Source organism: Sarcophilus harrisii, chromosome 6 (assembly GCF_902635505.1).
Source record: "Sarcophilus harrisii chromosome 6, mSarHar1.11, whole genome shotgun sequence".
NCBI classification, from domain to species: domain Eukaryota; kingdom Metazoa; phylum Chordata; class Mammalia; order Dasyuromorphia; family Dasyuridae; genus Sarcophilus; species Sarcophilus harrisii.
In genome coordinates, this window is record NC_045431.1 from 13,305,198 (window position 1) to 13,449,376 (window position 144,179).

General features: G+C 36.2%; 1 long non-coding RNA gene across 3 annotated transcripts; it reads left to right on the forward strand.

The window, feature by feature from the left end:
* The first annotated feature begins 49,047 nt into the window (after positions 1 to 49,047).
* On the forward strand, positions 49,048 to 110,059 carry LOC116419857. Of its 3 annotated transcripts, none has more exons than XR_004230182.1 (5): positions 49,048 to 49,137; positions 49,269 to 49,432; positions 98,116 to 99,159; positions 101,270 to 101,420; positions 109,866 to 110,059. It is a non-coding gene; the product is annotated as an uncharacterized LOC116419857 (long non-coding RNA). The 3 variants fall into 3 exon arrangements; XR_004230181.1 differs by having other exon boundaries at positions 49,322 to 49,432; XR_004230180.1 differs by having other exon boundaries at positions 49,048 to 49,432.
* Positions 110,060 to 144,179: the final 34,120 nt, after the last annotated feature.

Here is a 144,179-nt window from a genome sequence, read left to right on the forward strand (position 1 = left end):
AATAAGGGTAGCTTCATTGGCAATGAACTCTGAGTCCCTTAGTGGGAGTATATGATTGGCCATCCACTGGTCCTTCTAGCGTATCTCCTAGAGCAGAGAATGACCTTCCCAGAGGCGCTGCTATTCTTCCAAAGCAATGATGATACTATGATTTTTTTGCAGTGAAATGTATCTTTTATATAAATATGGAATAACTATCTTGAATGCAATTCACTCTATAACAAGATAAAATAAAAGACAGGATTGATTTGTACAATCACTCCCAAAGCCATTGACATTCTACACTATCTTGTGTGCAGGTACACACATATCCCATGTTATATCCCATGTTCCTTGGGAAATATTTATCAAATGAATAAATAAACTTCTGGAGGTAAATCAAAGTTCTGTCCATCATCTTTGAGGTTCTACATAAGCTAGCACACAAATCTACATCTATAGTCTTCATTCCAATTTCCCTTTTATTTTTGGAAATTATCTTTAAAATAGTAAGAGAAGGATCAAGTCATAGATCTAAGAGACAGCCAGCTAGTACAGTACCTGGAAAATGGGACTGTAGTCAGGAAAACTTGAGTAGAAATTCAACTTCAGATACTCACTATTATGATCATGGGCAAATCACTTCATATGCTTCAGTTTCCACATCTGTAAAATGGGAGTGATGGTAGCATCTATCCTGTTGCTGTAAATCAGAATAATATGTAACATACATTTTGACCCGAGTATGCTCTCTTTGCATACCCTTTTTAAAAAGCTTTTTATTTAGCTTATTGGCTCTTGTTAATTTTTATCTACTTATTTTACCATAAGATAATGGAGACAAGAGGAGCAAATACTCTTTTTTCTATCTTTACTTATTGTTTAAGTATTTTGGTATAATTTGATAGATGGATATCTTTAAAGTCTTTATGTTCCATAGAAGTTAAGAAAGTGTTTTCTGTGTATGTCTCTCTCCTGTCTCTCTGTCTCTGTCTGTCTGTCTCTCTCTCTGTGAATCTCTGTCTTTCCCTCAGTCTCTATGTGTCTTCTTCTCTCCCTGTCTCTCTCTTTCTGTGTCTCTCTGTCCCTCTCCTTTTCACTTTCATTAACTTCTTTATTCTTGCCTCCCCCCTGCCTCATTCCTAGTGTCCTCATGCCCAACATGTATTTTTCCCTTTCTAGTCCTTAAGTTTCCTGGCCCCCTTTCAAGTTATGCAAGCAATTCATCTGTCCTCCTGCTAATTAATCACACAATCACTGCCTACACAACTTCCCCTATTTCTATTGCTTTCTAATGACAGATACCAGAAGCCAAATAGTGAAATGGTGTATATGTATAAAAAACTATTTGAAATTACTTTGCTTAATATCTATTCCTTTCTTTTGCCCTTTGGTCAGAAATAGTCCAAGAGGTACATGCCTTCCCATCTAAAATTGATGACTTATTTATATTTGGCTTTGAGTGTTGTGTAATAGGTCTCTAATCTCATGTAGATGAGTACTAAATCTGTTGTTCATATGTGAAAATATGAAAGAAAATTATATGTTGGGTTATTGATTCTATGAAATCCTCTAAATTGTACCCCCAAAATTTTCTTTTAGAATATTTAACTAAAAGATTTTTACATGACTGCCATAAAGAAGAATAATGGCTTTTAAGAGGTTATAGGAAATTATAGAAATTTTGAGAAAAAGTGAAAAAGGTAGAAAATAGAAAAACTCAGAGATGACTTCTTCCTATTTCTTAACTAGTCTTCTTGCCTTATGTATTTCTTTGCAAATTTACAGTCCTTACCCCACTGTCCAAGTTAACCTTTTGTTGTATTCTGATCAAGTCCCTATTCTCAAAAAACTTAATCATATCCAGATCGCCTATCAGTTAGGCAGTCAGTAAACATTTATTAAGCATTCCGATTTTGAATTTGAATGGGTATACAAAAAATTGGGGGTAAATGCCCATAATTTAAGCAGCTCACAATCTATCAGAGAAGACAACTTGTAAATAATTATGCATAAACAAAATACAGATAGAATAAATTGGAGATAATCAAAAGAGGGAAAGAATTAACATCAAAGGCAATTGGGTTTGCCTCCTGTAGAATATGGAATTTTTAGCTGGAATTCGAAGGAAGTGAGGGAAGCCAGAATATGGATATGAGGAAGGAGAGTATTCTTGGCCTAGTGAGAAAAGCCAGTGAAAATGCCTACAATTAGAAAATGGAATGTTTTCTTTGAAGAACTTCAAGGAAGCCAATAATTTCTTTGGTTATTTGAGGAAGAGTGACTTTTTCAGCACTTGGCCACTGATCACTAATAAAAGTCATAAAGACAAGCCATTCCCCAATTGATAAATGATCAAAGGATATGAGCAGACACTTTTCAGATAAAAAAAAAATTAAGTCATTTCTAGTCATGTGGGAAAAAATGCTTTAAATCTATTGATTAGAGAAATGCAAATTAAAACAACTCTGAGGTATCACTTTTATCATTGATTAAGATGATAGGAAAAGATAATGATGAATGTTGGAGAGGAAGTGAAAAAATTGGATGCTAATACATTGTTGGTGGAGTTGTGAACCAATCCAATCACTCTGCAATTTGGAACTATGCCCAAAGAGCTATAAAACTGTGCACACTCTTTGGTACAGCAGTGCCGCTATTGGGGCTGTATCACAAAGAGATTCCCAAAAAGAGAAAAGAACCCATATGTGCAAAAATGTTTGGAACAGTTATTTTTATAGTAACAAGGAACTAGAAGTGAGCAGATGCCCATTATCTGGGGAAAGGCTAAAAATATTATAAAACTTGAGTGTTATGGAATATTATTATTCTCTAAGAAATGACAAGCAAATTGATTTTAGAAAAGCCTGGAAAAGTTACATGAACTGTTGCTAAGTGAAATGAGCAGAATCAAAATAACATTGAACACGGTAACAAGAAGATTATGTGATGATCAACTAGGATGGACTCAGCTCTTTTCAGCAATGAGGCGATTCGAGGTAGTTTCAATGGACTTGTGCCAGAAAGAACCATCTATATCCAGAGAGAGAACTATGGAGACTTAATGTGCAGCAAAGCATAATATTTTCAACTTTTGTTGTTCTTGTCTATGTTTTTTTTTCTTTCTCCTGTTCTTTCCCTTTTGATCTGATTTTTCTTGCACAGCATGATGAATATAGTAATATCTATATTAGATTACTTAATGTCTTGGGTAGGGAAGAGGGAGAAAAATTTGGAACATAAGATTTTGCAAAGGTAAATGTTGAAAACTAAGTACATAGATTTGGAAAAAATAAAATGTTATTTTGCAAATGTTAAAAAAAAGTCATAAAGAGACAAATTTAGGCCTAACATATGGCAAAACTGTCTAAGAATGAGAAAGATCAAGGGATGCCTTGAAAGATATTTCTAGAAGTCTTTTGGCAAAAGCTGGATGGTTACTTGTCAGATGCTGACAGGAATAAAGTTGGTTGTTGTTCAGGTACTTGTTGAATCAGGGAATTGTGAGATCCCTATTACAATTTGGTAATTCTGTGAATGACTTTTATTGATCTTATCTGATATTCCTCTTCATTTATTTTATATTTTATACATGTTGGACTAATTTTTGCACTTTACTATTATCTTGTTCTCTGTATTCCTTGTTCTCCATTCCCCTTGTCTAGAAGGGATTTCACTTTTCCTCACCTCCCTCTTTTGAAATCTCTTTTGCTGATACATAAGTGCGCACTGCCTGAACAAGTCCTAGTCAAGTACTATTTCTTCCATGAAACCATTCTTTCTCACTCCAAGACTCCACCTTCTTCTTCATACCTGTGTTTTTCTTCTTGTCCATTTGAAAATTATCTCACTCAGTTTCTTGGCTTAACCATGCAGCTTTTCTTAAACATCCATATTATATGTGTATTCATATTTTGTTCACAAGGTTATAAATGCATAGGAATTAATGAGATGGGTCTTTAGAGGTCACCTAGTATGGCTATCACACTCACCAACACACACACACACACACACACACACACACACACACACTCCTTCCTCAATGTACAGATTAGGATTTCAAACTGCTTAGGGATCTTTTAAAAAATTAAGTTAAATATAATAATAACAGTTAACTAACCTAGAATAAAATTTCTTCTTCTGTTTCCCCTTCTTTCTTCTTTCTCCTTTCTTTTTTCTTCTTCTTGTTCTTCCTTCTTCTTCCTCCAAAACAATGCAACCAAAAAATAAAAGAAACACAGGATAATAGAGAAAAAATTCAATAAATTTTATGATAATTATATCTCTTACATATATAAGGAACTCTGCCAAACTCATAAAACTAAGAGTCATTCCACAATTGATAAATTGTTAAAGAATCTGAACAGAAAGCTTTCAGATAAAGAAATCAAAACTCTCAATAGACAAATTGAAAAAATACTCTATCTCACCATTGATCAAATAAATTCAAATCAAAACAACTTTGAGGTAACATCTTATATGTGTCAGTTTGGTTAAAATGATAGAAGGAAAAAAAGTGACCTGTGTTGGAAGGGATATGGGAAAATTGGGACACTAATAGACTCTTGGTAGAACTATTTTGGAAAGCCATTTGGAATTATGCCCAAAGGGTTATAAAACTATGTATATGTAATTTTGACTCAGAAATTCCATTATAAGATCTCTTTCCTGGTGTGATCGGGGGAAAAGAATTTATTTATCCTAAAATATTTATAGTTGCTCTCTTTGAAGTGGCAAAGTACTAGAAAGTTAGGAGATACCCATCAATTGATGAATGGCTAAATAAATTATGATATATGATTGTGATGGAATACTACAGTGCTGTGAGAAATAACATATATGTTGGTTTTAGGATAACATGGAATGACTTGCATGAAATAACACCAAGTAAAATGAGCAGAACAAAGAAAACATTGCATACAGCAACAGCAGTATTATTTGAAGAATAATTAGAAATGACTAAGTTATTCCGAGTAATATGATCATTCAAATCAACTATGAAGGATTTATGAAGGAAAATGCTATCCACCTCCAGAGAAACACCTGACATATGGCAGTATGTATTTATGGTTCCACATAATTGTCTATATCAAATGTTTTTAATATAGGTTTGGGATGAATAGAGACTACTGAGACCTTGAAATGTAACCCCAAAAAATTAAGAAAGTTTTTTTTAAAGAGTGTTAAAATGTTTAAAATGTAATTGGGAAATATTTAATGAAATAAATAAATATATTTTAATATTAACTCATTTGATTCTCATAACAACTCTTTAAGGTAGATGTTATTATTATCCCCATTTTAGAAATGAAAAAACTCAGCTTAGACAGGTTATTTCCCCAGGGGCACAGAGCTAGTGATTGAATTAGGCTTTGAACTGAAGTCCTTTCACTTCTAAATCCAATGGCCTATCCACTGTGCCATCCAGCTCCTGGTGTTCCCTTCCAGGAAAAGATCTGTAAGACTAAGATTCAATGATCTTCCTTTTGCGAAATAGTTGTCAGAGGGAATTGTCTTATTACTTCTCCCCGACGTGTCTTTTTCTTGTGTCTTTAGGTTTTTCACAGACTACATGAGTGGGAAGCTGGGAATAGTAAAGAGGCTTATCCTAAGCGATTGTCTGTATCAGTAATGATAAACTATGTCACATTAAATTCCCCATTGAGGAGAGATGGGGTAAAGGACTTGCATCCCAGAATCCCTCATCTCTTTCTGTTTCCCTCCTTCTCTATACAGTTGAGTGATCACTGTCTGCCCACGTTGCATCTGTGCTTAGACTCAAGGTATTTTGTTTTTACTTTTGTTTTGTCAATTTGGAACAGATTATATTAGCACTAAGCTGGAAGTCAGGGGATTTGGGTTGTAGTCTTGTCTCAGCCACTGATTCATTATGTGATCTTAGATTCCATCTCTGGGCTTTATTTTATTTTTCCATAAAATTGCCATAAATTAAGTGACCTTCAAGGTTAACTTTTCTCTCAACATTATGAATGTTCTTTAGAAAAAAAAATATTGAATTCAATAGAAAGATAATTTGTATGAATTCTAGGTTTCAAGGATCCGGTCCTTCTCCCCAGTCCCCCCATGCCAGCTGCTCCCCAGATGGAAGGTGAATTCTGCTTCTAGGCAGTTCCCTACCGGGGAGGGAGAAAGAGAGAAACGGCAGATCTCCACCTCCACACTTTAATATTTGCAATGGCTAAAGGAAAAAAAACAGAAAAATCCCTGCCCCAGTGTCACATATAAGTGAAACCAAAGAGTTGATATTCCCAGGTTGCTTCACCCCTGTAATTGGTGGTGGTTAACTACTAAATCCACCCTCCCCCAGATCATCTTGTAGATCGATTCTCCCCTTTGGTACAAAGGAATTCATTTTCCTCGGACTATGAGGTGAGAGGAGCACAGGGATTATTGCATTTTTGTCTCTGGATCGCTAGCATCCAGCACAATTGAATTTAACCAGCTTTAAATGCAGGTTAAATTGAATTGAACTGAATTGATAGATGCTACTTCTCTGTCTCTTTTCTTCTTTTTTACCCAAAGTAACAACCTGGCAAAGTTAATTAAGCATCTGAGTGGGCCCTGGCCATGTCCAATAACTGAGGATCAACTTTGTATAAGCATAGGGAGAAGGATCAGGAAGAGAATGCTGAAAGACGTTGTACTGGCCAGTTGTGAGTCAGAATTGGGAATTAAAAATTCTACTATTGGGGGAGAATCTTCCCCATGTAAAGTCTCTTCAGGAATCCATCATTCTTCAGGACAGTCAAATCAAGTAGAGCTAAGGTGCTGAGCTCACACCCTAACACTACTCCTGGCTACCTATGGGACCGTATAAGTCCTTTCTCATCTCCAAGAGCTCACTTCTTAGCCTGCCAAATGGCGGGCCTGGGGCTGGTCCCAATTCTAGCTTTAATCCTATAAACAGGAATCAAACTGCCCGTTGGTTTCTTGGGAAAATAGAGGGGTCATCAAGTAAGAAAGGCTTAGAGGTCCAGAAGACAGAGAGAGGCTTGAGCAAGGGGACAGTGGAAGGCAGGTCAGAGTTCATCCCTGACAGAGAGGAATGCAGTGAAGGCTGTGATCGATCCTGGGTCTAACAGAGGCAATTGAGCTTGACAGCTGCCACAATTGACTATTGACAGTCACAGAACCACAACGTATTGGAATCGAAAGCCTTAGAGATCATCTCATCTAAGCCATTCATTGTAAGATGAGGAACCTCAAGCCAAATATATGTCCAAGATCATGAGGTAAGTCATTGCTGAATCTGGGTTTAGAATTCAGCTATTTCCACACTTCCAAGCCAGGGCTATTTCTGCTCTGTTATCCTGTCTTTTTCTTGGACAGCTTTAGGGACCTTCCCCTCCTGGTGCTTAATTGTCTTGGCCTTGTCAGGTCCTGATACTCCACCAAGTTCTAATAATAGCAAAGTAGAACTTTGGGTATATGAGTCTGCGGCTAAGCCCTAAGAAGAGAAACACCTGAAACCTAATGAAATAGCATGGTTAGAATCCTCCCCTTTTTATTCATTAAAATTAATGGAGTTGCTTATTTGGTCATATAGTTTTAAAGTCCAGAGTCTAATTTCTCCCAGATGTCCAAAAAAAAAATATCAGAGAGTTTTTAAGGTCTTGATAAGAGCGATAAGGGTTGTCATTAGGATTTAAGGACCCAAAAAGATGATGCTGAAATTCAAAATATAGTCTTTTCAATCTTTAATGTACTTAACTACTAAAAAGACTGGGCCTGGGAGGGAGAGTCTGGGGAGGTATGGAAATTATGGGGAGAAAAATAAAAATAAAAATGTTTATTAAACCTGGGAATAGAGAGAAAAATCTTCTAGCAAATATGTACTGTGTGTAAACTACGTGCTAGAGATGAAAAGGATGTTAAGAAAAATGTGTCTCCAGGGAGTTCCACTGAACTAGAGGCAAAGGGTTGAATTCTTGGACGTTTGAGGGTCATCTTTACACTTGAAATTTGATTCAGCCCACAATCAACTTTACTTGGTTCTAAAAGTGCTGAGATCTACCCAAAAATGCAAGTCCGAGTGTGTGCTGCTGAAAAGGAAATGACTTGTTCTCTATTATGACAGAACAAAAGGAGCCTAACTTCCCCCGGAGAAAAACAAGATCAGAGAAAAACTGTCTACCAATAAAGTAAATGGCATGATGATGCTAGTAAAAATGCCAGCTGGTAACAAGCAGGCGGACTCTCACTAGCCAGATCTCTACTCACAAAATCTGTGGCAGAGCTTTCTCTGACAAAACAATAGCACAGATTTCGGTAAATAAACATTGATTTAGCAGGAACTCAGACAAATCCATCTTGATGGAGTGGTTTGCTCCTGCTCTCTCTCCTAACCCACAAAATAGGGCATTTGGAGAATACAGAAAAGAATAAACACTGTATTAAGTCCAGGACAAATCCCTGTCATCCCTAGAAAGTTCTGATATAGTAACTCTCCTAGAAGTGCACTCCTGATCATGATTTAATAAGCCCCATGAGGCAGAGCTGCCATTTTTGATCAAGAACTGGCTTGGAAGTCACCAGGATCAAACCCAATCATGACACATAGTGAGGCTCTATGACCCTAGGCAAATCATTTAATCTTACAAGACCTCATTCTCCAGATTAGAGAACAATTACTGATCCTCATCAGTAGAGCAATTTTTTTTTACACAATATTCCCTATAAGGATTAAATCAGAGGTCCAGTTTTGTTTTTAAAGTAGCATTAAACTAGCTATAAAAAAAGAGCTTTCCCAGTTCTCTATGTTACAGTAATGGAGGAGGGATTGGCTGTAAGATCCTCCAGGGTAAGAACTATATTTATCTAGTATCATAAAAATCATAGATTTAAGAATTAGAAATGACCCATGAAGTCAGATCACCTAACCTTTAACTTCTGCAATAATCCCCCAAAATGCTCATCAAGCCTCTGCTGGAAGATCTCCTGTGATGGCCAGCTCACTTCCCCCTAAGGCAGTCAATTCCCCTTTTTTGGACAGTTCTAATTGTTTTTCCTTTTATTGAGCTTAATTATTTATTTACAAAATAAATAATTTTATTTCCTTTTATTGACCTTTAAAAATTTATTATTTTCCTTCTATCTTCTTAGCTGATTGTCTACTACCCATGGGTCTTGACTCTGCCCTCTGGGGCCTAGTGGAAAAAGCTTGATCCCTCTTCTACATGTAAATCTTACATATTTGAAGGCTGCTATTTTGTCCTCACTAAACCATTTAAAACTCGGATGTGGCCCTTGATACTTATTTTGATGATATATGGGTCACTCCATTCTATTAGCAAATGATATATTTTTGTTACTCCATCCAGAGCATGACTTTTGTGATCTCCCATCGTCACCCCTATACTGTGTGTCCTTTCTCCTATGTAATTCATAAAGCATTTTCTTTGACACTTCAAATACATTTAGATCATGTTAATATAAGTATCTGTGTATGTGTCATATTTCCCTATACAAAGTAAAAGCACCATGAGGTCAGAGACTGTGTGAGCATTGACTCTGGAAACCTAAGACTTGGATTCCTATCCCTTTTTGATGCTCACTAACAGTGTCACTTTGGACATCCAAGAGTTTCCACATCTGGAAAATAAGGGGCTTAAACAAGTAGCCTCTTGAGATTTCGAGTAGCTCTAAATCTCTAATTGTAGGATCCCATGATCTAAAGTTTGTGTGTTACCTACTCCTACTATACAAAATAGGGAAAATATTCATTTAATTGAATTTATTCCTATAAAATACCACCTTAAGAGCTCTCCCCCCCCCATTCTTCCTATTTTTAAGAGCTTCTTACATATCAGTTCCCTTTTGTACTGTAGTGCTCCCTGCCATTCATAAATTGGGCAGGTAGGTCATTTAGGACTTGAATGAAAGCCATAGATAAAAATCTTGACTATATGGTTAAAGATAGAGCCTTTGTAACACTCTATGGGAGACCTTTTTGGAAGTTGATGATGTTCAATTACCACTCTTCCTTGGAGCTAGTTTATTAGCCAGTTCCAAATTCAATAAAGGTGATAGTATCCAAAGCTTTTTACTTTATTGATGATGATATAATGAGGAGTGTTCAAGGAGGACCACCCCTGCTGTGAAGGCTTGCTGAGCATTTGCAGGTCTGCTCATCTTCCTTTGGTATCCATCTTTCATGCAACTCTCACCTGTGACTCCAAGAAGCAGTAACATGCTCAGTAATCACAGCCCAATAAACATACTAAAGCAAGTTGAGGGTAAGTGAGTGAGAGGGTGGTCCACCTCACCCACGTGATAATTCCTCCCTGAAATATAGAAGGATTAAAACAATTTGTTCTCATGCCTAAGAATATGGTGGGATCCTAGAACTTGGGCAGACACTGATAATGCTATGTATTGCATCCCAGGCATCACTGGTGCTCCAGATTTTTATCTGGTTATGGGACTTTGATGACTTTGGAAGAGAGAGTGGGTCTGGCTTCTTGGGGCAATTGGGTCTCACTTTAAATCCAAAGGCGAGACATCACCCCATGATGTCATTGGTCCTTTTTGAAAAATGAAGGACAAACAACCTCTACAGTATTCTTCTGAATAGAAGAACCCTGTAAAAAATGAAAATGAAATTAATCCAGCATGACTAATGAATATTGGCTTTAAGTTATCCTCATTTGCCTTTCTAACATTCCATTATTTGTATATTCTAAAATTTTGCCAGGAATCAGCATCAAGGTCACTGGCTCAAATTTGAAAGACTCTAATTGAATTCAATTCAGCAAACATTAAATGCCCACTTTGTATTAATTTACCTTCTTTCCACTTTTGACAATTAGGACATTTCCCTGACCCTTGTCTGTTGGCATTTCTCCTGCTCTCCGTGATTTGTAGTTGTATGCCAATAATGGCTCAACAATCACATCCTCAGATTTCTTCAGGTCCCTGGGACATATTTTGTTCAGTCCAGATTAATGGAACTTGTGTGTTACAAACCAGAATGCTCTTTGGTTGCCCTATTCCTTTGTTTTGCAAGTAAGTCAATTATAAAATGAATAAAATTATTTTGGATTCTTTGGATTTCCTTATTCTACCAACTGATATGGACAATCGACAAACATTTATTAAAACCTACTATATGGCTGACTCTGTGCTAAGTAACAGAGATTAAAAAAAGAAAGGAAAAAATTAGTCCAGCTCTCAAGGATCTCATAGTCTGATGGGGGACAACATGCAAATAACTATGTTCAAATGAGATCCATATTGGATCAGTTAGAGATAATCAACAGAGGAAGGGCTACTAGCATTAAGGAGAATGAAAAAAAAAAGACTTCTTAGAAAAGGCAACTCTTCAGCTGGGTCTTGGAGGAATCCAAGAAAGCAAGGCTCTCCAGCCATAGAGGATAGGGAGGGCCAAGAGTCTATAAATACCCAGTATATGGGAGTGCCTTGTGTGAGAAACAGCTCCTGCAGTATAAGATAGTTGGAAATGAATAAATTACAAGAAAAATAGAAAGATAGGAGGGGATCATCTTATAAAGATTTCTGACCTTCAAAGACAGGATTCTGTGATTGATCCTGGAAATGATAGGGCGCTACTAATTTATTGAATACAGGGTACACTTTGGTAAGATCAGTTTGACAGGATGGACTTGGATAGGGAGAGATTTGAGGCAGAAGGACTAATCCAAGAGCGAGGTGATAAGGCCCTGGACACTGGTTAAAGTTCAACATGAACTTAACAGACAGAAATTTCAACTGTAATCAATATCAATGTCTCTTCTACCATATCTCATTTTTATTGTAAACATTTTATTTCAACAGGTCAGATTGTTTTGAATATCTCTTATCATCATATACTTAGCTTTCTATTAATTTTATTCTTTGCTATCACAAGTCTGATAATAAATAAGACAGATAAAGAGCTCTTTCCATCTAAGGTGTGATCATTCAGGGTTGGTCACAGCAGTGTCTTCCAATTATTATTTCCAATGAAGTATTCATGATATATAAGTGTACAAGTCCTCAATTCTCATTCCTTATACCTGAACCATATTCTCCAATACTTTTTTTTGGCCAAACTTATTTATTCCCAATTTTGCTTTGAAGTGAATGAAGGTCAAGGTACAGGTTGATTTAATTTAAAGTTGTCCCTGTAATTTCTCTATCTCTTTATCTTCTGCAAAATATGTTGGCTGATAAGCTCTAATTATTTTCATGACAATCTTCTTGCAAATGCTAATCATGAGTAATGCAAAGCAAGGAGACCAAATGTTCCGTGAAATAATGTTTCTTATTACTTATAAATACTTGATAAACCCAACTCTGCCAACTCCTTTATTTACCTCTTCATGTAGAACATGTGAGCAATTCTTCAATTTAACTGCAACTTCCTTCTGTCTTTTAGTTTCATTACAGCAAAAAGGTTAAAATAATATGATTCAGTTTTTCCATGAGTGTGTTAGCAGGTTTGCCATTGGACAAGAATTTCAAGTAACAACAGCTGTGTTAACATTTTAACATGGCCTAAGAATTATGGTTTTAGTACCCTCTGTTTCCTTTCCTTCTACTTTACCATCCTCACTGTTTAGAGAAGTAGCAGAAGAGGTAGAAATAGACATAGAAACAGACATGGACATGGACTTGAATATAGACATGAAAGGCAGCTGAGAGCAAGGAACAGATGACTGCCCATTTAGTCAAGATGACCAGGGTTCAATTTCTGCCTTTCAGCCAATTCTAAGCAATGCACCATGATTAATAAGTATACTTTGAATTTTCAAGAAAATGTTCATTAAGACAAATTTCAGCCAAGATGAGGTTCTTTAAGACTTCCCTGACCTCCATCTAGGTATTCAAAGGCCACAGCTTTAAAGTAACAATGATTCCTTATTAGATTCAGTCAATATTTACTGAGCAAGATCCTGCCCCAGGTACCTTTTATGATACTAAACCACACAAGACTTAGTGATTAATCTCCATAGTTGCTGGATTTTACAATCCAAAAAGGGAAATTATACATGGCATATTGTTCTCATTGTAAATCATTGTTTCTGTGTATAGCTTTCATAAAGCTTTATTCTTTTAATTGTCTTAAAAATCAACTCAAGTTCCCAAAATGAAGATTCTTATCCAAGCTAAATCCAGGCTCTGAACTCTTAGAGGTTTTTCTGTCACTACTTACATTAATATTTTGAAAAATAGCCCCAGGACCATTTAATTAATTGCCCCCCTTCTTTCAGTTTTCCATCCCAGGTAGATTAATACCTACATAGCCCACAGATCAATGAGGGCTGGAATTTCCTACAGCTAGATTAGCACATCTGTAGTTTAAAGCCAGTTTGCATTAGAAGAAAACAGCCTTTTCCCATGAGGAATATTTAGGGGATCAATTCATAAGCAAAGAAAACATGCTATTCTCAGCAAGGAGACAATACATGTTTTGTCTGTAGCCCTGATTAATAATGCACCACAGCTTGGAGTATATGTTTAAAGGGCCACAGTCATTCTTTTTAAGACACACAGTTTGACCTGTATTAAAAGCCGAGGAGGGATTGCCTACTAATTCTGAGGAGCTTTTTGTCAAAGGCCTGTTTCAAGAGAAATTACAGCTAGCAAAAGTGGGAAGTCTTTGTGCAAACAGGTAAAGCTGTAGGTTAGCCCAATTCCTGTGGTTGATTTCACTAATGAATCCCTGGTTAAAGCAATCAGTCCTCGTTCTGAAGTGTCCCATCAGTCAGTGACATAGCATCTCTAATGCTACAGAGACAGATACGTTGGAAGGAACAAAGGGAGAAAAGAAAGAAAGGAGGAAGGAAGGCAGGCAAGCATAGGGAGGGAGGGAAGGAGGAAGAAATGGAGAAAAAGAAGGAGGGAGGGAAGGAAAGAGAGAAGGAAGGAAGGAAGGAAAGGAAAGATAAGGAGGGAAAGAAGGAGGGAGGGAGGAAAAAATGAAAGGAAAGGAGGAAGGGACAAAAGGATAAAAAAGGAAGGAAGGAAATAGAGGAGGAAAAAGGAAGGAAGGAAGGAAGAAAATAGAGGAGGAAAAGAGGAAGGAAAATCAAGAAAAGGAGGGAAGAATTTATTTGAAATGTTAATAAAAATGGCTGACATATTTAGAAACATACACCTTACTAAATGTCTTCTCATTTTAAAAATGAGGACCTGACAGAAAGTAAGTCTCAGAAATGTTGTCATTTCTGTCATACTACTTTCCCCCTGTCATACTACTAATAAATATCAGAGATAGATTTTGAACTCAGGTTTTCCTGACTGTACATGTGGTCCATGACAATAGAATTAAGGATATATATATATAAATCCCTTGTCTATAGAGTTTGGTTTGTATGTGAACTTTCCAAGAGGCTTAAGAATCCTCAGCCTTATATGACCCTTAAAACAGTTTCTATACATTTTAAAGATTTCTTCTTCTGAAACTCAGCTCCAAAAGGAAGAATTTTCGTTCCCAGCCCTGAGCTCTTCACCTGTATCCTCCCACTTTGCCCCCATCTCCTCTGACACTTCTCTCTCCAGTTCTCTCAGTCCTCCTTCATCACGCTTCTTCATTATGACTTTCTGCTTATGATTTCATGCTGCCTCTCAATGACACACCTGGCCTGGAGCAGCCCAGCAAGCTCAATGTACCACAGCTCTCTTCTTCCCACCAGACGGCCTGAAAGCACACCTCTTCATTGAAGTGTTCTACTTACCGTGACCCCCTTCCTACTCCATGTCATCTTTTTTCATTATTTCTGTACTTGCAAGTCTAGGAACTCAATATTATGAGCAAAAACTTTTTTAAAAAAATTTCCTCTCATCTCAATACAGTTTCTTTCATCATTTGGTATAATATAGACTTACTCTTACCTGCAACTATATAATCACAGTTAAACTGATTCTAATTTTAGAAATATCAACCTTGTCTTTAGGCAGTGACCCTTGGCAATCTTTCCAAATGGATTTTGGACCCTTGTCCCCATTATGAAAAGAAAGATTGACTGTCACCATCCTTTCCCCCCATTGTTGTGTCGTAATTGTACATATCTTAAGAGATCTAGAATGGGATCTTGAAAAATGGAGGGATGTAGTTTGAGATCTAGAAGTACCTGAGAGGTTCAAATCTCCTATTTTTTAATATGGAGAACCTATGACCCAGAGATGTCATTTGCTCAAGATCACAAAGGCAGTACTAGGATTCAAACCTGGGCTCGTTGTCTCCAAATTCAGGGCCTTTTCCATTCCAACAGAGGAGATCAATTAAGGAGAATCCCATCTGACCCCTGCATAGCTTTCTGGCACATAGCGTAATCAGAAAAATCAAAAGTTCCAAGCCCCATTGACCCAACAGCATCTGAGTAGAAGTAAGACATCTGCAGATCAATATAAAAACTCCTACCAAGCCAGATTTTTTAAATTTTTTTTTTTCTGCCAAAGCTTTCTCTTTACAATCTGTAGAGAGGATGAGACTAATGAGAATGAGTGTTAGTAGGCAGGGAAAAAAATATGGTAGCTCCACTATGAGCCGATTTTGAATTTCTATTACATTTTCCCCTTTTCCTTACCCCAACCTTGATATTCTTATATACCTGTCCTAATTTCCATGAGAAAAGTGGGACTCTCACATGAATGAAAGTCAGTCACCACCATTTCATATTTCTTAAGCATTCCCCTCATAAACTACACGCTGACAGAAGTTACAGCTGAAATGGCAGATTTGGTCCAGACCCTCTAAGATTTTATTATCCCCAAGGAGAGGAATGGTATGTACAAAAACACTCAAGAAAACAAAACAAAGAGGAAATAAAAAAGAATTCTATATCAGGGCTTGACTCATACCAGTTTCTTCATTTGTTAAAGGAAGAGATTGGATTAGATGCTCCATAAATTCCCTTACAAATCGAAATCATTAAATAGTGACAATATCTGCAGGTTAATATTAATATTAGCCAGGTAAGTCTGCTAATGACAGATTCTGCCGCGTTGTTAGTGATTAAATCCCATCATCAGAGACAGCACAGAGTAATGGTTGGAGTGGTGCCTTTTGGAGCTCAGGGAATGGCAAATCCACTGTTTGGTTTTCCAAATGTTTAAGATTGACTTGTAAAGAACAGCCATCTACTGTTCACAGAATCTGCATCATGGAATTTAGTTTTAATCAAGTGCCTGGGGCCTTCTATTAATTTTTCTCCTAGACATGGGAATATGGAGGAAATTCATGAACTTAGTAAAACTGAGATTGAAGTCCCCTTTCATATCAGAAGTCAGTTCTTGTGTGAATTCTGGTGCCTCAGCCACCTACATCAAATGTTTCCAGTGGCCCCAGAGACAGACCAGGCCAGCTATAGCCCTGGGCTTCCACGTCCCACTGAAAATAGAGTCAGACTTTCTTCTCGGACCCTCAGGCTGTAATTGAATCCCTAAGGAAGACAGGGACACACTCACAGCTGTAGGCAAATGCAGGTATGCTCAGGGGTGCAAGGGAAAAGCCCACACAGGTGCCCAAGCAGTCCGAGATCAGAACCTTCTTGATCAAATCATGGCAGCTATGTCTCATCAATAGCCTTCTGAAGCCAAAACCCTAATGGAGGATCCCAGAAGCAACCCGGGTCCCCAAAGATGAGGTCGGACCGGGGTGCTAGTGAGATCTGAGCCCCAATCCAGCACTCTTTCAACTTCCCTGACTCACTTTCAGCATCCTTCAGCTGGGAGGCTGTCGACAATAATATGCACCAGCCAATTTCAGAAACAAAAGGCGCATCCTGCAGAGCAGTGCTCCTATCAAAGCTATTTTAGACTAATGTCAGTAATATATTATAACTAAGCCCTACCCTATAGTCAGGAGCTTCTGGTATTGCATTTTTTCTTCATAATAGCCCATTTATAACATTTTTTTATGTTATTCCTCTGGATATACCTTCCCCGTGTGATGTCATTTCGTGTGTCTGTGTGTAAACAATAAGTTTAAGCTGCCTAAAAGTGAGTTACCTGCTATCTAGGGGAGGGGGTTGGGGGAAAGAAGGGAGTAATTTGGAACAGAAGGCTTTGCAAAGGTCAATGTTGAAAAATCACCCATGCATATGTTTTGTAAATAAAAAGCTATAATTAACAAAAGAAAAATAAAGAAAGTAAGTTACCTGCCTTGAGAGAGGGTCGGATTGTGCAGCTGATCCTCCATCCACAATGAATATATAATATATAGATAAATACATATATAGAATAAAAATATAGAACCGAGACTCAAATTGAGGATTCTGCTCAAGTGGCCAGGCTTAAGTGACCTGAAGAAAAAGCAGAGACTAGGGGAGACAGAGGGCAGGCAGAGCATGCAGAAAAAGCAGAAGCTACAAGTGAAGGAACGGGAACCATGAGAACAAAACAAGATGAAATTGTATTTCTGTCAACAGAACAGTTTTCCATTAATTCCAGCAGCTCCTTGGCTTGTCCTTCATTTTCCATCTCGACTATGGCAGTGTGCATCAGGGATATATTTTACCTCTGCGAATGGTATCAAGATGGCTAAAGCTCACTCAAAAGGAGCTGACATTTATAAAAAATTCTAAAAGCAAAAGGATGGATTATTACATACTTGAAGCAAGAGAAAGGAAGGGAGAGAATGCTATATGGAGGATGGAAAATGAGAGAGAAGGATGAACTACTCAATTCTCATTTTGTTTCATTTTCTGTTTCAAGGAGAAAGATCTAGACATTAGAAAGAAGGGGACAAAAATGATAAAACCAGAAATGAAATTTAAAATAAAGGAGGAGACAATAGAAGAATAAGTAGTTGAATTTAGTGACTTAAAATCAAAATAATTAGCATTAGCATGATTGTCACTTGAAATGAAATTACTGTCTCCTAGTGTACCAAAAGTTATTTTGGATCTAATAACTAAAGCAGGGAATCTTTGGGGAAATATTTCGAACTGGAAAAGTACTACACAATTGGAATAAGCAGCCATTATCCTAATTCTCTAAAATAGGAAGGTTGGAGATATTTTAGTGAACCTGACATCAATCCATGATAAAATTCTAGGGAAAAAAAAAGTTGAGATGTGACTTATACATAGTTAGAAAAAAAAAGTGAAAAGTATTTCCAGAGTAGCCTTTGTTCTCTTTTTTGCCACAATATTAATGAATAGAGAGAGATTAGAGAAATGACTCAGCTATGATATGCCTTGACTTGCAGCAGAACATTTTTAAGAGTCTCTTATAATACCTGTTTGGCCATGAAGAAAAATTTTAGAATGAATCATAATGCCATTAGGTTCATATAAACCTTTTAAAATAACAGTACCTAAGATAATAAAATCATAGTTATAAAATTGGGAAGTACCTCAAAGGTTAGATAGTCCAATTCACTCATTTTATGGTCATTAAGTCATTTCTCAGTCATGTCCAACTTTCCATGATTCCATTGGGTTTTCTTGGCAGAAATGCTGTAGTCCTTTGCAATTTTCTTCTCTGGATAATTTATCAGATGAAGAAACTGAGGCAAACTGGGTTAAGTGACTTGGCCAGAATCACACAGCTAGTATGTGTCTAGGAGTAGATTTGAACTCAGGAAGACCACTTTTGCTGATTCCAAGCTCAGTACTCTATCCTCTGTATTCTATAGCTGCCCATTTATTTTACAGATTAGTAGACTGAAATCAAAAACAATTAAGTGGCTTGACCAAGATTTCACAGGTAATAAATTTAGAGCCAGACTTTGAACCTGGGTCCTATAGTCCATTCATGTTTCTGATCAATTATTCTAAGGTTTGGGAAAAAACAAAAATAGTCATTGGAGCTTTTCCCAGCTCCTTAGCACATAATTGACATGCAATAAATGTGTGTTGTCTTGACTGACTTTTCATAGATGTCAAAGGCAGTATTTGTTATTTTCATAGGATTTAGATTAAATGGCATTTGAGTTCTTTTCTAATTCAAGGATACAGGAAATTGATATGTATCAGGAAACTGAGACATAGGAAGAAGGTTGATTGCTCAAAGCTATCCAGGTGAAAGTGAGATTTGAACCTATATCCTCAGTTTAAAAAAAAAAAAAGATTTTGTTTCATGAAAAAGCTAAGCATTGTTAAAATCGACATTTCCATATTCAGGTTCAAAAATGAGTTTTATCAATTAAGCCTTCAACTGGGCTTTAGAACTATATCCTCGTTGCTTATTAAATATTTAAAAATCTTAAACTTAACTTAAAGACTGAACTCAAAATTTCCCCCCCAAACCCTTCCCTCTCTCAAAATTCCTGATTTTATTGAAGGTGCCACCATCTTTCTAGTGTTTCAAGTGTGTAATCTCAACATTATTCCTTTCCCTCATCCCATTCATATAAGCAGTTGCTAAATACTGCCATTTCTATATTAATATTATCTCTTGCTGTGTGATTCTGCGCAAGTCACTTAAAGTTGTTTGCCTCAGTTTCCTCATCTGTAAAATGAGATGAAGAAGGATATGACAAATCACTCCATGATCTTTGCCAGGAAAATCCCAAATGACATCCCAAAGAATTGAACATGATTGAAAAACAATCCCCAAACCCCAAATAATATCTATTATGTCTTTAATAATCCATTTTCTCTACTTGCACAGGTCTCGTCAACTTTTGCCTACATTATAATTGTTTCCTAATCCATATCTCTTCCTCAAGTCTCTTAGCACACTGGCCCAAAATAAGAAGAAAGCTATCTCTTGTGTATCATTGAAGAAATTTTCCATGATTTTATCACATGTAATTACGTTTTACATAGGGGTGACATCTTGTTGGAAGAAAGACATAGTGATATTTTGTATTAGTGGATCTACCAACAAAGTCAATGGCATCTTGTGTTTCCTTCACCTCTCAGTCAAATATATTATCACAAAGTGTGATATGCTATAGTATGTCTCAATGTGTTTTATAAAAGTCTACCTATTTTCTCTTCTTATAATTTCATTAAAGATCTACTTTACTTGAGGCATTAGTGGATTGTTCTCAGGAAGATTTTGGAGATAGAGGATAGCCTGTGATTCAATGAATTATTGATATTTTTTCAATGGGATTTTTTTCAGTAACATTGTCTGAGATTCCTTCCCCATCCTTGTTTTGGGGGTCCTACTCTTTAAAATAGTTCTCTCGCTGCCCTCAGAATTGTGTAGCTCAGCTGATATTCCTGTATTTCATTTTGTTTTTTTAACAGCAATTTCTACTTTTTCTTGTAAGTACATCTGTTACCTAAACATTAAGAGTACTAATGTGGTGGCTCTACTGCCATTGATGGAGTGAATAGTTTGCTATATATAGGGTGTCCCTAAAGACATTCTGTAGTAATCTTGACAAATCTTTTCCATTTTTCATCTGTTTGTTATCCTTCTTCCAGTTTCATCCTTAAGTGCCTCAGGATGCTCTGACTTAATATTAAATATAATGATAATAATAACACAAGATATCAAAATTTATGAGATGCAGTGAAAGCATTTCTTAGAGGCAAATTTATTTCCCTGAATGCTTATATTAACAAAAGATAAAAAGAGAAGATTAATGATCTGAGCTTGAAGTTTAAAATGTTACAAAATCAACAAATTACTACCCTTGGAATGAATGCAGAGAGAGAGAGAGAGAGAGAGAGAGAGAGAGAGAGAGATCACTAAGATCAAAGGAAAAAATGAAGGATTTTGAAAGTTTAAAAATAAGTAAATTATTAAGCCAAAAAACTGGGTTTTTTTAAAGCCCCATAAAAATGATAAACCATTTGCTAATTAAACCAAAAAGGAGGAGGAAAATCAAATCATCAAAATAAAAAACGAGATGACAGAAACCATAGTGAATATTCAAATACTCAAATATAGATACGTTATTTCATTTATTTGAATTTTCTCTGCCAAGATACAGATCAAAACTTGTCTAGCCTGACAACTCTTCTCTATATGTCTTCCCATCAGCTCATTAGAGAAATTCACCCAACAAGCTGGGGCCCTCCTCACTTTCTATGACATTCAAAGAATACTGGCAGACTCTATAGGTTGTCTCCATCAATTATGTTCTCATATTTTTAATCGTCAATTTATTTCATGAAATGTTTACTCTTGTCCTTTGCTTATGTGAAACCTAGTCACACCTATGATTTAGCTCTTCAGCATTCTAGGAATTGTCACTTTATTATTTTATTTTTAGAGATTTTGGTGAAGGTAGTGATTTATCCTTCATTTTCAAAGAGAATCAGTGATATCAAAAGTTGATGTCTTGACTTGTGCGTGAACTGGATTTTAGTGATTCGGGATTGCACAAATCTGTCAGCCTCACTCTGTCGTCCAGAACCATGTTTTTCAAATGACATCCAGATAACTGATGATGGTCTAGGATGCAGTAGAGGATCATGGCATCTTTTATGTCTGCCCAAGCTCTAAGTGCCTGCCTGTTTTAATCACCTTCAAGGCTATTGGAACAATCATTTGCAATTGCTCATTCCGCCTAACTCAACTAGGGGTCCGAGACCTATTGGTCATCCAATAGTTTAGCCTTCCTTGGAGCCATACCAACAAACCGTTTTTATTTTTTTTAATGCAGACAGTTCTTTCAGGGAAAAATTTGAGTTCAATAAAGGAACTTAGCAATGACTTAAAAGCGAGTATAGTAGTTAGCTCTACACAGACTGATTCCATTTTGATTCAAGGCCTAATATGGCTATTAGCTGCATCTGTCCAAGATATATGGACAAAACAAAATGATAAACTCTATAGGATGATTCAGCTTTAGGAAAGTAATTATCATGATAAATTATGCTAAGAATAAAATAAGAATGTATTTTATAATATAATTATTATATTATATATTATACATATAATATATTATTATATCATATTATGAGAATAAAATAAAAATAAGAATAAAATAATATCAATAAATGCAAGAAAACCTTTGATTCAATATACTTACATATGTTTAAAATTTTAGGTGGTATAAGAATTTATTTATTTTTTGGTTTTGTTAGCAAAAGGATTTATTTGAACCCAACAATTGTCAATACATGTAAGGAAGAAAACAATATCATTACAACTCTAAACTAGGATCATACAATGAATTCTTTTCAGGGGATGGGAAGAGTATTGAAGGAGGCTGACTAGACAGTGATCACCTTCTTCTGGAAGGTGAATGAGAGTCTCAATATTAACTCTCACTGTGAGGAGAATGTGCTTTAGAACCAGGATTGGTTTGATTTCACTGATGTTTAAACCAATGTTTACATAGTCACTGGTGATTGTATATCTGTCTGGTACATTGGGGTATCGAGTGACTTTGTCTGGATCACCTTGCTACTATACATTACTTGAACTCAGGTTCAAGACACTGAGACTAGCCACTGAGCAGAATGATGATGCAAAGAAAATAGTTTTTGTCGCTGTTGTTGTTTTTGTTCTGAAGGCAATTGGGAAATGACTTGCCTCTATAGCTGGTAAGGATCTGAAGCCAGATTTGAACTCAGATACATTAAGATTTAAAAATAGAAAGAATTATTTTAGAAGGAGAACTCTACAGAGAAAAAGAGGAAAAAGCAGAAATTGAGAAAAGTAAGGGAAGCCAACTTTTCTTGTCTATTCAAAAAGTCTGCAATTGGCTAGTTTGGTAGGTTAAATATTCACCTGAGTTATAGGAGCTGGGAAGGGGGCATTTTACTGAGAAATTATACAACATATTTACAAAATATAATGGGTGAATTCCATCTCCATATCTGTAGTACATAATAAAATGTGTGCTTGACTAACAGGTATTTTAACTTTAAGTGCTTTCTGTAGTGTATTAGCAGCCTATTTTCTGACACTGGTTATTACTTATTTCTACAACCTTTATTATGGAAGCAGTTAAAGAGTAACTTCCTCCCTTAAAAAGGTTGATTTGTTTAGCTCCAGGAAGGAATCTATTGTGAAGGATTCAGGAGAGCTTTGCTTAAAGAGTCATGACCTACAGCCAAATGGAGCCATTCCCTGAGCTAGGTTTCCTTTACCTGTGGCTCTGTAATAGAGCAGATTATTGATCGAATTTCTCCTTTGTCTATTTTCAAGTCCTATTTCCTTTTTTTATTCATTTGTTCAGCCCAAAGGGAGGGCTGGTCCTAAATACAACCATATATTTATGTGATGAAGGTAAGGGGTGGGAGGAAACCAGTAAAACTAAAACCAAGTATGGCTTTGAGACATGAATTTAAGTTGAAAAATTTTCTCTTCTGGAAAAGCAAAAATTGTTTAATTGTTTTGTGATTACTAAAGTACTTACCTTGTAAGGATATTCATTATCTGGACACAAAGAAAGACTTCAGCTCCTTAGCAAAGAGAAATCTATCCTGTGTGCCTTGTATTATTTTCTTTCCTTTTTGAAAAAAACAAAACAAAACAAAACAAATATGGTGCTTATTGAAGTTTCTTACAATATTCCAGCCTTTTACTTATTCTTCCTTGAAAAAAAAAAAGCAGGTCTAAATGCAAATTAACATTACTGTTTAAATATCACAGACCATTTTCTCTGAGCCCAGTTACAATAACTAGTAATTATAAAAATTGCTTGCCTTGGGCTTCTGGCTAAGCCAGTGCTAAACTTGTCCTTTTATTAGATCTGTCAGACTGAGTTAATTATCTTTATGATAATAGATGTGCCTTACCTCAAACAAAACAAATACGCTTATAATTAGCTTTTTAGTTAGAATTTTAATTTATTTATAAAGACTGTTTGTTTTGTTACTTTTTTTAAACAAAGGCAAGGGGATTGGAGACTTCATTTTTAACAGGTTACTAGTCCACTTAGAACTTTTTAAAAAGGAAAATAAATTCATTATATAAATCAGTAAGTCTACTGATTTATCATCTAAAACATGATACCAGTCACTTTGAAGTCAATAATCTTTATGAGTGGGGAGAAGAACATGAAGAAGGGGACAAGTCCTTTATTTAATTCCGGAAACAAAAGGTACTTTTGCTCCATCTTCACAACAGAACAATTTTTTGGAAGCTATTAGTAGACATGAAGAAGGATAATTTCCAAGAATAGACAGGTGATAGTCCCATTGAATTCAGCCCTGTCCAGACAATCTATGAAATATGTTGGTTGGTTCTAAGTGTCATATTTTAGGAAGCTAGAGAACATCCAAAAGAGCAAATAGGAGAGTGAAGACCCTTCAGATTATGACATTTGGGGATTAGTTTAATGAGATGGGTATGTTTAACCTGAAGAACCCTAGGAGTAGTAGTAGAGGACATAACAGTTGTTTAATAATAATAATAACAATAATAATAATAGCAACTAGCTCTTAGGTAATGCTTTAAGGTCCCCTGTAGTGCTATTATTATTTCTGTGAGGAAACTAAAACAGACAGAAACTATTTGCCCAGATTTACACATGGCTAGAAAGTGTTATAATTTTACCAAGAAAACCTCAAATGAGGTCACAAAAAAGTTAGACAGAACAGATAACTGAACTAAATGTAAAGCCCCCATATAGCCCCTTTTATCAAAGCCTAATGGCCCAAGTTTTCTGATTCTTTCTTCTCTGTTAGCCCACATAGTTAATCATTTATTACATCTCATTTTAACTCTAATGTGTAACATTTAAGAAATGTTTGGTAGACCCATAGAGTCTGGACCAGTGTATCTACTCCCTTGGCTACTAAGGGGCTACTCTGAATCCAGACATACATACTGAACCCAATTGAGATTGGACTTGGAGTTTAGCTTCAATAAAATGTGGCCTCATCTCTCTTTTTTCAAACTCTTTGGCTCATTAAATGCTCATTCCCATTCCCCGAGGATAAATTATTTAAAGCTTAAAGACCTCTTGTCTAAGTTCTGCCAAAAGGAAGAATAGAAAAACACTCAGTGGACAATATAAATCAATTCTATAACAGGCGTTCGTTTCCTGTGTACAAAAGAAATATTAAAAGACACAGAAGATTCACAGCACTCATTGAAAGACAAAACACAATTTAATATAAGTAAAAAGTGTCTTACAAGAAGGTTGCTATTTAAATTTCATTAGAATATTAAAGTTTTTTTAAATAGACAATGTTATATTTCACCTCAGTTCTGCACTGTCTAAATGACTTCCATTTCATGTCCTCTTACAAATTGGCAGGGATTAACACAACTAAAATTATAAGTGGAACAGTTAACTGAGAAAAAAAAATCTTTGCAGCAAATTTGATAAGGGTCTCAGACTCAAGAAATATAAGAAATTAATTTAAATTTGCAAAAGCAACCATTCTCCAATATATATTGATAATGGAGCAATAAATTAGTGCAGTCATTCCAAAAGCAACAATACCCCAAAAAATCACTCAATGATACAGACCCTTTGAGCCAGGTCTAAAGAGATCAAAGAAGCAAAGGTTTCATATTTACAAAAATATTTCTAATCACACTTCCTTTGTAGTGGAAAAGAAGTAGAAACTAAGGGAGTGTCCATCAAACGATGAATGGCTGAATAAATTATGGTATGTATATGTAATAGAATTCTGTTGTGCCATTAGAAATGATTAAGCGACTGATTCCAGTCTGGTTGTTGTGCATCCTTCATTTTGAAGAGGACCAATGACATAAAGGAGTGATGTCTTAACTCATGCATGACTTGGATTTAAGTGATGCAGAATGCAAGATATCAGGCTCACTTCTCTGCTGGAATCAAAAGTCAAGATGACTAGTGATGGTCCAGGATACAGTAGGTGCCCTTGCTTTCTGTGATGTCTGCCCAAGCTCTAACTGCTCCAAAGTGCCTGTTCCGCTGAGATGCTTTTACTGGGTTATGGCTGCTGGGCAACTACAGCTTTCTAAATGCATTCTAGAAAGGATTGATACGAATGGATGCAGGGGAATAGGAATAGAATAAGGAGAACAATTTATACAATAATGATGATATCTTCATGGTCAACAACTTACAAGACTTAAGGACTCTAATCAATTCCATGACCTCCTATAATTCCAGAGGACTGATGATACTCCCTACCTGGAGGCAGAGGTAATGAACTCAAGATGAAGAACGAGGCACACAGTTTTTTGGACTTGGCCAATGAAGAACGTCTTTCATTTAACTGCCATTTTACTAGAGAGATTTTTTTCAGTTGCAAGAGGATGGGTGGAAGGAGGGCTGCACCCTAAAAAAGGAACAGAAGGAAACTCAGAATTTGAACGTTGCATATTGAATTAATTAAAAATAAATGAAAAGTAAGCTAAAACATAATTAAACCAACAAAGAAATAAATGAAAAGGTATAGTTTTGGGACAATCCTTTTATCATCATCTTCTCTAATAGTTTTGGAGGTTTTTTCTCTTTGCCCTTGGTAAACTCAACCAATCAAATTCACCAGGTGACCTCCAACTTTGGACCCATCTGAAGGGAGATATTTATTCACATAAGACCAGGTAAGGACAAACACAAAATAATCAGTTTGAAATCTAGGCGCAAACTTGCCTAGGCAGGCTTTAAATGCCTTCTGCTAATGGCCAAATATTGGCTAGGCTGTATGATAGGGGAAGCTCCTCCATCCCATTCTTTTATGGCAAAGAATATGAAATAATCGGGGCAGAGTTCCAATGGACTAGTGATGGAGATAGCCACTGTGGGGACTGAGTGTGGATCACAACATAGTGTTGTCACTTTTTTGTTGTTATTTGCTTTTTGTTTTCATTCTCATTTTTTCCCTTTTTGATCTGATTTTTTTTTGTACAACATTATAATTGTGGAAATCTATATATTTAACATAAATTGCCATCTAAGAAAAGGGTAGAGGGAAGGAAAGGAGAAAACGATTTGGAACACAAGGTTTTGCAAGGGTGAATGTGGAAAACTATCTATGCATATATTTTGAAAATAAAAAGCTTTATATATATAAAAAAAGAAATAATCAGGGTAGGATCTGAAGGTGGAGGGGAAGATAATCTCAAAAATAGTCACTGGTTCTCTGTGCTCAGTGCTCAGCAAAGGTGCTTTGGGACAAGAGGCAATCCACATTGCCAGTCTACATGAAGAAATACCACAAACTCTACCCTCCCATTACACTGACCTGCTTGCAGTTCCTTACACATGGCATTGCACCTCCTGTCCCCATGGCTTTACCCTGATTGTCCCCTCTTCCTGGAACACTGCCTCTTGACTCCTTGCATTTTTTTCAAGTCCCATCTCAAACAGCACATTCTGAAGGAGCCTTTCCTCACTCCTCCACTTTCTAATGTCCTCCTCTCTCAGATCATATATCGAATATATATGGTGATTTGCATGTTGTCTCTCCCTTTAGAACATGTACTCTCTAAAGGCAGACTGTTTTTTTTATTTCTTTAAATCCTTGTCTCTTAGCATAATGCTAGGCAAATCGTAAATACTTCATAAATGTTTCCTGACTGATAGATTGCCTGTTCCTGGATAAGCCCATAAACCAGATCACTCACTCGTTATTTCCCCTTTTGCTACAGAGCCACCACCTTTCGTTCAGGTCCTTATCATCCCCTTGCCCAGGTGATATCACTACAGTATCTTTGCCCAGAAAACCCCAAACAGGGTCCCAAAGACACAACCGAAACGACTGAAAAACAGCAACAACAAAGTAGGGAATCACTGTTGCTGTCAGATGGATCATACAAGGATGCTCTTATTACTGCCCACAAATTCTCAGGGAGATAATTTTTCCTCGCTGTGCTTCAGGAGGCTAACACAGCCCCAAAATTTCCATTTTTCCCTCTTTCCTTACTACCTCACCAGGATGTCCAGCATTCTATGACTGAGCCTAGTGTTTTCCTTACTCCCTCATCTGTTTACTGTACCATTGGAAAGATTGGAGTTAAGCACAAGAATTGCTGAGGTCCATCCTTCAGCCACCAGTTCCTTAAATCATCTGTTCCCAGGAACATAAATCTCGAGTTATCTAGTATAGCTCCCACCCCCTCTTTTTACTCAAAATGTAGAGATTTCAAGTAACTTGTTGAAATTTCTAAGTAGCCAAATAGGAATTGTCCCTAAATCATGGGAACAAAATAAAAATTGGAGTCTGTCTCCCTGTCCCCATTTCTCCTCACCAGGCTGTTCTGCCTCCAATTCTGGGACTGTCCTGAGACTAATGATTGAAATCCAGTGACTCAGCTCAATTAAATCTGTTCTAATGAGAGTTTATTGCCTGTAGTTTGCTTTGCACCAGAGTCGATTGCACATCTTTGCTCCGAGTACAATTGAGGCCAGCAAGTCCAAATTGTTGGACCAGAATCTCATTTCTCTTCATTCCCCACAGATCTCTTCACAGCATGGACATCTTTTTGAAGTTAATGGAAGTTCTACACCAGAATGATGTCTGGGATCTTCAGGGAGAAGTGAGAACTGGGCCTATCATCATTTACCAGAGCCTGAGTTATTTTTCACTATCATCAAAGTGCTGGAAGAACCAAGGAGCTGAGACACACTCTGTAGAACTAAGAATAACATAGGTAGAAGCATGCTTCTTAATGAGCCTTAAAACTAGGAAGGACAGCAGTAGTGGGAGCAGTATGCAGATGGAAATTCAGTAACATAGGGTTCTGCCTTCCAAGGCCCAGTATCTGGCTGCTGCCTTTAGAATGACTGGGAATTTGGGGGATGTTTGCTAATTTTTCCATAAAGAAAATCAGTTAATAACATTTTCCCCAAAATATTTATTTTCTATAAAACCAAAACAAATGTTTATTATAGGTACATACTAAAGATAAAGAGATTGATAGAAAGGCAAAGCACTTTTGAAGGCTTTCTATGTGTAGGACAGGGGTTAAGCCCAGGAAAATACAAATACAAATGAGCCTGATAATTCCTGATCTCCAGAAGCTTCCATTCTAATAGGAGAAGATGCTATGTATAGGGAAGCAAAGAGAGTCAAGTAAGAGGAAGGATAAGGAATGGCAAGAAATTGTATGGAGGCCAAGTTCCCACAATATCAAGTAAAAAGCTCATCTTAAGAGAGATAGGAAGTGGAGTACAAGTCCTGGTAGAGTGTAGATGGTCTGAGAATAGAGCCATGATGCAGAGACTGTGGACATTTCACCTATAATAAACATAAATCTATGTATGACTCTGTGTGTTTTTGTATATATATAATAAAATATATATTATATATATATATGGTATACATTATATATGTATATATAATATATAATGGGAAACAGCATGAGAATAACTCCCATTAGAAGAAATTAAAAGAAAAAAATACACATACATATTTACATATATGTTGGAAACATGAATCTATACATGTATATAATGTGCCATATGATCTATATTATGTATACTATATATACATATATCTTCCAGTCTCACTTCATATCTGATTATCAGTATATAAGTTGCTTTTAATATAAAGGTTTTATTGAGATCTCTGTAGAATTTCTTTGCCTCTGAATTCTGTACAATAAATGTCACCATGAATGCCGCAATTATCTTCAAGGTGTTTTGCTTTGTTTTTCAAGTGCTTCTGAGTACTTACCAAGTATCCTCTGATGTGATATGCCTTGTTGCCTTTGGATGAACTATAAAACCATCTCTGGATAGATGGCAGAATGGGAAATAACCTAAGGTGCACCCAGCTTCCCATTTATCAGTCCAAATAAACCTGAAAAATTCCCCCAAATGGAATAAATATAAAGTGGTAGGTAGAAGAAAATTGAAAATGCTACCACAAGGTGATTCTTATTAAAAAATAAAAAATAAAAAGGAACTGAGACCAATTCTGTAGTCTGTAACTCCCAGTTCTTTCCCTCCCCATCCAACATGCAGGCCTAGACAGTTCCTTATGCCTTGTGATACCTATAGGATTAAGTCTTGACTTTTAGAATTAATCTTTGCTCAGTCCCTTCATCCTACACACTCCCCACCACAAGTGGAGGAATGTCCACATGAAGGAATACTGCAGCCCATGATGATCATTGTGGAAAAGGATGCCAGAAACTTAGCAATGGTTTCAACTAATTATTACTATCCAGCAGGAAGCAGGGAACCTTATATATAGATACAGATATAGAAATAGAAATAGATAGATAGGAGAAAGGTAGAGAAGGGAGCTGATTACAAAGCTTGTCCTAAGTTTCCACTTAGCAAGGTCTTGGGGATCCTTCCCCAAATCCTTTCTCTACCAGAGCTCCATGATCAGTACAAGGAATAATGAAAGTCTCTCTTAAAGAATGGTAGATCCCAAAAGAGTAAGACAGAAAAGAGAATAACCCTATTTGCAGTTGCCTCTTAGAGTTTCCCATAGTCACCATCCCAATTAGTTACCCTCAACTCTAATGACCATAGATTTCATTAAAGCCTGTGATTTTCAAGATCAAATACTGCAAGATCAGCAAAGGTTGTGGAAATGGCACAAAAGAGTTAGATCTTCAGAAAGGAAAGCACTGTTAAGAATCATGTTTGCAACAAGTAAACTATTAATAATTAACATTTATATTACACTTTAAGGTTTGGGAAACACCTTATGCATATCATTTCATTTGATACTTATATCAACCCTATGAAGTAGGTGCTATGATGATCCACTTTTACAAATGAAGAAACTGAGGCTGAGAGATGAAATCACACAGCTAAGGAAGTGTCTGAGGCAGGATTCCCACTAGAGTTCTGATTCCATATCTATGAACTATTCAACTGAGCTGCCATAGAGCCAAAGAGAAATAGAAAAAAAAGTGATAGAGAGGTAAAAACTGAGGAAAACTCAGCAATCATTTCTTCAAAAAAAAGGTTATTTCAATAAATAATTATTTTTAAAATAAAATTGAGTCAAAATCCTCTAGGAAATATAGTGATATTACAATGAATTTTATGAAGTCCCCTGGAACAACAATATAATGGCTCCAATGACTTCCAGAATGACCCAAAAGAGCAACCAAAGAATTAAATAAAGATATTAAACATATAAAAAGTGACATCAGACTTCTTAAGGAAGAAATTAATAATAATAGATATTATTTATATAGCACTTATTATATGCCGGCCACTGTTTTAAGTGCTTTAAAGTTATTATTTCATTTCATCCTCACCACAATCCTGAGTTAGATATTTTTATCCCAGTTTTATAGATGAAGAAACTGTGGCAAAGAGGTTAAGTGGCTTGCAATCAAGATCGCATGGCATATGAAGTTCTATTTGAACTCAGATCTTCCTGATGCAAGATCTACCTCCCTATCCACCTTGTCACCAAACTGAATCTAACAAAGGATTAAAGAATTCAAAAAAGAAACCCATTAATAATAGGAAATTCCAATAAAAAGGGGACAGAATTCGAGTGAAAAACAAAGATAGAATAAAAATTAACTAAATAAAATCAAGACAGCAAAATACAAACATGCAAGAACATGAAGAAAAAATAAGATTAAATACTATTCAGAGGCAACATAAAGATACATAGTAACTATGAGCAGACTACAGTATATAAAAAAGTAAAGAACTCTATGGCATAGTGAAGAGTGTATCAAAGAAATAATTTGTTAGCAAATAAGGTGGGCTGGTCATGTGGTAAGAGGGAAGGATTACTATTGGATAGCTCTAATACTCCACTGGTATTTTTGTGATGTTGGGAGAAGATGAAGAAAGCACCAAGAACATTTAGTAAGCTACTTGTGGTAAACTCAATGGGATGGCCAAAAAACTCTTCATTTCTTTCTAACGTCCCTAATTTTTATCAAGGGCAAAAATCATCTTAGTCACCTGTTTTATAGCCTAGGTATCAACCCTGACTTGCCTTTCTTCCCAACCCCCATATCTAATTTACTGCCAAGTTCTGATTCTTCTGTCACTGAAATATTTCTAACATATGGCCCCCTTTCTTTCTTCTCATACTACTAGCCCAGCTTCCTCATCACTTCCCACCTGAATATTACAATAGCTGACTCGCCTCCAGCATCATCTCTCCTCCTCTAGTCCTACTTCCAGTTAGCTACCAAAACACAGGTAGGACCATAACACCCCTCCTATTGAATAAACTCTAGGGGATCCCCATTGACTCCAGGAATAAGTATAAAATCTATTTGAATTTTAAAGCCATTCATAACTTGTCCCCTTCCTATCTTTCTAATCTAATCTTACATCTAATTCCCCTGCATACATTCTATAGATATTTCATGTTCTAATTTAATGCCTTTTTTTTCTTTCTTTCTTTCTTTTTTTTTTTTTTCTTTTTGGTAATTGGGGTTAAGTGACCTGCCCAGGGTCATAAAGCCAGGAAGTGTTAAGTGTTTCAAGTCAGATTTGAACTCAGATCCTCCTGATTTTAGAGCTGGTGGGTACTCTATCCACTGTGCCACCTAGCTGCCTCCAAATATATATTGTTAATACCTAGATGCTTTAGGGATATTTTTGCCTTTCTTTGTATCCCCACTGTGCACTGCCAGATTTATATCACAGTAGGTGCTTCAAAAATGCTTATTGACTATCTAGTCCCAGATAACAAATTTTATGGCAGGCAGAATGGTGAATGGATTTGACCAAGTAAGGCAATTTAATAGAGTAAATAGACGACTGGCTTTGAAATCAAGAACATTTGGATTCAAATTTTCTTTTAGATGCATGCTAAGAGAAGGTATGAGCCAAGGCAAATCACTTACCCCCTGAAGTCCTCAATTTCTCCATCTGTAAAATGAGAAACTTTTCAGATCGAAATCAATGATGTTAAACTGCAAGATTGTATTCAAATTTAGGTGGCTGACCTTGGAATTGGGGCTGGAAGAGAGAGCTCTCACTGGGAGGCTGTTTTCCAATTATGTCGGGCCCAAAGCCCTGAATTATGTTCACTCCATGGAGAGAAATCAGGGTTAGGGGAGCCCAGCTTCTGTTCCTTCAGGGACCTTCCCCATGACTGGGACTTTGTCCTAATCTGGCAAGATCCCAGAGTCCCAGGTGGAGAATAAATGTGGAGGCTCCGGGAGTTGGAGACACCTGGAGTCCTTCTGGGATCTGGAGGTCCTGGAGGAAAGAGATAGATCACAGATTTAGAGCAAACCTTGACATGGACATAAGATGGAAAGGAAAAAAAATGGGTTGCAATCTGCATCAATCATTCACTTCAACTAGATCGCAGAGCCAACTGAGAATTTGTGTGCATAGAATATTTATGCTGATATTTCAAATGATCTGTGATTTTGCATTTCATTAGTTCTAAGTATATATCTTTTACATTTCCCCCCAGAACTCTGATTCCATCTGTCCAGAGAACACCAGTTATGGAACTTCCTTTACCAATGCAGCTGCCCATTTTCTCTGCAATTAATAGACTTGCTTGGGACGTCTTGCCAAAGTCACAACCCAGGGGTGAGACCTGAACCCAGGACTTTCTGGCTCTGAGGGCTGCTTTCTGTGCACCAGACCATGCTGCTTCCTTTCCATATGTGAAGTCAGGGAGACCAGATTTCAAATCCTGCTTCAGACACAAGCCATGTGATATTGGACAAGTCACAACCTCTGCTGCCTCAGTTTCCTCGTCTATAAAACATAGACAATTTTATACTGACCTCTCAAGATTGTGTAAGTATAAAATTAGCAAACCTTATAGCTCTATATAAATGACAGTTGTTATTGTTCTTGTTTTGTGTGTCTATTTACATATATACTTAAATCTTCTGGATAGCTGCAACTATCTAATTTAGCATTTGATTTTTTTCTACAAAATCCTATTTTGATATATGATTGTTGCATTCATTATTTCATCCAGATATATCTTAACTCCTTAATTACACTAAGATCTTTTAAATAATGATAATTTTTATATATCTACATTGCCATTTCTGATGGTGAAATGCTTTGATATTCATGATATTATTTAACTCTTACAACACTATGAAGTGAATAGGATGAGTATTTATTCTTCATTTTCCACATGAAGAAAATGAGGCATAAAAAGATTGACTTTGCTCATCATCCTATACCTAGTAAATGGTGAAGATGGATTTTAATCCAGGTCATTCACTTCCAAATCTAGCAGTCTTTCTGAGGCAGTGAGGTGACACAGTAGATAGAATGCCACGCCAAGTCAGGAAGTCAGGAAGACTGGTCTTCTGTATTTAAATATGGCCTCAGACTTCCACTAGTTGTATGTTCCTGATCAAGTCACTTAACCCTGTTTGCCTCAGTTTCCTCATCTGTAAAATGAGCTGCAGAAGGAAATGGCAAAGCCTTCAGTGTCATTGTCAAGACAATCCCAAATGAAGTCACAAAGACTCAGACAAGACTGAAATGATTCAAAAACAAAAAGTATCTTTCCACTCCCTTCTGATCCTTCACTTCCTTTTGTACTCTTTTTTTTTTCTCTTTTTTTCTATGTGGCTGTTAGGTTTAAGTGACTACCACACAGCTAGTAAGTGTTAACTGCTCTGAGACCCCATTTGAACTCAGATCCTCTTGACTCCAGGGCCAGTACTCTATCCACTCATCTAGCTGCTCCTATTTATATTCTTTAATGAGTAGCACTGGGCTAAGCCCCTCAAGAGCAGAGCCTGGGTTTTGTTCTTTTTGCATCTCTTGCCATAAGCACAGTGCCTAGATAGTTGGGACTTAATAAATGCTATTTGGCTGCCTGCAAGGTCCATAATAAGGGCTCAGTAAATATGTCACATGATAGACTTTTATACCTTAATATAAAAGTTTATATTTGCCATCACATGACTGTTGCTGTTCTGCTCAAGGAGATCTACATGAGCTAGCTTTCTGACATTTGTGTACTTTCCACCAAGGTCAATCTTTTCTGTGATGGGGGCCTCTTTGACATTCTGATGAAGTTCATTCACCCCTTCTCCTAACATTTGTTTTAGATGCATAGAATAAAATTAGTAATATTGTAGAAAAAACAAAGAGGTTGTTTTTTTTTCCTTTCCATTGAAGTTCATAAATGCTCTGAAATCTATGCATTTACCACCAACACTACCTCCCCAAGACTTCTACAGACTTCTGCTCTGGAACACCTGTTTTAGGGCTGATTAACTGAAATAAAACTGCCTCTAAAATAAGAGGAAAATAGCAATAATATTAAAAGGATATTTTTATTTCCATCCATGCATATAGGGATATGTTTTGCTCAAGAAGTAAAAGTCTGTTAACAGTCACTGAGGAGAGCAAATGGGAGTTGAAGATAGACCATCAGAAATATGGGAGGCTTCCTAAAACTAATTTTGATGAATGCACTAAAAATGTAAAGTAATAATTCACATTCACACTTTCATATAAAATTAAAAATGTCTTCATTTATTCTTTATGAATTAATCCATGAATTAAATATTCTGGTAAAAAGAAATGGTTTTATGGCTGTTTTAAAGCTGCATACAGGGAAATAGTGACTACATTTAAAGAAAAAGTCAACCTGATTTTCTTTTTTTTTTTTCTTTTTTTTTGCCTTTTCTTTGTAATTCCTTCTCTGAGCAGTGCTCCATGGAGCCTAAGAGGCAGCTCCATTCTCTGCCTCTAGAATGAATAGCAAGACTAGCAGGGGTACTCCACAAACGTGGTAACTCTTTCCTTTCTGTAGTAACCCTCCTTCCTCCTGGCTTTATATTAAGCACAGCAATGCAATGAGTTAACAAAAGGACCTACCCAGGCAACCAGGTACAGTCATCTTTGCAGTAGGTTCTTTGTGACTCCAGGCCAGGCTTTCTTCCACTACCCCACCAGGATTTCTTTTGAGGTAAGCTAAATTACTCCTAGACCAATTGCTCCTACCTCTGGAGTCTCTGTAAAAATAGGTTCCAGGAGGGAGTCAAGGTTACAGCCAATCCCCTATTTCCTGATAATTCAGGATTCAAGTTGATCTATTGGCTCAACCCCCACTCCTACCCACTGGGGTCTCCCTCAGTTTAAATTTGTCTGGAGTTAACCCACCGCTGAAATATCACCCTGATAGTGGAGAACAAAAGCACTTTCCTCACAATAGCAAGCATTGTGATTCTGAGGAAATCCACATCAGCAAACACTCCCCACACCCGTAGCCTGGAGCCAATAACCTTATCTTCTCCCAACTCCCTAAAGATGCAAGGTTGTGAGTTTAGCTTGGTCCTGGCTCTTGGGGCTGGCCCTGGTCCCAGCACCAAGGTCACTGTGGAAAGCTGCAAACTTTGGGATAACAATCTGTCAATCACCACTGGAACATCGTGTCCTTTGGATCTGAAAGTCAGTAATGTCTGTAGCAGGAAGAGATATGCTCCAAGGCAGGAGATGAGCCAGGGCAGGCTATGAAGGAGCTTAGACTCCATCGCATCTGCAAGCTCTGCAGCAGCAGGATGGTGTTCTGCATTTCTGTAGCTGTGCTGGTACCCAATGGCCAACTGAACTGGGAATCTCAAGGTCCTTAGGACCCCAGAAAGGGGAAATGGGGCAGCCCTCCATTTTCTCCACTGCTTCCTCCTTCTATTCTTATCTGTATCTTCAGAAATTGACATCATTCAATTGCTTGCCCATTCACAGTCCACATGTATCAAGCAGTAATCATCCTAGGAAGAAAAAGGCAAATAAAACTCTATTAAAGCATCAAAAATCTAGCAAAGAGGGGTGGATCTTAGAGACCCCGGCTTCAGCCCCTTCATTTTGCCTATGAGGAAACTGACAGCCAGGGAATTTCAGTTCATTAATCTGTAAAAGTAATACAGATATCTCCATGTTTTATTTTTAACCCTAAACTGATTATACTTAAAATTTGACGTTAAACAAAACCATTGTTAATTTGATGAGTTCTAGTTCAACCAATTAATTATTTCTGATTTGAGTTCAAATCTATGTTCAAAGAAGAAATGGTTGTATTCCTAATTCTGTGAACTTCATACAACAACCCTGGGAATGTCAGGATACTTCTAGAATCTTCTCTTATGATTGGGCTGCTCCTCCTAACTTCCCAGGTGAGCCATGTGCCCTGATTCATTACCCTCTGGAGTCAACCCTAGATATTCTGGACTTCTTTTTGCATTGTGCCCTGAGTAGGTACCATCTCCACCTCCACTCCTATATTTCCATTCCATTTTATGCATTGTCTTCCCCTGTTAGAATGGTGACAGAGATTGCCTTTTTGCTTCTACAGACATACCTTGGAGATAACGCAAGTTCAATTCCAGATCATCACAAAAAAAAATGAATATTGTAATAAAGGGAGTACCACTTTTTTTTTTGATTTCTCATCACATAAGAAAGTTAACTTTACACTATACTGTAGTCTATTAAGTATATTATAATATTGTTGAGGTTTAAAAGAAGAAGCACCAAATTATATTGGGGTTCTAGGTTGAAGTTGCAAGGTGTCTCAAGAATTTGTAGATTTAAACCATCTCCCAATCAAGAGACAAAAAGTTTGTTATTACAACATTCACTAACAGGCTAAATTTCAATAGAATTTAGCAAAAAGAAAAAGTGGGGAACAAACAGTGCCTTCACAGAGCACTGATCTTAGAGGTAAAATTGGGGTGTTTAGGTTAGTCATTGCACTACAGAAAACCACTGATATGCTAATTTTATGGCTTAGACTCCCTAGTTTCAAGAAAAATCTCTGATATGCTAATTTTATGGTAGCTACTGATATGCTAATGGCTCAGAGGTTAGTTGTGGTTTGGGGTTAGAGTCACAACTTTAGTCAATAAATCCAGTTTTCCTTTTTGAAGTCAATATCCAGGTCATAAAATTATAACTTGAAAATAATTGAAAGGTAAAATATAGTACTCTTCATACCAGACATCTCGGAGTCAAAAAGTATATATTTAAGAAAATCTAAATGATCAAGACAACTTGGAGTCACGATATAATATTTCTGCAATCACACCATCCCCCTACCAAACTATGTTCATGAGACAACACAATGTGGAGATTACAATCACATCAATATTATATCTAAAAGTGTATGTACTCTAATTAAAAATAATTTATGTCTAAAAAATGCTAACCATCGTCAGAGTATTCAGCGAGCATCTTGTCCAGATGTTGATGACTGCTGACTGATCAGGGTGATGGTTGCTAAATAGAATTGGGACAGAGACTGCCTTTTTGCTTGGAGATATCACAGGTTCAATTTCAGATCATTACAAAAAGTGACTACCGCAATAAATGGAGTCCCCACCATGGCTGTAACAATCTCTTAAAATAAGAAAACAATTCATTTGCCACATGATTTATTCTTCCTTTCACTTGAATACTTAGAGGAAGTTGCCGTGCTATTAATTGGCCCAGTTTCAATGTTATTCTTTCTCAGGGATTAGGAAAGCCAGAGGAGAGAGAGAGATACAAGAAGATCAGACTAATGGAACCATCAGAACAAGCACAACACTTATTTAGTGAGCTTGACATCTTATGTGAGTGGAGTTTCTCGTATCCCAAAACAATTACAAAAACATCAGAGATCACTGATCGTGCATCATCATAACACATATAATCATAATGGAAAACATTGAAATTTTATGAAAGTATGACAGAGATAGGATGTGAGCACATGCTGTAGGAAAAATGAGGTTGTGCTTGTAGATTTGTTCTGTGCTCAGTAGATTTGTTCTACAATGTGTTGTCACAAATCTCTAACTTGTGAAAACAAACAAGCAAACGAAAAACAAAACAAAATAAAACAAAACTATCAAGTTCAACAAAGCTTTTGCTCCCACTATAAACTAAGCTATTTCCTGGAGAAAGAGAGCTGGATTTAGTTAGAAGACATGTTTAAATTCTAGGCTCTAACTCTGCTACTTGCTAATTGTGGGACCTTGAGCAGGTCACCTGAATTTAGCTGTAAAGTGAGGAGGTTGTGGTTATCTGTGGTCCTACTTGAGTCATATGTTAACTTGCCCAGTACCAGAACCATCAGTGGTTGTGAGAGGGAAGAAAGCAATGGGAGCCAAGGTTCTGATCTTCCTCCTATTCTGTTCCTAATGAAGGCTGCCTTCCTAGCTCCCAAACTGGTCTGGTGTGCAGCATCACATGTCTATGTCTTCTGTGTTGTCTTCTGTTGTTTCCAGGAATTAATACTCTGGAAGCTTACTTAGTACTTGTTCTCAGAAAATTCAAATAATTGTTTTTTGAGTCCCTCCTGATCTTAACACTCATTATCATCATCACCTGTCTGGGCTTTTTCTACTGCCCTGAAGCTAATGAGTTGAAAAACAAAAAAACAAACAGAAAATGTTGAAATATTGGGCAGGTAACTAAGAAGGAATCTTTTCACTGCTCTCTTTCCTGATGAGTATTCCCTCAACAAAAACACTTTGAAAACTATCATTTCCATGTCCTTCTCATTTTTATTTTTTTTTCATTAATTCTCCACAAAGGATCTCTCTAAAGCATCTAAAACTTTCCTTTTTTTTTGTTTCTAGTATTCAAAAGTACCCAATAGAACATCTGAATAGTTCTCATTGTTCCTAATACATACCTGCCAAACTCCTTTTTTTAGACCTGTTTGGAGAATCTAGGTCCTTTTTTATAAAATCATTGTTATGGAAAGATAGATATGGAATGACAAAGAACTGATTTGTAAAGGAGTTCTAGAAATCAAAACAACATACCTGTTCTTGTTCTTATCTTCCTTCCTTCCATGAGACTTACTGTTGTCACTATCAGTTTTTACAAAAAACACTAACTCTGGAACTTCCTGAAAACTATTGGCTTGCTATAGGGATGAGACTATGAGAACAAATGTGATGGTTTTCCAGTCTGCGCCAGAACAAGAAAAGTCCTGCTCTAAAACAGTAGATATGAAAGTGAAAATGGAAGCAGAGAGGACAATTCTGGGGTCTTCAAAAAAAGGACAGGAAACTGAGGATCAAGTTAGACTGAATAGTGTCTGCATTTATTCTGGCAAGACTCCTATCCTGCTGAGATCTATATTCTTCCAGTAGGTCAGAGCTAAGAAAGTCCTTCAAGATTGAGGGAATCCTTGATTGGTCTTTCAAGACTAAAGCAAAGGAGATCTGTTTTTGAATAGCAAATTTGATTCTACGAATGCAGATTCCCATGGAAATATCATAAATGAGGTGAGAAGGAAAAGTAAATGACACAGCAATATAGAAACAGTGGGGTATAGTGGAGAAAACAATGAATCTGCAGTGGACCCAGGTTCAGATTCTGCCTAACCTACTTGTATGACCTAACCAAGTTGCTTTACTACAGCCGGCCTCGGTTTTCTTATAAAATGAAAGGGTTACAGTAGATTTCCTGTTGTAGAAATTTTAAAACTGTTTCTTTGGGTTTGTAATCCAAGGAACTAGTTAAGTATTTAAGAACACTCAGAAATTTGTTGATTAAATCAGTTAATAAACATTTTAGATATTTACTAAATGCCGGGCACTATGTTAACCTCTCAGGTACAAGGGAAGTCAAAAACATGCTCCTTGCCCTCAAGAAGGTTATATTCTTTTTTTTAATTAAAACTTTTTAATTTTCAAAACATATGTGTGGATAAATTTTCAACATTAATCCTTGCAAAGCCTTGTGTTCCAATTTCCTCCCTCCCTTCCTCCCACCCCTTATCCTAGATGGAGAGTAACCTTATTTGTGTTAGACCTGATAAAATATATGTTATAAATCCAACATATGCTTACATGTTTATACAATTATCTTGCTGCACAAGAAAAATCAAATCAAAAAGGAAAAAAATGAGAAAGAAAATAAAATGCAAGCAAACAACAATAGAAAGAGTGAAAATGCCATCTTGTGATCCACACTCAGTTTCCACAGGCCTCTCTCTGGGTGCAGATGGCTCTCTCCATCACAAATTTATTGGAATTGACCTGGATCATCTCACTGTTGAAAAGAGCCATGTCCATCAGAATTAATCATCATATAATTTTGTTGCCATATACAATGATCTCCTGGTCCTGCTCATGTCACTCAGCATCAGTTCATATAAGTCTCTCCAAGTCTCTCTGGATTCATCCTGATGGTTATTTCTTACAGAACAATAATTTTCCATAATCTTAATATACCATAATTTATTCAGCCATTCTCCAACTGATGGGCATCCACTCAGTTTCCAGTTTCTGGCCACTACAAACAGGGCTGCCACAAACATTTTGGCACATACAGGTCCCTTTCCCTTCTTTAAGATCTCTTTGGGATATAAGCCCAGTAATAACACTGCTGGGCCAAAGGGTATGCACAGTTTGATGACTTTTTGAGCATAGTTCCAGATTGCTCTCCAGGAGGGTTGGATCATTTCACGACTCCACTAACAATGTATCAGTGTCCCAGTTTTCCCACATCCCCTCCAATATTCATCATTATTTTTTTCCAGTCATCTTAGTCAAGCTGACAGGTGTGTAGTGATATCTCAGAGCTGTCTTAATTTGCATTTCTTTGATCAATAGTGATTTGGAGCACCCTTTCATATGACTAGAAATAGTTTCAATTTCTTCATCTGAAAATTGTCTATTTATATCATTTGACTATCAATTGGAGAATGACTTGAATTCTTATAAATTTGAGTCAATTCTCTATATATTTTAGAAATGAGGTCTTTATCAGAAGGGAGATTATATTCTAAAAAAAGAAGATAGAATATTATTTTAGAGTATGTGCTCTGGTCTTGTCTCATAGAGCTACATTAGTTAAATGTCCTTTCAAGGTTCTTGAATCCTTTGAAGGCAATGTCTTTGCTGTCATTTCTTGATGCTTCCCTTTCCCCCTAACTAGCTCTGTTTCCCCATTTTTAGGGACCAAGAACACATAACCCAGTTCTACTTAACCATTTAATATCATTAGCTTTTATAAAACAAACAAACAAACAAAAAACTATTCACTTCAAAAATACAGTAAAAACAAAATACAAATTATGAGTATTTCTTCTCAATAGCACTTCTTGTTCCATCAGGAGGATTAGTCTCATAACTTAGCTCAGCTCCTGCACAGCATTGTCCCCCCAAAATTTATATCCACATGAGGTATGATACCTGTGGGTGAGTCCTTCTGCTGGCCTGGGATCTTGAAGGTCACTTTCAAAGTTGAACTCTGGAGCAAATTATACATCTCTTTGTGAGGAATTGCATTCCAAAATCCAAATAACTGATTCTTAAATATTTTTTTTTTAGATTATAGTCTTTTCATAAATTGGAAACCACTTTTTTTTTTCAAATCTTTAGCCTTAGAGACAAGTTACATACAATATACTGATAGTGACTGGACCTGTGATTTCAGTTTCCTTACCTTTGAGGTGAGGAAACTCTTACTAAAAAGACCTTCTCTGTGACTTATTTGTCACAAAGAGCTAGCTAGAGCATAGGAAGTTTCCCCAGCCCATCTTGGCAGAATGTGTCCAATATGGAATTCAAAGTCAGTTCTTTCTAGCTTCCAGACCAGTGTTATTTTCTTCATCATCATCACAAACATTTATATAGCTCTTGCTATGTGCCAGATACTATGATAAATAATTTACAATTATTACCTCTATCTGACTAAGCCATGTCGCATCTTGACAGCATATATTTTCTCCCCCCATATTTAGACTCCTAAGTCTCTGAATTTGCTGCAAAAGTCTGAGGAGGAAGCGCTGGCCAAGTCAAACAGGGTGAAAGTGTGGGAGTGACAGCTGTGCAGAAGAGATCACAGAATTCTCTCTCTATATGCAAAGGATGCTTATACTTTTTGATTTATACAAATACTTAACAATATTTCACATCTGCATCATAAATAGTATAACGTACTAATGCACCAAACACACAAATAGCAAGATTTGCATAAGTTTTATCATTATTGCATCAATATAAACTCTAATTTCAGCTTAGAATATGAATTTTCATTTCTCCCATAGAATAAGAATGACCTGTGTTTTATGGTGACACTAATAAGAACAGAATAAGAGCAGATGCTGGGATTCTGAGGATCAAAAGCCAAGTCCGGGAAGTCATGGAAATTGAAGGTCACATAGCAGGAGGTAGTAGAGCTGCAAAAATAATTTCGAAGACCAATTGACCCATGAGAAAATAAAGTGGATCTTAGCCAGAGCCAGAACACCTTTGTGAGGGAGGAGCTACGCCAAGGCTTTTTCCTCCTTGGGGCAAGAACTTTCTCTCTAATTACTCACTCCTTCCAGAAGGCGTTGTTTCCTTTCAAAGTGTTAAGGGCCTAACTCACCTAGCCAGTTACTACAGAGATAACTGATAACCTTAATCCTAAGGATACCAGCAGAGAAAATACCCTCCCTGTTCCCAGAAGCTGATGAAATCGATTTTGTGTGAGTGGATTTGTGTGTGTCTTTCTATGTTCTCTGTTTCTTCTCTCTTCTTTTATCCTTTACTAGCTCCTCCTCTTCTCTATCTTCTTCCTCCTCCTTTTCTCTTCTTCTTTCTTCTTCTTCTCCTCTTTCTCCTCCTCCTCTTCCTTCTTCTTCTTCTTCTCCCCCTCCTCCTTATCTTCCCCTTCTCCTCCTCCTTCTCTTCCTTTTCTTACTTTTATTCCTCCTCCTTCTCCTGCTACTTGTTCTCTTTCTCCTTGTTCTTGTTCTTCTCTTCCTCTTTATTCTCCTTTTCTTTCCTCTTTTCCTTTTCTTCCTCTCTTTCTCTCCCTCTCTGGAAGAACTGACCTCAAATCTGTCCTCCTGCACTTGCTAGCAAGTTACCCTGGCCAAGTCACTTAATTTCTAAATATCTTATTTTTTTTCAACTGTAAATCTGGGAAAATAGTAGCACCTACTTACCCGAGTTGTTTTGAGGATAAACATGAACTAATATTTATAATGCGCATTGCAAACCTTAAAGTACTACATACATGCCAGTCATTTTTATTATTAATTTAGCAACTGGTTTCTAGTCTTCTGTGCTCTGTTCAGCACCACTGGCTCTTGGACTTTACTGTTCACCTCTACAAAATTGGGAGAACCTCTCTTTACCTAGTCATTATAATCTTCTCCGGGCATAGACGCTCACAACTGATCTTTGATCTGGCAAATCCTCAGCCCCAAGGTCAAATCCTCCCCTCCCTTCCACCAAACATTTATTTTCTTTTCCACAAAACAAGAGCAGGAGACAACTAAAGAAGGTGGTGCCGGCCCCATCCATCTCTCATCCCCAAGCCCAATAACTTCTGAGTGCAGCGTCTTATTTGATTCTCACAATAATCCTGGATGCTAAGTGTTTTTAGCATTCTCCCTTTACAGATGAGGAAACTCATGCTCAGAGAGTTTAAATGACTTGCCTAGGTTTAAATAACTTGTAAGTTTCTGAGGCAGAAACAGAACTTTTTTTTCCTAGGCAGCCATATATTTTTAACCATTTTAAGGTAATTACCAATAAGACATCACAGATATCTCTGCCTGATTGCTGCTCATTTATTACATTTATACATTTATAAAATATCCTTTGTTCATCTCCCATTGACTATCGGTAATATCATATAACCATATAAAAGCCCAGTATGTAAAATGGGCCACAATTTCTGCAACCCTCAAAAAAAAAAAAAAACAGCCTTAAGAGATAGGGCTAAATACCCAAATTAGGTCTATGCAAAATAACTAAACAAGTAAATTCATCTTCAGCAGCTCATTATTCTCTTTCCCCAGGGCCCTCTTCTCCTGTTCAGTATTTCAACTTTAACAGGCTAGCACTATTATTTTGCCTCCTAACTCCCAACTCATTCTCTCTCTTCCCTCCCAAGACCACCTTGCTCCATTTCTCTTTTTCTAGTTACTCTAGACTGGAAGAATCAGAAGATGTTCTATGTGTCTGTGTGCAGCAAGAATAAACAGGCACTGATTTCTCTTCAATTCCTCGTAATTATGTTCTATCAATTGAGATTCAGGTCCAGACTGTCAGTATAAGAAAAATAAAATTGAATAAAAATAAAGCTAAAAAGAAGATCTTGAAATCAAAAGCAAAAACTTACTGTCCTCCCTTTCTCTCCATATCCTCCCCCCCGCCACCTTTTTTACCCTCCCCAAACCCTCAGCAGTAAGCAATAGCTTTTACTAGGCTTTTCTGGTATCACATGTGATAGAAGCTTTGGAAATGACACTCTCAGAAGAGAGAGAATGTGCTTTGGGCTCTTTTATGGGATATCTAACATTTTGGGAGCTCTAAGTAAATGTTAAACAACTTCATTGTTCCTGGCTCTTTGACTATTACCTATGCTTTCTTAGTATCTGGGGCTTCTCACCTAGAAATACTAACCCCCCATGCAGGGTACCTGCCTTTCTCTTTCAGCTTCTTTTAATGTACTGTCTTCCTCCATCAAGATATAATCTTCATGAAGGCAGGAAATACTTTGGTTTTTTTTGCTTTTATTTTTATATCCCCAGTGCTGAGCACAGTGTCTGGCACATAGCAAGAACTTGATAAGTTCTTCTTTTCTTCCTTCTTTCAGTTCTTCTTTTCTTCCTTCCTTCCTTCTTTCCTTCCTTGCTTCCTTCTTTGCTTCCTTCCTTCCTTTGTCCCTTCCTCCCATCCTTCCTTCCTTATTTCCTTTCTTTCTTCTTTTCTTCCTTATTTCTTTCCTTTCTTCTTTTCTTCCTTCCTTGCTTCCTGCTTTCCTTCCTTCCTTCCTTTCTTCCTTTCCTTCTTCCTTCCTCCCTTCATCCCTCCCTCCCTCCTTTCCTTCCTTCCCTCCTTCCTTCCTTCCTTCTTTCCTTCCTTCTTTTTATTCTTCTTCTTTCTCAGCAAAAATCCTGAGAAGCCAAAAGGAATGCTGTAGAATAGATTGATAAATGTATCAGGATATGTAGCCAGACCTATTAGACCTTGGTTCCTGGTTTCCAAAATGAGTGAGTCAAGGTCTGGGAGAGGAGCAAGTGGTTTAGGGCACTGCAAGGCAGTTGATGAGAAGGCTATAGAATAGATTATTGAAGAGACTAAAGCAAAGCCTGACTGAAGCTTTCCCCAAAGAACCTTTTGCGAGAAGCAACTGCCCATCTGGAGAGCTTGGCGTCAGGACCTCAGTTCCCCTAGGTAGAGTCTTGGTGCAGCCTCCTGAGCATCTGGCTGGGAAGCTGTGGAGGATGTGCTTAAAGAATGGAAACTGTCTGGATTGCATTTCCTTCTCACTTATGAATCATAAAGTCTCTGGATTTCTTCAAGGCACAGCTCAGGTATCACTTCCTACATTAGACCTTTCTAGGTTCCCTCAGTTATTGGTGCAGGATATCTCTCCAAAAATCACTTCCTTCATTTTTTTTCTATACTTTGTATTGAGTCATCCATATATCTGTTGTTTGTCCTTAATAAAACAGGATGGACCTTCCCTATTGGCAGTTGGATTTCCTTGTGGGGTAGAATGAGATGAAGCAGGGTTAATTTTGTGATTTATATCCTCTGGGCCTAGCAAAGTACCTGTTAACCTGAAGATCCTAAATAAATATTCATGTTGTTGTCAGATAACAGGGGAATGTGGTGGATGAGTCTTTTTGGCCACTTGAATTATTGAATTAGATTTCCACATAGTTGATGTGACCACTTGGCACATGTCTGAATGTGCCTCCAGCTTCCAGAATGGCCAATTCCCTTCCTTCCTGGAGTTGTAACCTGACTCCCTCTTTTTTTGAGACCAGATACCAGTAATTTGGGCTACTAAAGCTTCCTGAGATTATAAAACCCATTCTACTTCTCTAGGTACCATCTCAAAACCATATGAATAATTGGGAAAAGACCCTTCCACTATATATAACAAGTACATTTCCTAATATTCCTAGTCATATTTGTTTAAATAAAGGTTGAAATTAAATAAATTTCCCCAACATGAACGAGTGAGGAAATCAGCCTATGATGCACCTAGATTTTCAACCGTTTCCCTCCCAGGAAGTTCTATAGCTCTTTCCCCCCTGTATCTTTGGTTGTTTTGTTGTTGCCTTGATGGTTTGTTTTTCTACTTGTAAGTCTAGAAGCTTGTGAAATACTCCCTTGGGCATGACAGAGAGCATGAGATATGTGCATACTGGTGAGAGCATTGAAATCTTTGGTGAGCATAGGGAATGAAAGAGAAAACTGCTGGTATGGAATGATCTTCCAGAGTGAGAAAGCTACTGAGTTTTAATAGAGAAAAAAGTCCAAAGAATCAAAAATTGAGCCCAGAAAAGAATGAAGGAATGGATTTTCTCAAAATTGCACACTGGTGGTATGGTTCAAAGGGAGCACTTGAACTCCCCTCATCAATTGATTTTAAAGTCAGATCCCAATCTATTTATCTCATTCTGTCTTTCTAGATTTTATTTTTATTTGAATATTAATGAATGAACTTTTAATGTACAGAATTCCAAGTGATCATATTTTTATCATAAAATCATAGTGTTTGAAATGATGTATTTTTTAAACTAGAAAGGACTTTAGAGATTACTCAGCCTAATCCCCTTACAGATAAGAAAAGTAAGGCTCAGAGAGACCATAACTCTCCAAGGTTAAAAAGGTAGGCAGTGAATGACCCAGGCCTAGAACTTTGCCTTTGAAAAATAGTTTAATGCTTTCTCTACTACTTCCAAAATCGCCCCTCACTATCATTTAAAGATTATTTCCTTTGCCCCTGATCTCAGGGGACTGTTTCATTGAATGAAAGTAATCTTCCTGCCAAGTAACAAGAAAAGTATAGATTTTAAGAAGTAGAATTAAAGATATGAGGAAGTTAAATGGTAAAATTAGATGTGAAATTCCTCTTCTGCAACATAAAAATTTACAAAAATGAATATAGAGTGAATTTTACACTAAAATTATTTCTACGAGGCAACTTTCACATCAAAGTACCTTCAATGTTGCAAGTAAAATTGAGTTTGACCTTTAGTTAAAGATCAATTCAACAGGGTAACCAATTTGGATCGTTCCCATTGGAGATTACCTAAGAGTGGCTCACTGCATCTTGGCATGGTGAAATGGCTATTAAGAGCCATTGCTGCTATAATTCTTTTAGAAACAGATAGTTATGAGAGAGTCATATGATGGTTATTACTTTGTGATTTAGATATTATTTAATGAACAGTCAGAAATATCTATCAAGTCTAACTTGACAAAGAGAACAGAGAAGAATTCTAATTCAACTGAGATAATTTGGAAAAATACAGTAATTCCCGAAAATGGAGCCTGCAAAATTAGAAGAATAACATTTGATATCCGCATGCCTTTCACTTGAAATTCTAAAGGCACTTTTCAGACTTCTAGTTTGATCCCATCAAAAGAAGGGACTAAATTGCTCACCTTTTTCAAGGGCATCAAATACTAGAAGTTTAATTATAAATATTAAGGGACCCTTTGGTGATTGAATATAGTAGCAAACCGACTTATTACTCAGATTGAACTATCAAGGATTTATACTAGACTGTTCACTCATATTCAAAGAGATACACTTAAATTTTTTAAATTATATTTTAGTTTCCCCCAATGACATATAAAAATAATTTTAAAGATTTTTAAAAGTTTTGAGTTCCAAATTCTATTCCTCCCTCAGACAATGAGCAATCTGATATAGGCTATATATGTGTAATCATGTCAGACATTTCCATATTAGTCATTTTGTGGAAGAAAACTTGAACTAAAATGAGCAAGAAAGAAGGGAAGAAGGCAAGAGAAAGATATTGTGTTTCACTTTGTATTTAAATGTCATTAGTTCTTTCTCTAAAGTAGAAAGCATTTTCCATCATGTGCCCTTTGGAATTATCTTGAATCATTATATTACCTGAGGCATTGCCCTTTGCTCATTATACAAAATCGATGTTACTTTGTACAATGTTCTTCTGATTGTGCTGAATTCAATCTGTATCAGTTCATGTAAGTCTTTTCAGGATTTTTTAAAATCATCCTGTTTGTTATATTTTATAGCCCAATAATATTCAATTAAAATCATATGCCACAAATTGTTCAGCCATTTCCAATTGAGCAGTATCTCCTCAATTTCCAATTCTTTGTCAACACAGAAGGAGCTACTACTAATAATTTTTTGTAAAAATAGATTATCCCCCCTTAAAAAAAATATCTTTGAGATAGAGACCTGCTATTGCTAGACCAAAGAGTATGCATAGGTTTATAGCACTTTGGGCATTATACTACATTTTCAAAAAAGTGGTACCTGCCCTGTGGAGTTTATTTGTTGACTTGGAGAGTGTCCTCTGAGTGCTTCATACTCCTCCACTAGCATTTGTCTCATCATAATGGGTCCCTTGCCACTCTCAATGTGATTGAACTGCCTCAGCAGACCCCACTCCCTTCTGCATATTCACCCAAGAGTTCCCATTGCCATGGGTTCTCTCTTCTGGATATACTTTGTTCTTCTCCATCCTTCTTTAGAAAAACTTACTGAGTGTGGTAAGAGGGGGTTATTCGCCCTTATTCCAAGTATAATGCACTAGCAATTGAGCTATCCTTTGGCACGTCCATCCCAATCCACCTATTTTCTTTATCATGATTTAAATCTGTACTTTTTCATCTTGCCACAGATGGGGGAATTACTAGTTACAACTCTGGTGACTGTGTTTTCCCCAAATCCCAGGACTCCCTCAAAGGATTTGTCTATGATTTATAGACTGAGTTGAAGACTGATAATCTATTCAGTGGAAGATGCATCCACTGAGATGAAATCACAAGTCCTTAAAGCATTGAAGTAAGTGAATTTCATTTATATGAAAAGACTTATAAAGGTATAGATATTAAATCATTTTGAGTTAGATGTTTCCTCCAGTATAAAGGGCTGGTCTGATGCCATGTCATGGTGCAAAGAGGCCAATGAAAAAGGGGAAGCAATGGTTACACATTTTCGATAAAGGCAATTCATCAAATGGTTCAGAGAATAAGGATAGTGGATTTTTAGTTGAAGGGATCTTTAAGGGAATTTGTTCCAAAATCTTCATTTTACAGATATAGAAAGTAAAGCCCATGGAAGGGGAACCATTTACCACTGAGATAAAACCATTTGACATTAATTTTAATGAGTCCACTAATTCAGTACCTATTCTATGTCAGTCACTATGTTAGGCCTTAGGTATACACAGTAACAAACAAAGCAGTTATTATTCTCAAAGACTTTACATTCTATATGATATTAATTATAATTATAAGTAAGAACTCATAGAATCATTTCATCTGTTTATTTATTTTTAGCATTCGTTTTTAAAAATTTTGAGTACCAAATTCTCCCCTCCCCTTTTGCACCTTCCCCACTTTTTAAGAAAACAAGCAATATGATATTAAATATATATGTGATAACATGAAAAACATTTTTATAACATCCATATTATAAAAGAAAATTAAAAAAATAAAAATCAAGAAATAAAAAGTTTCTTTTAAAAAGTATGCTTCAGTCTTCACTCAGAGTTCATCAATTCTCTCTCCAGGGGTGGATGGTATTTTGATCATGGTTCCTTTGGAATTGTCTTGGATCATTATCTTGAGCAAAGTAGCTAAGTCTTTCATGGTTGATCAGCCTTACAATATGGCTATTGCTATATACAGTGATCTACTGGTTCTACTCACTTCCCTTTTCATAAATTTATATAAGACTTCCTAAGTTTTTCTGAAACCATCTTGCTTGTCAGTTTTTAGAACACAATAACATTCCCTCACAATCATAAAGGATGACTTGTTTAGCCATTCCCCAACTGATGGGCTGCTAAAAAGAACTGCTAGAAGTTAATTTTGAACATGTAAGTCCTTTTTGCTCCAAGGTAGGAGATATTGGTCACTGTCTATTTTCTTCCCAACTGATTTTCGATTTCCCCAGCCATTATTGCTAAATAATGATGTCTTGTCCCCAAAGCTTGAATCTTTGGATATATCAAACACTAGATTATTATGGTCATTCCCTACTGTGTGCAGTACCAATGTTGATTGTAGTTAATTTGCAACTTAGAGTCTTACAGATTTGCCTGGGACATTGAGTTTATCCAGGTCTCACAACTACTAGATGTCAGAGGCAAGATTTGAAACCAGGTCTTCCTATCTCTAAAGCTGAATATCTATTCACAACACCATGGACCGCACCTGAAGCACAGTAGATACTTAATAAATGTGTATATGGCACACAAAAAATAGATACCTTATTGAACTTTACAATGAAGTAGAAATTGATTATTTTGGTGCCAACGAAAGCCTTTGGGCATTTGTGATCCTGATGTCCATCATTGCTCTATGAGCTAAAGATATTTCTTTTTCAATAAGTCATAGACTTAGAACTATAATAGACCTTTAAAAGTCATCTAGTTTCACTGAGGAATTTAAATGACTTAGCTGAGATAGGATTTGAACTCAGATCCTCTGAATGCACATGCATTGCTCTTTTCATTGTACTATGACCTCACAGGGAAAAAAAAAAACAATTTAGCTAGTCAAACATAAAAATTTTAACTGAGCAGGGACAGAATGTGCATAAGGGAGGTGAGTACCACCTGGCACCTGTGATTCAGCTGTTCTCAGACAAGGGAATTCTCTAACACAATTGCTGTTATATTCATTCCCATTATGTTGTTCAATCCTCACAACTCTGTGGTAAATACAGAAGGTATTTTCACTCCTAATTTGTAGATAGAGAAAGCAAGGTTCAGAGGTTACAGATTTTGGAGGTCATATAACTAATTATTGGTAGAGGATGGGGCTTAAACAAATGGCTTCTGATTTCTGGACCAAAACCTTTCCAATGTGTCCACTCTGTCTTCCCTAGCTATGATTTTCTCAAGCTTAAAAGGGGAAAAAAGAGCTTATCATTCACTAAATAAACATGAACCTTAAGATTGGGGGGGGGGGGGTAGGAGGATGAAAGGAAGACTCAGAATTTCCTTTATTAATTAGCCCCAGGAAAAAATTATAGGGCCATTCATTGTATATATGCTTTCCAAAGTACAGAAAATGAAAGGGAGACAGAAAACCCCAAAGCAATTGGTTACATAGAAATGGTCCAAAAGTACATAATATTTGATAACACTTGATATCAAGGGATGCATTTTCAGAGCAGGCAAGGAGAATTAGAGGAGCTATTCCCATTCACAATAATAGGATTTGCACACCCAGTGCTAAAAGCATAACCTTAAGGAGGTGATTTTCTTTTCCCCTTTATTCCTGTGCATAACTCCCATTAATGTTAATATGCACCTATCAAGGGGAAATATACCCCTGAGCATCCCAAATAGACTCAACAATATATTTAATTTAGACGAGTAGTATAGTTACTGAATATTAAATCAATATCTATTGGTTATTAAAACATTTTATTCAGGCTTGACATTTATAGGTTTCTAGTGGCATTTTTCTTAATATATATTATTTGAAAATCTGAGTAAGTGAGCACACATTTTAGGAACTTGTCCTGAGAAGGACACTTAGTACCAAATGCTGTCTCTGGATAAGAGGATTTTATTTTCTGTCTAGTCCCATAATTTCATTGTGTAGTGATTCCCAATATGGAAACTCACTCCACATTCAAGATCACCTACGGGTCTTGGAGGGTTATCGGGGCACAGTATTTTAAACGACTTACCCATTTTTCAGACAGGGGATATATAATAAGACCAGGAATTGAATCCGGGTCTTCCTGACTCTAGTTGGCCCCCTATCCTTCATGCCTCTCAAGTTTAACCAAGTATGTAATTAGGGAATATTGGGCTCTTTTTATCTGGCTCGGTACATGATATTTTTACTTACCCAAATGGTGAACAATGGAAATTCACTAAATTCAAAGTTTATCATCATTATAGACTATTAAATATGAAAAGTCATCCAATCAGCTCCCTTTTTGGAAACATGACTCATCTATAACATCTCTGACCTACAGTTAGCCTGACTGATTAAATACATCTAGTGAAAAGGAAAAAAAAAAGAAAAAAGAAAAAAATTCACTATGAATTAATGCAGCCCACTCCATTTTAAGACAAATTGAATTATTAGGAAAGTTTTCCTCTTATAAGACAATATATGCCTCAATGGAATTTCTAGCCACTGATGGTCCTACTTCAACCTTAGAAGGCCAGGAAAAAAAAAATCTGTGTTGTCCCACATGACAAGCTTTCAATATTTAAAGACACCTATTATATCTCTTTTAAGTCTTCTCTTTTCCACATTGAATGACTACAGTTCTAACAAACAATCCTTGCCCAACATCCTTTTGCATTCTTTACCATGCTGATCACTCAGATCATGGGAGACATTTATCTTGTCAGTGAGAAGCAATCTGGTATGGTAGAAAGAACACTCTACTTGGATTTAGAAAACTTGGGTTTGAGACCAGCCTCTGACACTTAACCAACTGTGGGACTTAATAGACTTCATATATATATATATATATATATATATATATATATATATATACATATATATATATATGTATATATATACATACATGCATACATACACACATATAGTTTTATCGTATTCCAAAGGTTGCTAAGGAATGTTCTTTTATGACACATTTGGTTATTAAATATTGTAGTACTAATGACAAGTTTTTGCAAAAAGGTGAAGATAAATAAAAGACATACCATATTATTTGCCAAAGATGAAATGGTAAAGCAATTATATGAAGAACTTGATAAGTCCTTCCAAATGAAGTCAGCATACACTCTGATATTTAGTGCCTTGAATATAAAGATGGGAAAAGGTGAAGATAAAGAGAAATATATGGACAAATGTGGTTCAGGAGAAATATATACACCAAAAACCTCATAAATCGTGTAGAAACATCACACTTGTACATTATGAACATTTTTCTGATGGCCACCAAATGTCAAAACAAATAATGACATTGACTACCTTCTATCCAGCATTATGGTCACAGCCATTAATCCGGAGTCAGCAATCTATGCACATTCAAGTCAGAAGCTTGTAATTGTTAATAATAGAATTTATAATAAACAAAAAGAAAGAGTAATGATAAGAAAAATAAGTCACAGCAATGAAAAGTTTTCATCCTGAATTTTTTATGTAAGTTATTAAAAATAAAAAATAAGCAATGGACAACATAAACAACATTGACATTGACTCATGATTTATTCCAGAAGTTTAACAGATGTAAATTAAATACCACAATGAGGAGAACAAAAGAGATTGAAAAGCACCTTGGTTAGCAAACATTTGGCTTACTTGACATAACTGCCAAAGGCAACATTGGATTGGACTATAAAGTCATCTCTAAAATCTTACAAAGACTAATGGCTGCTCATCAACAATGTCCTCTCAAAAAGCAGAGAAAAGCAATGAAGGGTAAAACCAATTTAAAGAAAGCTTGGCAAGAGATCCAACTAAGCAAAGTCATCTCAAGGGCATTCAAGGATAACAATGGAAAGAGCACTACAAACAGAAGAAAAATGGAGAAGATTTACAAAACCACTTCAGCAAACTCTTTTTTCCAACAAAGACAATTGAAAACTATCACACTTGGATCCTGACATCTCAGTCCCTGAGGTGCCTTATAAGAAGGTAGAAATGGTATTAAAGTGAACTATGATTGGAAAAATATCTAGATAGGAACAAGTATACATGAAGAGAGGCAATATAACCGTGAGAACACTGGTAAACAATTAGGCTAGATATCTAAGGAAGGGCACGATACCAAAGGGCACAGAAACAAATCTTTGAACATATTAATATCAAAGAAAGATAATTGAGTTAATATCTATAAACCTATTCCTACTTTCTCTTCTAAAGAAAATCATGATCAGGGCCATCGGTGCACAAATTGAGGACATTCTTGATGAGGGCATTAGTAAGGAAATTGACCATATCTTTATTTTCTCACAATTAACTTAAAGATTTTTTAAAATCAAGGAATCCTATAAGCTTATTGATTATGAAAAATAAATTTATTGAGTAAAAATTTGCCACCTTACAGGCTCTTTTTGAGCAAAGGTTTTGCCATCTATATATAAAAATTATTCAGGATTCTTTGTAAGATATAAGACATAAATAGCTCTGCTCAATTACCCTCTGAAAATTTGCATCAGGCAAAGCAAATATATAGGTATATGTATGTGTGGAGAAAGAAAGAGAGAGGGAGAGAGGGAGAGAGAGAGAGAGAGAGAGAGAGAGAGAGAACAAGCAAATAATATGAATCAGATTATATATGTATATTTACAAAATATAATGATATTAATCAGACAATATGTGTGTATGTGTGTGTCTACAATAGATAAAATAGATGGAGAGATTGATAAAGATGTCTGTGTGTGAGTGTGTATGTGTAGTATATAGATATTTTATATATATATAAATATACAGTATGGAAGGTCATCTCAAAGTGAACTTATTAGTAGTGAGCTAAGAAGAGGAACCAGTGAAAGTATCCCACAGAAGATGAAATTTGAACTAAATCTTGAAGGAAACCAAGAAATCTAGAAGTCCAAAGTGAGGAAAGACAGCATTACAATCATAAAGAATTGGAGTTGTAATGTCATGTATGAAAAATATCAAAGAGGTTACATCAGTGGGATCTTAGAGTGTTTGGAAAGGAGGAAAGTATAAGAAGAATAAAAATATAGGGAAGTAACAGGTTGGGAAGAATTTTTAAAATTGTAAGATTTTTATACCTTACATCAGAGTAGTTAAATCAGAATATTAGGAAGTTACTGGCATTTATTGAGTTGGTTGGTGGGGAGATGACATAGTCAGAGTTGTACTTTAGGAAAATCAGTTTAGCAGAAAAGTGGAGGATGGATTTAAGAAAGCAAAACCTGACAAAAGGAAACAAGTTAGAAATCTGTTGCAATGATGAGGTGACAAGGGCCTTTACTAGAGTGATGATTTTGGTATTAGGGAAGTAGAAATATCAGGGGTGAAGAATTTTTTCAAGTAGGGTCTAAAATGGAAGCAAAGGGATAAATAGGTAGTAAATTAGATGAGTGAAAGAGTCTCAGTCTCTCTCTTTCTGTCTCTGTCTCTCTCTCTCTCTCTCTGTCTTTCTCTCTCTCTTAAATATTGAGGAGTCCTGGTTATATTTGTAAGAGCATGTGGAGGGGGGGAGTGGAAATTTAAGATGCATGAGAGAAGGGTTGACTGCTGGGACTACGTCCAAGAGAATTTAGGAGATGGGATCAAGAGAACAAGTAAAGGGATTAGTCATAGGAAAGAATCAGAATGCCTTTGGCTCTGAGACAGAAGAAAAAGAAGAGATAATAGAAACTGAAGTTTTGTGGAATGAAGGTGGAGAATGGAAGAAGGTGCCATCAAATGACCTTAGATGACTTTTGACTTTACTGAGGTCAATGTTATCCAATGAGAATGTTTCAACTACTCCTCTCTAACTCAAAATGTCTGGAGTTTTTGCCCCATCTCTAGTTTTTCCTGTTGTTTCAAAGGAAAAGTTGTTCCTTCCTTTCACTGAAATAAGCAGTACAATCTTTGTATGGAGTTTGAAGATTTGGAAGAAAAAAAATATTTGTAAAGTCACTGGGGGATGAGATAGGAAAACAATAAGATAAGAGTAAAAATATGGTCAAGCAGCAATAAGAACTTAACTGAAACAGTACACCATACAGTTTTAGAGGATGACTCGATGATTTCAGTTTCCACGGTAACAGCCCATCTGATACCCCAACTTCACATTTACTTGATTTCTTCAACTCCTATGACTTCTCTCACCATGCCATTCAACCGTCTACTAACACAACCACACAGGGCTGACTGTCTCTCAGAACTTAGGATCCTAGGTTAGGATCACTTTTCTCTCATTCTAAGACCTTCAACTGTTTCCCCTATGTAGCCACTTTATCTTTATTGTCTCTATTACCTCTGCTTCAATTCCTACTGAGTCTACTTTTCCTTCTTTATACCATCTCCTTGTCCTTATCTGTAACTTGCCCCTGGACTAAGATAGGTCCAGGGGAAAAAGTAAGGCTGGTGACTTTGCACGGCCCTGCCTCACTTAAATCCAATTTACTTCTATGTCACGACATCGCCTCCTTGATGTCACCGTATTTTCAAGAATAATGGACAAACAGCCACCACAAATCTCTCAATATCACCATATCCTTCCAATGCATTAATTCCTTTCTGACATTTTCCTCCCTTCCAAACTTAGAACACACAGTCAGAAATTTGAGTAATGACTTACCGGAACCCTTGAACTCTGTGCCCCTTCTCCTTCTGTTGGGCCTGCCTTTTTAACCTCCATATATGAATGGCATCTATCATTTAGTTTTTGCTCCTGTTCTCAAGCTCTCAAGGTTGCTGGGGAAAGTCATGAACATTTACTTTTTGGTTATCCAAACTCCATTAAGCCATCATTAGCCAGCCTTATATTCATCTCTGCTGGATCCCCATTGCATATCAAACTTGCCAAGTCTTCTCAAACCTATTTCTCTCTGTCCCTGAATCCCTATCTCTCCTGTAGCAGAGTATCTCTTTTGATTTTGTTGTGCAAATCGTTACCATCAATGCAGTGTTGCTCAGGTACTCTTTTCTCCCCTTCAAAATTTATCTACTTGTCCACCCTACATCTTTGGAGGAAGAAGCTCCCTTCCTTTTCCAAGCCTGATTCCCTAAAGACTGAGATTTTTTAAGCCCATTACTTCCCATATTTCTATTATTTGGCTCCAACAATTATTGACTAAAACAAAAGCCTTTTCAGTTTCTCCATTTTTGTTAACTTATTTCTGTCATATAGAAAATGCATGTATTCCTTTTGGTAACTAAAGTAGATTATACATTAAACAGAGAATACTAACAACCAAAAACTAGGAGGACCACTGTCAATAGGGACTGTGTCTTATTCATCTTTCCTTTCCTCGTGTGTGGAGTACAGTAGCTTCAATCCATTATGTGATCAATTTGTTATTCTCTCATTTTTCAGTAGTGCCTGACTCTTCATGACTTCACTTGGGATTTTCTTGGAAAAATACTGAAATGATTTCCTATTTTCTTCTTCAGCTCATTTTAAAGATGAAGAAACTGAGGCAAAAAGGGTTAAGTGACTTACCCATGTCATATAGCTAGTATCAGCCAGAGGCCAGATTTGAACTTAGGTTTTTCTGACTCCAGGTCCAATACTCTACTGCACTGCTTAGCTGCCCTCCCTGACCAAGAAATATGTTTTAATTGAACAGATTGTAAGGGACCTCTTCTAATGTTCACTGATAACATGTTTTCAATTCCCCATAGTTTACAAAGTACATAAGATGAGGGAAACAATCTTTGCTACTTCTCTTTACTTCCTTCCAAATATAGTATTATAATCACTGTTCCATTAAGCATAGCCAAAAAAAAAAAAAAAAAAAAGATAGTGGAGCTAGAAAATCTTTGTTTTAATTTTGATTGTTTGAACCTAATCTCCTTAAAAGTGTAGATTTCTTTTGACTTTTATATGTATGTTTTTGACATCTACCATATCACAGAGTAGTTGTTTACTATATAAAAAACAAAACTTGTTGATTATTTAATTGCTTTTGCCACCATCTTGAATATATCATGTATCTTTTCTTTTCTCTGAGCCTCAGTTTCCTGATCTATAATATAAAATTCAACTAAGTGATGTCTAAGGCTTCTTCCAGTTCTGAAATGCTATGATTTTTCTTCTCAGGTTCATTCTCATACAAGATCTCCTAATTGTATATTTGAATCTTACTATTTTCAGTTTGTGACAGAGTTTGGCTTAACCACAGTATCCTAGATTCAACACCACCCACCGCTTCTATCCATTTTGTACTGTCAGAAGCACATCAAGCAGCCTCTGAGTGTAATCACATCAAAATCGATTTTCATGGCTGAGAGAAAAATAATGGAAATTTCTCTAATGTACAAAATGCATGTGTTCCTTTTGGTTAACCAAAATAGACTATACATCAAGCCTGTCAAAATTAAGTTTTCTTGATTCAGTGCTCTTCCACAGACTTGTATACAAATTACGAAGGCTTGCGGTGAAAGGCCGTAACGTAATCTTCCTGTTTTCTCCAGGGCTATTCCTACATGCCCTTCACAAAATGCACAATCTCAAAAAGTTGTCAGACTCCAGGCCTAGTCTCTAGTCGGCATCCTTAAGAAAATTGCTAGGTGTGATGACAGTCCTTTAAATCTTTTTAAGGTAAGTCAACAAATCATCTTGTACCTGATGTAAGAAAATACACAGGATCTTAGGAGTGTAACTTTAGAAATGGAAAGGATCTTGGAGGCTACACAGCCACTCTTTCTCCTTAATTAAATATGAGAAAATGGAAACACCATGATTTACAAAGAAATCCAAATGGCCCTCTTTTCAAATGTTCAAAATTATACCATTACCATTGGTCCCCAAAGGACGAGACTCTTCATCATTAACTTTAATTTGAGAGATGTGTCTTAGTTAATCAAACAATGAGTTGCTTTGAATGAAATTCAGGCTCATCTTTTTAATGAGATACTCTTATAAGGGATACCCAATTAGAATACTTAGATATTTGAAGGAGGAGGATTAGTAGGAAAGCAGCACTAAACTTCTTCTGGAAAGTCATAAAAAATATGCCATTTGCGTAGTTATCAGGAAGCATAATTTTTGTCACTTTTTGCTTAAATTATTCAGATTGTTTGTCTGGATCTGTAGTCTATTGTCTGGAATTCTAGTGCCTAATGCCAAAGAAAAATGTGATCAATAATCATCAAGATGAGTTACATCCTCCTTTTTCACAAGAGCCAGTTGTGGGTTTTGTCTCCAACACGACCATATCCATCCTTAAGCTTTCACCTTCCTCCAGATACTTCACATAAAAGGCTCCCAATATCCACCCTCCTGCAATGGACACTGGTCACCTTTTGGCTCCCCTCAGAAGACAGTCTCTGTAAGGAAGGAAAGTGACAAATCTGTATGAATTCCTGTCACCCTTTTCATTTTGGATAGCACAGAACAAGTTGCCCAGGTTGAGTAGAAATGGGGGAGTATTGATCATCTCAAATCTTATATTATAATTCCCTTTAAATACAGTCCTCTTTCAAACTTTCTAACTATTTAAAAGTCATAGTCTCCCCTCCAGTCACTCAGCTTTACATCTTTAGTATCATCTATGATACCTCAACTTCCTTTACCCCAAATACCCAATAAATTGATAAATATTGTAGATTCTACCTTCAAAATATATCTTTCATCTTTTTTCTTTTTCTCTACTCACATAGCCAACCCTCTTGTATAGACCTTCATCATCTTTCATTTTAAATAATGTAATAACCTCCTGATCTACCTGCCTCAACTTTCTTCTCTCTCCTATATAGTTGCCAAAATGATTTTCTTAAAATACAGTTCTATGTCCCCATTTTCTTAGTAACAATAAACTTCATGGTTTTCAAGTCTCTAATATCAAATATTAATCTTTGTATCATTCTTTTGATGACAATTTCATAAACTTCAGAATGTAGTACTTTTTTGTACAATATTAAATATAATTTACATGTAGGTGCATATACATAAAATAAGAATATATGCTTAATTTTTTTTAGTGATGGAGCACTCAATTGAAAACATTTAGAAAGCATTGGCCTAGACCAGGCCATTTAAAATTCAATAGGTGGTTGAAAAAAATGTTCACAATCTCTTTAGCCATAAAGCTCTGTGCTTAATGCAATCTTACAAATAACGTTAACATTTTCATTATCAAGAATGGGAATCAGACCTAATGTGATTGTGAATAGCTAAGGATTAATAAATGAGCCAGTTTTCCATTAGAGCTTGACAGTAATTTTTAAATGGCTATTAATCAATCAATCAATCAACAAGCATTTATTAAGTACCTATTATATGCTAAGTGCTAGACTAGGAGCTGGGGACAGAAATACTAAGCCTGAAACATCTCAAGGGAGACAACTAATGAATATAAAAGTACAAAAAGAATAAACATGAAGAAAACTAATACCTATAAGGGAAAAGTGGTTGAATGTAAGAAAGCTCCAAAAATAATCACTAACATTTAAGAGAGTCAGGAAAACTTCACATAGAAAGGGTTGATTGAGTTGAATTTTGAAAGGAGGACTCTTTGGCTGCCTCACAGACATAATGAGAAAGTATGTCATGAGTATTTGGGGGGTGCCATTAGGAAGGAATGGAAATGATAGATGTAACATGTATGAAGAGCACTGAGAAGGGCAGTTTGGCTGGATCACAAAATAAGGAGAGAAGAGAAATATACTTTGAGGTTAGAAAGATACATTGGAACTAGATGGTCAAAGACTTAAAGCTAAAGAGAACTTATTTTTTCATCCTAGAGTCAATATGGAGCCTTTGGTGTTTACTTATCAGATGAGGAAATAATCAGAACAATTTTTTTTAAGTAATAAACTGGTAACTTTGGGGAGGATGAACTGCAGAAAGGGGAAAATTAAGACAGGGAGTCAATAAGGGGATTAAGGCAATGATAAGCAAAGGTAAATTGTAGTGAGGACCTGAATTCAGATGGGAGCTGTGAGATTAGAGAAATACAATGGAGGATAAGAGATCTCAGGGAGATAAAAATGACAAGATTTGGCAACTGATTGAATTTGTTGGGTGATGGAAAATGTGAAGCTAAGGATAATTCCAAGTTTATGAGCCTATAAGACTAGAAAAATGATGATGTCTTAACTAAAACAAGGAAGTTTGGAGAAGAAGGGATTTGGGAAAGGGGTGAAGATTATAAGCTTTATTGTAGACATGTGGAAATGCCCAATACACAGTCGGTGATACAGGACTGGATCTCAGGGAAGAGACTGAAGATGAATGTTGAGCTGTATGAGTCATCTGCACAGTGATTATAATTAAACCCCTAGGAGCTGATGAGATCACCAATAGAGAATCTATATGATGAAATGAGAAGATCAAAGATAGCGTCTTGAGGAGCACCCCCAATTAGGGGCAACAATGTAGGTGATTTGCAAGTGAAAGAGTGATCATGCAGGTAAGAAGTGAAAAATTAAAAGATAATTGATAACTTTGAAGATTACTTACAGCTGAGTGATTAGAATGAAGAGACTAGGGGAAAGGAGGAGAGAGTGGGGCAGCATATCAAAGGATTATGAAACAGGAAAAGAAAACTCAAGAAAATGGCCTCAATGTCCTCAACAAAATGAGAGTTGAAGAAGAATCTGGGAACATCCTCTATGGAAGTGAAATAGGGAGAATTAAGGAGAAATGGAAGAATTCCTTTACTTTAGTAACATTTCAGTTGAAATTGAATAACTGAAATTTATAATGTACCTAGGATGCTTTTGGGAATTCTTTCAACTTTTTTTTAATAGCATGTTGAAAGACATAGAAGAGAGGGATGATGGGAATAATTCAAGCTGGAAATTTGGCAAAATAGAAACAGGAATAGAAACAGGGGAGAGAAAAATCTGATAGAAAAGAAGAGTTAGAATTGAATTAAATGAAAGGATGGAAAGACTGAAATTCTTGTGCCCAAAAAAACTATCAAACTGTGTATACTCTTTGATCTTGCAGTGTCTCTACTGGGTCTGTATCCCAAAGAGATCATTAAAAAAAAAAAAAAAAAGGAAAATGACCCACATGTGCAAAAATGTTTGTAGCAGTTCTCACTGGCAAGTGAGGGGATCCTCATCAATTGGATAATGGCTGAATAAGTTATGGTGTATGAATGGAATAGAATATTATTTTTGTATAAGAAATGATCAGCAGGATGCTTTCAGAAAGGCCTGAAGAGACTTATATAAACAGACAATAAGTGAAGTGAGTAGAATCAGAAGAACAGAAGAACCATACACAGCAACAAGAAGATTATGTGATGATCAACTGTGATGACCATGGCTCTTTTCAATAATGAGGTAATTCAGGCAAATTACAGTAGATTTGTAATGGAGAGAGCTCTCTGCATTCAGAGAGAGAACTAGGGGACTGAATGAGGATCACAACATATTTTCACCTTTTTTGTTGTTATTTGCTTGCTTGATTGTTTTTTTTTCTTTTTTTGATCTGATTTTTCTTGGGCGATATGATAAATATAGAAATGTGTTTTAAAAAATTGCACATGTTTAACTTATACTGGATTACTCGCTGACTAGAAGGGGGAAAGTAAAGAGGCAGAAAAATATGGAACACAGAGTTTTGCAAGGGTGAATGTTGATAACTATGAAATATTTTGAAAAATAAAAAAAAGTTTAAAAGAGTGAAAGAAAGATGGGAGTTTTATTAAAAGAGAAGAAAGTATTTAAAAGTGCTGAGGTACAATGAGATGATTCAAGGAAATTCCAATAAACTTGTGATAGAAAGAACCATCTGCATCTAAAGAGAGATCTATAAAGACTGAATGTAATTCAAAGCATAGTATTTTCACGTTTGTTGTTGTTATTGTATTTTTTTTCTGATTTTTTTTTTCATTTTTGATCTGATCTTTCTGTACAGCATGACAAATAAGGAAATTTGTTTTTAAAAATTGTTTTTAAAACAAAGGGCACAGGGGATAGAGCAACAGCCCTGAAGTCAGGAGGACCAGAGTTCAAATCTGATCTCAGATACTTAACACTTCCTAACTGTGTGATCCTGGGCAAGTCACTCAACCCCAATTGCCTCAGGAAAAAAAAACAAGTTTCATCTCTGATGGACCTGTTTGACTTCTATTTGATTACTTACTATCTGGGAGCAGAGAGAAAGGAGGGAGGGAGAAAAAATTGGAACACATGGTTTTGCAAAAGTGAATGTTGAAAACTATCTTTGAATGTACTTGGAAAAATTAAAAAGCTATTTTCAAAAGTGTTGAGGTATAGGGAGAAATGAAATGATAGGTCATGGTAAGAGAATGAGGTTTTTTTTTATTATTATTAAATGAGTAAAACATGTAGGTAATGAGGTGTAAAGTATGTTTGCTGACTAAAGTGAAGTAAAGGAGTATTTCTGAGGTTTGAGGAAATTGAGAAATTAGGTTAGGAATATTGAGGATATGTCCCTATGAATGCTGAAGTCTCCCAGTAAAAACATTGGAACTGCAAAGGAGAAAAAAAAATGGTTGACAAAATATTGAATTCGATAATGAAGGGAAAATGATTTAGAGGTGGGTTACACTACCTACTCTAATTGGATTAGTTGGAAAATTTTAAACTAATGGATTACAGAGGAGAAGAGGTGACTAAGTGATAGTGAAGGGAAATTCTTGAAATGGCAAAGAGAAATGAATATCCTGATTCACTCTCCAGAATCGACATGTACACTAACAGTTTGATTTTTCAAAGGTAAATAAATGAAAGTCCCACCAGTTCCTTAGAGAATATCTAGGGATTCAATATTATCTGAAAGAAACCAAGACTCAGCAAGGTCTAGTAAATGGTTGGGAGAGAATTCCAAAATGAAGCAGTTTGTTAATTATGCAACAAGAATTTCACAGAGCACAGAGAAAGGAGTGGCTAGGGTTCAATATGGATCAAAGTTGCATTGAGAAAAATGCAAATGATAGACTAGGAGGAAGACTTAGTAGGTTAATTTGTTCCTTTGTGGCCAAGGACTATTTTATACAACTAGAGACTAATGCTCATAGTCTAAAAAGGGCATTTTTGCTTGATAAGGGTGAAAGATGTAGGGACTGATAAAATTACATATCTGGCTGGCTGGCTGGGTTATTCTTAAATTTTTCTATCACTTCTAGAGTTCCTTGAAGTTGTTCTTCCTATGAACTCAGAAAAGCAAGTTCAAGAACAATGTATGTTTCTTGAGGGCAGGAACTATCTTTTTTTTTTTCTGTGTATCTTTAGGATTAATAACATTCAAAATACTTATTGAATGAAATATGTATACATTGAAATATATGTCTATATCTTTTTCACACTGAATACATTTCTTAAAAATTTTCTGCCTCAACTAGGCATTGATCCATACTTAACGCCGTACACCAAGATAAGGTCAAAATGGGTTCATGACCTAGTAATAAAGAATGAAATTATTAACAAATTAGAGGAACACAGGATAGTTTACCTCTCAGACCTGTGGAAGGGGAAGGTCTTTATGACCAAAGCAGAACTAGAGATCATTACTTCACAAAATAGAAAATTTCGATTATACCAAACTGAAAAGTTTTTGTACAAACAAAACTAATGCAGACAAGATTAGAAGGGAAGCAATAAACTGGGAAAATATTTTTACAGTCAAAGGTTCTGATAAAGGCCTCATTTCCAAAATATATAGAGAATTAACTCTAATTTATAAGAAATCAAGCCATTCTCCAATTGAAAAATGGTCAAAGGAGATGAACAGACAATTCTCAGATGAAGAAATGGAAACTATTTCTAGTCATATGAAAAGATGCTCCAAGTCATTATTAATCAGAGAAATGCAAATTAAGACAACTCTAAGATACCACTACACACCTGTCAGATTGGCTAAGATGACAGGAAAAAATAATGATGATTGTTGGAGGGGATGTGGGAAAACTGGGACATTGATTCATTGTTGGTGGAGTTGTGAACGAATCCAACCATTTTGGAGAGTAGTTTGGAACTATGCTCAAAAAGTTATCAAACTGTGCATACCCTTTGATCCAGCAGTGTTACTACTGGGATTATATCCCAAAGAGATTATAAAGAAGGGAAAGGGACCTGTATGTGCACGAATGTTTGTGGCAGCCCTTTTTGTAGTGGCTAGAAACTGGAAACTGAATGGATGTCCATCAGTTGGAGAATGGCTGAATAAATTGTGGTATATGAAAATTATGGAATATTACTGTTCTGTAAGAAATGACCAACAGGATAATTTCAGAAAGGCCTGGAGAGACTTACACGAACTGATGCTGAGTGAAATGAGCAGGACCAGGAGATCATTATATACTTCAACAACAATACTATATGATGACCAGTTCTGATGGACCAGGCCATCCTCAGCAACGAGATCAACCAAATCATTTCCAATGGAGCAGTAATTAACTGAACCAGCTATGCCCAGAAAAGGAACTCTAGGAGATGACTAAAAACCATTACATTGAATTCCCAATCCCTATATTTATGCCCACCTGCATTTTTGATTTCCTTCACAAGCTAATTTTACAGTATTTCAGAGTCTGATTCTTTTTGTACAGCAAAATAACGTTTTGGTCATGTATACTTATTGTGTATCTAATTTATATTTTAATATATTTAACATCTACTGGTCATCCTGCCATCTAGGGGAGGGGGAGGGGGGGGTAAGAGGTGAAAAATTGGAACAAGAGGTTTGGCAATTGTTAATGCTGTAAAGTTACCCATGCATATATCCTGTAAATAAAGGCTATTAAATTAAAAAAAAAAATTTCTGCCTCGTAACTCCACCCATGTAAACTCAAAGTTGAGTTAATTTAAGAAGTTAAAGTTTTATTTTTTTTTCTTTCTTCAGATTATCCAATTACTTTCTGAATCCAGATTTTTACTGTCTTTCTCTTTCAAAGAATTTCTTCCAACAGTCATATAAAAATCAATTCTAGGAGCTTTATAGTCAAAAAATGAGAAATCAGTTTACATGTCTAATAAAGAAAACCCTTGTTAAATGAGAGGTTGCTGTTTTAAACTTCTGGGGATCATAAATAAGGAATTGAGCTAACAAATATGAGAAAATAATGATTGTTTTCACTGGGGAACAAATTCAGCTTTAGTGATCCTTCCCAAATATATTGTGTTTCAAAAGCAAAAATAACTCCCCTTCCTGTATGTGAGGGCCTTCTCATGCTTGTATATTTGACAGTTAGGAAACCCACTGTGAAATGCCTTCCAGAAGGACTTTGGAGTCCTAGAATTCTCTAGTTAGTTACCAAAATATATGATCTAGGCTCTGAATCTTTTAACAAAATGGGAGTTTGTAGGGGGCAGAGCCTTAATGAATTTCTGAAGTTCTTTAAAAATCACAAGGAGTGTTGTTGCTGTTGCTGTTGTTTTTGAAGAATATCTTAGTCATTGAACATGATTCAGAAATGATTGGAGTTGACAACAGTTCAATTTAAAGGAAAACTGAGGTGTAGTGAGAGGACTGACAATGACTTATAGTCAACTGTACATTTTTGACACCATAATGGACCCTCAGTTCAAAGCATCCCATCTTCCATATGGTGTGCCAGATGAGCCCACATTTACATAATCAATAGTTAAATTGATCCACACTGATAAGAAGAAAGACTTGGCATAGGAGGGTTTCCTACTTACGCTACACATTTCAAGGCAATCATTCTCAGACTATTCAATACTTAGCGAAATCCCTCACCTGCCCAACTGAGTTTTGGAGAAAAAAATACAAATTTTGAGAAAATCCTCTAACTAGGTTACTCTTTTTCCTAGGCAACATACCAACAGAATAATTTGTCCCTGGAGTGGAAGCTGTAAGGAGTAATTCTCCAATCTAGCGCTTGGATATTGACCAAAATTTAAAATAATGTGGCCCAATCTCATTTTTTAACCTTTTTTATACTCTTGAGCAAAACTATATAAGATTTCACTCTCAATATATCAAAATAATAATAATAATAACTTCATTATAATATTACTTATTATGCAAATTTTTATAGATAGATTTAATCATCCCCCAAAGCTCAATCATACTCTTGCTATTGATTTAATAGGTCTTTATGCAATGGATTATGCCAATCACAAGAGGATTTAACAAGACTAAAAAAAAAAAAAAAAAGACTTTCTACCCTCTAAGAACTTACAGTCTAGTAAAGATAAGACAAAAATTAGGATCTAACATTTACATAACAGAGTACCAAGCTCTAAAGGATGAGATGAGGCAGAAATCACTTATTGCTGGAAAGATTATGGAAGACTTCCTGGGAGTGGGGTGTGGAAGTGGAAAGTAAGATTTGCTTTGGGCTCACAAGACGGGAAGAATGTCATCAAATGAAATTAGGGATAAAACATTTCAAGTCTAGGGAATATTAGCAAAGGGTGGAAAAATACAGAATTTCTCAGGGAAGATGACAATGTTGTGGTGTGTAACATTGTACCTGTGTACAAACTGGGGTAACTCCTATTATGGAAACACCCTCTACAGTTGCAGGTCAAGTAATTGAGAAGCATTTATTAAGCATCTAATATATACCAAGAATCATTAAAATCATTCTTACACAGCCAGGTTTAAAATGATTTTTCTGTGCTCATTTACCTTTTATTTGTCAAAGTCAGAACTTGAATTCAGGTCTTTCAAATTCAAAGACAGATAACTCTTTCTACTTTACCCTGATATCAAATACATTAGAGATATAATATATATATATATATATATATATATATATATATATATATATAGCTGTTAATCAGGAGCATAAGTAACATAATGACAGAATGTCAAATTGCTCCTCACCTCTACCTAAATTCCTAGACAGCTCTTCTGACAAGCAAGAATTTAACCTATACTTGAAGTTTACTGGTATAATCAACACTTATAATTATATTCCACTCCACTTCTGGACAGTCCTAAACACTTAAAAGATTTATGTATGTCAAATTGAAATCTGCCTCTATAATTTCCATTTATTACAAGTTTAATAAGAAACCATTTTAATAATCTTTCATATATTATGTCTTTCAAACTCTAGAAGACAGCTATCATATCCCTAATAAGTCTTCTTTACGTTCTGAAATCCTTCATTTAATCCTTCTATGGAATAGTCTACATTTTCCTCCCCAACACAGCAGTCTTTTAAATTTTACTCAGAAACCAGCATACTACTTCAAATGTGATCTTCCCAGAACAAAGTACAGACTTTCTGGATAGTATCACTTCAACTCCTTTTGACATCATGCTTCTATTAATATAACCAAGATTCCATTAGGGTTTTTTTTTTTTACTCTCACTGTTGATAGACATGTATAATCTAATAAAATTTTTGGATCTTTTAAAATATTAACTATAACTATCTTTAACCTATACTTATGCAATTAATTTTTGATCCAATTTTTGAACTTTATATGTGTTTTTATTAAATTTCACATTAATAGGAATGGAGTGGGCCAGTCCAATCAAGAGCTCCCTCTAGGTTGACATTGTCAGATTGACTTAATGCTTGTTGTCCCAGTCCATTGAATGAACAAACTATGAAGTAGAAGCATCAGTACATATATCATGGACAGATGCTATAGCTTAACAATGAGCTGAGCTCAGAATTGATAAAGCAGAAGATAAGACAATGGATTTTATTTAGGAAAGTGTGCTATGCTTTCAATGACCACAAGGGCTTAAATCTTTTCTCTTTAACTTCATTATTTTTCCAAGGTTCTATATGATATCAGATCTCAATCATTCAATCAACCTACTATGTGCCAGATATTGTGCTAAGTGCTGGGGATACACAAAAGGCAAGAGGCAATCTATCTTTAAGATGTTTATTTTTTTAATTTTTTAAATTTATTTTCCCAACTATATTCAAAACAATATTTTTACCTTTGTTTTTAGGATTTTTGAGTTCTAGGTTCGCTCGCTTATCCCCATCCACAATTAAGAAATCACATGTAAAATAATGTGAAACATTTCCACAAATGTCAAGTTGTAAAAGAAAGCAGATCTCCCACCATAATTAAAATAAAAACCCTCCAGAAAAAAATTAAGTTAAAAATAAAGTGAAAGAGAGGGAGGGAGAAATAGCAAATACTTCCACCCATATTCAGCCACAATCAGTTCCTTCTCTCGGTGTGGATAGGATTTTTTATCATAAGTCCTTCAGAGTAATCGTGGATGATAGTACTGCTGAGAATAGCAAAGTCATTTACAGTTGGTCATTCCAGAATATTGCTATTACTTTGTAAACACTACATTTCACTTTGTTCATGAAGAATTTTCCAGATTTGTTGTTGTTGTTGTTTCCCTGAGAGCATCCTGTTTACCATTTCCCAGAGAACAATAGCATTCCACCAGAGAAACTTGCTTCAATTTTTTTTTCTTTAAGATATTTATTGGGGAAGATACCCCATAAACAAATATATACAAAGCAAGAAATATACAAAATACATAGAAAATAATTAACAGAGGAAGACATTGAAATTAAGAGGAGTTGGGGAAAGCTTCTTGTAGAAGATAGGTGTTTAGTTGAAATTAAAGGAAATCAGGGAGGTCAGTATCCAGAGCTGAGAAGCCATAGTATTCCAGATTTGGAGGGTAGGCAGAGAAAATGTCTGAAATCAAGAGGTAGAGGATTTTGTATATGGAACAGCAAAGAGGTTAATTTTTTTGGATGGAAGATTATGTCTGCGAAGGTTATGCAGACTGAAAAAGTAGGAGAGGGCTAAGTTATGAAGGGCTTTGTGTGTCAAACAATTTTATATTTGCTCTTAGATAGACCAGAAAGCCATTGGAGTTTATGGAGTAAGGGATTGATATAATTGGACTTGGGTTTTAGGAAAATAACTTTAGGAAAATTTAGGAAATGAATGAAGGGTATATTGAAATGGGGAGACTTAATGTCAGCAGACCTACCAACAGGCTATTGCAATAATCAAAGTATGAGGTGAAAAAGACTGGTGGTATTAGAACATTAAGGGAGGGCAGGTAAGATAAGAAGGTAGCATTCTGGGTGATTGCTGGGATGTAAGCCAATAGTCCCTAAAGAAGAAGAATTGTGAATCATCCAAAAGGCAATAGATAAATATGCATGGTGGATGTAAATGGTATATAGCATATTATGTTTTTTTTTTCATATTTTGGTTTTGCTTTATTTTTTTTTTGATTTCTCATAAAGTCATTAGCTTTCATTTGTTCAATTCTAATTTTTAAGGAATTATTTTCTTCAGTGGGTTTTTGCGATTTCCCAATTGACCAATTTTACTTTTTAAGGCATTCTTCTCCTCATTAGCTTTTTGTATTTCCTTTTGCACCACTCTCAATTCTTTTCCTATTTTTTCCTCTATCTCTCTTACTTGATTTTCAAAATCCCTTTTGAGCTCTTCCATAGCCTGAGACCAATTTGTATTTTTTCTTGAAGGCATTGGATGTAGGAGCTATGACGTCATTATCTTCTTCTGAATGGGTTTTGATCTTCCTTGTCATCATAATAAGTTTCTATGGTCAGAAACTTTTTTTGTTGTCTGCTCATTTTGCTAACCAACTTTTAAATCTTTATAAAAGTGGGGCTCTGTGTCCAGGGTGGAGGATGCATTCTCCCAAGCCTCAGGGATTTTGTATAATTGTTTTAAGAGCTCTTTCTAAGGACCTGACCATAAGCCCTCTTTTCTGCCCTGGAACTGTTAGGACTACCCATACCCCACTGTAGCTATAAGATATAGTGTGCTAAAGCAATAAAGTCCTGCTTTGCTGATGCTGGGGCCCAGGGCTGCACTGTTGTGGTCTGCATTGGGATTATATGCTGGGCTCCCACCCTGATTCTACAGATCTTTTCTGCCAAGTTCTAAGTTGCCATCAACTGGAAAATGTTCGATTCCATCTTTTGGGGTATTCTCTCACTCTAAAATTTGGTTAGAGTCATTATTTAAAGGAATTTGAAGCAATTTGGGGATGAGTTCCTGCTTTTACTCTGCCATCTTGGCTCTGCCTCCATGATGGGCTTATTATAAAAGAAAATATTACATATAAGAAATCACCCAAAATTATTATCAAAGAGGTATGGTACCAGAAAAGGAGATGAACCTATTATTTAATTGGAGCAAGGGAGAACAGATGGATACATTTTCTCAGTAAGGTCAGGAAAAAACCAACATTATGGATAGGAATATTTATAGGAAGAAAACCAGATCATAGATATATAATTGAAATGTAAAGCTAACTTCCTTATTTTATAAATTAAGAAATTAAGATCTAGAGATTAAATCCATTTCCCAAGGTCATACAAGTAAGAAGCAAAAGCATGATTCTAACCCATGACCTCTTCTTTCAAATTCAGTGTTCTTTCCCCTAACCCATGCTGCTTCAAAATTGTATGTGATGGAAAGTAATGGATTAGTCAGGACTGCCCTACAAGAAGGGGTATTCATATCAAAGAGCTCCTATTTAAATCCTGCTGACATTTGCTCTTTTTAGGTTTGGCCAAGTTTTCTAACCTGCCAGAGTATGTTTTGAATTCTAATTATGTTTTCCAAGGAGTTAGCTATGTCTCCCTTCTCTACATCATCTGGAAATTGGATGAACATCATTGCATGCCTTCATTTAGTCATTGATAAAATATTAAACAACAGGGACAGATTCATATGTCTGTGAAACGACTTATGGTCACATCTTGACCCCAATCCATCAATTACTCTTTGTGACCAGTCTTCCAACCAGTTATGAGATCACTTTGCTGTACCATCAACAAGCCCACATCTTTGTAACCTTTCTATAAGAATATCCTGGAATAATTTATCAAATGCCTTGCTAAAATGCAGATGCCCTATATATCATGCGAACAGCATTCCCACAATCCACTAACTTAGCAATCCTGCTGCAAAAGGAAATTAAGTAAAATCAACCCATAATTTTTCATTCTTTGACTGCTTACATATTTCTCCCCCTACTATATTCATTCGGTTGGATTGGAAAATCCAATGACAATTTGAATATGACAATTTCTATTCCTAAATAAAAAAAAATATTCAGTTGACAATGAAACTGCAATGTTCCATAAACAAAGACCAGGCACCAGAAACATATCTATTCCCTTTTCTATGTTTTCTTAAGGACTTTTTTTCTTCTTTTATGCATTGCTATTCAGTCACATTATTACCAGCTGATGGGTGGGACAGATGGCAGCTGAACTTGGAGGTCTGTTTTTGTCATGATTCTCATTCTTTTTTCATGCCTTTTTTAAATAGAGTTTTGGCTGATTTTCCTTCTTTTATTCCTTAGATAATTGTTTACTTTCTTTAGTTGCTCTTTTTTTAACTTAATTAGCCGGAATATAGTTATGTTTATTGGGTGCTTGTTTTGCTGTTTTTGAACTTGTAACCAGCTTCTCCTTTGCCAGTTTTCTCTCTGCCTTTTCTTGGAACATTCAAGGAGAGACTTTGTTACTTCGACTTGTCTAAATGCTTCATCTTTGCTGACCTGCTTATAGGGACTCTTTTTAGCTTTTCTTCTCCTTGGGGCCCTATAAATTCTGATCAGAATGGAGAAATTTGAAAGTGTACACGTTTCAATGATTATCCCAGAATTTCTCTTCTAAGTTACTTTACCGTTTCTACTACAACTCTCTTGCCCTGTTCTCTTTTCATGGCCCACACAGCTAGAGACTTCCTCTTGTAGTAAAAGCAAACCTTTCACATCCCTTTCTTCTTAATCCAATGATTTCATCTGCATTGCTCTCTTCAAGTTGTCTGATTTTTTTTTTTCCAACAGAGGATAACAATGGAGTCCTATTTCCTCTCTTATAGTTGTGAAATCATAGGAGGGTTTTTGAGACCATGGCGGTTCAATCTTTGCCCCTGTCTCTGTGAACTTTGATAGAAATTTCCAAATGCCAGCTAGCATTCAAACTGATTCCTTCCCCCCCACAGGCTTTCATCTCTTTTGCACTTCAAGGATCAATTTTTGGTTCCAGGATTATTTTATTTCACCTGCCTGAAAGTTTCATTTAATATACTCTGCTTTTTAAACTTTATATATATTCAAGAGTTCATAGGCGATGAATCTGTAGAGCGTGTGCATACATACAGTTTCCATGTAGCTGTCCTCCATAACCTTTATATGTGAACATCAGAATTATATCTCGGTGTAAGGACTAACGGGGCTTTTAAGAGAATGGTATTTCATTAACTCACCTTCTGGCATTTTAACTGTTATCAGCTGGACAGTTTAGTTTTATTACAACAGACATTATTGTGATAACTTTTCCTACTTTATCTTTGCAATTTATTGGAGCAGTTAATTTCTCAAAAAGTAGGAACATTTTTTCTCATTAGAAATTCCTTCATGGCCTCTTTAATACACGTTTCTTGCTATTTAGAAGAACTGCTGATAAGTGATTTTGACTGGTACCCTCAATAATGTAAGATATTTAATAGAAACTTGGCAGACCACTTAGGGGATGAAGCCATTTCTTGAAACCAACCCCAGATGAGTAACTTTTGTATCCTAGTCATCACCCAAATTCAAAAAGTTTAGTGTAACTACTAGTGTACTTGCAAACTTTTTGAGGACAGACTTTTTTCTTTTCCTTTCTTTTTTCTTCCTTTTCTTCCTTTTTTATTTCTCTTCTTTTCTTCCTCCTTTCCTCCCTCCCTTCCTCTTTGTCTTCCTTCCTTCCTTCCTTCCTTTCTTCTTCACTCCCTTACTCCTTCCTTCCCTCTCTCCGGCCATTTCCTCCTTTTACTCTTTCTGTCCTTCGTTTCTCCCCTCCCCATTTCTCTTTTTTCTTTCCCTTCTTTATCTTCCTTTTGTTCTCAACTATTTGTCTTTTGGGTTTATGATTGAATAACTCCAGGGTCTGATAGCTTTAAAATTACTTGAGGACTATGTCCACATAGCACAACATTCAAGGGATATTGAATTATCCGATACCTACATGGTGTACATTGCTAAAAAGAGACTAGTCAAGTCCCACACTATTTTTTTTCATCAAATGAACTGGGTAAATTCCATATCTTCCCTCTAATTTTTCAAAATTAGTCTGTTTCCTTCCTAAAATATGATTCATCAGAACTAAACATCACAGTCCAGGTAAGATTTGAATAGGGTAGAGTACTATGAGACTTTTTGCTTAAAGTTAGAGTTAATTATTTTTCCTTAATGCAGGTAAGATTGGATTAGCTTCCATAGCTACTTTATCCCATTGCTACCTCATTTTGAGCTTGTCATCTACTAACTCCAGATCTTTTTCAGACAGACTGCTATTTAAATATTCCTTTCCTATATTGTACTCCCCAAGTCTAAGAAAATAATGCCGAATGCCCAGGATCTAGATTTTTGTTTCTTAGTTTATTTTCTTATTTATGATGAGGAAATAGGCTATGGATAAGTTCACTCACCTTGGCAGTATATTTTTCCAGGGATGGACACATTGATAATGAGGTTGTCCTACACATTGTCAGAGCTTGCTAGTTCCCTCCAAAGGAAAGGGGGGGTATTAGACTGACTATCAGACTGAAAGTCTACAGAGCTATTTGCTGACCTCATTGTTGTATTCCTGTGAAATTGGGACAAGATACCAGCTCCAGGACAAGAAACTGAGTTGTTTCCATATGAATTGTCTTAAGAACATTTTGAAGATCACCTGGCAGGAGCACTTACCAGTCACTGAGGTTCTTTCTCAAACTAAACTACCCAGCATTCAAACTCTATTGCACAGGGTGCAACTCCATTGGACTGTCCATATTGCTTGAATGTTAAATGTATGCTTGCCAAAAAGACAATTTTATGGAGAACTCCCATAGGGCAAGCACTCACAAGGTGGTCAGAAAAAGCCATACAAGGGCACTCTGAAGGTTTCTCTTTTAAGGACTTTAGAATTGACTCCATAGTGAGGGAGACACTGACACAGGATCACCAAGTATGGTATGACCTCATCACATATGCACTGAATTCTATGAGCAAAGCAAAACTGAATTAACTCATGGAGCAGCTAGACCATGCAGTGGATGGAGTATTAATTCTGAAATCAGAAGGTCCTGAGTTCAAATCCAACTTCAGACACTTAACACTTCCTAGCTGTGTGGCTTTTGGCAAGTCACTTAACCCCAATTGCTTTATCTAAAAAAAAATATTTATAATAATAATAATAATAAAAGGAAAGGGAAAAAAAGATTAATCTCTGAATTAGCTCAAAAGAAAAGAGATATATATGCAGAGTTAAAGAACCCACCCCAAATGTTCATAGGGACTATTTTTATTCATCTTGTGGCAGAGTATTCTGAACTCCTTTTGGTCTGATCAGCTCCAGCCACTGACTTAATTCTAACATAATGATGTCATTTTGGTCCTAGTTGAGAACAAAGGACGACAACCAACCAAATGTTTTCCTATCTCTTATCTATATTATCCCACCTCACCTTCCATTGACATTTCCAGTTATTACAGTTTCTCATGGGTGTTCAACAATTAAAACAAACAAACAAACAAAAAACAGAAAAATTGCCTAAGTTCACCTAAAAGTAACACTTTTTTGGAGACCGGAAAGAATAATATGGAATACATTTGCTAACAAAAAAGGAAGACTAGAACTCCCAGAAACCAGAGGCTTTAGTTAATGTGATGGGGAAGCTGGACTACTTTGCATTGCTTTGCCAGGCTACCAAACCTATTCAGAATGACGTAGCTTTAGTTTCATTCCTTCACAGATTTGTTTATGTAGTAAACATCTAAGGTCTGGCTAAGTGCAAGACATAACATTAGGCACCAAGGGAGACAGGAAATAAAGAAGGCTCTTCAAGTAGTTTATACAGATGATATCTCTTTGTCTTCTTTATTCCCTATCCAGGCCCTACAGTTTTGGGAAGCCTCAACTTTAAATTTCCTAAATGCCATCCTACTTCCCCTGAGATCTTTAGCCACCAGATGAGTTTGGTTTTGATTCAAGTAGACAATATCTTGAAGATAAGAGAAGATGGTTTTCAATGTTATCTTTTCTTTTCAGTGAAGAAGGGACAAAAAGGAGAGATTTCTAGACCTATTATTTCAACAGTACAATAACTCCTTCCTCAGATATTTCTTTCACCAGTGAAGATCATTGTTGTCTGTAGCATCCATTGCTGATGATCACAAGAAATAACAAAGCTGGTATAGGTCAGAGGCAAGAGTTAAAGCAAAAATCTGCTAACTCTAAAGCCAGATTTCTTTCCATTCTATTAATTAGATTTTCACCTCCAGTTAGCTATATGACTGCGTGTTAAGATAGCTTTTTTCTTTTTATTTATCCTGTTGCAATTGAACTTCTACAGAAGGAACAGAAGGTTTGGGAATTGTTCTTTGTCAAAAAAAAAGTTGCAAAACTTTGAACCTGTGGACAGATTGAAGGGATCAGTGAATTTAAACGACAAATAAGGACAATAATCACCCTTACATTTGTGATCCTACATTCTCTTTAATGTCCTTAAAAACTTGTTTTTGAGCAAGGATCCATAGACTTCTCCTAAATGCCAAAGGAATCCAAGTCCCAAAAAGTTAAAAAAAAAAATTAATCTCCACCCCCAATTTTTAAAGGACTTTCACTTTGCACTTGCCCTGGAATAGTGTAAGGCTTTTCTCCTTAGGTTACAATCCATAGATTTATTGAATATTAGAGCTGGAAACCCCCTCATTTTTGTAGATGAAGAAACTATGGCTCAGCAAGGTTATTGTTTGCTCAAGGTCACATGTCTTTTTCTCGGTACAACCAAAACCTGAATCCAAATCTTATGACGTCAAGTTCAGTGTATATTCTGCTAAGATTTCACATGGTCACAGATATAAAATTTGAAAGGATCTTTGGGGTCATCTTCTTCAAGCCCTTCATTTTCCAGATGAAGAAATGAGACCCAGAGAGTGTGTAACTTGTCCAAGGTCATATGTGGAAATTGGCAGACCTAGCATTTGAACCCAGATCCTCGGACTCCAAGCACTCTCTCTAGGAAACCACAATGATCCTTCCACATGGTTGTTTTATTGATAACATTGAATATTTTTTGGATCTACGCATCTTTTGAGACTCTTATAATTGGGTAATATTTACTTACACAGTAGGACTTATGTTCAGAGCACTGAACAATAAATAAGCAGAGCAAGGCAGTTATTCCAAGATGCTTACATGAAGAATCTTGCTATCTAGAAATGACAAATGGAGCTCAGCACAAATCAGCATTTGAGAGTAATGGTGAGTTTTAATGGAGTAATTCCTAAAAAGAGAGAGAGAGAGAGAGAGAGAGAGAGAGAGAGAGAGAAAGAGAGAAAGAGAGAGAAAGAGAGAAATTTTTAAGAAGCATGAGAGGATGACTCATAAAAATATACTAAAAAATGGAAGTGGGCTGAAACCCAGAAGAGAATTGCCAGAAAGAAACTTAAAACATGAGAGAAGGAAAAAAGGAAGAAATAGAGGCATCATCAATAGGAAAAGTACAGGAAATTTATCATAAAATAAGGAGGCATATTAAAAATTTGAGAAAAGGAAGGACATAACTTGGTCAAAGTGGAAATCATTTCGAGCTAACAATGAATAATCAAGATGTAGTCATTGAATTCCCAAGTTATGGTGTTCCCCACTTCCCATTCATCCCTAGTGAGAATCCCAGGGACCAGCACCTGACTCCACCTCTTAATCGGTGGATTAATGGAAAAAATAATGGACTGAGAACAGGGCTACTTCGCTTTTTGTGTGTTATGCATCCTTTTGGAAGTCTGGTAAATCTTATAGATCCCTGCTCAGAATAATGTTTTTAAATGCTTAAAACAATATACACAGGTTTTCAAACAAAACCAATTATATGGCCATTCAGTTAACATATATATGTACATATATATGTATGTGTGTATATCTGTGTGTATGTATTTATTCATATATCATAGATTAAGAACTTTTGATAGAACCAGGATGCTTGAGTTCCACTGCTGACTCTATCACTAATAACTGTGTTTTTGTCAGGAAGTTATTTAATTTCTCCGAGTCTTAATTTCATCATGATCAGTCAAGAATAATACTTCCCCCATCTACATTGTCATGTTGTTGTGAAGAAAGCCTTTGTAAATTATACCAGAATGTAAGCAGATATAATTTGCATTGACCATCTCATGCCTTCCAAGTCTCAGAGAACATTGGCTTTTGCCCTTACCCTGTAGTCAGTCTGAAAGAGATATGAGTGAGTCATTGCCTCCTACTAGAGCTTGCCATGTCATTTGCATCCTTATTAACACTTCTGGTGGAAAATTCTTCCATTATACAATTGAATCTGTTCTCTTTGATGGAACATTTAAGCCAAGTTTCTCATTCGAGAATGAATTACAAAATCTCTCCCCATCTCCCTTCTTTCTCTTTCAAATAGTAATTGGAAAGCGATGATTCTAATAAATTTTTCTGTCCAGGTTCATTCATTTATTAAACACCTATTATGGAAATAAGGAACTGTCTTTGGGGATTGGAGGGAATACAGAAGAAAAATGAAAATGCAATTAAAACAGTCTCTGCCTTCAGGATGTTTATATTCTGTTGGATGGAGAGCCAAGGAGGATGGAAGAATAGTAGCAGTCTGTGTGCAGAGTACTTGCTTAATAAAGCTTGAGGGAGGGGGAAGGTAATTCAGTATTTTGAGGGTGCTACACAATCTCATATTAAGATGAGTTAGTTTTGTAGATGTTGTATCACTGTTACTCCATTTCTGTCTATTGGTTCTCAGTCTAACAAAGAAAAATGGAAATGTCTTTTCTTCTAAGGTGAGATCTCCATTTTTAGGATGGATTAGTGAAATGGTTGACTGGTAAAAAAACAAACAAACAAACAAGCAAACAAACAAACCCAAATGAGACTTAATTACCTTTGGATAGATCTTCAAAGAATATAGAAAAGTCTCACCTGACTTAATCATACAAGCTATTGTTATGAATAATCGATTGGACCCACAACTTAATCATACCATTAGACTTAATTCATAGACTTTGCATCAACAACAAGAAAAAAAGTTATTCTAACCAAAAAGTGACCCCCATTCCTAGAAAAAGAGATAAGAATATACTGGAGTAATATGGTCTGGAGTAAGAAAGACCTGAGTTCAAATACAGTCATGGACATTTATTAGGTAGGGGCCCTGATCAAGTCACTTAATATTCTGTATGCATTTCCTTGTCTGTAAATGCTAATAATAATATTACCTAGTATATGCCTGGTACATGTCAGTATTAGCTAGATATCAGAGAGAGTCTCTGCTGTCAGAGGGATATTGCAGACAGCAAGAGGTCTAGAATGCAGGTATTCAGATGAGCTTCAGAAGGCACTTGGATTTCACAACTTTTGGCAATACCAGAAATCAAGAGTACAGTAGATAGACAAAACAAATCTTTCTACTGTTACCTCCTTAATTCAAGGTATCTTTTCCCCTTTTCTCTATCCCTTTCCCTATCCTCTGCTTGCCTTCTTCCATTCCTCTTTCCTTTCTTTTCTTTTTCTTTCTCTCATTCTCACTCTCTAACCCTAAATTCACTCCTTTCTCTCATTCTCACTCTCTGCTTCTTTCTCCATTTCTCTCCCTCTCTCCTCCCTTTTTCTCTCTATTTTTCTTATCTGCCTTTTCTCTCCTCGTCCTTCTTTCTGCATCTTTCTCTAGCCCTTCCTTAATCTTTCTCTCCTCATCTAATAAATAAACTTTATTTTATCCCTAGCTCTGAGCGTGTTTTCTCATTTGTAAAAATGGAAATAATAATACAGTACTTGCTTTATAGGGTTATGAGGAAAGCAGTTTGCAAACTAAAAATTGCTCTCTAAAATACAAGCTATTATTATGAATAATCGATTGGACCCACAACTTATCATACCATTAGATTAAGTCTGGACCTGACCACAGATTTTTTTTTTAATGAACTCCCGAGCCCACTCTCAGACTGGTCACCTCCAAATCCATCTTCATTCATCATCGATCTCTTGAATTTTTTGGCTGTTCATTTCATTACTTGATCTCATGTGGCCTTTCAAAGGAGAAGCAGCCACAGCTCACTTTAGATTTTCCATTGCTTTGGTATAGATTCCTTCAAGGTCTCTCGTGCTGCCCCAGCATCATTAATTCAGAACCCCGGGCCCCAAACCTTACTTGAAGAACTGTATGATTCTCAACTCCATAATATTTTGGAGATGCATGCTTCATTGAAGTGTCATTGATTTTCAACTAAAGTGAAATGCTTTCATTTAATGCTTTCTTAAGAAAAAATTACAGTGAAGGTTGGAAAAGGTTTGGCTTTAGAGAAATCCATTATTAATTTTACATGGAAAAATTGGGATTTATATATTGAAATTTAAATGTGGAGGTCTCTTACAGCTCCAAAATCACCATGTGGTTCTAACATTATTTGTCTAATTCTTTTTTTTTTTTCTTAATGGAAAGATTGTGTTGTCCAAGTTTTTAAGCCTCCCTGCTTGGCTCCATAAACCTTTGTGCTTCTGCAAGAAGACCACTGATTAGTCAGTCAGCAAGACTGATGGAACAGGGACAGAAGTCTGTGATGGTGGGATCACCTGCTGCCTCTTGCTCGCTAGAGGCTTACGAAGCTTAGATGAATGGTGGAAGCTGGGTCTTCCGAACATTTCTATCTCTTCCCTAATCATCAGGACAGACTTGCAGTTGATGTGGACACCAGGGCAACACTTTCATTTTATGATTGGAGGGGTCCTCCTTTGAGTCCATCATGACCTGAATACATCATGACCTTCACTATATAACAGCTAGACCACTTTGGGAGGTTTCTTGAAAAATGATTCTGAGCATCCTCAATATCCTGAAGAGGTTTCGGTCAAATGCAGTCTTTTTAAACTAAGTAATGACGAGTCTATGAAGCATCCTTAGCCCCATCATTGAAACCCTTCATAACTTCAGAAATGCTTAACCATGTGTCTTTGGACTAGCAGCTAGCCACAAGTATATACACTAAGCGATTTCTAAATAATAGAAGTTGTGGGGAGGCCAAGGGAAGAGAAACAATTTTGGGCAAAGTGATGCATTTCATCCATGTGGCCATGGCTAAACACAGCCGAAGTGATTCAATTCAGCCTACCCACCCTCACCCTTTCTCCCCATCTTAAAAAAATGTCCCTTGGGCTGAATCCAGCATAGAAAGTTTTAACCTAAAAGCATTTTTTTTCCTTAGGAAAAGTCACAATCAATTGAAAAAAGAGACTGATAATGGAAATGGGTTTTTCAAGCATAACGCTAACATTTGCTAGTATGCATGCTTTAATAAGCCTTTAGAGTCCTATAACAGAGACACAAGCATTGCTTTGCTTCTTGCAGCTGATTATAATTTTAAAGATGGCAGCTCTGGCTGTTATTGCTTCACCATGTAAAGAAAAGTAAGGTCCTATATGTTTACCTCAGCCTTACATTATCATCTCTGGATCTAAAGAAATTACATTCAGGGCAGAGAGAATCAGAACCATGAGGTCAGTCTCAAAGGGTACAATCCATTTAAGACAAAGGTTCTTAATTTGAGAATCTGTGATTTTTTTAAAATGAAAGATCTTTCAATATAATAGGCTTCTTCTGTGAGTCTATGTATTGTATTTTATGCATTTAAAACCATTATTTTGAGAATGGGGCCATAGAATTTACCAAACTACCATTGTGATTCATGACAGACTCAAAAAAAAAAATAAAATAAAAGAAGTCAAATACTTCCATGAATAATGCTCCTGATCCAGCATCTCCCAGGAAATCAAACTTCCTTCATGAAGCTTTCCTCAATTTTAATCCATATTTAGCTTTCTGAGTCATTTGTTAACTAGCCCCATTTGACATGTAATAACTAGGTAGTACCATAGTACACAGAGAACTGGGTTTGTGGTCAGGAAAATCTGAATTGAAATTTGACCTCAGATTCTTACTAGCTGTGTGGTCTTGGGCAAATCACTTTTCCTCTATTTGTCTCAATTTCCTCATCTGGAGTATGAGAATAGTAACAATAACACTTGTCTTCCAGGCTCATTTTAAATATCAAGTAAGATAACGTTTGTAAAGCACAATGTGTGGCACATAGCACTATATAGCATTGTTATTACCATTAATTGTGTTCCAGTCTATACCCATTTTCCATATAGATGCCTTATCTCTCCAACAACATTATAAGCCCTCTGAGGGCAGGATTCTGCCTTAGTTTTCCCCATGGCATATAGTATAATGCCCTTCCCAGAGCATGTGTTTAGTTCACACTTATTTAATTAATTTGCAAAGGACTTAACTGGAACAAATACAAGTTATTATTTTTTAAAACTTTTGCTAAAAGAGATGTGAAAGGACCCCGTTTCAGGGTAATGACAATGGTATTTAAACAGATTCACCAGTTTGTCCATCCAAATGAGAGTCGTCTCTCCAAGTAGTACCCACAGAAAACTACCCTTATTCCAATCATGCTGACATTTCTAGAAACACTGGTAGAATTAGCTTTTGTTTGTCAATTGCCTTCAGAATCTGGAACATTTGAAATTTCCAATTAAATTCAATAAACATTTTTTTTAAAGTTCCTAAGTATGATACCGGCTGGGGATATAAAAACCAAAAGTCCATGTCATTGTGAAATTTATGGTCTATAGGGTATTAAGATATATCTATCCAGATAAATGTTAATAATGAACAAAGAAGAGAGTGAGACAAAAGTGCTCCAGGAAAATGTGAGGAAGAAGAGAAGACAGAGAGAACAATCAAAGCAATTTTTTTTATTGTACTTATTCTCCTTCCATGTTACATGGTGTTCAGATGTAAATACTCCTCTGACAGAGTGATAACCTATTGTCCTTTGATGTTTAATGTTTTTCTTAGCATAGATACTGGAATGGTTTACCATTTCCTTCTCCAGGTCATTTTATAAATGGGGAAACTGAGGCAAGAAAGGATAATACCCAGGGTTACATGCCAATAAATGTAATTCCAGTTGAGCAAATCTCCATCTTTTGAGGTTAGGTCACATTAGTCAATGCTAGTGACTAATATCATCTTCAAGGTGATCAAAAATAAAGTGAAATGAATGCAATAAGTTGGTTTGTTTCTAAATTTTTCTCATAAAACTAATTCTCAAAGAGGAATTTCAGAATATTTTGAGTGCTTCAAACCTAGAGGCATGGGTATCGATTTTGGAGGACACCTCTCTCATTTGGATATGTAGCTTTTCCAATTTTTATTAAAAGAAATCCAGTTTGGCAGAGAGGAAGAAGAGATGGTCTCAGAGTTAGAAAGACCAGAATTTGAGTCCATCCTTTGAAACACAGGGACTGTGTGATCCGGGACCTAATCATTATTGGGTTCTAGGCAAGTCTGTAAGACTAAATTGCATACAAGATGACAACCTGCTTTGGAGGAGAGATTTCCCTTATCTGGAAGCTAAATACATCAATATTTAGGTTGTGAAATTACAGGCTTATCTCCATCCTATATTTATTGAAATAATGAAACTTATTCTATCATGGTAATAGATCACCTTATTTTCCCTTGTTGCTTAATAAATGTTTACTGACTGATTGATTATTGAAAAGTTTAAGCCTGAATGCTTGTCTGAAGCTAAGGATGGACTCCTTTAATGTGAGTTATAATATGAATATTATCGCCCTTATTTAAAGTTCAATAAGCTTTGCCTGTACCTCTAGGAAGTGGTTTATGTTATTCCTGATCATCCATTCTAGATCGACAAAATTTCTAATTCATTCACTCTTTCTTGACACTTTAAATTTGGCAGATAATTCTTAATAAGCTTTAATTTTGAAAATGAACATTTGTCATCTGGGATCATCATTTAGATACTTTAAAAACATAAAACTCACTGTGCAAACATTTGGGAAATTTGACAATATACTGCATACATTATATCAATTCAATGACATCATCAGGTTTGGAGAGGTCTGGTTGTTCCTAGAGATCATATTTAAATGAAGATTTCTTTAAGAAGGGGGATGGGACACAAGAAATTTCATCAATAAATTATTTAACATTATTGTTTCAGACTTGTTGCTAAGTTAAGTTACAAATGTGTGTTTCAGCTAGATGAAGCAGTGGAGAGAGAACTGGACTTGGAATTGAGAAGTCTTGTCTTCCTGAGTTCACATCTATCCTCATACATTTATTTGCATGTAACCCTGGGTATTATAAAAAAAAAATTAATCCTACTATCTGTGGTAGGGGCAGCAAGGTGAGAGAGGGGTATGGCTCCAGGGCTAGAGTCTGAAAGACTTCAAATTTTGTCTGAGTCACTTATTCTATTTGTCTCAGTTTACTCATCTGTAAAATGAGCCGAAGAAGGAAATGGCAAACCACTTCAGTATCTTTGTCAAGAAAACTCTAAATGGAGTCAAAGTCAAATGTGATTGAAACAACATAGCAACAATATAAAATTTACATGCATAGACACTGGAAACTCATGTCAACACTATGACAAATTGGAGAGAGGGATGGTCATCTTGGAGGGTGGCAGGGATCCAGGAAACAGAGATACCCATTTAGGGAAAGCAAATAATCTAGGAAGGTTCCCATGATACGTCCTCTCTTTGGGAGATAAAGGATCATGGCAATATGGCAGAATGATATTTCTGGAGAGCCTACCAGGAAGGTGGCCCTCTCTGTTCACCCAAATGTCACTTCCTCATCATTTCTCATCTAAATACTTCCAACTATCTCCTAAGCTGTTCTTGCTGTCTCTGCTTCCTTCTTACTTTGATCCATCCTCTACTCACTTTCAAGCCATGTAAACCCCATGCCCCTTGGTCAGTGGACTCCATTGTCTCCCTGTTATCTACAACATCATATGAAAACTTTCTTTGTCACATTTAAAAGTCTTGGTAACCCATCATCTGGGTACCTTCCCATGTTCTTCCTAATGTTCTTTTCTATTTTCTCTTTCCTTTCCTGTGTGTTACAATTCAGCTATGCTGATCTATTTACTATCCCTTGCACATGATACTCTTTGCCTTTGTTCTGACTCGGTCTCCTGCATGAATGCTCTGCTCCATCACTACCAATCACAGCTTTGTTTCTCTTCATCTTTCTAAGACTCAGTTCAAATCTTACCTTCTACAGGTCTGCCTTGAGTCAAATATAAAGGAATATAGATATCCATAATATGTAATATAGGTTTACCTACTTAATATTTAATAACCACAATACTCTACTATAATTAATTAATAGAGAACAATCTTGGAATTTTTGAGCTGGATGGAAGCTTAGAGATTACCCATTCTATTTCTTCCCTCCATATGGATTACGGGCCCCTAGAGGATGATAGAATTATTGCAACTAATTCATTTTATCAAATGAGTATAATTCAATTCAATAATTTGGCAAACATTATTGGCAAACATTGCCAGACACTGTAGTAGGTGTTGGGGCTATAAAGGCAGCATCCTCAAGGAGTTGACATTTTACTTTAATTTATTTAGTAAAATAAGTCTATATATATTCTGTAGCCTGAAAACATGTCTTCTTCACATATATATTCCTAGTTTTTAGATGCAGACACTATTATAATTCATAAAATGTGAATTTACTTGAGTGTTACTGAAGCCATAATGCTTTTTGTCATTAGATATTTTACTCAATTAGTGGATGCTAGTAAAATGTTGACCATATAGAAGTCTATGAATTTTTTTATGTCAAAAGAGATGTTCATCCATTAAAAGTTTTAGAGTCACTGATCTAATCCAATCTTCATTCTATAGATAAAGTCACAAACTCAGGAAATTTAAGAATCTAAGTAAAATCACCCAGCTATTTAGTGGCAGGAAAAGGATTACCTTTCAAGTCAGGTTTACTGTTCTTTGATGCTATCATGTAGCCTTAAGAATAAATCATAAAACCGTCAGTTTTCAATCAATAAATATAGTTATCGGCCACCCACTATGGGGTTCAACTGGAAGCAAGGGGACAGGTAACAAGGAGAAGGGAGGAAGGCAAAAGTAAAGGAGCCATCTTATGTCTTCAAGGAGCTTACAATGTGGTTGGAAGAATTAAAATATTTCATCTTTATATAGATGACAGAATGGCAATTTAGTCTTAGGTCTTGTGGGTAGGTAATGATTTCCATTTCTTCTTCTGGCTCTAGTAAGCTTTCATTGCAGTTAAATGTATATTACTAACCTGCATTCTGCCATGCTCTGGTTCTGCGATGGCCCTGTAATGACATGTTGGACAAGTGAATGGTACAGAGGATCTGCAAATGGTACATTAGAAAGGAGCAGGGCCACTTTCCATGTAAAGACAATAAATCTTAGTTGATTAATTGGCCATTTCTCCAAGGTTCAAAGGTTCCTTCTAATATGAATGCTAAAGCTAGAAGACAAGGAAGAAAATTGTTTCTCTCCCCAGAGAGTGACTTGATGCCAGAAGATGAAGTCAGCCTCCCTGATGATCTATCTATGGAAATATATTGCTGCCAATTGTTTTTCTTTTGGGTCTACATGACTCATTTCCTGGAGTGATGTCACAGGGTGTGGCCTATGGCTAGCCACCGAGAGTGAAATAGGAAGTGGGCACTTCGGATCAATGTCTCTCCTCAGCCATATTTATGATCCGATTGCTACACATTGGATGACTGCATTTCCATACAGTATCTAACACCAAAATGTCATTCGTGGGTGCTGTCAACATTCAAGAAATGTGATTAAAAAAAAAAAAAAGAAAACAATCCCTGGACTCCAAGAGGCTGAATTAAAAGCTCTAGCCTTTGTAGTTACCTCATACTATACAGAGATGATGCATAATATCAGTTATATCCATTTTTACTGAACTGAGCCTCAAGTAACTATTATGTTAAGTGCTTTCCATAAACAGTATTCATGCAAATCTATTTTTTTTTTTTTTTTTTTTTTTTTTTTTTTTGCTGTTCATTAAGGCACTTTAATACAATAGAGTAGAATTCCACCTTGCAACCACATCCTGGCCTGCTTTCTCTTCTATATGGGAAGGTTGCTTTTTACCTGAAAGCTTAACAGGATGTTTAAAGCCTTGAGAGAATGATTAAAAATACCCACGTTAGGTTTTTTTTTTCCCCCCTGGCTGCACAAACCCCATGCTTTATCTGTCATTCAACTTTTATAAATGCCAAACAAAAGGTCTCAGGCAAAGTGGAAATCTTGTCACATGGTCTCACTCTCCACCCCAACTTCCTCCCAAGTACTTAGGCCATTGTCAATGTCTTTTTCTTTCACTGGCCTGCATAGAGAGAATTGTTCTTTTATTGGAAGCTTAATTTCAGGGAGAGTGAAACTCAGATGAGCCTTCCCAAAGTCTGCTCCCTTCTGCAGTGGTTCTGTTTAAGTTCAACAGAGACAGAACAGACTGAACTCTGGGAACTGAAGCATGGTGTCTGGTGGGGCAAGAGAACCTCCGCTTTCTGCTGCTTTCTGCTCCTTTCTGCTTCTGACGATAAAGTGTAATTAATGTATATGCACTGCATGCAGAAGGGACTCTAAAACAATCTGCTTCCTCTGTGCCCCCTCCTCTCCAGCCCCAAACCAATGCCCTGAAAATTTGCTTCTCGTGGCTTTCCAACTTTTCTTGATGGTCCAGCTATTTTTAGTCACTCAGGTTCCAAGTTCCCAAGTCATTGGCTAAGTTCTTCAGATTCTTTCTCTGTAAGAGTTCTCCCTCCCCATCCTTTGTCCAGCCAACAGCCATCATCCTATTACAAATGGTCATGACTTCCAATCTATACTATTTTAATAGCCATCTAAGTGGGCTCATCTCCAGTTTCTTCTGCATCACTTCTTCATGGTAGATTACCACCAAAATAACATTCTCAATGGACAAAGCTATAGAATGAAATCTCAGTTCCTTCACACTCTTTCTTTAACTTACCCTTCAGACATGTAATATGCTTGTGCTCGTCATGGGTCCTATTGGACTCTTCACCAATCCCAGAACATATTTCCTTCTATGCCCCTTCCATGTCTTTGTTTATAACATTCTCTATGCCAAGAATGATCTCCCCTTATTTTTGCCAGTTGATATGATACCACTCATCCTTCCAAGCACACTTTGTATGCTTTCTTCTCCATTCAGAGTAGGCTGATACCCTCCTCCTCCATAAGTCTTCCTTCCTTACTCTGAAATATTATACATGTTTGTTTTTTCTTATTTTTTTTAATACACATTATTTTATGAATCATGTTGGGAGAGAAAAATCTGAGAAAAAGGAAAAAAAAAAACATGGGAAAGAAAAAAACACAGAAAAAAAAAAGTGAACATTAGCTTGTGTTGATTTACATTCAGTATCCATAGTTCTTTTTCTGGATGAAGATGGCATTTTCTATCTAAAGTCTACCAGGATTGCTTTGGATCACTGAAGCACTGAGGGATCCAAGCCTTTCATATTTGTTCATCGCATATTTTTGCTATTATTTTGTACAATGCATTCCTGGTTCTGCTTGTTTTGTTCAGTTCATGTAAATCTTCCCAGGCCTTTCTAGAATCAACATGTTTATCATTTGGTTTTTTTGGGGTTTTTTTTTATAGAACAATAATACACCATCACCGTCATTTACTACAACTTGTTCAGCCATTCCCTAACTGATGGGAATCAACTCATTTTCCAATTCTTTGCTACCATAAAGAGTTGCTACAAATATTTTTGCACATGTGGGTCATTTTCCCTCCTTTACAATTGACTTGGGATACAGACCCAATAGTGGCATGATTTTATATATAGTTTTATACCTATTTGGGTGTAGTTCCAAATTACTCTCCAGAATTGTTGGATCATTTCACAACTCCACCAACAAGGCATTGGTTTTCCCATGACTCCTCCAACATTTCTCATTATATTTTCCTGTCACCTTATCCAAGCTGAGAGATATGAGATGGTACCTCAGAGTGGTTTTAATTTGTGTTTCTCTAATCAATAGTGATTCCAAGCATTTTTTTCATATGACTACAGATGGCTTTAATTTTCATCTAAAAATTGCTGTTCAAATCATTTGACTATTTATCAATTGGGGAATGACTTGTACACGGCAACAACAAGATTATAAGAGGATCAATTCTGGTGGATGTGGCTCCTTTCATCAGTGAGGTGATTCAGCTCAGTTCTAATGGTCTTGTGATGGAGAGAGCTATCTGCACCCAGAGAGAGAACTATGGGAACTAAGTGTGGATCACAATATAGCATTTTCACTTTTTTGTTATTGCTATTTGCTTACATTTTGTTTCTGTTCTCATTTTTTTTTTTCCTTTTTGATCTTATTTTTCTTGGGTAGCATGATAATTGTGGAAATATGTGTAGAAGAACTGCACATGTTTAATATATATTTGCCATCTAGGGGAGCTGGTAGGGGGAAGAAAGGGAGAAAAAAAATAGGAACAAAAGATTTTGCAAGGATGAATGTTGAAAATTATTTATGCATGTGTTTTAAAAATGAAAAGCTTTAAAAGATAAAGGAAAAAGAGAAAGTTGTCTATTTTGTTTTTCATATTGTTTTCGTTGGTCATAAATTCCTTTTTTCTTCAAAGATCTGATAGGTAAATTATCCCTTGTTTTCCTAATTTGTTTATGCCCAAATCATATACCTATTTTGACCTTATTTTAATATGGGCTGTGAGATGGAGGTTTGTGACAAGTTTCTGAAATATTATTTTCCAGTTTTCCCAGCAATTTTTGTCAAATAGTGAATTCTTATCCCAGAAGCTGGAGTTTGGGGTTTTAATCAATTACTACATTATTACTCATTGATTATCATGATATATATATATATATATATATATAAAATCTATTGCACTGATCCACCACTCTATTTCTTAGCCAGTACCAAATGGTTTTGATGGCTACTGTTTTATAATATAATTTTAGGTCTGGTAATGATACCCTTTGTATTTCTTTTCATTAATTCCCATAATATCCTTGATTTTTTTGTTCTTCCAGATGAATTTTGTTATTATGTTTTTCTAGTTCTATAAAATAAATTTTTGGCAGTTTGGTATGACTCTGAATATGTAGACTCATTAGGCAGAATTGTCATTTATATTATATTAGTTCAGCCGACCCTTGAGCAATTTTCCAGTTTCTTAGATCTGACTTTATTTGTGTGAGAAGTGTTTTGTAATTGTGTTCATGTAGTTCCTGGGTTTGTCTTGGTAGCTAGACACCCAAATATTTTGTCCCCAGTTATTTTAAATATAATTTCTCTTTCTATCTCTTGCTGCTGTACTTTGTCAGTTATACATAGAAATCTTGATGATTTGTGTGGGTGTATGTTATATTCTGCAACTTTGCTAAAACTGTTCATTGTCTTCAGTAGGTTTTTGGATGATTTTCTAGGATCTCCCATAATGTCATCTGCAAAGAGTGAAAGTTTTATTTCCTCATTGCCTATTCTAATTCTTTTAATTTCTTTTTCTTTTCTTATTGTTAAAGCCAACATTTCTAGTACAATGTTAAATATTAGTGGTAATAATGGGCATCCTTGTTTCAGCCCTGATCTTTTAGGAAATGCATCTAGCTTCTCTCCATTACAAATAATGCTTGCTGGTGGTTTTAGCTAAATATATTGATTAGTTTTAGGAAAGCTCCCTTTATCTATATGCTCTGTAGTGTTTTCAATAGGAATGGGTGTATATTTTGTCAAAACCCTTTTCTGTACCTTTTGAGATTATCATATGATTTCTGTTGGTTTTATTATTGCTATGGTCAATTATGGTAATGGTTTTCCTGGTATTGAAATAGCCCTGCTTTCCTGGTATAAATCCTACTTGATCATAGTATATTATTCTGCTGATAAATTGCTATAATATCTTTGCTAATATTTTATTTAAAATTATTGCATCAATATTCATTCGGGAGATTGGCCTGTAATTTTCTTTCTCTGTTTTGTTTCTTCCTGGTTTAGATATCAGTACCATATTTGTGTCATCAAAGGAATTTGGCAGTACTCCTTCTTTACTTATTTTTTTTCCAAATAATTTATATCGTATTGGAATTAATTCTTCTACACATGTTTGGTAGAAATCACTTGTAAATCCATCTGTCCCTGGAAATGTTTTCCTATGAGTTCATTAATGCCTTGTTAAACTTCTTTCCTAAAATGTTTCTAAAAAAAATAAGTAATTTATTTTCTCTTCTGTTAATCTGGGCAATTTATATTTTTTGTAAATATTCATCTATTTCAGTTGGATTGTGAGATTTGCTGCCATACAGTTGGGCAGAATAGCTCCTAATTAATGCTTTAATTTCTTTGTCATTGGTGATAAGTTCACCCTTATCATTTTTGATGCTGGTGATGTGGTTTTTTTCTTCATTTTTCTAATCAAATTAACCAAAGGTTTTTCTATTTTGTCATTTTATTCACAAAACCAATTTTAAGTTTTATTAATTTGTCAGATAATTCTCTTAGTTTCAATTTTATTAGTCTCTCCTGTGAATTTCAGAATTTCTCATTTGATATTCAATTAAGGGTTTTTAATTTGTCCGTTTTCTAGATTTTTTAGTTGCATACCCAAGTCATTGGTCTATTTTATCAATGTAGCTCTTTAGAGATATAAAATTTCCCTTAAGGACTGCTTTCACTACATCCCATAGGTTTTGATATGCATCTAATCATTGTCATTCTCTTTGATGAAATTATGGATAGTTTCTGTGGTTTGTTGTTTGATCCACTCATTCTTTATAATTAGATTATTTAATTTCCAATTGGTTTTTTTAGCTTATTTTTCCTTGGCCCTTTTATTGAATATAATTTTAATTGCATTGTGGTCTAAAAAGGAAGCATTTACTATTTCTGCCTTTCTTCATTTGATTGTGAGGTTTCTATTCCCTAATACATGGTCAGTTTTTGTACAGGTGCCATGAATTACTGAGAAAAGGGTGAATTACTTTCTGTCTCTATTCAATTTTCTCTAGATGTCGATCATATTTGAGTTTTCTAGGATCCTATTAATTTCCCTGCTTATTTTCTTATTTATTTTGTGGTTACTTTTATCTCATTCTGAGAGGAAAATGTTGAGGGCCCCCATCTAATATACTTTTGTAGTCTGTTTTCTCCTGTAACTATCTTAAAATCTTCACCAGGAATTTGTATGCTCTTATCTCTTGGTGCATATACATGTAATATCATTACTGCTTCTTTTTTAAGGTACTTTTTAACAAAATGTTTTTTTTTTTCCTTCCTTATCTCTTTTAATTAAATCTATTTTTACTTTTGCTTTATCTGAGATCAGAATTGCTACTCTTGTTTCTGGGTTTTTTGGGGGGTTTTTTGTTTTGTTTTTTGGGGGGTTTTGGTTTCTTTGTTTTTTACTTCAACTGAAGCATAATAAATTCTGTTCTAGGCTTTTACCTTTATTCTGGGTCAAATGTGTTTCTTGTGAATGACATATTGTGGGATTCTGTTTCTTAATCCATTCTGATATTCACTTCTGTTTTTTAGGAGTGTTCATCTAATTCACATTCATAGTTAATATTACCAGCTCTGTATTTCCCTCTATCTGTATTTTCTCCCCTGTATATATGTTTTTCTCTCTTTCCAGCTTGTCCCTCTTTAGCAGTGTTTCATTTTTTAACCTATCCCACCCATTATCTTATCTTTTATCACCCCCTTATTTTTACCATTTTTCCTAGTATTTCTACCCTCCCTTTTATCCGGTCCCTCCCTTTTCTTACCTTTATCTTCCTATTTCTTTATAGGATTAGATAAATTTCTACTAGCAACTGAATCATTGTCTATTTGAATCATTCTCTCTTTGAGCCAAAATTGATGAGATTTATGCTCACCCCCCTTCTTTTGTAATAGATCTTTTGTGCCAATTCATGTGATCTAATTTTTCTCATTATACCTCCCCTTTTCTCTTCTCCCAATACAGTTTTTTTTCCCACTCCTTAATGTCTTTTGCTTTGCTTTCATCACATCAAAGTCCATTCTAAACCATACCATCCATCTATGTGATGCCCCCCTCTACCCACCCCAATAACAGATACAGTTCTCCAGAATTACAGCTGTCATTTTCACATCTAAGGAGGTAAATAGTTTAACCTTTAAATTATAATTTAAAGGTTAAACTATTTACCTCCTTTATATATATATATATAATTTCCCTCTGTTTACCTTTCTCTGATTTTATTTATTGCTTCTCTTGAGTCCTAATTTTCTGTTAAGTTTTTTTTTTTTAGAAATTATTGAAGTTCCATCACCTCCCCTGAAAGATGATGCTGAGTCTCACTGGGTAGTTAATACTTGATTGTAACCTCAGGCTCTTTGCCTTTTGTCCTTCTATCCTTTGTTGTAGAAGCTGCCAGATTTTGGGTAATCCTGAATGCTGTTCCTCCATAATTGAATTGTTTTTGCAGCATTTTTTCCTTGAGATTGTAGTTCTAGAGATTTACAACAATGTTCCTTGAGATTGTCCTCATGGAATTTCTTTCTGAAGGTGATTCATGGATTCTTTTAATGACTCTGTTTGTAGAATATCAGGGCAGTTTTCCTTGAAAATCTGTCAAAGAATCCTATCCAGATTCTTTTTTTGGTCATGTACTTCAGGTAGACTAATAATTTTTAAATTGTCTCTTCTGATTTATTTTTCAAGTTGGCTATTTTTCCAATGAAGTAGTTTGCATTTTCTTCCATTTTTCATTCTTTTTAGTTCATTTAATTGATCTTGATGTCTCATAGAGTCATTAGCTTCTATTTGCCCTGCTCTGATTTTTAATGTATGATTTTCTTCAGTTAGCTTTTTTAATCTCTCTTTTTTTAAATTTGGTTAATTCTATTTTTGAAGGTACTGTTTTCTTCAGTGGATTTTTTTTTTTTTTTTTTTGCATTTGGCCAATTGTATTTTTTTTAAGGGATTGCCTTCCTTTTCCAAGCTATTGACTCTTTTTTTGTGTACTCATTTCTTTTCTCATTTTTTTTTTTCTTCTACCTCTCATATTTGCCTTTTAAAGTCTTTTATGAGCATGTCCAAGAAGCCTCTTTGGGCTTGAGATCAATTCATATTATTCTTTGAGATTTCCTCCGAGGATATTTTGTTCTCATCTGAGTTGGTGTTTTGGTCTTCCCTATTACTGTAGTAGCTTTCTATGGACAAGGTTGTTCCTGTTTCTTGCTCATTTTATTTCCTTTGATATTTCTTCTCCTCCTCCTCCTCCTCCTCCTCCTCCTCCTCCTCCTCCTCTTCCTCCTTCTCTTCCTCCTCCTCCTCCTCCTTTTTCTTCTTCTTTTACTTTGATAGTTGAACTCTGTTTCTGGGGCAAAGAGGGGGCTTTCCCAATCTTTTTTTTTTTTTGATTAAGAAAAATAAAAAATTTAAAGTATGCTTTCAATATGCATTCAGAGTCTATCAGTTCTTTCTCTGAAGGTAGATAGCATTTTTCATCATGTTTTCCTAAAAATTCCTTTTTTTTTTTAGTTTATTTTTGATACACATTGTTTTATGAATTATAAATTATTTTGGGAGACAAAAATCAAATCAAAAGAAAAAAAATCATGGGAGAGATAAAAAGTACAGAGAAAAGAAGTGAACATAGTCTTTGTTGATTTACATTCAAGGTCCTTAGTTCTTTTTCTGGTTACAGATGACATTTTCTGTCCAAAGTCTATTGGGATTGCTTTAGATCACTCAGCTACTGAGAAGAAGCTAACCTTTCATAATTGATCATTGCACAGTCTTGTACAATGTATTACTGGTTCTGCTTGTTTTGCTCAGCATCAGTTTATGTAAATCTTTCCAGGCCTTCCTATAATCTGCTTGTTCATATTTTTTTTTATAGCACAATCATATACTATTAACATTATATATTTGTTCAGTCATTCCCCAATTGATGGACATGTACTTATTTTTCAATTCTTTTCTACCAAAAAAAGAGCTGCTACCAACATTGTATATAACAAATACAGCCTTTGTAACAAATAAGCATAGCCAAGTAAAACAAATATTTACATCAACCATATCTAAAAATATATGTCTCATTCTATATCTTTAGTCCATCTGGTCTCTCATAGATGAATAGCATCTTTCATCTTCAATCCTCTGGAATCATACTTGGTCATTTCATTGATTTTTAAGTCTTTGAAATTTCTTTGCCTTTATAATGCTATTTTGATTATTTAAATTGTCTTCCTGGCTCTGTTCACTTCACTCAGTATCATTTTATACACATTTTTCCAGGCTTGTATGAAACCCTGTTTTCCATCATGCTATTACATTCATATACCATAATGTGTTCAGCAATTCTTCAATCAAAAGGCAAGCCCCAATTCTTTGTCATTACAAAAAAAAAAAAAAAAAAAAAAAAAAAAAAGATTGTTGTAGTTCAAGAACAGCTAATTGGTCCAGTGGAGAGAAGATCAAGCCTGAGGATTCATCTCCCTGAGTTCAAATCTGGTCTCAGACACTTCCTAGTTGTATAACCCTGGACAAGTCACTTAACACTGTTTACCTCAGTTGCCTCTCTAAAATTAGCTGGAGAAGGAAATGGCAAACAATAGCTTTGTCCAGAAAAACCCAAATGGGGTCAAAAAGAGTCATAAAAGACTAAAATTCAATATATTTTTTTTTTACATATGACTTCTTATTGCTCTTGTTGTAACTCAGTCCTAAATGAAAGACCAACTCTTGGTCTCATTATTGTCCATTAACAACGTTGCATTCTTCAAGATCAATGTCATTGTAGAATATGGACTAGCAGGTTCTTCTTAATGAAAACCCTTCAGTTGTGATCTAAGCAATGGATTTTATTCTCTGAGGATATACTTAGCTGAGAATTAAAACAAACAAACAAACAAACAAAAATTCTTTTGTAACAAACTAGCCACTAATTGTTGAAGTTTTGGTTATGGTAATAAAATAAGAAATACAAAATGACCCATAATCCTGTGCAGCTGCCTCTGACTTCTATAGTGACAATGGCACTGTAACAGGAAGAAAGGGAAGAAGAAGCTTCCAAGGATCACGGTTTTTACACAGATTAAAAATGTTAACTCAATTGTTGGCAACTCTCAATGTGAGAACCTTCTCTAATGATCAAGTCAATAGATTACTAGAGTTATGAAATCATATCAATATAGATCTTTTCAAGAAACTGAAACCAAGCATATTAGTAAGTTGCAGCTAGATGGAAGTACAATGCCCAGGTTCTAAAAAAGGCCAAAACAAGGAGTCAATAAATTTGGTGTCATCACACCTCGAAAGCAAGTCAGCAATGTAATGTCTCCTGCCAGTTGGCAGTCTTTCCTCATACTAAGCAGAAAAAAAAAAAAAGAAAAAAAAAACACCCCAAAAATAATCTATGGTCTTATTACCTAATCACCTGACCAAAAGGCTTACTTTCCAGCTCTGTGAAATCTTTATGAGATTTATTCTTGTATCAAGGGTATGAAGATATAAGAAAGACACAAGCAGGCTTTTGCAAATGATATTCTATAGCAGATCACATTTTTATAGCTACATAATTGACTGAAGGGTACAGAGAATACAAAATCTTCCCATGAACATTTGTTGATTATAAAACAGCACTTGATTCAGGAGAAGAAAATGTTAGCTTAAAGTCCCCAACAAGTTATTTCCCATATATATATGGTCCCATATAAGATCGTGAAAAATTACTTTATAGACAATGAAAGTGATAATTTGGTTACTGATTATCATCACCTAATTATCCAAAGATAATTAGGGACATTTTCCCACTGTCATGAGGGACATCCCACATTGAGTTAAAGTGGTATAGGAATACCTTAGAGATGGCAAAGTTTTAACACTGATATTCCTGATTACAGATGGCATTATGCCGATTACCTCAATGTCTAGAACATTGCAGAGTTCCTAAATAATAACTCGATAGCGTTTAAATGAACTGTTTACGGAGGGAAAGAAAAAAAAAGTAGAGAAAGACTGCATAATGTCCAGTGTATGATATGCAGCCGGATGGACAGTTTGGAGAACTAGCCCATCATTGTATATAACTTGTGTAGGCACTTCGGGTGGACATGTAATTGGCTACAGAATTGAAAAAGGAGAGGAGAGTAGGTTGGGTTGTCTCAGAAAAATTGCATGGCATTTTTAATTCCCCCAAAATTCTTACTGACTGGAGCAAAATCCCATCTTTTTAAAACCAATATTCTCTTAGTAATGCTTTATGTCTGCAAATCATAGGATACCATATATTCTAAGGAATTAAAATGGTGAGTCATCCCAAGGGCAACGGAGAGAAACATGGTGGAGTTAAATAGGCTGCAGCTCGCTACAAAAGGCAAATTGCATGCCAAAAGTGTTGTAAAAGATTGCTTTGTAGAGACATGGCAAGGTTTGTCTCTGGCCAAAATACAGTACCTTAGCTATAGAAGGCTGACAGGCATTCAGTGACAAGTATTCAGAATAAAGACCAGACTGTTGAGTAATTGAGTAGGGAATAATTATCTTGCCTTTTTAGCATATCTTTTATTCTAGATCAGATTCCTTTGGCTGCTAAACTGGAAAAGATCGAGGGACTTTCTATTCAGAAGTTAGATTGCTATCTGTAGCAGAGAGCTTTGATCTCTAAACAAAAAGAAAACACTTGATCTTAATTTGGAGGCTTTTTGTTAGATGGACATATCAATTTTTTGGCAAAAGACTAGTTGAAGGCCCTGATCTGAGATTTAAACCTTTATACTCTAAGAGACTAAACTGATGGATGATCTTGAGGAGGTGAGCTCAAAAGAGCATCATCTCCTGCACAGACTACTTACCAGTACTGAGAATTTTGGAGACTTGGGAAGCCTCCCAGTGAACCATCAGCCTCAATGTGCCCAATACAAATGCAACCTCTTCCAGAAAGCATTCCCTGATTCCCATATCAGTAGTTTTTTGTGAACTATTTACAGCGTATTTTCTTTTTTAATTTTCTAATGACTTATCATATACTGATGTACATTCTTTGCATTATCCCTATTCTAGATTGAAGACATCACAAGGGCAGGAAACTGATATTATGTAAACTCTGAAGCTCCCTCCTTGACCAATATAATGCTTTACACAGAGTAGACATTTAATAAATCCTACATGAGTAAATACATGAATGAATGATGTCCAGAAAAATTAAGAGAGTGTTTCAAGGTCACATAATTAGTGCATTGTGGACCCAGGGCTCCAACTCATCTATGACTCTGCCCTTTCAGAATGATTAAGAACCTCTGAAAGAGGAGGTCTTGGAAAGCCAGTGTCCCAGAGAGCAACATATCAAATGAGATGCTAAAGCCCAGCATTGATCACGCTCAGGAAGCCTGACTGAAGATGTTTATCCTAATCCTCCAATCCAGACACTTCCTGAGATATGGTCAGGAGGACTAATTACTCCAATACATAAAAACTGAAATGCTCTCAACCCAAACAGCTCCAGATATCTGCATTAGCAGCAGCAGCAGTAAACTATGAGGCTGCATCCTTGGTGAAAGACTAAAGCAATATCTGACCAATGACAGCGACATCCATAAAAGCCAAATTGGATTCCTCCCTTGAAAATGAACTACAGACTTCATCTGTCCCCGCTTGCTGCATATTAACAAACATGTACAAAGAAATCCAAGTGAGGAAAGCACATGCCTTGTTTTATTACACTTGGAAATCGCCTAGAACTCCATCTGGCACCAGGAATGAATCTAGCCCTGCTACAATAGGGAATGAACCTGGAGGAGAACGGATGACGTAATTACATTTCTGGACCAATCCATCAACTGAAGGATGGAAATAAGTAACACTCAAACGGATGCCTTCAAGCGGGAAAGGGAGTGAGACAAGGATGCAAATCTCCAGAGTTTAATAGATACCTTGATGGGTTACTTACTCTGTTGGAGCAGTGCCCAAGCCCAGGGCTCCCATTAAACCACTCCAAAAGAAAATGCCTAATACATAACCTGCTTCATAGAGCTGATCCAAAGACCAAGTGCTCTTCTCTCCCTTTCTTTTTTATGGTTCTTAGATCATTCTGGCAGGGTTTGCAAGGTAGGTGTGAGGGGCAGATGAAGGTGTATGTCAGCAGTGTGCCCCAATAACTAAACAATATGAAAGCACTGACCATTGGGCTACATAAACTCAATGCGTTTGGAGCAGCTAATAGATAGGAGCCCTGGAAGTTAATCCCGAATCTGTCAGTTGTTAGCTGGTGTACTTTGAACAATTCTTTACCTCTCTGGACTAACCGCAGTTTCCTACTTTTTAATGTGAAGAATTTCAGCTAAGTTACCTTCTTCTTCTTTCTTTTTCTTCTTCTTCTTTTTCTTCTTCTTCTTCATTTTCTTCTTCTTTTTCTTTTTCTTCTTTTTCTTCTTCTTCTTTTTTTCTTCTTCCTCATCTCTTGAGAATTTTTAATGCTGGAATCATTCTCTAATAACTGAGCAGACAGGAAATAACAAATTGATTAATGTGATTCAGCTAATAATTTAATTAATTAAATAAATGATTATTAATTAATAATAAATAATTCAGTTAATAACTAGCCACTGGGCTAGGCAATTGTAAGAAACAAGGAAGTATGAATCATGGTCCCTTCCCTCCTTGAGAATATATTCTTCTTAGAGAAAAAAAAATTACATTAAAATAAAAATGAGGGGCCGCTAGGTGGTGCAGTGGATAGAGCACCAGCCCTGAAGTCATGAGCACCTGAGTTCAAATGTGACCTCACTTAACCCTTCCTAGCTGTGTGACCCTAGGGAAGTCACTTAACCCCAATTGCCCCATCAAAATAAATAAACAAACAAACAAATAAATAAAAAAAGAAAAATACAAAAAAATTTACCAAATGATATATATGTCATGCTCTATAATTTTATCTATGTGACAATTTTTTCCACCTGTACAGCTCTTGAATATAGTGGAGAAAATAATAACCAACATTATGTGCTTTAAGGTACAGGAAGCCTTTTGTATATATTAGCTCCTTTGAGCTTTAGGAGGCTTGTGAGTTAGAACTAAGGGATCTATCAAGCCCATGTTGCAGTTGAGGAAATAGAAGTTTAAGCAAGTTGAATCAGAGGGACTACCTGAGGCAAAATTTGAACCCAGCTCTTCTTTCTGATATCTGATCTTGCACTCTAACCTCATTGAAGTAGGGCCTTTCTGAATGATAAATGGGAACACATGATTTCATAGGTTAGGGGAAATATTCAAGTAAGGAAGTACCTATTCTACAATTTACAATCTTTAAAAATTGTTTAGAGCATTGAAGGTTAAATGATTTGGCCCCATAGCAATATTTATCAAAGGTGTGACTAGGTCTTCTTGTTTCACTTTGTGATAGATAAAAGCAATTACTTCAAAAAGGAAAGATTTAAACATGGAAAAGCAGAGTCCAGGAGCTTTAAGAAAGAGGTGAAACTTGAAAGTGAACCCAGAAGGCTGAATAGAAGAGTGATCAAGATCTTTTAGATGAAGGAACATTGTAAAGAACGAATGACTTAAAATGACAATATTTCATAGAGCAAATTATGTGGGTTTTCTTGCTTCTTACAATAGCCGTACCCCTAAAACATTGTCCAGTACATTTAGTGTTTATATAATGAGTCACATTTGATCATTGACATCATAGGTAGAATTTTTTTTTTAAGTCCATTTTCATCTCCGATCAATCTCCATTTGACTGTCTCCTCCCTTTTAGATTTTTGCTTTGCTACGATCCAGACTCTGTTAAGTATTAAGCTAATGCAAATCCTAGAACAACTCCACATTTCAAGGAAATTATTATTTGAACTCACTACCCATTATATTTCTTATATTCTACATTTAGATTTTCAGATTTTGAAGCAAATTTTTACTATAGAAAGACATCCATAATTGTTAACTAGCAGATTTTTTTGATGACTTCCAGAAAACTCTCACATACTCAATAACCTTCTATCTGAGCCATCACTAAGGCCAGGTGACCACAGTTTTGTCTCAGGATGTCAGAATTTAGAGGATGTTAATACCATTTATATTCCTTCTGCACATAGGAGTAACAGAGATTAGCACCCAGTTCGCAAGAGCAATTAGTTTAAATAGAAAACTCTGCCATGTGTTAGAAGTAGCACAAAAATTAATTTTTTTAGAATTGATGGAATTTTCTTTTTGTGAACAGAATATTTATCGAGCTAAACACTTCCTCCCCTGACCTTGCTGGACAACAGACCATCTACCATAATTATAACACTTATATAATGTCACAATTAAAGAATTCTGCTCTTGTCGCTCCTCTGCTAAATCCAGATTTTCATTGCTGCCCTTTGGTTGTAAGTATCTATTGTAAGTAAGTAAGTTTTAAGTAAGCTCTTTCTAAAAACCCAAGGAAGTATATTTTTCACATTTCTTTTTATTTGGTGTGGTAAAAAAAGAAAGCTCTGTCTCAGTCCCAGTGATTATTAAGTCATTTCTCCCCAGGTTTCCAGGGACCCTCTGCTAACTAATTTCCATTTTCAGTCTGGTGATGACTATGTTCATTCAACTAGAGTGATGGAGTTTCTTTTCATTGGGTTTTAAATAGGATATTTGATACAAGGTTGTTGGGTATCACCGTTGAGTTTTGAGTACACCATTTGTGTTTTTTAAAAGTTTTAGCTGGCGTATTCATGACTGACTACTTTTGGATGGTGAGTTCTATCTTCGAACTGTTGGAAGATAGAGATATTTTCCAAGCATCTTGTGGAAAATTTTTTTCTGTTGTTGGTTCATTCTTTAGCTGCCTCTACTCAGAATCATTCAAGTAAATATTTGAGTGAACAAAATGTTTTCTGATCTCCAAATGAGACAGAACTGAGAGCTAGGAAGCATGAAACAGATATAGCACTGGACATGGAGTCAGCAAAACGTAGATTGACTTTTACTCATCAAATAATTGTGGGAGGTGAGTTCTTAGATCCCTAAGCCTTAGAGCCTTAGAGCCCTTTTTATACCAGAATCATGCTCTTATAAGGTTGAGATGAGTCCTGTCTTTACTTCTCACTCACCACTTTGACCATAGCAAGATACTTGTTCTCAGTTAATGTTTTTAAGCCTCAGTTCCTTCCTCTTTAAAATGGAAATGACATAAGCAATTCTGTTTCCAATGAGGTTATAATGAATGTCACCGAAGATGACACTCATATCAATATCTTACATCAAATATCTTACAAACTATAAAGTCTTATACCAATGCCAAATGTTATTGGGTTTTTTGTGGGGGTCAAAAGCAATTATATATATTATACAAATTTTATAATATATAATTTATACATCTATACATATGTATATGTTATATATGCACACAGATAACATATGTGAATATAGATGTGTGTATATGTATATGAATATAGTATGTACATGTACATGTATGTACATGTGAGTGTGTATGTGTATGTGTGTGTAAATATATATGTATATTTGTGTATTTCCACAGGAGCATCACTACCCAACCATAAATGTTCATTGGGTATTTACTGTGTGCAAGAGGCAGTATGGCAAAGTGGATAGAGAATTACTCTCAAAGTTAGGAAGACCTGACCCTCTTTCCTACTTTTGACAGATACTGGCTGTATGACCTAGTCACTTAAAGGTTCTATTCTCCAGGAAATTCTCAGAAACTATTAAGTTGTTGACCTTCACTGTTAGAAGGAAATTCTTCATTCAGGAGTTCCCTATGCCAATGAAATCACAGGTTTATTCCCTATCCTACGGCGAGAAGCACTGAGGGCACTTGTTGGCTGCCTACCCAAGTGATTTTTAAGAATTGAACCTCATTTCATTTTTAGTACCAGTTTGCAGAGCCATTCCTTTTATCCCCTACCTTATTCTTTCTTGGCTCACTCCCAAATAGCACCAATAAAGGGGGAAAAAAGTACATGGCCTGGGATGATACTCCTAGAGTTGACTTTGGTTATGGACATGGTTAAGCTTGACTCTGGTAAAACTTAAAATCCCATGTGGAGAGGTTCCCTTTGAAAGTTAATTAAAAAAATTAAGGACAAACACAATTAAGTAAGAGACACAATAGTGTATCTCTAGAACTTATTTCTTCAAGATCCACATTTCCAAAAGGGATTGGACAAATTTATGAATGGCATAGCCAAAAATGGCTCCCAAGAAGAGATCTAGATCTAAAAAGAATTAGGATAGCTATACTTTCTCAGGCCCCTGGGAAAGAAGGAAGGGGAAAAAAAAAGGAAGGCAGGAAGCATTTATTAACCACTTACTATGTATTAGGCTCTGTGTCAAGCACTTGGTAAATTTTATTACATTTGTTCCTCAAAACAATCCTAGGAGGTAAGGGTTATTATTCTCCTCATTTTTCAGTTGAGAGAAAATTGAAGCAGAAAGAGGATCAAGTGACTTGCCCAGCATTCCAGTTAAGGCACTGTTTGAGACTGAATGTGACTTCAGGTCCAGTACTCTATCCATTGAACCACCTACCTGCCTCCTGATATAGAGCAGCTGGTCAGCTAATACACATTTATTAATGACCATCTGTGAGCCAAGCACCATGATAAGCACTGGGGATACAGAAGGCAAAAACCAATACCTTACCTCCCTGATATAAAAACAATCAGGTATAAACAAAGTCGATACAGGATAGATACATTGAGGTTAATCAATAGAATGAAGTCTATAGCATTAGGGGAGGGGGGGAATGAGGAAAGGTTTCTTATGGAAGATTGAAGAGGAGACTCAATCTTCCTGTATTATTTTTATCAGAGGCCAAAACAGAGGCAGTATCAGAACTGTGCTTCATGTATAATAATCAATCAATCAATAAACATTTATTAACCATTATGCTAAGATCTTAATATTGGTTTGTTAATTTACTTGTTAAATTCCGAACAGATGAACATCCATGAAAGTTATCACTGAATCATACATGAACAGCAAGAGCAAAGATGAAACCAGCTATAAAAACTCGCCCCCCGAATAGGAAGTATTGATGGATTGACTTTGGCAACTTAGATCTACCTTGTCATGCCAATGTCATTATTGAAAATGAAGGTGAATTGAATTGACAGACCCTGAGCACTATAGCACAACTGGCAGAAGTGAATTTCTTGCCCTATGGAAAATAATATGATGAATACTGTTGGGACTTTAATTCATACAATTTTTTTTAAAGGCTAAGAAATCAATAAAAAGGCTAAAGAACAAGCATTCCAGAAATTGTCTGATATTATTGGGAAAAGAACAATCCTAACCCAAAATGAGAGCACTCGGAGGAGGTTGTTCCAAAATACAGTCATTTTCAATAACATTTCAGTGATGATATCTCTGCAACATACTTTTCATATCCAAAAAACAAAAAAAAAACTGCTCATCTTTATCTTCTAACAATTTCATCTTTGGTATTTAGCATCTAGACTCAAAAAGGCCTTGAATTATTTCATCTTATTTCAATCAGTCAACAATATTTACTGAGCACTCACTTTGCTTATGGGATTGTCCTATTTTTCTATAGGAGGTAAGTATAGTCATATGAAACCATCTTGAATTTTGAGTCAGGGAACAAAGGATGGAGCATAACTTCTGTTTGCTACCCAGGTGACTCTGGGTAAGTCAACTGAAGTTATTGTCCTTTGTAACCAAAGGACTGTGGGACTTGTTTTTTACCTGAAACCTTCCATATATTTTGTCTTCTCCCTTAATAATCCATTTTTCCTTGAAAGTAGAGACTGCCTTGCTCTTCTACTTGCATCTCCACTGCTTAGCATAGTGTTATGTATATAGTAAGTTCTTAATAAATGCTTCACTCAGCATGCATTCATTCATTTATGCATTCATGCTCTAGTCGATAAAGTGAGAAATTAGATCTTTCCAATGCTAAAGCTGTGATCTTTTTATTGCATGATATGAACTTTGTCTTTAAGTAACTTATGATCTAACAGTTAAAACATAATAAATGATACCTTAAAAACTAGGATCCCAAGTAATTAAAACATTTAAAAATTATATTGCAACAAAGTATACATATAAGCTATATGGGCTTCTAAAATATGGTATTATTCAGGACTGACAGGGAATTATTAGTTTCCCCTCCCCAAGCTTTGGCATAGATAGCCTCATTCACAGACCCCATGAAATATTGAAACGATTCAATGAAACAGTTCAATAAACCTTTTGACAACTTAATTGAATTCTTTGGTGATTGTATATATTTTGTTTTATGTATTTAAAAGACATAATTCTGAAAAGGGGTCTTAAGATTTTTACCAGACTGCCAAATAAGTATGACAAAAATAGTTTAAGAACTATTGACCTAATTAATAATGGCCTTTCTCTTCATAAATTACTTTATATTTTACTGATATCTGAATCTATGTGCCTGCCCAGTAGAATTATAAGCTCCTTGAGGGCACTGTTCTCTTTATGTCACTAGAAAGTGATGGGTAAATCAATACTGTAATATATCTGTGACTTCACCAAGGTGGATGTCCTTTCCAATAGTACGGATCACCTTTTTATTATGTTCTACTCTTATACATATCCTCTCCAAAAAAATCCTCCATGGGAGACTCACCTAATGTCCTTCCTCAAGATCACCAGGGAAACAGAACAATCTATCAAGGTTTTCCTCCCCTCCCTCTGGATGACTGATCTTCCTTCTCCAATCACCCAAATATATATACGAAGAATTTATACTCATAATATGCTTTGCATTGTTTCTCCCTTGTGATTTCTCATTAGCAACACATTATAAAGTACTTCTATTTATCACATCTCCCTTCCTTGGTGACCAATGTTTTAATTCTTCAATGATTGACATTTTCTGACTTTTAGCTATGTAGTACCACTGCAATGACATCATGTTGTTGCTGATGTTGTTTTATGATGGGATTGGACCTTTTGTTTTATCAAAAATCTTGGGGTCATTAGAAGCACTGGAAATTTTCCTAAAGGCTTTTTCATCCCTTTTCCTCTGACTATTAGGTGATTGAAACTCATTGTCTAGTATAGTCCAAGATGGATGTATTCATAGATGGGCTGTATTGCTTGTTTATTTAACAAGATATCATAGTCTCAACTAGTGGTTTCCAATAATTTTTCATTATGTACCCATAACTACCTTATTTTTCCTGGTATTACTTTACTGGGGGGAAGGGAAATGGGAAAATATATAAATTTTCTCAGTGACTCTAATGTAACTGCTGTTACAATTATAATGAAATAGGTTCAATTTGTAAAAATCACTTGGGCAATCAGTCAACAAGTGCCCTCAGTGTTTCTCGCCGTAGAATAGGGAATAAACCTGTGATTTCATTGGCATAGGGAACTCCTGAATGAAAAATTTCTTTCTAACAGTGTAAGTCAACTACTTAATAGTTTCTGAGAATTGCCTGGAGAATAGAACCTTTAAGTGACTAGGTCATACAGCCAGCATCTGTCAAAAGTAGGAAAGAAGGTCAGATCTTCCTAACTTTGAGAGTAATTCTCTATCCACTTTGCCATACTGCCTCTTGTACACAGTAGATACTCAGTAAACATTTATGGTTGGGTAGTGAGGTCCCTGTGGGAATACACAAATATACACATATATTTACACACACACACATACACACTCACATGTACATATACATATACATATCTATATTCACATATGTTATATATATGTATATGTATAAATTATGTATTATAAAATTTGTATAATTATATAAATATATAGAATACTATAACTTATTTAGTTAAGTAAGTTAGTATTATATTATGACTTCCCAAAAGGGTCAATAGGCTGCTTAAAAGAGGAAGGCTAAGAATTTATACCTCTATAGGATAAAATAGCATTGAGAAAAAATGGAATTTCATGGGTAAAAGGCAGGTACATTTATATTGGAAGCAAGTCTTAAGTGGAAAAGAGAGTGTGATGTAATGCTTTCTCTTACCCTCTAACTGATGGATCTCATGCTTCTTGGGTTTAAGTGATGTCCCTTGGAAGCAATACCCTTACCACCACTGTAGGACCAGTATTGTAAACAACAGGCATTCTTTATCTATTTGTTTTTTTTTTTTCCTATGTGGACAGCTCAGCCAAAATCTCAGTAACAATGAGTCTCATTGTTGCTACAATGTTCAAAAGCTGGATACAATCAGCACAATGTTATCTAAAAATGAGAACATCCAAAGGATGCCATCATCTCTCTGGTGGTACACAGCCCTTTCAGTCATGTCTGCCTATTTCTAAGTCTGTTTATGGTTTTCTTGGCAAAGACTCTGGAGTGGCTTGCTCTTTCCTTCTCCAGATTATTTTACAGATGAGAAAACTGAGCAAATAAGATCGTGACTTCCTTAGCATCATCACATAGCTAGTAAGTGTTGGAGGCCACAATTAAACTCAGGAAATGAGTCTTCCTGACTTCAGATTCAGCATTCTATCTCTTGTACCACCCAGCTGCCAGTATCATCATCTGGAGAGAGTCCCATTTCCATTTAGCATCTGTGCTGGACATCTTTTATGATGGAGGGTCATACATTTGGTGAACATATGTTATCATGTTTTGTGATTTGCTTGATATTAATAATGAGATAATTATTAAAGTTTCCTTTTATTATACCTGTCAAGAAATCTCATTTGGTTTTAATATTTATACACAAGACTTTAAGGCTGGTTTTTACTCTACTAATGAAATATATTGTTTTGCTTTTATAGTCAACAAAAAAAAATGCATTGGGATTTTGTCTTTTCTGCATTATTCAGCCAATGGTATGACTATAACAATGTTATCTGCTGGAAAATATCATCCGTGAGAGACATTTCCTTTCCTATTCCCCTCTCCAACTCTCATCATGGATGTCCCCTAGATATTCATAGATTATTTTTCTTAAAGATTTTGTAGCTCTGGGGAAATAGATTATGAATCAGTAGTTATTAATATTTTCTCAGTTGCTTTTTTAAAAGTAATACTATAGTATGATATATTTTTTCAAGTTTTAGATATACTCTTCCCTTTCAGATATCAAGAGAACCAACCTTCATAGTCTGTTAAAAAATGTCACCTCCAGAATAGACCTCTTCGTTGAATACTTGATCTAATGTAGCTATCTTTCCATTTTGAACTAGGTCGGTATTTTCTTTTTTTTTCCCCCTTTTTTTATATTATTTTTTAAAATTTTTATTTTAATAGCCTTTTATTTATAGGTTATATGTATGGGTAACTTTACAGCATTGACAATTGCCAAACCTCTTGTTCCACTTTTTCCACTCCTTCCCCCCCTCCCCAGATGACGGGATGACCAGTAGATGTTAAATATATTAAAATATAAATGAGATACACAATAAGTATACATGTAGGTCAGTATTTTCCAAGAGATGTTTTGTGGAACCCTGGTGTTCTCTGCCCTGTGGAAAGTGGTCCTGAGTAGCTCTGGGAGAAGAAAAAGATTGTTTCCTACCTGGGGACTTAATTTCATAAGCATCCATCCTCTGACTCTGCTACCTGCTCCTTTCAGAGGCCCATGGCCTTAACCAAGGAATTTCATATTGATGGGAGTTCTAGCAATAATTTTCATGCCTCTACACGTTCTGTGGCCAAATTAATTTGGGAATTATTTGCCTTCAAGTCTTCTGAGGCCCCAGTGTTACTCATGGAAACCTTGGCAAAAAAAAAAAAAAAAAAAAAAAAAAAAAAAAAAAAAAAGAGTCTTGGGAAGTCTTTGAAGAATAGAGAGATGGAACTTGAATTATGATATGAAGTCTATGAGCTTGCAGGAAGAGAAATTAAACAATGGGCTGCTCTTCTAGTATGGCTAGGATCAGATATACCTTTGGATACAATCTTGCCCTCATCCTCTTTGCCAGCAATTCTTTTTTCCATTATCATTGAACTGGGAATTTTTCTGCCTCTAAATTCCAGATTCCAAATTCCAGATCCTCAACTCTTGCATCTTCCTAATTTGTCCCAAGATGTCAACGTCTCCTTCTGAATGTAAATCTATTTTCTTTTCATGTGCCATTCCTCAAAAAGCTTCATCTTCCTTAGCTAGATAATTGTGCTTCATGAGCTACAGGCTCATTTTTAGTCTGGGCAGAGTGCGGGAATTGGATGCTATATCACATGCTGAACTGAGTCAAGATGGGGACTTGATTCAGAATGGTTAATGTGATATTTTGATTTTTCTTCAAATAAGGGGTCAAGGACCTTTAAGAGAACTAGATCATACATACATACATATGTATATATAAACACACACACATACACACAAATTTTAAGACTTGCATGCTATACAATCCAACTGTGAGACTATTCCCATCACATACACAAGCCACCAGATAGTGAGCTGCAGAATTTCAAGCAATTTTATGAACATCTTCCCCCCTGGAAAGGCACAGATCTCTCCATAAAGGTAATTCTGGATGAAAACGGATGCAAATATGCAGCAAGTCCTTACATTTTGCTGTTCTTGTTAGAGTCGGTGCCATACATGTGTATTTTTTCTGGTTGTACAATGATAATCAAGGCCGGGAGAGAGATCTGAAAGTTGCAGATTTCACATTATGCAAAACCTTTCCCAAGTGCTAATTGGCCTGTTTTAGCTTTAAAGATGAGTGGGCACAGAGAAACTCACTCTTTATTATCACAGTTGTCTGTTCTACTAATGCATTATGCACTACGACCTCGGAGCTCTTTAATGATATATTTTGTGGCATTTTGCGTTCCTCCCACACGAATGGCAGACTGGGGATGATATGCTTCTGTTGAGTGAAATGTTCTATGTTTTGCACTTCACAGAGATTCGGGGACTCGAAAATGGAAAAGTGGGACTTTCAGGTCTCCAGGACAAAGGGAAGAAGACACACTCCAGGAAATTACTTATACATTCGTGGATAGTACACAATCCTTGTTTCACTTCCAAGTGTGACACAAGCTAAGCACTTCTCTCCTGCAGCCGGGTAAACGCCTTTGGCAAGTAAAGTCTACTCTCCAGCACAAATTACATTGGCTTGAGTTTTATTGTGTCAAAGGAAGCCTTCACCATGCTTAATGGGAGGCAATGGATTAGTAGTTTTGTTTAAACTGAAGACAGCCAGTTCTGTTTCTGAAAAAGGGAGATCGCTTGCAGGGTGTAGTGAAGGTCATTCTCTTACATGGTAAAATCAATTCTTTTTTTATTTCTTCAAATACCAGAGTATTCAGTTCTCTGTTTACATATATTTGAGGCAATTTTGCTTTCATTTGCTTTCAGTTTCAAACACTTGGGTAAGAAATGTATCTAACAATCATTTCACTTTTTTTTTTTTTCAGGAAAGGTTTTTCCTTCCTGGGGACACTATGTCTTATCCCATAGTAACACTGGCATGATATACGTGTTGACTCATGAAAATGTGACATCACACTTAGGAAGGGCAAATAATGCCCATTATTGCCCAGAAGATAACGAAACCTTAAAGGTTCTTGATCTAGAATGGAGTGAAATATTATTTTTTAAAAATCTATTTTGATCAGTGCATTTCAGTATAATTAGTTTCCTTGGTAATCCTTTGTATTTTATTTTATGCCTTTATGATTCTGAGAATGGGCCCAAAGCTTTTCTAATGATGAGTTCCATGACATGCAAAAAAGTTTAACCCCCGGCTAGCATAAAGAAGATGTTGGACAATCGTGATTCTATCAGACCTCTGGGTTTTGTGAGCAACCTGACTTTTTCTTGCAGAAACAACCCCTTAACTCTAGCTTAAAACTTTGGCATTGCTCCCAGGGTGCTTCATTCTTCTCGGCCTCAAGGATTTTTAGATGTCTGAGAAACTCTGTTTCTTAGAATAATGTGGTATCTGCTTTCATTCTCTTGGAATGGAATTAGGATCCAATCCCATATGTCCTAGAAAGAGCATCCCTTTAGGCAACGACCGGATCACCCATTTTATCTAAAGAATGCTGCTACAGAACCGAGGCATTGTTAGCACAGCAAGAAAGGCAATGAAATTGAATTGGAGGATTGCTATAAGAAATAACTGAGAGACAAATCAAGGGAATTCTTTTCATTTGTGTCAGAGTCTCCCTATACAATATATTTCCTGGAAGATACTTACGTTATGTTGCCCCAAGCCTGCAGTATAGGTTATACTAAAATAAGGGACAGTAAAGACTAGGTCATTAAGTCAGCTAGACCTGTATCCTTCATAGCATAGGCAGAAGAGGGAGAATTATGTTTTTAGGTACTGGTTACCTGCAAAGATTTTGAGAAAATAATGTTGGTAACAAGGGAAGGAGCAGTGAAAAGTGGGAAGGAGCCCCAAAAGGGGAGGTGGAAAGCACCACAAATTCTGTCAACTTCACAATTTTTCCCATGACTTTCTGACTTTCCCGATCATATGACAACTAAAGCAAATAGGTGGGATAATGAATAATGTTGGAGCTTGGAGGCAGGAAGACTTGAGTTTGATTCCTATCTCAAACACTAACTATCCATCAGTGTGTTGTTACTTAAACTCTATCAACCTCAGTTTCCTTACGAGGATCAAATGAGATGACATTTGTGAAGCTTTGAGTAAACCTCAAAGTATTATAATTAAAGCACTATAATAATAATAATAATACTTATTATCAATCTTAATAATTATCTGTACAGGAGGCTAAGAAGGCTTGCTAGAATTCAGTTATTAAATAGTAATAACTAGTAGGGAAGTCCATGCTTTGCATCTGAACTCAATGAAACTCCTTGCCATGAGATCAGTAGTTATCCAATATTATAGCAATCAATTAATCAATAAACATTTATTAAATGCCAACTATGTGCCAGGCACTACAAAACATACTGAGGACACAAAGTCCATGTGGAATCCTTACCATAGTTTCAAGCTATTTTATTATTGAGCCAAATAATACATAATTATTAAAAGTCATCTCAAATGAAATTATAATATATCTCTTAATCACTAGATGTCATGAAACACTCACTACATGCCAGATACTGTGCTAAGTGCTAGAAAGATAAAGCCAAGAGTGGAATACTACTTGCTTTCAAGAACCTTGCATTCTATTGATGTAGATAACATATAAATAGAAAAAATATGCATGTAAAATAAATGCAAGATAGTTGGAAAGGAAATGTAGAAGTTGAGGTGATCAAGAGAATCCTTTTGTAGAAGGCCCAGAGACAGGAGATATGTCATGTATGAAAAACAGAGAGAGGCTAACTTAATTTGACAATAATTTGATAATTTGACAAATTAACAATAATTTGACAAAGAAAAGGAAGGATGGTAGTATATAATCAGTGTGGAAAACTGGAGGGGCCAAATTGTGAAAGACATTACAAGTCAAAGAAAGTTTATTTTATTTTTGAGACAATAAGAAGCCACTGGTAATTATTGACTAGAGGAAGGTAAAGTCAGATCTGAATCTAAAGAAAATCAAATTTCAAACTTATTTCATGATATTTTACTTTCACATATTAGCTAAAATAGTCATTATAACGTAGAGCTAAATTAGTATACTCATCATTCTTATTCAGTCTGTCCATCTATGAGCCTTTTGTTATATCATCCGTTATGCTTAAAAAAAGGCAATTTCCCACCTCTACATATTGAAAGGTGTCCCTTCCTTAAAAGATCAGCTCAGGTCCTAGATCCTCTTGGAATCTTGTTTCACCATTGCCTTCTCCCCTACTCACTTAAGATATTTTCTCACTAGTATCTCATTGTGCTTTGTTTTGAACTCTCAGAAACAGAATTTGAAGGTTGAAAAACACCTAAAAAACCATGTATTCCAATCCATACCTCAACCCGGAACCCTTCTATAACATTACCAAAATAAAGACTCTTAGTGAGTGGGAAGCCAACTACTACTTACTGAAGAATCCCATTCAACTTTTGGATGACTCTGAATGTTTTACCTAACTTCAAGCCAAAACTTGCCTTTTTTCAATTTCTACACATTATTGCTAATTCTGGCTTCTGAAGCCAATCAGAACAACTCTAGTACATATATCATATGATAGTCCTTCAAGTATTTGAAAACTTTTATTTTATTTCTCTGCTGTCTTTTCTTTTTAGGCTTAAATAATCCCATTATTAATCCTAATGTGATAATCCCAATTTTCTTCTTCTAGATGTTTTACGACTAGCCAATGTTCTTCTCAAAATGTACAACTTGACATTAATCATAGTACCCTATGGAGTCTGACCAAGACGGAATACAAGAAGACCATCACTTCTTTAAGTGTGGGCATTCTTCTGTTACTAACCTAAAATTGGTTTTTTTGGGGGAACGGGGGCTATCATATAACTATTGACAAATTTTGAGTTTGTATTCAAGATCTGTTTGTTTTTTCAGATTTATTACTACCTAACTACAACTCTTGTTTACAGTTTTTAAAGTATTTAAACATTCATCTTTATTAAATCCCATTCAATTCCAGTCAGACCAATACTCTTGCCTATCAAAACTCTTCTTTCCAATGAGGCATCCATCCCTCCTAGCTCTAGGAAATCTATTATTTGATAAGAATAGTGCATATCATTCATTGAGAAAAACAACAAAAAATAGGGCCAAGTAGAGATCTTTGGGATATTACTCTAAAAACCTCCTTTCAAGTTGATATAAAATGTAGTTATACTTAAGGTATGATAATTTTTCCAATTTGAAATTTGCATGTCTTGTCATCTAGCTGGTTTCTCCATTGTCATCAAAATTAGTTTAAAAAACTTGGTCAAATACTCCTAATATGTTTGTCTGATGTGACCTGTCCTTGATGATCACTTTTTCTTTGCCAGATATTCACAAACCATTATAATAGAGTCTTATTAATAGAGTCTATGACTTTTGGTAGACAAAAATGGAAAAAAAAAAGCTCATTAGATTCCATATAGAATGCAAATAATATTCCCTATATTTTTAAATTAAAATCTTACTTTGTCTTCTGTATTTTTTTGATAATTCCCATCTTTCAAGAATCACTTATAGTTGCTTAGTGATATCATTTGCCAGTTCTTTTTTTCCCAGTGCATTTATGTATAAGATCTGAGACCACGTGTTGATGTATTGCTAGGTTTTTTGTTTGTTTGTTTATTTAATTTATCTTTATTTTTTTTTTTTTTTTACCTCCTGGGAATCTCTGAGTATTTCTCCTTTGTATTCACTCTCCTCCCGTACCATGCTGTGGAATCTACGATGTCTAACTTGGACAAATTTCTTGATTGGAATCACTGTGCTACTGGCAGATTTTCCCTCCAGCTCTTGCTAGATTCACTCAACCCCTCGACAAAATCCTATCATTATTATATTTTAAGCTGTGGTCCAGAATCTAAAACCCATATGCAGACACTATCATTTTGTCCAGCTGTTCAGTTCTCTAATGTGCCTTTCTCTTTTGTAACTCATGTCTTTAATTTGTACTAGTGATGAAAACACCACCTGTGTCCCTAAGGTCTTCAATTTCTGGCCCAAGATTTCATAATCCTTAGCAATACTATCTAGAATCCTGCTGGCAGTATCATTTCTACTTATCTGAATCTCCAGAAGTGGCTAAGAGTCATCAGTTTTGACAAGATTTGGCACATCCTTTATCATATCTTGTATACATGCCCCAGAAATAAAGCAAACATTGAAATAGAAAGAGAGAGAGAGAGAGAGAGAGAGAGAGAGAAGGAGAGAGAGAGGGAGGGAGAAGGGGGGAGAGGGAGAGGGAAAAGAAAAGGGAGAGGGGGAGGGAGAGGGATGTTAATAGATAGATAGATAGATAAATTGATAGACAGAATGAAATGTACCTGACACCTCTTAAACAATGGGGGTACAAATACAATAAAATAAAATAGTCCCTGCTCTCAAGAAGTTATAGTCTAATAGAGTAAGACAAAAGATGGAGGAAGGATACACAAAGGAAGCATATCTATGGGCACAACATAGCTGGTGAGGAGGTACAGTGATGAAGAAAGTGAATGAGCTACAAATGAATTCAATTTGGCTAAAAGTTCCTCATGAAATAATGAACCTGTCTACAGGCTAATTAATCTGGTTGTATCATTGATATGCTTAAGCAGAAAGATATCAACCACCATCACTTATCTCTTTTCTTCTGATCTTTCTGGATAATCTTTTATAAGACAAGTTCTATGAAGTCACCAAAATTGTTTTGGTGTTCCCCCTCCGTATTGCATTTTATTTATTTTATATATATATATATTTTTTTTTTCTGATAAAAGGATTGAGTTTGTTTCATTTTTGTCATCCCTCAGAACTTATCACAGTGCTTAGAACATAATAACTGTTTGATAGCTGGGTTTTTGATTGATTCAGTTCAGTTCAATTCAACTCAAGAAACTCACATTCTACTAAAGATATGTAACATACATATAAGAAAGTAAATACATAGTATGAACAAAGGAGGAGAAATAGAAAGAGAACAAGAAGAACAAGAACATAAGCAAGAAGAAGGAAAAGGAGAAGGAAGACAACAAAGCCAAAAACAAAAGAAAACAAAACAAGAACAAGAAAGAGCAAGAAAAAGAACAAGAAGATGAAAAAGGAAAAGGAGGAGGAAAACAAGAAAACAACTAGAAAAACAAGAACAAGAAGAAAAAGGAGGAGGAGGAGGAGGAGAACAGAAAAAGCAAGGACAAGAAGAACAAAAAGGAGGAAAAGAATAAGAACAAGAAAAACAAGAACAAGAACAAGCACAAAAAGAAGAAAGATGGAGTGGGGGAAGAAGCATTTAGGCAAAACTAATATGTCAACTGATATGGCAGTATAAGAAGAAACCAGAGTTTTAGAAAGGGTGTCAGAAGTCTCCTTTTATGGAGGCCCTAGGTAGTTATAGAAGTTTCCTAAGGTCACTCAGATAAGCATTATTTTAGAGAGGATTTGAACCCAGCTTCTAGAGCCAGTGCTTTTCCTACTCTCCCACTTTGCATTGTAGGGCAGCATTATTTTAAATCAGAAAATTATAGACTTTAAAGCGAGAGGGGTCCTCCAAAGATATTTCAATATCCAGTATTTGTGAGGCATTTCTGTTTATCAGCCCTATTTCCCCATTAGATTTTAAAGTTTCACAGGTGAAAGCGACATTTTCTACTTAGATGTTGCAGACTCACAGCACCTAGCAAAATGCCAGGCACCCTATGGGCACTCGGTAAATACTAGTTGATGCTGATGGAAAAGCCTGTCTAGAATATGAATTGGAAAAGAAAAGAAACACTCAGGGTAGTTCCATGTCATTTCCCCCTTTTTAATGCTGGGAGAAAATATAGAATCTTTTATCATCACAATTTGTCCTAAATATGTACTTGCAAAGGTAATCATATTAGATCATTTGCTGAAAAATAACTGTAAAAAGGCATTTGTATAGCTTGAAATATATTCTCTTAAAGTTAAGGAACTTCATGGAAAGAACACTGACAGGAAAACTAAAGAGATCCTTTGGTGGAGTCTTTTCTGGTTAAAGCACAGCCCTTCATAGACCGAGATATATAAAATGTATTTAAACATGCATCTAGTAGAAATTAAGTCAGGCTGTGCCCTGGTTACTCATTTGTTCCCATTCCCTAATGGTGTGTCATATCTCAATTTCTTGCTAGAGAAAATTGTGCTGATTTCCCCACATCTTTTGGCAAGAATGGCATTTAATGTTTATGAACAAAGCAGAGCCTTTGGAAGGTAAAATGAAGCATGTTTTCCAAAGAGCCAGGCAAGAGACTTCTGGGAGGCCTCCATTTTTGTGTTCATATTGGGCCTGAGTATAAGTATGTGGAAAGTTGTTTATCATTTTATAATTTATCTAGTGGGTGATGGCTTCCATAAGACAAGGCACTTAAAAGGAGGAAATCAGCTTCTCCCTCATCATAAAACATGTTAATTGGAAAGCAGAGGGCAGATTTTTTTTTTTGGCCAAAAAACAGGGAATCTTCTAAAATATTAATGATTCCCTCATGCCAAACCTTGTAAAGATGCTGTGGCTATGGATTAGGCTAGGAGTTGGGTGGTTTAATGTTTTATGTCATATTAACAAATCTTTGATCTTGGTTTTAGTCTACCTTGAAGAAATAACATTTATCCTAGAGTGGTCTAGGTGAAGTGTGGGGAAGGACATTGAGGGATGGTAAGAAAGTACACATGCATCCAACCATGGCCCAGATGAGTGACATCTATTTCACTGATCATGTGAATGGTCAAATTAGAATAAACTTCCAAAACAGTCAAATAGTGCACGCTCAACAAATGATTTAACATTTTCTAAAGTCAAAGGGTTTAGCAGTCAATTTCTTCAAACCTCTATTTCTTCATCTATAAAATTCTAGAACCCGTCTTCCTTAACTATTCACCCTACAGGATTTTTATGAGGTTCAAATGGAATAATGCACTTTAGGTGCTTTAGAAATTTTAAAACACTTCATAAATGTCCATATAGTTATTCCAACCAATTGGGGAAATAAAGTGACCTCGTAGCTTCTAGACCATACAATGAATGGGTTGACATCTTTTACACAGAAAAGCAGCAGTTCCAGTGCAGACAGAAGCAATCTGCTAAGTGCTCGGGCCACCCCTCTTGCCTAACCTAGGGTATGCACCAGATGGCACTGTCCCTTTGAGGACAGAAAATTCTCCCCCTTTTAATGGTTCAGGGAGCTAATGGAAAGTCACTAATTCATTGCCTTGAGTTATGCTTGCCTGTGAAGGGTAATAGTTCAACAGCATTAACCTGAGGGCTTGAGTGCCGATCAACATTCACTATGAGCCAAGCCAAGCACAAATCCAATCACCCAATGCAAGTGTGTACTTGTGTACACACACACACACACACACACACACACACATTATCATATCTCTCTACAGCTACCCCACTAACCACCATAATATATACATATACATAAGGAATTTAATGACTTCAATTGGAAAATTACATTGACAGAGCCAAAATAAATATAGATCTCAATGGGGTCTTTTCTGATATTTGAGTTTCCATTGAGTTTCAGCCATGTGCATGGTCTGTTACTGAACATTAATCATAAGGGAAATACAGGCAAAATTACTAATGCATCCATACTCCAAATACTCCAGAGAGTTGTGGCTTTTGTCACTCTGGGTCCTCAGTCCTAACTAGATCTAAATGCTTTATCTTTATTATATTATATAATTTTATATATATATTAGTCTCCATGATTGAAAATTCTGTTCCCCTGGAGTGAAACTAGACAGGAACTTCTCTGAAGAGAGAATGGCTGGACCCTGGACAATATCCAGTCTGTCTTTTCCTAGCTTTGAGGGAGAATCTGATAGAGCTTGCTTTCTTTGGGGCTAGCCTTCAGGAATCTCCCCATTCCTCCATTCCTAATGAGGTCATGGAGTGGAACTAAAGAAGAGGCAACTACTTCACAAAAGTGGATCTCATCCTTGTACAGGTGCCATGTTAGTTTCTCTGTAGTTCCAGTTTCATGATTACTTTAGGATATATGTGAACTGAGGCAAGTGAGTTTGTGTGTCTGAGTATGGGTTGTATCTATAAATATGCTGCTGTTATTCAGTCATTTTTTAGTTGTGTGACTCCCTATGACCCCATGGGGGATTTTCTTGGAAAAGATACAGTGGTATAACATTTTCTTCTCTTGCTCATTTTACAGATGAGGAAACTGAGTCAAACATGCCCAGGATCACCCAACTAAATATCTGAGATGAGATTTAAACCCAAAAGAAGTCTTCCTGACTCTACTCCTGTGCCATCTAACTACCCTTTAGAAATATGTGTAGTCATATATAGTCAAATCAGAGTTCTAGGTATTAATCATACCTAAAATATATAGATAGGTAGATATAGATATATACATAACCATATCTTTGTGCTTTTATGTCTGCATATAGATGTATGTATAAATGTATATTGTGTGTATGTGCACATATCTAAACATATCTATCTGTGTATATAGAAGTATATATAATATATCTGAATACACACACATACACACACCTCACACATGTGTGTGAATGCATATATACAATAATCAAAACTCAGTTAACTACAGAATGAAAATTCATCAATTCTTTCAACAAGAATTTATTAAGTATCTACCAGTCCCCAGGCAAATCAGTTGAAACATGTTTATCTTTCACCTACTATGTTCTAGACATCATATTAGGCACAAGGTTTTGGAGGCAAAAAATGAAACAATCCTTTCAGTCTAATACTTTATATGTTATTGGTCTTGGCTAATCGGCTTACTTAATTACTCTTCTTTAACTTAACCAAAAAATCCATGTAGATATAGATAAATATGACCTAACCTAATCTCTTCCAAGTTAGGTCTTATCCTAATTCCTTGTCCATTTGTCGTACCTGTCCAAAATAAATGTATCGTGCTGGTTAATTTGCTCAATACAGATGCATGTCACAAATGGCAATAAGCATTCTTTCTCCCTTCGTTTTGTGGTGTGGGTAGCTATGTCAATTGCTTTTAAATCACTACAGCTCTCATTGTTGAGTTGTGTAGAGTTCCAGTTGAGTTGTGTAGAGTCCCATGTATGGCTAAAAAAGGAGATGGACCATTCATGTAGCGAGACGAGGGGATAATGGATGGATGGATGGATGGCCCAGATATCACATACTCCATGACATATTTCAAGGGCTAGAAAAAGGCCTTCAGTGGGTTTGATATATTCCCTATGGACGATTTATGGAAAGACAGAGGAGGTAATCATATTACCATAGAGGAGTCATGGATGAGTTGCAGTATAAACCCATCATAATAAGATTATGTACAGATCCATTGGAATTGAGTGTGTGTGTGTGTGTGTGTGTGAGAGAGAGAGAGAGAGAGAGAGAGAGAGAGAGAGAGATGTATATGAAATACTCAGATACTGAGCTGGTGATTTCACTCTGATGTACAAATCCTCCCTTAACCCAATGTGGAAATGTTTACATATGTGTATGTGTCAGTGCATGTGGGTGAGTTTCCTGTTGGATGGTTATGCTTGCTTAAGTTTACTTGGTAGGGAAGTTTGCCCTCATTTTTCGTCCTTTCCTCTCCCTGCTCTGTGGTCTTTAATGTTCCCTTTGCCCCTTCTTCCCTTCCTGTCACCCACTAAGGCGATAGGAGGCTTAGGATATTCTGTACTCGACCTTTGAGTTGTAACAGGATGCTTATTTTCCTGCCCAGCCCTGCCAGCTACAGGATGAAGGACTCCGATCCCCATTTAGATCATGCAATTCCACCAATGTGGCATTTCAGAAGAGCTGCTCCCTGGCTATCGTCCTATAGCCTGCTGGTGTACACAGCACCCTGGCCTGGATTCTTCTTCCCTCAGATGTACCCCCAGGACACATGTGGCCAAGTTCAAGGAAACCTGGAAAGGAAGCAGTAAACAGTTTTTGGGCTAGTGCAAAGCTATGGAGGTCCAATTGGAACAGAGGAAACCATAGATTGTTCAGAGTTCAAATTCACTTTGGATAATTAACTGAGAATTTGGCTTTGGAATGAAAAAGCATCTCCTAGCATTACATTCTCCTCCTTCAATTTGTTGACATCAGTAGACATTGAATATGAGAACAAGGAAATGGCACACTTATAGAGTTTTCACTCTTTCCTCTACTTGTTTTATATGCCCTTAAGTTGTTCTAATTGGGAGTAGAATATTTATTTGCTTAAATACATGATCTCTCCCACAAGATTCAAAGTTCCTTAAGGGCAGGGACCGTATCTTATTTTTCTTTGCCTTTTTTTTCTTCCTAAGAGCCTAAGACAATACATTGATCGTATTAGATGATCAATAAATATTTGATAATAATAAGAACACTTAACATGCATGAGTGCTTTAAGGTTAACAAAATGCCTTCCATTTGTAATTTCATTTTATTCTCATGGCAACCTGTGCTTATCCCTAATCTTCCTGACTTGATATCTAACACTCTAGCAACAGTGATACCTCACTACTTTAAATAATAAATAGCTGAATCTCTGTGTGTGTGTCTCTGTGTGTGTGCATGGATATGCGTAAGTACAACAGCTAAAAACACCAATCTGGCAATGCAACAGTTGCATTAATGTAGATTATTGGTACTAATATTCCAAGGTGTTGGGAACATGGTACTGAAAGAAAAGACTTGGGCTGAAAGCCAGGCTACGTGGGATCTCATCCTCATCCTGCAATTACCTAGCAAGTCCTCCCTGACTACTAGTTTACTCATCTATCAAATGGAAAGAATAATCATGGACCTAGCCTGATCGGGTGAGGTTATCAATCTAAAAGTAGTTCAAAAAAGCTTAAAACCTTCCAAACAAAGATGCCCTCTGATCATAAACATTTATAATGATTTTTAAGACAAGATCTATGAATGACCCAAAGTGCTTTCCATATTGAATTTCCACTTTGACTCATGACAGACTTGGGAAGCTATTTCCAGATAGTAACCCTACCCCTTAGACAGCCAGTCTGGCTGATGTCTTTTCTCCAGAATGACAACCCTGTTGCCATGACAGGGTCAATCCACTTTAAAAACACAGAGACATGCGTGCACACACATATGTATACGCACACATGCACACCTGTTTTTATAAAGCACATTCTCCTCCTGGGATTTATTTTATCTTTGTAACAATACAACAAGCAAGACAGAGTTTCTGATTGTCTTGAAGAAGTTTCATAATAAAAACAAAACAAAACAAAACAAAACAAAAACCAGGAGGAGTTAGTTTCTCTAGAGTTCCAAAACAGGAAGAAAGGGAAACCAATTTGGATTTGGTATATGAACTTTCTAACTGTTCAACAATGGAATGAGCTTATTTGTTGGATGACAAACTCCCCATCATTAAAAAAAATATGGGATAACAATTTGTGGGTTAACACTCTAAAACTGTATGATCCTAGGCAAGTCTCTTAATCTTAGATTGCCTGACACAGTGGATCCACTGGAGGAGGGAGGGACAAACCACTCCCCAAATAGAGACACAAAGAGTCATTTTCAACAAAATGACTCAACAATAATAGAAACAACACCTTAAATGGATTGGATTCTTGCATTGAAGTGAGTGGCTGGATAAGGTGCTCTTTAAGATACTTTGATTTATATTTATATGGGAAAACACATGAACTTTGACATAGAGGACAGAGAGCTGGTTTCAAAGACAAGGGTTCAAGTAGCTGTGTCCTGGACAAACTACTTCACTTTCAGATCTCTTGGAGCCTCTCTGAGACCAAAGTTGCACAGAAGGTGCTCACCTATATTGGTAGAAAGTATTTCCTTACATGGGAATTTCTTTTTTTTTTTTTTTTTTAATTTAATAGCCTTTAATTTACAGGATATATACATGGGTAACTTTACAGCATTAACAATTGCCAAACCTCTTGTTCCAATTTTCACTCTTACCCTCCCCACCCCTCCCTAAATGGCAGGATGACCAGTAGATGTTAAATATATTAAAATATAACTTAGATACACAATAAAGTATACATGACCAAAACATTATTTTGCTGTACAAAAGAATCAGACTCTGAATTATTGTACAATTAGCTTGTGAAGAAATCAAAGATGCAGGTGTGCATAAATATAGGGACTGGGAATTCAATGTAATGGTTTTAGTCATCTCCCAGAGTTCTTTTCTGGGGTATAGTTAGTTCAGTTCATTACTGCTCCATTAGAAATGATTTGGTTGATCTTGTTGCTGAGGATGGCCTGATCCATCAGGACTGGTCATCATCTAGTATTGTTGTTGAAGTATATAATGATCTCCTGGTCCTGCTCATTTTACTTAGCATCAGTTCGTGTAAGTCTCTCCAGGCCTTTCTGAAATCATCCTGTTGGTCATTTCTTACAGAACAGTAATATTCCATAATTTTCATATACCACAATTTATTCAGCCATTCTCCAACTGATGGACATCCATTCAGTTTCAGTTTCTAGCCACTACAAAGGGCTGCCACAAACATTCGTGCACATACAGGTCCCTTTCCTTCTTTATAATCTCTTTGGGATATAATCCCAGTAGTAACTATCTGCTGGATCAAAGGGTATGCACAGTTTGATAACTTTTGAGCATAGTTCCAAACTACTCTCAAAATGGTTGGATTCGTTCACAACTCCACCAACAATGAATCAATGTCCCAGTTTTCCCACATCCCCTCAACAATCATCATTATTTTTTCCTATCATCTTAGCCAATCGACAGGTGTGTAGGTGAGTATCTTAGAGTTGTCTTAATTTGCATTTCTCTGATTAATAATGACTTGGAGCATCTTTTCATATGACTAGAAATAGTTTCAATGTCTTCATCTGAGAATTGTCTGTTCATATCCTTGACCATTTTCAATTGGAGAATGGCTTGATTTTTATAAATTAGAGTTAATTCTCTATATATTTTGGAAATGAGGCCTTTATCAGAACCTTTGACTGTAAAATATTTTCCCAGTTTATTGCTTCCCTTCTAATCTTGTCTGCATTAGTTTGTTTGTACAAAAACTTTTCAGTTTGGTATAATCAGAAATTTTCTATTTTGTGATCAGTAATGATCTCTAGTTCTGCTTTGGTCATAAAAACCTTCCCCTTCCACAGGTCTGAGAGGTAAACTATCCTATGTTCCTCTAATTTATTAATAATTTCATTCTTTATGCCTAGGTCATGAACCCATTTTGACCTTATCTTGGTGTACTGCGTTAAGTATGGATCAATGCCTAGTTTCTGCCATATTAGTTTCCAATTTTCCAGCAATTTTTATCAAACAGTAGTTCTTATCCCAAAGCTGGGATCTTTGGGTTTATCAAAGACTAGGTTGCTATATTTGTTGACTGTTTTATCCATTGAACCTAATCTATTCCACTGATCAACTAATCTATTCCTTAGCCAATACCAAATAGTTTTGGTAACTGCTGCTCTATAGATAGTTTTAGATCTGGTACAGCTAAGCCACCATCATTTGATTTTTTCATTAATTCCCTTGAAATTCTTGACCTTTTGTTTTCCATATGAACTTTGTTGTTTTTTTTTCTAGGTCATTAAAATATTTTTTGGGAGTCTGATTGGTATAGCGCTAAATAAATAGATTAGTTTAGGTAATATTGTCATCTTTATTATATTTGCTCGCCCTATCCACGAGCATTTAATATTTTTCCAATTGGTTAGATCAGACTTAATTTGTGTGAAAAGTGGTCTGTAATTTTGCTCATAAAGTTTCTGATTTTCCCTTGGCAGATAGATTCCTAAATATTTTATATTATCAGTAGTTACTTTAAATGGAATTTCTCTTTGTAACTCTGACTGTTGGATTTTGTTAGTGATATATAAGAATGCTGATGACTTATGTGGGTTTTATAACCAGCAACTTTGCTAAAGTTGTGGATTATTTCTAATAACTTTTTGCAGAATCTCTGGGGTTCTCTAAGTATACCATCATGTCATCGGCAAAGGTGATAATTGGCTTCCTCATTGCCTATTCTTATTCCTTTAATCTCTTTCTCAGCTCTTATTGCTATAGCTAGCGTTTCTAATACAATATTAAATAGTAACGGTGATAGTGGGCAACCTTGTTTCCTCAGATCTTATTGGGAATGGTTGCAGTTTGTCTCCATTACATATGATGCTTACTGATGGTTTTAAATAGATGCTGCTGATTATTTTAAGGAAAAGTCCATTTATTCCTATACTCTCAAGTGTTTTTAATAGGAATGGATGTTGGATTTTATCAAATGCTTTTTCTGCATCTATTGAGATGATCATATGGTTTTGTTAATTTGGTTATTGACATGGCCAATTATATTGATAGTTTTCCTAATATTGAACCAGCCCTGCATTCCTGGTATAAATCCTACTTGATCATAGTGTATTATCTTGGAGATGATTTTCTGTAGTCTTTTGCTAATATCTTATTTAAGATTTTAGCATCAATATTCATTAGGGAGATTGGTCTATAATTTTCTTTCTCTGTTTTCAGCCTACCTGGTTTAGGTATCATTACCATGTCTGTGTCATAGAAGGAATTTGGTAGGACTCCTTCATTCCCTATTTTATCAAATAATTTATATAGCATTGGGGCCAATTGTTCTTTAAATGTTTGGTAAAATTCACATGTAAATCCATCTGGTCCTGGGATTTTTCTTAGGGAGTTGTTTAATTGCCTGTTCTATTTCTTTTTCTGAAATGGGACTATTCAAGCAATTTACTTCTTCCTCTGTTAGTCTAGGAAGTCTGTATTTTTGGAGGTAGTCATCCATTTCATTAGGTTATCAAATTTATTGGCATAAAGTTGAGCAAAATAACTCCTTATTATTTCTCTAATTTCCTCTTCATTGGTGGAAAGTTCTCCCTTTTCATTTTAAGACTACTAATTTCATTTCCTCCCTCCTTTTTCTAATCAGATTTACCAAAGGCTTATCTATTTATTGGCTTTTCATAGAACCAACTCTTAGTTTTATTAATTAGTTCAATAGTTTTTTACTTTCAATATTTTTAATTTCTCCTTTTAATTTTAGAATTTCCAATTTAGTATTTGATTGGGGTTTTAATTTGGTCTTTTTAGTTTTTTAGTTGCAAGCCCAATTCATTAATCTTTTCTTTCTCTGTTTTATTCAAGTAAGCCTCTAAGGATATAAAATTCCCTCTTATTACCGCTTTGGCTGCATCCCAAATTTTGGTATGATGTCTCATCATTGTCATTATCTTAGTGAAATTATTAATTGTATCTATAATTTGCTGCTTCACCCAATCATTCTTTAAAGATGAGATTGTTTAGTTTCAATTACTTTTGGTCTATTTCCCCTAACTTTTTGTTGAATGTAGTTTTTATTGCATCATGATCTGAAAAGAAAGCATTTACTATTTCTGCTTTCTTGCATTTAATTTTGAGGTCTTTATGTCCTAATATATGGTCAATTTTTGAATAGGTTCCATGAACTGCTGAGAAGAAAGTATATTCCCTTCTATCTCCATTCAATTTTCTCCAAAGATCCAACATACCTAATTTTTCTAATATTCTATTTACTTCTTTAATTTCTTTCTTATTTGTTTTGTGGTTTGATTTGTCTAATTCTGAGGTGCAAGGTTGAGATTCTCCTACTATTACAGTTTTGTTGTCTATTTCTTCTTGCAACTCTCTTAACTTCTCCTTTAGGAAGTTGGATGCCATACCACTTGGTGCATATATGTTTAATATTGATATTGCTTCGTTGTTTATGCTACCCTTTAGCAGGATGTAGTTACCTTCCTTATCTCTTTTAATTAGATCAATTTTACTTTTGCTTGATCTGAGATAAGGATGGCTACCCTTTTTGACTTCACCTGAAGCATAATAGATTTTGCTCCAGCCTTTTACTTTTACTCTATATACATCCCCTGCTTTAAATGTGTTTCTTGTAAACAACATATTGTAGGGTTCTGACTTTGATCAGTCTGCTATCTGCCTCCTCTTTATGGGGAGTTCATCCATTACATTTACGGTTAGAATTACTAAATCTGTATTTCCTGCCATCCTAATAACCCCAGATTGTGCTTTACTTATTCTTGCCTCCCCAACCCTCTTTCCCCTTTTTAAACTTATGTCCCCTCTTGTATCACGATACTTATCCTCTTTATAATCCCTCCTCCCCACTTTGAGTCTTTCCCCTTCCTTCCCTTATTACTCTTTTTCTTTTCCTTTTCCTCTCCCCGTTTTAATGGGCGAGAGGAATTTTCTCTAAAACAAATGTCAATTATTTTTCTTTGAGCCAACTCTGATGAGGTAAGATTCACACAATGTTCCTCCCCTCTCTAACTTCCCTCAGATATGATAAGTTTCCTTAGCCTCTTTGTGGGATGTGGTTCCCCTCTTTTATCCCTCCTTCCCACCTTATTCTGCCATCATCCCTTTTCCATATCTACTTCCCTTTTTTTATGTTATATCAGTACAATCAAATTATACATGTATTCTTTTTGTATATCCACCACAGAAATACAATTCTCAAGAGTTATTTTTACCTTTTCTGCATCTCTTGAGTTCTATTCTTGGAGATCAAATTTTTTGTTTAGTTCTGGATTTTTCTTCAGAAACAAATGGAATTCATTTGTTTCATTAAATGTCCATCTTCTTCCCTGGAAGAAAATGCTCAGCTTAGCTGGGTAGTTTATTCTTGGCTGCATCTCAAGTTCTTGTGCCTTTCGGAATATCATATTCAGGCCCTTCTTTCCTTTAATGTAGAGCAGCCAGATCTTGGGTGATCTTATTGTGGCACCTCGGTATTTAAATGGTTTTTTGGCTGCTTGTAAATTTTTTCCTTAATCTTATAGTTCTGAAATTTTGCCACAATATTCCTTGGGGTTTTATTTTAGGGTTTCTTTCAGAAGGTGTTCGATGAATTCTTTCAATGCCTATTTTACCTTCTGAGTTCTATTACATCTAGGCAGTTCTCTTTGATGATTTCTTGTAAAATAGTATCTAGGCTCTTTTTTTCATCATAGTTTTCAGAAAGTCAATAATCCTCAGATTATCTCTCCTAGATCTATTTTCCAAGTCTGTCGTTTTTGCAAGTAGATAATTCGTAGGTTTTCAGTTTGTCATTTTTTTTGTTTTGCTTGACTGATTCTTGCTGTCTCAATGATCATTAGTTTCAATTGTTCAGTTCTAATTTTTAAAATTATTTTCTTCAATAGCTTTTTTACTTCTTTCTGTATAAGTCAATTGAGTTTTGAATGTATTGTTTTGGTCTGTGGAATTTTTCCATTTCACTAATTTTTTTTAGTGAATTATTTTCTCTTTTTCCAATTCACCGATCCTACTTTCTTGCGTGTTCTTTGTCTTTTCCAATTCATGGATCCTACTTTCTTGAGAGTTCTTTGTCTTTTCCCAATCACAAATCCTACTTTGTAGTGAATTCTTTATTTTTTCCAATTCGTATTTCAGGAAGTTGTTGCTCTCTTGTAAGGCTTCTCTTTCCTTTCCCCATTTATCTTCTAACTCTCTTTTGAGACTTTTAATGGTCTCTTCTGAGAGCATTCTGTAAGGAGGACAGTCTGATGCATTTTGCTGTTTGAGGTCTCTTCAGGTTTGCTGACCTGCTCTTTTCTGCATAGAAGCTGTCGATTGTTCTTTTCATCTTTTTATTCATGTTTTAAAAGCCTTTAGGGTAGGTCTCCCTAGGCAAGGGTTACCAGCTTCCTCTGCAGAATAGGAGAGATGTAAACCGATTTCCCGCTCAAGGTATGGGAGTGCTCTGTGTGAGAGTTTTCCTTCCCCAACAGGAGGTGGATTCAGCACTGGCCGAGCTATCAAACTGCTTAGTAGGGCTGAGTGGATTATCGATTGCCCTCGGCTGAGACTAAGTGGTGAAAGTGTCACCCTCAGGCCGGAGCCTCTTGTGGGACTGTGAGTGCTTGCAGCTGAGCACAGACCGCAGAACGCAGACAGCCACAAACTCTGCCCAGCGTCTCTGCCTGATGCAAATCGGCCCTGGAAAAGCTCTATGGCCCCAAGCCCAGCCCCGCACTGCGCAGATTGGAGGCTAACCCGGGCTGCGTCCTCCTGCCGTGCAGGATCACAGCTGCCCCAAGGAAAAGCCCTGTACTGGGGGTTGGGGCTGCGCGCTTGTGCTGAGATCTGTGCTTTCACCCTCGGTTTGAGACTCTCCTCGGAACCTAATTTCTCTCCCAGTCTGTGCCGATCTCCCCCCTGGCCCCGGAACCAACCTTTTTTGGCGAGACTGCAGATTTTTTTCGGCTGGTGAGTTGTTCTACTTCTTATCTTTACGAATTGTAGCAGTCAAGACTATTTTTGAGGCTTGATATATTATTGATAAAGAGGGTAAGAGAAGAGCTTAGAAAGATGCGTGTGTCTTCTCCGCCATCTTGGCTCCGCCCCCCTACATGGGAATTTCTTAATGAAATCACAGATCCATTTCTGGCATTCAAAGACATGGAGACATCATAGTTTAGTGGCTAGAAAGCTTGACTTGGAATCAAGTTCTGTCTCTGACTGCTAGTGGTCCAATAGACAAATCGGGGTGATGAGTAGGAGGTGAAATCATACAAATATATGTTATCTGAGACCTTCCTTTACCAAGGCACTCCATATTCCCCTTCTGTAACCAATCCCACTCTCCACAAATCAACAGGCATTTTTAAATTTCTACTCTGTGCCAGATACTGTGCTAAGTGCTGGAGATAAAAAGAAAGGCAAAAATAGCTACTATCTGCAAGGATCTCAGGGCCTAATGGGAAAGAAAATGTGCAAATAACTATGTCCAAAGGTGGACTTGAAAGAGATTGGAGATAGTATCCAAAGGAAGGCCTTAGCATCAAAGAAGGAAAAAGACAGCCTTATTGAAGAAGGTGGGGTTTTAAATTGGCACGGGAAAGAAAATAGCAAAACCAGGAGGGGAAGAAGAGGAAGGAGAAAAATATAGGAATTGGAGACAGCTAATGAAAATGCAATTAGTTGGAAAATGAATGTCTGTTACATAGAAGAATAAGGAGGCCATTGACTCATCGAGTACATGGAGAGCAGTAAGATATAATATAAAAATGGCAGGAAGAGGAAAGGTTATGAAAGGCTTTAAAAATGAAACAGGATTTTATATTTGATTTTGGAAGTAATAGGATGTAGCTAGAGTTTACTATATAAGAATGGGAGGTGACAAGTTCAGGACTGCTCTCTAGGAAGACCACATTTTTATAAATTGTTGTAGTTTTTCTGGCTATACGTGTATATTAACTTTTTAAATACACATTTTAAATACGCATACATTTAAGTACATACATTTCATTGTGAATCTTGATGGCAGAGATAAATCAAAACAAAAGGGAAAAAAACTATGGGAGAGAAAAAAAAACAGAAAAAAAAAAGAAGTAAACATAGCATTGTTGATTTACATTCAATCTACATTTTTTTTTCTGACTGCAGCTGGCTTTTTCTATCCAAAGTCTATTGGGATTCTCTTGGATCACTAAACCGGTCAGAAGAAACAAGTCTTTCATAGGTGATCATTGCACATTCTTGCTGCTATTATGTACAATGTATTCCAGTTACTGTTTATTTCACACAGCATCAGTTCTTGTAAATCTTTCTGAGCCTTTCTAAAATGAGCTTGTTCATCGTTTTTTATAGAATATTTTATAGAACAATGATGTTCATATGCCACAACTTGTTCAACCATTTCCCAATCGATGGGCATCTAGTCATTTTCTAATTCTTTGCTACCACAAAAAGAGCTGCTACAAACATTTTTGCACATGTGGGTCCTTTTTCCTCATTTATGATCTCCTTGGGATACAAAACCAAAAGTAGCCCTGCTGGATCAAAGGGTATGCACAGTTTTATATCCCTTTGGGGACAGTTTCAAATTGCTCTCCAGAATGGTTAGATCATTTGAGAAGTTCACCAAAATGCACTAGTGTCCCAGTTTTTCCACATCTCCTCTAACACTTCTCATTATCTTTTCCTGTCATCTTAGCCAATCTGAGAGGTGTGAGATGGTACCTCAGAATTGTTTCAATTTGCATTTCTCTAATCAATAGTGATTTAGAGAATGTTTTCTTATGACTATAGATGACTTTAATTTTGTCATCTGAAAATTGTCTGTTCCTATCCTTTGAGGAAGATCACTTTTAGAGCTAAGTAGAAGATGGAATGGAGTATGGAGTAACTTGAAGCAAGAAGACCAACAAGAAAGGTATTTCAGTAGTCCTGCTGATAAGTGTCACCACCAGGATGATATTAGAAGTGTTAAAAGAGAGAAAGGGGAAGAAAGGAGAGATGTTACAGATTCAATAATATTTAATAGAGTCAAGTGACTTGTCAAGGATCATACAGCTAATAAATGTCAGAGGCCAGATTTGAATTCAGGAAAATGAATTGTTCTGATTCTCAGGTCAGTGCCCCATTCACTGTACTACCTAGCTGCCCCAAAAAGAGATCCAGAGGAAAGGAAATGGGACATTTCCTTTTTTGACAGTGTTCTAAATCTTCTCAACTTTCTCATAGAATACCATTACTGTATTGTCCTTACCCCAGACCTTGATGTTCCTCTAGGACATGTGCAGCCAGATGCAGTGGAACCCCTTTGAAAAGTAGCAGTATATCAACTGACCTCATCATTATACTCTTCCAGTTTCAGACTAGTTCTCTTAACAAGCAAAGAAACCAAAATGAGTCTGATTGTCAAGAGTTCTTTTCATTTCCTGCTCATCTCCAAGCACAGAAATATCTCCTCACTATATTCTCCATTCCTGTTTTAAATGATGAGATAACCCTTCTCCCTTCCAAGGCTAATCCTTACTCCCATCAAAAAAAGCCTTCTTGACCCTAATCTCTGACATCTTTTCAAATGGACTACCCCCACTATCTATTTCTAATCTATTCTGCTTCTAATCTTTAATCTATCCTGATGCCTACAAAGATGTCCATCTCTCCTTATCAAAAACAAACAAACAAAAAACCCTCCCCTGATCTCACCATCCTTCCTATTCTCTTATATCTCTTTATATTTATGTTTCTTGGGAAGTCACCTAGTCACAATGGAGTTAGAAAGAAAGCCCTTATCTCCTGCCAATATAATGTTCTTTCTGCCACAATGAGACTGACACAGTAGCGTGTTTAGTCAAAGATTTGCATTCTTCAAACACCTACAGGGAGCTCTTCATTTCTCATTAGATCTTCTTTTCTTTTGGATTGATGTGTAGAAAACTCAAGGAGCCTCACTTCCAAAAGACTTTCAAAATAAGAACTGGCATTTGAAGATGCACAAACACAACAAGTGAAAAGTCAGAATTCTGGGTGAATCAGGAACCCTGAAAACAAAGGGAAAAACAATTTAGAATTCTATAACTCAGAGGGTGACATCAAAAAAAAAAAAAAACTTTTAAAAATAAATTTTAAAAAAGCACCTTCTTCCCTGTATCAAATAATGACACTTGGGAAGGACATCTCCATTTGAGCAATAAAGGAAGTGAATAACAACAAAGTCAAAAACACATGAGAAACACATTGGGAAAGTGCTGACAACCCCTTGGAAAGTCTCAGTAACATTTTGGAAACCCTATATATAGAGACAGCAAATTTTACCTTAGAAAAAGGGGGGGAAGTGAGACTTAAGCATGCATCCCTAGCATTTCCAGATCATTGAGAAAGTTCCCTAAGCAACTGAACAATGTACCCCCTTGACTACACTCCATCCACTGGCCAATTCCAGTCTAGACCATTTAACCCAGAAGTTTTAGGAAATGAGTTTATAACAAGCTGTCCAGGTAAGTTACTATGAGTGAAAGGGTAGGAAAAATGAACACAGTTTGAAGCAGGGTTGGGGGACTATTATTCAGTTATTGAATTAGTTATCTCCCAAATCCACATAAATTCCAACCAGTCCCTGGTGAATGGGTTCTCTATCCAGACCACAGGATGTGCCTTGTAACCTGACTAGTTGAGTTCATTGAGTTCTGACTCTGGCATTAGGATATTTTTTGAGAGAACAAAATAGCAAGAAGGCCATTGGTTAAAGATTGAGGAAACATTGGTTCTAACCTTAATTCTGCCTTGGGGACATTCCAGATTCACAGAAACTCGGATTTAGAAGGCATCCCAGAAGCCAACCAGCATGACTCATGAAAGCATCCCCTCTCTAACATACTAAAAGAGTATTCAACCATGCAGTGCCTCTTGGAAGACCTCCAATAATGGGGAGCTTACCAACTACTTCCCATTCCATATTGGAGAGTTATAATTGTTAGGAAGCTTTTCTTTACATAAGACCATAATATCTGTTTTTCTTTTTTTCCCCTCTACCTATTGCTTCCAGGGTTACCCTCGTTTTTTTTTTTTTTCCCAACAAAATTAGCAGAAGACAAATATTTATATCAGACAGTTCTTATTTCTACACTAAATCTTTTCTTATCCAGGAAAAAGATCTCCAGTTTCTTCAACTGTTTCTCATATAGTCTGAAAACCACAATCTGAAAGCCTTTCACCATTTCTGTTACCTTTCTCTGAACATGCTTCAATTTATTGAAATCTTTCTAAAAGTGTGGTGCCCCCAACTGAGATGGCAAGACAATAATGGATTAACAAGTCATTTTCTGGGTGTGTGGTGGGAAGGGGATTAGCATTTATAAATTACCTACTATGTGCCAAGCACTGTGATTAGCATTTTAAAATATTATCTCATTTGACTTAACCCTATTCTATTCTGCTTCTAATCTTTAATCTATCCTGATGCCTACAAAGATGTCCATCTCTCCTTATCAAAAAAAAAAAAAAAATGCTCATTTCACTTAGCATCAGTTCATGTAAGTCTGTCCAAGCCTCTCTGTATTCATCCTGCTGGTCATTTCTTACAGAACAATAATATTCCATAACATTCATATACCACAATTTACCCAGCCATTCTCCAATTGATGGGCTTCCATTCATTTGATTCTCACAATAGCCCTGAGAAGCAGTTGCTATTATTATTCTCATTTGGAAATAAGGACAAAGGTTAAGTGACTTGCCAGGGTCACATATCTAAGAAATGCCTGAGGCTGAATTTGAACTCAGATAGTCCTGATTCCAGGTCTAATTCTCTATCCCCAAATAATGTTATATATACTCTGCCTCTATTCATGTCACCTAGAATCCCACTGGAGAAGGAAATATGCTGGGTTCCAGGTATCACATGTTAAGGAGAATATTTCTAGCATGGAGAGTGTCAGAGGAGAGTTGACCAGGTCAATGCAAGCACTTCTTGCTGTGCTAGATGACAATTTCCTAAAGGAACTAAGGGTTTCTCATCTGGAAAATAGAAGCTTTGAGGGAAAGCTGTCTTCAAGCATGTGAAGGGCTGCCTTGCACAAGGAGAATGTTTGACACCTTGAGTAGCAATATAGTGGGAAGTGCAGAAAGTTGGAAAGGAACATTTTCTGGCCATCAGAACGTCTAAAAGAGTCATTGCTTGCTACGGGGAGGTGGACTTCCTTCTCACTCCCAGTTTCAAAACAGAGGATGGATAATGATTTGCTCGGTCTACTATAGAAGACATTTTATAATAGATTGAAGGTACAGATTGAAGAAGATGGCCCCTGAGAGCTAGTGACTCTGAACCCGGTGACCAGACAGGAATGGGGACATGAATCTATGAAGAACTAAGAGCAAGAGATTATGATAACTAAGGGAAGTCTTAGATTTTTTTTTTTTTTTTTTTTGAAAACCACAGGGAGTTACATCAAGTGGGCTTTGGGGTGGGGAAAGCAAGTGAATACATGGCAATTTGGGTCTCAGGCTGGCTTTCTTTTAAGGGTGAGCCAACTTGTGCTGACGCTACTCTCCTGAAATGAACAGAGATAGACTTCTCAGGAAGTGGAAGCTGGGCACAAATGGAAAGTTCTTTTTGACGAACTGCTCTAAAGTCATCAAAGCGCTCTTCACAGATGTAGAGAGCTTGGCTCTGCTGTCTCAGCAGTGCTCAGGAAAGGAAATAACATCTGCTCTTCTCACATGTGGGGCTTTGAAGATGGGAAAAGCGTTCTGAAGTGAGCAAGATCTTCTACCAGCTTCTGATGCAAAAGTCCAGTTGTTTATAACAGGTTCATAATTTGATTCCCCAAATTTCTTATCATTTCCCCCTCTAAATTTGTTTCTGCTTCTGCTATGGCTTTTTCTGTCAGAGATATTCCCTTTCCCATTCACTTAGTCTCTTTCATTCAGAACCTAAGCAGGGGATTTTGCCCAGCTCTCCCTCACTTAAATCCAATTTATTTGCATGTTATGGCATCACCTCCCTGAAGTCATGGTCCTCTTGGAGAAAGAAGGACAAAAAGCAAGAAGCACTGGTTCTGTCCTCTTCCTTACTTCTCATAATCATCCCTTCTTCTCTTCTCCTGATTTTGACTGGAAGGTCCTCCTTCCTCACTCTGCCTCTACCACAACAAGCAATGATCCAGAATTGGATATGTACTTATTGACTGATCGGCCCTTAATTCTAATGTTTTTCCTCTCATGTAATCTGCAATTTGTTGTTGTTGTTTTGTCAATTAATTGCATCTGACCCTTCATGATTCCATTTAGATTTTTCTTGTTTTGGCAAGAATAGTGGAGTGGTTTGCCATCTCCTTCTCTAGCTCATTTTACCACTGAGGAAACTGAGGAACACAGGGTTAAGTGACTCATCCAGAATCACCAACTATTTTCTGAAATCAGATTAGAACTCAGATCCTCTTAACTCTACTCTATCCCGGGCCATTTAATTTCCCATCTACAATTTCTCCCATATATAGTTTCCATGTGCTTCCCCACCCATTCGATTGAGAGCCCCTCAAAGTTGGGAGTTGTTGTTGTTTTTTAATTCCCAGAATTAGCACAGTCCCTCGCATATAATAATGGCTAAGTGACTGACCACGTCTTTCACTGTTAATATTCTTTCCTAAATTCCCAAATTACTTTTTTTTTAATTTTTTGGTCCTTATTTTTCTAAAAACATATTATTTTCCTCCAATAGAATATAAGGTAAGAGACTTTCATCTTTGTCTTTTTTTATCCTTGTACCTAACACCCAGTAGGCACTTAATAAGTGAAATTCTAGAGTCAATCTAATACAACAGCTCTCTTATCTTGGTCCTTCTTCCACAGCCATCATCCTGGGGCCATATTACACATTGCTAAGGTCTATGGTGATCTCTTCCTAATAGGTCTCTCACCTCCACCCTTTTTTCTCTGCTCCACCCTCTCCTTCCCTATAGATCTCTCAAGTCACTCCTTTGCTAATCTCACTTCAGTGGCTTCCTCATCTCCCAAGTTAAATTCAAATCTCTTCTCTCAAATTTCCAAACTTCTTCCACTAGACATTTTCACTCAAAGGAGCCTAGAGTTAGAGTTGAGAGGAAAGAAAACTTGGAATTTGATCTCAAATCCACCATTCTTTCCATTTATGCCACACTATTTCCCCCCCAATTATACTAAATTACCATTCCCTCACTTCCCCCAAAAAACCCATAATATTTTCACCTTCATGTCTTTTCTCCTATTGTTGCCCATGCCTAAAACCTACCCTCCCAAGTGGGAAAGGGTAGAAACAAACTGATATCGAAACATGTAGAATCCAAAATTTTCATTCATCCATTTGTTTGTTCATTCACTCAGTAAATACCTATTAAGAATCTATTATCTGCAATCACACGTTCTACGAGTTGAGCATATAAGGAATAAATATTTACAAGAATTCCTGTCTTCAAAGATCTTATATTTTATGTTTTTTTCCCAACATTACAACATATGCATGTGTGCATATGAACTCACAGCATCACAGGGGAGTGTTGAGGGAGAAAAGACAGGAGCCCAAAAGCACCAGAGAGCTTATAATAGGTAAGGTGATAAACACAAAACATCCTGAAACAAGTACAACATCATATCAGAACAGATAATTCTTTTTGACTTTTTCTCTTTTTGGAAAGTCAACAAAAGTAATGCTCTGCCCAGGTGGAAGGTTCAAGGATGGCAGAAAGAGTCTGTCCAAATCCACTGAACAAAATGCCACCTAAGCAGATCCCGGAGTCCTTGTTACCAGATAATCATAATGACTGAGACTTTCAGTCCCCAAATAGCTATAGAGTGAAAAGAGTTTTTGGTTTCTAGCCAATCTCCAGAGTACAGACACCACCTGAATGTGAAAAAGTGAGTCACAAGTTATTAGAAAGGATTCTGATACCCCTTACCACGAATGGCAGTCAGAGTTCATTAGCAAGAAGTCAAGGGCAGATCTGCGCCAAAGTCATGGCAATATCGCCCATCAAGGCTGCCTACCACAGTTTCCTTCTATAGCTTTGCAGCCCCATTATCTGTAATGAAATGGCCATGGATGGGGCCCTGGAAGGGAATGGGAACACTTACCAGCCGTGCCAGCTGCTCTGTGATGTTCTGAGCAGCCTGGGGTTCTGGGAAATGGCCTACCTGAAGCACAACAATATTTTCCACCATGAGTTCTGTGGATTCTTGGTGGTCCACATGGTAGGGCCAGAAGTATCATTGCCAGGCTGAATTGTTCACTATATGCTGATGTTAAGCATATGTTTAGCAGCTCATTTGCATAGTGGATTCCCCTTCCTCTGCTTTCCCTCCACCTATATTTTAATAAAAGGTCAGGCCTAAGGTAGAAAGTCTTTGAAAAGAATGGAGTCTCAGAAAACATAGAGATTCACAAATATATAGACGTCTGAGCAAGAACCCAAATGAGAATAAGGATAGAGATGGAGAGTGAGACTGAGATAAAGAAGGAAAAAGAGACAGAGAGACAGAGAAACAGAGAGATGGGGGAGGGAGGAAGACAGCCAGAGACAGAGATACAGAGGGAAACAGACAGAGAAAAGGGAGAGAGAGAGGAAGGAAAGGGAGATCATAAAAAAGTGAATAGTAAACCAGCCTCAGAGTCTGGGGGACCAGTGGATTTAAGCCCCATTTCTCACATAATGGCAAATTATCTTGGGCAAGTCATTTGATTTTGCAATGACTGAGACAGTTCTCTAAGATTAGAAGTTGTAGGACAGATCCAGATGTATTGTGGGGTTAAATTCTTTATGTATCTGTATTTGTGCTTCTAGATTCGTACATTCCCAGAGAGCAGAATCTATGACTCAGTGGTTCACTTAGAAAAAGTCATGTTGGCACAAGGTTTTCTCCTCCACAGATGATCTGCTGCTGTTGGAACCTTTATGGGAATATTACATCTGTTTCTCTAAAGGGAGGAAAAAAAGGGAGGGAGAAAGAAAGGGAGAAAGATAGAATAGAGAGGGAGGGAGGAATAGAAAGAGAGAGAGAGAGAAAGAAAAAGGAAGAAAGGAGAAAGAAAGGAAGAGAAGGAAAGAAGGAAAAAATGAAGGGAGGGAGAGGGAAGGAAAGAAAGAAGGAGGGAAGAAGGAAGGAGGGAAGAAAGGATAGAAAGAGAGGTAGGAAAGGAGAAAAGGGAGAAATGAAAGAAGGAAAGAAGGAAATAAAAATTTTAAATGACCACTATGTTTCCAGACTCATTGTTCTGAGTACAAATCTGGCCTCAGACACTTCCTAGCCATGTAACCCTGGGCAATTCACTGAAACAACTGAGCAACAACAGCAACAGCAACAATAACAACATCCTCATCATCAACAATAACAACAACAATGGACCAGGCACTGTGTTAGTTGATTTTCTCAACACCTCTGGGATAAAAGTACTATTATTATCCCTCTATTTCAGTTGAGGAACCTTAGGCTGACTGAGGCAAAACGACTTGCTTAGTTCCCCAGCTAATAAGTATCAGCTCGGATTTGAATTCCTCCCTGACTCTAGTCCCACATCCCAACTATCTCATAGATACCTTGAGCAGATTTCCCAAGATTATCTCAAATTCACTAAGTACAAAATGGAGCTTTTGGATTTCCCTCTAAACTGTCCTCCCTCTAAACCTGCGTACTGCTGTTGAGAGCTTCGCTGATGGCAAAGTTTGGAGTTTGCCTCCCAGTTTGGAGGCATTCTCAACAAATCTCTCTTGTTCACTCCCTACACCAATTCTTTGCCAGATTTTGTCATCTTTACTTTCCCAGCATACATCACATAAATCCCATTCTCTATTCAATCAGTATGACCTTAGAGTCCTCCTCACCTTATGTCTGGATTATTATAATAGGCTTCTACTTGGTTTCTGCTCCAATCCATCCTCCACTCAGCTGCCAATGTAATTTTCCTACAACTCAGGTCTGACCATGCTATCCCCTTCTCGATTAACTCCAGTAGCTCCCTATTACTTTCAGGATCAAATATAAAATGTTCTTTTTGGCATTTAAAGCTATTAATTCCCTGGCAAATGGTGTGGTCAGTGATCAAAATCACGACACTTCAAGACATTGCAGTTCAGCCTGGAAATTTCTATGAGCTGGTCTCAAAGAAGAAGAAAATCTTTAAAATTATAAAGATGAAATCAGATTTAACTACAGAATTCAAGAAAAAAAGAATATATCAGGGAGCAGGAGATGTGTATACAGTTAGATCCTTTCTAAGAAAAAAGCAGTTAGTTTATTTATGTTATTAATATGATACCCTAGAGTATATAAACTAATTAAAATTTATTTCAATTATTAATCCAGCCGAGAATTAAAGGTACTTAATAAATTAATTTGAAAGTCTCCAGCTCAAGCCACCCTGAAAAACATCAAAGTCAAGGAAAGGACTGTCCAATACAATATTAAACTGTATTTCATCACAAAGTCAATGGCAAAGACATGAAATCCCATGGTCAGGGATTCTTGACCAGTGGTGTAAGTCCATGACCAGATTCTGCTACGACACCTGGATTTTCATTCCATGTCTGTCACTGATTAACTCTGTGGTCTTCAGAAACCTCACTAAGTCTTGGCTCACTCACCTATAATTTAAGAGCATTGAACTAAGAGATTAGACTAAATTAGCAGATAGGTAATGCAGTATATAAGCCTACTGTATGAACATAGAATCAAGCAGAAAGAGTACAAATACTCCTTCACATCCCCAAAAGTTGTGATCTTGGGCAAATCACTGAAGCATTCTCAGCCTCAGTTTTCTCATCTTTAAAATGTGGATAATAATAGGAGCTACCTTAGAGGACTCTTGTGGGGATCATATGTAAAGTACTTTGTAAATCTGAAATCACTATATAAATACTAGTTATTATCATCATCAAATGCTCTTTTGGGTTCTTTCTAGCTCTGATTTTCTTTAATTCATCTATCAGGAAGAGCATCCTTAAACTGTCTATTCTGGGAACTGCCAAGAATATGATTCTGGATGGCAGAAGCAATCTGCGTAAGCGGACCTCAAGAACCAGAATTCAGTAAGGTCTATGGAAAGATGTCTAAGAATCGCTAAGAGGAGAGATTCCTGAAGAGCAAAATATCTGAAAGCAAGTGATGATGGACAGTACTCTGGACTACTGGGACATGGGTTTCTAGAAAATGTCCAAATAGGAAGGATAAGCAAGAAATAATTCTGAGAGGTTCAAACTGATCACAACTCTTGTTAATCAATTCTTCCCAGTAGAAATTATTAGGTTCTTTGTTACTGTCATTTGTCCTTCATTTTGAAGAGGACCAATGACATCATAGATGATGGCTTGACTTTTACATGATTTGGATTTAAGTGAGACAGAATTGCTCAAAGTTGGCATTGTCTTTCTGAATCATTAAAATCCAATGGCAAAAAATTTTGTGGTGATCTTTTGTGTAGTGGCAAGAAACTGGAAACTGAGTGGCTGCCCAACAGTAAGAGAATGGCTGAATAAGTTATGGTTTATGAATGTTATGGAATATTATTGTTCCATAAGTAACAATAAGCAGGATGATTTCAGAGAGGCCTGGAGACACTTATATGAACTGATGCTGAGTGAACTGAGCAGAACCAGGAGATCATTGTAGCAGCAACAGCAAGATTTTAAAATGATCAAATCTGATGGACATGGCTCTTCTAAACAATAAGATGATTCAGACCAGTTCCAAGGACCTGGTGATGAAGAGAGCCATCTACACCTAGAAAGAGGACTCTGGGAACTGAGCGTGGATCACATCATAGCATTTTCACTTTTTGTTGTTTTTTGCTTCATTTTATTTTCTTTCTAATTTTTTTCCTTTTTGATCTGATTTTTCTTGTGTTGCAAAATAATTGTATAAATATCTATGCATATATTGGATTTAACATACATTTTCCAAGTTTACCATATGTTGGGTTACTTGCTCTCTAGGGGAGGAGGTGAGGAGAAGGGGGAGGGATCAAACACAAGGTTTTGCAAGAATCGATGGTGAAAAATTATTAATGTATATCTTTTGAAAAAGCTTTAATAAAAAAAAAATCCAGAAGCAAGACAAAAGTCAAGAGGATGATGGATGGCCAGGATTCAGTGGATGACCTTGGCGTCTTCAATGACTAACCAAGCTCCATAGACTCCACATCATCTGCTTCAAAAAACTTCATGGCCATTGGAACAAATCAATCTCATTTGCCCATTCTGTTGAAAGTCTTCACATAATTGAAGTACGCATCGCCCCCAACTTGCTGATGGATTTGAAGCTTGTTGGTTACCCCCAACCTGGTTTAGTCTTTCTGCCCAAACAGCTTAGTGGAGTGTGATTGCTTTGTATGCTACCGTTTCTTGGAGACTCAGATGAAAGTTGGGTGCCAGGTAGACACCAAAGGTGGATGAAAAAGCCTAGAAAGAGTTCAGCGAGCCCTCCCGCCAGAGATCTCTCTCTCAATATCCCATATGACCCTTAGCTTCCTTAAGCGTTGGCTGATGGAATGCCATGGTAGACTGAATCTGACTGATGAAAACAACTTTGTTTGAGTGAAACAGAGAGAGGTAAGTAAGATTTTGCAAGTCACTCAGGGAAATATTGAGCTCAATACAACATGAAGATATATCAGAAATGACTGCTATAAAATGAGGTTAGAATTCTTAACAGTAACTCTAAAGATATAGTCACACAAGCATTCCCACAAAGAGGGTGTAATTAGACTACAAATCAATAGCCATGTTTGGGAACTGTCACCAGTTACCATCCAACCAGAAAAAGAAAAGACAGTTGCTACTTATTTTCTCTCTGCCAGAGAATAAGGAGATAATAATAATAATAATGATAATAATAATAAACATTTATTATCTTATTATATGGTAGGCATTATGCTAAGTACTCTACAATTTTTGTTTCATTTAATCTCCACAACAAGTATAAGGAGTAGGGGATATTCATATCCCCATTTTACAGATGGGAAAACTGAAGCAAAAATGACTTGCCCTAATGAATAACCCTAAATCACAAGATTCCAACCCCTGTCTTTCTGACCCCAGGCCCAACACTCTATTATACCATCCAGTTGCTTCTGAAGAAGGAAGAAGAGTTTTGTAACATGGCTACCAGGAAAGGAATAAGGAAAAGAGAAAGCAAGAACAGGTAATGGGTGCACTCTTGCCTCCTTGCATACACTCTTCCATGATCTCCAACTCATTGGGTCAAATGTCATTACCTCCTTCCTCGCTGTAGTTCCCATAGTATACCTTATGCCTTACAGGTCCCATGTCACATGTAGATTATCAGTGAAAGCTCTCCCTTTATTTAGGGGTCAATTTTGAATTAGGAAATCCCTTCCATATTATCAACAAAATGTTGATTCCTCAGTCTAGTCACACAACCTACTGTGGCTCCATGTTCTGAAACCTATTGTTCTGGCTGAGATTTAAGTGTGAAGAGGAGCTTGTTATTATCTTTTTTGTCCTTTTCCTTGATTCTGAATAAGCAGATAGCACAGAATTATCAACTGAAAATTGCAATTTGCCAAGAATGACCCCTTAATATATCAAGCCAGAGTTGTGTCAGTATACATCACAAAATAATCCAAGGCCCTGAGAATAAAGATGACTTGACTCAATTTCATTAATTAGCCCATGTCTATCAGTGATCAGCAAATTAATGAATTGTACTTATTTGAGTTTTTTTCTCCACTTAATAGTTTCTTTGACTAATAGCATTAGTGCCTTAAAGCATATCAAAGAGCTCATATTTCTTAATTAAAAGAGAAATTAATATCAGCACAATCTATCACTTTTACAATCAATAAACTAACCAACAAGCATTTATTAATCACCTACTATGAGTCAAGCTGTCTGTCAGGGTGAGATACAAATACAAGTGAGACAATCCTTACCCTCAATGAGCACGGATTCCCTAAGCTTCATTTTAATTTATTAGCATTTCATGAAGACATCAGAAATCAGCTAGATACTATTAATTTAGAAACTTAATTATAATTGTAGCCACAATTCCTTAATATGCTGATAATTAACAAATTAGCCAGTTTGTGGACTTCAGTCAGGATGGTAAAAGTGCATAACAAAATTAGACAGCATAAAAGTCAGAAAGGTGGTATCTTGACTTCCTTAACTTTTCAGTTATTCTCTCATCCTCTGATCATTCTACATTATTGTAGCTACTAACTAGAGATCTCTGAAGAGCACAGGAGCAATGTACGGACTGAACCATACAAAGAAATGTTCTATTCCAATAGATTTATTCAAGTCCATTCTCCAGCCCACGGGATCGAGGGTCAGTGCCCAAAGATTTAGCCTATTCTATTGGAAGTTACTTCCTTAAAATAAGTCAAATATGCATCATTAACTCTTATAGGCTAACTATAATTCCTAAGAAATACCATTCTAATTCTGGGCAGTATAACCTTAGCTCCCAATATGTTTTATCATTTTGAAGTTGAACTTATAGGTTTACATTGATTTACCTCCTCAGCAAAACCTTATTCATCTACTCCAACACACACTAATCTCTGCCTTCTTTAAATTCCCATAAGCCTTGGTCTGCATTCATCTTTTAAATTATACACTGCTGAGTTTAGCCCTTAATTAAATGATTCCATTCCTTCAGGTACTTTTCCTGCAATTCTGTAGCACTTTAACTAGAGGGCACTAGAATGATAGTTGGGTAGTCAAAACTGCAAATTACAGGTTTTCTTTGAGGTTGAAATTTTCTTTGGCAAGTCTCCCATTATATTTTTTATTTTTTTTAAATCACCATACAATTTTAGCAAAACGATTACAATATTCAAAACTAAATGTAAACTTTCATTACTAGTGGAGTTTACATTTAGTTTTGAATATTGTAGTTTTACTACTAGTTGAATAGTTTTACTACTAATAGAACCAAAAATGTACAACTTCTATTAATCCTTAAAAAATATATTTTTATATCACCTAAGTACCAATTGGTATATTTCCTTCAAAATCTTAACTGTTGTTAGCAAAACTCAATTTAACTGATCTTATTGTATCCTCAGACTTTGATTAGAATGCTTCTTTCAGACAAATCCTGAAATCATTTTGCAGTTAAGTTCCTCCTGGGATTTCAGATTCTGTAACTTTTCACAATTGCCAACTATAAATATTTCAGAATAAGAAATTACTCCTCTAATTATTACTTTTAACAGAATAAAACTGAAAAAAAAATTCCCACAGGTATTTGCCTTCTTAAATTTTTTCCATCTCATTTATGAAAAAAATGAGAGAGACAGAGAGAGAGACAGAGACATAGAGAAAGAAACATACTGAGACAGAGAAAGACAGAAAGAAACATACAGAGAGAAAGAAACAGAGACAGAGACAGAGACAAAGACAGAGATAGAGAAATAGAGAGACATAGA